This window comes from Lagopus muta, chromosome 21, assembly GCF_023343835.1.
Source record: "Lagopus muta isolate bLagMut1 chromosome 21, bLagMut1 primary, whole genome shotgun sequence".
In the NCBI taxonomy this organism is placed as follows: Eukaryota; Metazoa; Chordata; class Aves; order Galliformes; family Phasianidae; genus Lagopus; species Lagopus muta.
This window is the reverse complement of record NC_064453.1, coordinates 6318257-6451554: the sequence shown is the minus strand read 5'-3', so window position 1 is coordinate 6451554 and position 133298 is coordinate 6318257. Positions and strand designations below refer to the sequence as shown.

At 51.1% G+C, this 133298-nt stretch overlaps 11 protein-coding genes across 18 annotated transcripts in view; 7 read left to right on the top strand and 4 right to left on the bottom strand.

Annotated features, from left to right (window-relative positions):
- The window catches only part of SLC2A1 (solute carrier family 2 member 1), a 14405-nt gene extending 12368 nt beyond the window's left edge, over positions 1 to 2037 (top strand). The window contains exon 10 of the mRNA XM_048967552.1: positions 262 to 2037. Coding sequence (XP_048823509.1) covers positions 262 to 459 — 198 coding nt within the window. The 3' untranslated portion in view covers positions 460 to 2037. The remainder of the gene's footprint in view (positions 1 to 261) is intronic.
- Positions 2038 to 2149: 112 nt separating this feature from the next.
- ZMYND12 (zinc finger MYND-type containing 12) lies at positions 2150 to 15503 on the bottom strand. Its single transcript, XM_048968060.1, has 9 exons — positions 15498 to 15503; positions 15326 to 15399; positions 14468 to 14609; positions 9800 to 9971; positions 8790 to 8959; positions 7268 to 7390; positions 6329 to 6455; positions 5267 to 5412; positions 2150 to 4145 (listed from the first exon to the last, which is right to left on the bottom strand). Exons 1-9 carry the CDS (start codon positions 15501 to 15503, stop codon positions 4026 to 4028), a joined length of 1080 nt encoding a protein of 359 aa, XP_048824017.1. The 3' UTR covers positions 2150 to 4025.
- PPCS (phosphopantothenoylcysteine synthetase) lies at positions 15502 to 17714 on the top strand. Its single transcript, XM_048968059.1, has 3 exons — positions 15502 to 16042; positions 16331 to 16434; positions 17077 to 17714. The coding sequence occupies exons 1-3, from the start codon at positions 15502 to 15504 to the stop codon at positions 17398 to 17400; spliced, it is 969 nt and encodes a 322-aa protein (XP_048824016.1). The 3' UTR covers positions 17401 to 17714.
- Positions 17715 to 18759: 1045 nt separating this feature from the next.
- CCDC30 (coiled-coil domain containing 30) lies at positions 18760 to 43721 on the top strand. The gene is made up of 25 exons (XM_048968058.1): positions 18760 to 19020; positions 19133 to 19253; positions 23912 to 24102; positions 25333 to 25422; positions 25812 to 25965; positions 27124 to 27195; positions 28205 to 28320; positions 29453 to 29560; positions 29849 to 29949; positions 30495 to 30687; positions 33262 to 33360; positions 33936 to 34058; positions 35431 to 35553; positions 36212 to 36369; positions 36976 to 37222; positions 38181 to 38354; positions 38684 to 38893; positions 39532 to 39689; positions 40113 to 40260; positions 40415 to 40536; positions 41055 to 41196; positions 41531 to 41667; positions 41979 to 42093; positions 42943 to 43010; positions 43190 to 43721. The coding sequence occupies exons 1-25, from the start codon at positions 18760 to 18762 to the stop codon at positions 43401 to 43403; spliced, it is 3645 nt and encodes a 1214-aa protein (XP_048824015.1). The 3' UTR covers positions 43404 to 43721.
- A 1658-nt stretch (positions 43722 to 45379) lies between these two features.
- PPIH (peptidylprolyl isomerase H) lies at positions 45380 to 51829 on the top strand. Of its 2 annotated transcripts, none has more exons than XM_048967802.1 (10): positions 45380 to 45489; positions 45728 to 45792; positions 46398 to 46569; positions 46940 to 46984; positions 47163 to 47205; positions 47977 to 48069; positions 48740 to 48827; positions 49355 to 49395; positions 50059 to 50147; positions 51661 to 51829. In XM_048967802.1, the coding sequence occupies exons 3-9, from the start codon at positions 46526 to 46528 to the stop codon at positions 50125 to 50127; spliced, it is 423 nt and encodes a 140-aa protein (XP_048823759.1). In that variant the 5' UTR covers positions 45380 to 45489; positions 45728 to 45792; positions 46398 to 46525; the 3' UTR covers positions 50128 to 50147; positions 51661 to 51829. The 2 variants fall into 2 exon arrangements, with proteins under 2 accessions (XP_048823759.1, XP_048823760.1); XM_048967803.1 differs by having other exon boundaries at positions 45386 to 45489; positions 46398 to 46421.
- A 3434-nt stretch (positions 51830 to 55263) lies between these two features.
- YBX1 (Y-box binding protein 1) lies at positions 55264 to 62919 on the top strand. 3 transcript variants are annotated; one of them, XM_048967736.1, is made up of 8 exons: positions 55264 to 55582; positions 55952 to 56015; positions 59603 to 59636; positions 60365 to 60454; positions 60631 to 60933; positions 61216 to 61298; positions 61391 to 61668; positions 62546 to 62919. In XM_048967736.1, exons 1-7 carry the CDS (start codon positions 55423 to 55425, stop codon positions 61635 to 61637), a joined length of 981 nt encoding a protein of 326 aa, XP_048823693.1. In that variant the 5' UTR covers positions 55264 to 55422; the 3' UTR covers positions 61638 to 61668; positions 62546 to 62919. The 3 variants fall into 3 exon arrangements, with proteins under 3 accessions (XP_048823693.1, XP_048823692.1, XP_048823694.1); XM_048967735.1 differs by having other exon boundaries at positions 55265 to 55582; positions 62541 to 62919; XM_048967737.1 differs by having other exon boundaries at positions 55266 to 55582; positions 61403 to 61668; positions 62541 to 62919.
- Positions 62920 to 64177: 1258 nt separating this feature from the next.
- LOC125703496 (claudin-16-like) lies at positions 64178 to 66322 on the bottom strand. The gene is made up of 5 exons (XM_048968057.1): positions 66209 to 66322; positions 65894 to 65996; positions 64923 to 65087; positions 64611 to 64802; positions 64178 to 64251 (listed from the first exon to the last, which is right to left on the bottom strand). Exons 1-5 carry the CDS (start codon positions 66320 to 66322, stop codon positions 64178 to 64180), a joined length of 648 nt encoding a protein of 215 aa, XP_048824014.1.
- Positions 66323 to 70435: 4113 nt separating this feature from the next.
- Positions 70436 to 74211, bottom strand: CLDN19 (claudin 19). 3 transcript variants are annotated; one of them, XR_007380849.1, is made up of 6 exons: positions 73885 to 74211; positions 72585 to 72749; positions 72369 to 72453; positions 72084 to 72230; positions 71094 to 71232; positions 70436 to 70775 (listed from the first exon to the last, which is right to left on the bottom strand). XR_007380849.1 is itself a non-coding variant. In XM_048967796.1 (5 exons), exons 1-5 carry the CDS (start codon positions 74105 to 74107, stop codon positions 71214 to 71216), a joined length of 639 nt encoding a protein of 212 aa, XP_048823753.1. In that variant the 5' UTR covers positions 74108 to 74211; the 3' UTR covers positions 70436 to 71213. The 3 variants fall into 3 exon arrangements, 2 of the variants coding, with proteins under 2 accessions (XP_048823753.1, XP_048823752.1); XM_048967796.1 differs by having other exon boundaries at positions 70436 to 71232; XM_048967795.1 differs by lacking the exon at positions 71094 to 71232.
- A 1675-nt stretch (positions 74212 to 75886) lies between these two features.
- P3H1 (prolyl 3-hydroxylase 1) lies at positions 75887 to 82259 on the bottom strand. The gene is made up of 15 exons (XM_048967793.1): positions 81762 to 82259; positions 81126 to 81278; positions 80556 to 80745; positions 79935 to 80066; positions 78960 to 79099; positions 78715 to 78804; positions 78546 to 78598; positions 78105 to 78226; positions 77883 to 78010; positions 77703 to 77798; positions 77478 to 77628; positions 77095 to 77212; positions 76834 to 76909; positions 76541 to 76681; positions 75887 to 76452 (listed from the first exon to the last, which is right to left on the bottom strand). The coding sequence occupies exons 1-15, from the start codon at positions 82203 to 82205 to the stop codon at positions 76309 to 76311; spliced, it is 2178 nt and encodes a 725-aa protein (XP_048823750.1). The 5' UTR covers positions 82206 to 82259; the 3' UTR covers positions 75887 to 76308.
- Positions 82260 to 82277: 18 nt separating this feature from the next.
- C21H1orf50 (chromosome 21 C1orf50 homolog) lies at positions 82278 to 86411 on the top strand. Its single transcript, XM_048967797.1, has 4 exons — positions 82278 to 82523; positions 83440 to 83526; positions 84587 to 84718; positions 85422 to 86411. The coding sequence occupies exons 1-4, from the start codon at positions 82386 to 82388 to the stop codon at positions 85602 to 85604; spliced, it is 540 nt and encodes a 179-aa protein (XP_048823754.1). The 5' UTR covers positions 82278 to 82385; the 3' UTR covers positions 85605 to 86411.
- A 3523-nt stretch (positions 86412 to 89934) lies between these two features.
- On the top strand, positions 89935 to 110803 carry CDC42 (cell division cycle 42). 3 transcript variants are annotated; one of them, XM_048967563.1, is made up of 6 exons: positions 89935 to 90065; positions 97633 to 97774; positions 101688 to 101760; positions 103467 to 103576; positions 103696 to 103893; positions 107906 to 109324. In XM_048967563.1, the coding sequence occupies exons 2-6, from the start codon at positions 97670 to 97672 to the stop codon at positions 107993 to 107995; spliced, it is 576 nt and encodes a 191-aa protein (XP_048823520.1). In that variant the 5' UTR covers positions 89935 to 90065; positions 97633 to 97669; the 3' UTR covers positions 107996 to 109324. The 3 variants fall into 3 exon arrangements, with proteins under 3 accessions (XP_048823520.1, XP_048823521.1, XP_048823519.1); XM_048967564.1 differs by lacking the exon at positions 107906 to 109324 and adding an exon at positions 104360 to 105936; XM_048967562.1 differs by lacking the exon at positions 107906 to 109324 and adding an exon at positions 109387 to 110803 and having other exon boundaries at positions 89936 to 90065.
- The last annotated feature ends 22495 nt before the right edge of the window (positions 110804 to 133298 follow it).

Below are 133298 nucleotides of genomic sequence, written 5' to 3'. Positions count from 1 at the left end.
TCAGATTGGTATGGGAAATGCTCCTAGGGATGAGGCATAGGGAAGTCACATCCTGGAGCAGGCCGGCACTGTTCTTGAAGCAGTGGGTACGGGCAGGACAGTCACTAGATGACAAGTCCCTCGGTGGGGAGGGCTCAGGAGGTGGTGCATTGCTTTGTGCCTGGCTCTGGTGGATGTCTGCACTCTGGCAGCCCCAGCAGGGCCCCAGGTTTTGCCGGCTCTGTCCACGTGCTCACTGCTTCTTGGTGCTCTCCTTTTCAGCAACTCTGCGGCTCCTACGTCTTCATCATCTTCACGGTGCTGCTAGTCCTCTTCTTCATCTTCACCTACTTCAAGGTGCCGGAGACGAAGGGCCGGACCTTCGATGAGATCGCCTCCGGCTTCCGTCAGGGGGGTGCGAGCCAGAGTGACAAGACCCCGGATGAGTTCCACAGCTTGGGTGCTGACTCCCAGGTCTAACCAGCTGCGGCGTGTCCCGTCTCCTCCGAACCTCCTAACTTCTCTCCTGAGTGTTTTTAATACTTGTACAGAAACGAGGAAGGAGGGAGCGGGGGGGTCTGGCTCTTTGCATACGCTCCTTCTCCAGACTCCCCCACTGGCCGCCTGGTTCATCAGTGACTGACTGTATTTTTGCTAGGAATGATTTTAGCTGGTTTCAAGTCCAGGATTTCAAAGCCGATAGATTCAGCAACAATGACTAATGTTTTAAAACCAACCAAGCAGCATCCTCCAGCCTCTGTGAGCAGGAGGGTGGCTCCCTTTTTAAGGAAGAGATAGGTTATTTCATGCGAGAAATCACATAGCGGAAGTTTTTAAAGCTGGAAACTTTTTTTTTAACATTCTAATCGTAGTGAAATCGTGTAATTTGACTAAGTCTAAACCAAGATTTTTTTTTTAAAGTTATTTTTTAAAGCAGTCTAAGATTTCAACCCCCCCATTGGTTTGTGGATGGGAATTCCTTGCCCTCTGGGAGCGCCTTGGGGCAGCGCTGAGGATGAGAGGTGTGGGCGCAGCCCTGCTCCTCTGTCAGGGCCGAGCGCTTCCCCTGGAGCAGGCTGGGGAGGTCGGTAGTACTGGAGAAGGGGGCAGAGCACTGTCTCCCCTGGTGCAGGCTCCTGGAACGGCTCCTCACCTTTCTGAGCAGAGGGCTGCGTGCACTTCCTCGCCTGGATTTCATCTGTTCTCGTGCTGGCTGTGCGCTCGGGTGGGCTGAGATGGGAGGGGAGGGGATCTCTTGGTGTGTTCTTGGCAATATTTGCCTTATTGGTCAACCGTGGCACGAAGTGCTGGCGGAGAGGAGCAGGGGTTCAGCAGCAGCGCAGAGCTGCGGCCTCAGCCTTCCCTGGCACCACGCTGTCCCCCGGAGCCCCGCGGAGCTGGGAGCGGGCGGCCGTCCCACGCTGCAGCACACCTTGCCCATCGTCACCACGTGGATCCCAGAGCCACCGAACGTCACCACACGGATACATTTCCTGCTCTGTGTATAGACTGGAAGATATTTATATTATATATATTTTTGTTCGATGGTGTTAATAGTAGATGTTAAGTTATAGTGCTTCTGATTGACAAGGAACTGTACTGTAAATATTCTCGGAGTATATTCACAGTGTATAATGTATACAAAAAGGTACAGATGCAAAGGTTTAGTCTCTATAGCAACTCTAAGGAAAGCTTGTACATGGTTAGGATGACTTTTGTATAGTTAATTACCTGCACTGTAGTTGTATCTATTGCACTGAATTTTAGTCCTTAGTATATTAAAAACAAGAAATACTGTCCTTTTAAAACAAAACTTAAGAAAACAACACTAAAAGCAGCCCTTCTCCCCTGAGTGCAACTGTTGTAGGAGCTATGGCACATTTCCAAAGCCATGTGCAGTTATTTAATAGTGTTTTTTTTTTTTTTAATTTATTTGTCTGTTTTGGAAGTGAGTACATTGAAAATAAAGGTAGAAAAAAAAAACCCATGACAACTCATCACATATCTGTGCAGCATCCCAGAAACTGCACACACTTTTTTCTTTTTTTTTTTTTTTTTTCCTAATGTGCATAAACACAAGTGCCAAGAGAATGGAGAAAGGCGTGTGGTGTGCTAACAATAAACAGGAATGTATGCAGCGACCCAACCTGCTGTGCTGTGTGCCTTCATTTTTGGGAGGAGTGCTGGTGGAGGGAGTGCAGCGGGTCAGAGCTTCAGCGAGGCCGTCCCTGGGTGCAGCTCAGGTGCTGTTCATGGGGTGTTTGTGTCCCATCCCTGTTCTGGGAGCAGCAGTAGACTCCCTAGCGTGTGCTGCTCCTTGCCAAAGCTTTTCCTCACAGGGATGCAAGGCTCTTTGTTACAAAATGCCCACGCTGTGCTCCTGGCTGGCGTTGCCATCTCCTGGCTGCTTCCTGGGGGAATTTCTCCTTTAGCTAACCCGGTGCCAAGGGCTGCAAGTCTGAACACTGCTGGGCAAAGAAGTGCTGAGCTTGTTCGCTTTGGCTTTCTGCTATTTGTCGAAATAGCTCTTTGCCCTGAAGTGTATGCAGTGGAGATGGCTGTTCCACAGGGTCATAGGGAAAAGCTCCTGTAAAAATCTTCCAACTTTCCCTAAAATGTTCTGTGTGGTGGGACGTTGGGTTGCTCTGATCACCTTTACTGGTGCTTCCATTCCCTTCTCATTGCTGTGCAGGCCCTGCTACCAGAGATGCCCAGCCTGCAGACCTGTGAAAAATTAATTTCCATACTGCTTTAAGCAGCCAGCAGTGACGCTGTGCCATGTGGCAGCGCTGTGGAAGGGACGCCGTCCCCGACGTGTCACACAGAGCCAGCCTGGCCATGGCATGTCTTGGGGGATTACTGCCACAGCTCCAAATCCTCAGCCACAGTGACCCAAATCCTCCACGCCCTGAGGCACTGTGCCAGCAGGCACTGAGCATCCCAGCTGCCAGCAACCCCTGTTCCCTGTGTGTGTTCCTACAGTCCCAGGGAGCTGCCCTGGTCTGCCACCGGGGCCTTGTGTGCACCAATCACAGCTATTCCACCCTGTGCAATTAAAAATCAGTTGGATTGGAGTGAGCAACTTTCCCTTTAGCAGCAGCATCAATCCCTTCTAATTGCTCAGGTCCCAGCTCGGCGAAGCATTTAAAAGCGTACTTGACTCCAACCCAATTCAGCACGGCAATTAAATGCATTCATAAATCCTCCTGAAGTAAATGAGACTTAATCGTAGGCTTAAAGCTCAGCTGAATCCAGACCTTAGCAGCAGGGCAAGTTTCCCTTAACCTCTTTCCCAGCAGTGCAAGTCTGTCACATGCTCCAGAGTCGGAACCAAGTTCACTGCACAGCTGCCTGCAGCCCTGCACCCATCTCGTTCTCAGGGACTCCTCCAGCCCTCCTTGGCCTTCACTCCCAGGGCCATGCGTACCCTGTGCCCTGCCTTTCTTCCTTCTCTGCTCCCAGGGGCGTTTGAAGCTGTGAGGGCTGCAGGTTGGCAGTCAGCTTGATGGAGGTCTGCAAAAAGGTGAGCGTGGATTTGGAAATGGAGGGGCAGTACAGAGAGGTGCAGCACCTGAACAAGCCCAACCAGGTTCTGGGGAGCAGGTGTCAACCATCCAAGTTAGGAATGTACTGGACACATTCCCCAGGCCTCTCCCATAGCCTTCCACCCTATCTTACTCATCAAAGTGAAAAGAAAATTGAGGAAAACAGTAACAAACTCATTTCAGCTGGTCTTAACTTCGTCAGACAATGTGAGGAGATAAGAGGCTGTTACCCTCATCTACATTAGCAAGTAGGCAACAATTTATGCACTGGTAGTGCCTTTTTTTCCATCCTCACGTTGTGACTCCGTAACAGCCTGCAGAGGTTGACAAGCACGTAACAACACAGCACAAACTCAGCTTTCAGGCACTTCCAGATGGAAAGGGACACTTCTAGGGAACTGACAACAGCAAAAGGACTTACAGCTTGCAGTGCATTTTCAATGTTTTCAGCCATCTAGTTAAATAACCTAGCCATCACCTGGCTCTGATAGAAAGAGCTTCTTATTTTGTGCAGGAAGCCTGGGAGTCAATCAGCTTTAACAAATAGCCGATGGCTTCTAGAGGCTCTTGCTGGGGTAGTTGTTTCAGCAGGTCAAAGGCTTTCATCCCTATTTCACAAGCCTGGAGTGAAACAGAAAAGACAATGTAATTGTGAAGAATTTGGCTTTTCTCAAAGGGTACTTAAAATACGTGCAGAGACTCATTGAAATGGCTGCGCTGGATGTGATCCAGGCTCCGATTGCTCAGCCACCTGTTTCAGAGGGTGACCTGGACAAGCTGCTTTAGAGGAGAGAGTAAAGCTGCCCACAGATATCATATTTAGGATCCAGTGGTGCAGACAGAAGAGATTACCAACCCCAGCTCCTCCTGCTGGAGAGCATTACCTGCCATCTGACACACCAGTTCATCTGAACACTCTGAAAGCTATTTCAGGAAAAACCAGCTGCACCAACTCCGTTTGAACTAAATCCCTCGTTTTCCTTGGTAGCCCTTCCAGTGACATTCTCACATTTACAAAGCTTTGCTTTTTTTTTTTCTTTTCTATTTTGAATTTCTTCCTTTGTGTCTTCCAAACACTTATTTGAATGACAGCTTTCTCTAACACAACAGAGACCGTTCATAATCTGTATTTCCATCCTTCAAATCACAGGCAGAAGAAACCTGAAATTCTGACTGCTCAGCCCAAACAAAGAGGCCTGATTTCCAGACAGTTAAAGCTCAGCACTTTCTCAAAATTAATTGCCTTAAGTGCAGAAAATTGCACGCTGAAGTTTGCAGTTGAAATTTTTAGCCATGAACTCTGAAATACAGCAGCGCAAAGTCAAAACTGAATTACAGGGTGGTAATTACAGGGAGTCTTGCTCTTGGAGGGATACATGCAAGGCCTACGTCTTTCTCACTGCATAACATCCAACCTGATGTCTAAATGTGGCTTGTGAGAGGCACCTACACTGCCAGGATGGAGGACAATCCTAGAAAACGTGAGTGACTGCGGGATCTGCTGTGGATGATGAGGCAGAGCTCAAAACAGACCCAGTGGGGTTTTTTAGCCCTGACAGCATGCAGAGCATGAGCTGGCTTTGTGCACAGCTACCGAAGCAGCTTTGCCTTGAGTTATCCAGTGCTCCAAGGCAGTTGTGCTCTTAGAGAGGAGCCAGTGAACACAGGCAGCTGGCTTGCGTTCATGCCTTTGTGGAATGGGGCCAACACCTTCCTGCACCCTTTCAACAGGTGAAACTTACCTTTGATAAATCCATGATTAGGTAATAAAGCATTGCAAGAGCATGCAAGACTCTGGCAGTTTCCCCAGGTTGTTGCTTTGGTGCCTTTTCTCTGATATCTAGTACTGCATTCAGGACCTGAATTGCTTCTGCTTGCTGGGCTTCAGCTGCATCAAGAATGAAATAATCTTGTTGGATGTATGTATACAAGATAATATAATCAAAACTGCCCAATTATCTCTTCTAGACATCAAAGCACTTCTACAACAAGCATCAGTGTGGCATTCCAGCTCCATGCAAATTCCATACCCATTAACAGGTATCTTTTCATCCAGTCTGTAATTGTGTTGATTATCCTTTAGTAAGGATGTGAAGTCATAACAGCTGCATGAAAAGAGCAACTTTCATACTCCTGTCACATCTAAAGATGGATTCACGTAGACCTGCCTTGTTTGCTTCCTATTATTTAAGAGAATGCCAGGTAAAGGGATTTGCAGAAGCATTTCTTCTTCTCTGGCAATATTCTTATGAGTGTAGATGGTAGAAGGAAGACAAAGAATGGAATCTAGACTGACTTCACGAAGTGCTGAAGTCATACCATGCACAGTAGCATATTTCCCCATGCTTCATGCACCTTCCCCCAGTGTACTCTCCAGATTAATACATCCAATTATCGACACATGCTGTTTCACTGCGTCCCACTGCTTCAGATGATAGAGCTGGAATTACCTAAGTGAGATGAAATTTCACCTAATTAAATGAAAGGAAAGGAGCCGCTGAGAAACGAGAATGCTGAAGTGGAACTGAATCCTGAAAGGCACCATCTTGTATTGCTGAAGTCAAGGATACTGTGAAAAGGGCAAGGCTGTGTTTCCACTTGAACACTCTCCTTTCTGAAGTGGCCCCACTTGTTTCATCCAGCACTGCCTGCTGGGCACAGCTATCAGAAATGCCCACGACTCTGATTAAAGTCGGTCTACAGAAAGACGGTGCAAAATCCAACACAGTAAATATGACCACTAAGATGAATGGAATTTTTAAATTCCTGCCTCCCAAACACTCCTGCACAACAGTGCTGCTTACTCATGGTGTCTTCACCGACTTCCACTTCCTTGTCCTCGGTGAACGGAGACTTTTCTGCTCTCGACTTGTGAATTTGCTCCTGTGTTTGGACTGACTTCACAAGAAAGGTGTGCCAGATGTCAGTGACCTACCAGGAAGTGAATGAATTATTTCACCCATGTGAACACGTGGTATTCAGCAACTGGCTGTCCTACAAACAATGCATTCTGCAGCGCACGTCCCTTCCACAACACCCCCAGCACCTGCTGCTCAGCGGGCAGGAGCTGCCAAGCTGGATGTTTCACATGCAGATCTGATGGCTCTTCTCCCTCTGGGAGCCTGAGTCGGAAGCTCATTTCTCTACCTGAATATTAATTTTCATCAAACTTGAACAAAACTAACTCAATTGCTAACTCAAAGCAAATTTGGTGGATGCTTGTGAGTGGAGCGGAGGCAAAGCCTCGTTGAATAGTCAGCCTAAACAACTGGAAGTTCATTTTTTCCCCAGCTGTTACGGTCATTAGACAACTGTCACTTCCTTTGTTTGACAAGCTTTTAGCAGTGTCACTTTTCACTGATATTCTGCTCAAATTTTGCATGGCTTGTTTGCCTCCCACTGCTGCTCGGCCACTCTTCCTTGGTTATGGAAACTCGCTGGCCTCCTGCTCTGCCTGTGGGAATGTCTTTAGTCTTTGGTGTGGGGCTTCAGGTAGTAAAGCTATTTTTTAATGAGGTTTACCTATGAAAACTACAACTTCAATACCTTTTCCAGAATGTATTTGTTCTGGTTCTAACTTGGAGAAATGTTTGGATATGAACATGTTGATTCTGAAACACCGATATGGTTGCCATCATATTAAAGGCAGTCAGAAACAGGGAATCATTGAAAAGCACACAGGGGAAAAAAAAAACAAAAGTTAACTGAGAGATGGAGACCGGATGAGCTTTGGATTTACCAACCTCAGCATACAATGAGCTTGCTATGTCCATTTTGTTCTGGCGAGAAAAAACATTAGCCATGTGGAAATACCCCCCAGAGGCCTCAACAGATTTTAGTCCAAACGTAGAACTGGCGAGGTAAATCTGAAAACAATATTAAAAGAAAAGAAAAAGCAGGAGTTTAACATTCATACGAACCCTGAGAAATTTTTCATAATTATGGATTAATAATATTGCATAATTCTGTCTTTTTCTGGGTAACTACAGCGGTAGTTACACTTGATTGCAGCTGTGAAACGGGGTACCTGCACAGCAGGATTTTATGTGTTATGCACAGGAATGCAACACACCCAAATGCCCTGCTAGCTGGTGCAGAAGATTCCTTCTCATGGTGTGCTGCCCTGTTGGAGCACAGACAGGTTCCTCACACCTCCTCCTCTCAGTGTGCATCCTGCAGGTCTCCTGTCTTCAAATGAACAACTTGCTGCTGCTTTTCAGAAGTCAGACGTGCCCATGGAGGCTGTTTCCTCCCCAAAGCCCCAGCCAAAGCGAGGGGAAGGTAGTGGGAAGGCAGTGGCACATTCCAGCTATTCTGAGCTGGCATGTGACTCTCAGCAGATCTCAGACACTCAGCCAAAATCCAAGCAGGTCCTGCGCTGCTCTGATGCAGCCCAGAGACTCGCCAGTAGTAAAAAACCTACACTGCTGCTCCTTTTCAGGCACCAGACCAAAGCAACCTAAAAAAACCACAAAAGTGGCATAGCAGGGAATCTCTCCCAGTAGGTTTACAGCAGGTTTACAAACTAAATGAAGCCAGAGTTGTGTGTGTTACGATAGCAAGCCTCTAATCCTCCTCCACCATATGTCATCGCTTACGCCCACAGAAAGCTGTTGTAAAAAGTGACTATCAAATTCAACAGTAGTGGGCATACATCACTCTGCACTGGGTAAATTTAGGCGACGTGGGACATAAATAGGAAGTCACAGAGTTCATCTGCCTTTGGGCTGTTAAATAACAGGCGAAGCATCCCCAGGAACACTGCTGGCAATGACCACTTCACATTTCTCCTCGTGGCTAAAAGGATTGAACTGGGGAAAAAGGTACTGAACCAGATATTTACATAGCTAAGTGAGGCATTCATTAAAGAATGGATGATGGAAAATTGCCATTGAACAGAAAAGTATTAAGGAAAATGACAGCCAAAATATACAGTCGCTTATCTGTAAACAAAAGGCTGCCACAGCAGTTTGCGGTAGGAATGTCTGTTGATATCAGGATCTTAACAAAGCTGGCAGAAAAAATTCTAAGCAAATGTAGGACAGATGAGTTATGTATCACTTGAGGATAACCAGAACTGGAAAAACACAGCTTTGGCTAACACATGGATATGCAGGTGTCTAAGGCTCATGCAGTTCAGGTGTTCTTGATGTACTGTCCTGGCTCCTCAGCTCGGTGCCACAACCTGTCTGCTGGGTTCATATTGCTCAGAACAGCTACAGAGGGAAGGAAAACCAAAAGGCTGCTGCACTGTTATTGGCTTACATCATTGGCCAGGTGATACAAAGCCTGATCGAAGTTTCCATCAGCAGCACAGAGAAGCCCCAGACTGCGATGCAATCTATGCTGGAAGGCACCGCTGCAATCTGGAGTTCTGAGGACAATCCACTGAGCTTGGGAGAGATAGTTAGATGCCTGCTGAAAGCTGCCAACACCTGAAATGACATAAGAAATAAGCAGGATACAGAGCACTTTCTGCTTAGAAATGTAGAGGATGTTGCCTGCTATCCCTTTGCAGCAGTTTGACACAAAGACAGTTTGTGGATTCCCCAGTTCCGAGTTAAGCAAGTGCTCAGAATGTAAATCACAAACAGCTACAAGAGAAACCAGAAACTGCATTGCATTCAATGCCTCTGGAACACGTGTTCAAACCAGGTAACATCCAGGCAGAAGCTAACAACTGCTGTATTATCACACTCAAAATACTGATGGGATATTTCTCCTTCTCCTGCCTCCCCATTTTACAACAATCTTTCACATTGCTCAGTTGTGCCAGCAGAGCATTGTGTCTACTCCTGTAACAACAATGGTTTACAATCATTTCTCAGTCATTTATGTGTGCAGCTGAGCCACACAGTCAATGAGAAGAAGCTCTGCTCCAGGCAGAACTCATTTCTGTGAAGGAACAGAGGAGCTCCTCTGTGGGGTGGCCTCAAAGGTGTGCTGGCTGGGAATTCAATGCTTTTGTGAGCCATACGAAGCCACAGAGGTGAAGAGATGAACTTCATACCCCTTCTCTTGTGAGAATCAGTTAGAGATGGAGAAAATGCTCCATTTTTCACTGATCTCTCACCATTGATGAGAAATCTTTTTCCCTGGCCAACACAGGAGTTGGCACCTTGAATCTCCCTGGATGCCCTTCAGGCTGGGCATAGAACAGACATGGCACCATGACTGCAGAGCTGGCCTTTCCCTGGAATGCTGAGAGGAAACCAGAAACCTGACCCAGGGGAGCTTTTGCCCTTGCCAAAGTTACTGTTCAGACCTGTGCTTACCAATGCAGGCGTCAGCCAAGAGGAGATAGGCAGGTAGCAGTTGCACAGAACTTGGGCCATACACTTTGCTGCTGAAACGCAGTGCATGCAGAGCTGCAGGTAATGCTTTTTCATGCTTTCCATCGAAAATAAACTTCTGGGCTGTGCTGGATGTAAGATCGATGATGTATTTCTGCCAGGAAAAACAATAGTGGGGCAAGGTGAGCAAAGGATAAGGAGAAAGAATATGCATGGCCTCTTTCCACATTCCAGTCTGCGCTGTTAACAATCACTTTATAATTTTATTTGTGTCTGTAATTAATAGATGGAAATTAAAGCTGTCATATTAGTGCCTGGATTTCATTCCTACTTCTGGTAAGAACAGCTCTGGGCATCCTCGTAGGTCATGTGGTGTCTTGTGAGACAAAGAATCCTTCAGGCCCATGAAAAAGGACTAACAAGGTTGTAGCAATAAAGGCCGTGAAGCACAGAAAACGATCATCACAAGACCATAGAAAAGATCAGACAAAGGGGTTACAGCAGGATTTCGCTGACGATAACGGTGACTCATAGCAGGCAGCAGAGCGTATGGTTTGCCAGGCTGTTGCCAGCATGGCACATCTCCAGCTGCAGGAGACACTGTCTGGAAGTAAGGGGAGAGCTCGTGCTGCAGCACACTGCCCCTCAGCCCCGGAGAAGGGCAGCTTCGGGGTGGGACAGCAGCGTACCCGCATGATCCCCGGGGCTTGGCAGCTTCCTCTCACCCTCTGCTGGCCAATTCTGGGCTTTGAAGGGCCGACGGTTTGGATGCAGAATCTGGAAAAATTGGTCAAAATCAGAAAACTCCAATGCACTGCATTATATTCCTGCATCTCGGATGGGGCCCTGGGCAAAGCGATCCAGTAGCTGTGGAGATCTGTGAGAGATGGGCTGTAAGGTCCCTTGGAACCCAAACCATTCCCTGATTCTACCATCTCCATAACCCAAGTTTAGTCTGCTCATCAAGCAGCTTTGTAGGATTTCTGTGTGTCAGAAACCATAGCGTTTGCCACAGGTACAACCACGTCCTGTCCTGTGCTGCTCCTAGCAGCCCACACTGCATTTGGTCTTGTCACCCTTTGCAGTACCTGATCATCAGCTCCAAATGTTTCTATACTTGAATGCCTGCTCATTGCCAAGGACTCTACAGCAACTGCAGATGGTGTGCCCTTACAACATGCCACGGGATGCCAATGAAAAAGAGCCAGGATGCTTACTTATTTCTATTAGCTTTCATCGAGATAGTTGCCAACTCCCAGCACTTCTCTGTTGGCTTTTTGCACAATGCAGAGCAGAGGGAAGGCTGCCTGCAAACAAATCTCATTGCTGGTATGCCTAGCAGGGCTGCATGGTAGGTAGCAAAGCACTCTTCTTTGGCTAGAAGGCACAAACAGGCCTGTGCGGCGAGTGCCTGCAGAAAATAACGTTGTACCTCTTTGCAGGCTGTGCTTTGTTGCCCGATGTTTCCCAGTTGCAGCAGAGCAGAGGGCAGAAAAAGCAAATTTCAGTGCTGTTAGAGGCCAGGTTATGGTTTTAGCATTTTACTGATCTCGAAGTGCTCAGAAAGGCAGATAAAAGTGAAGGAACAGCTCAGGGGCAAGGAACCACAAGGACAGTGCGTGAGTGCATACCGGAGATCCTGGCTGAGATAAAGGGAAATGCTTTCTAGATAAATGAGAGCTTCACCAAATGCATCCCAGAGTGAGCTGCAGCAGCAAGGACATCCAGGAGCACGGAAGCACAACCATCATCCCCCTCTCCTGCACCTGTGCTATCAGCACATACAGCAGGAGAAAGGGCTGGAGACAACAGAAGCCCTGCAGCACGGAATATTTGAGACAGTGCAGTTGCAAGCCTTGCAGGCATCATTAGCTTTGGCCCTGCACCATTTTGCTCATAGCGCTCTTTTCACGTGTGCAGCAATTACAGAAATTTCTCTGAAGATGCTCCCATGAGTTTTTCCCTGGTTGGGGTTTGAGGAGGCAGAGGAGCACAGCTCGGCTGCAGGAGGGAGCAGGGGTTGGGCAAACACCCGAGCTCTGTGTCACATCCATTCCCACACTCGCAGGCACCCGCCAGGACGGCACACTTAGGTAAAAATACACTTTAAAGAGGAAGAAGGGCCTTCAGTCAGTTTGAAAGTGGGCCCTTGGAGTTAAAGCCTGCATCAGCAGGGCTGGCACTGATGCTGGAGGATGGCTGTAGCTGGCCAAGGTGCAGATTTTTTCCCATCCCCAGAGGCTGTGGTTAGCTGACATCACCTTGGTGCAGGCAGTGAGGCTATTCCACAAACAGAAACTTGGAGTTTTTTCAGTTTGCAGGTATTGTCTGCAGGCACCCCCACGGCTATGTTGACAAAAGCAGATTTCTATCAACAAAGTTTTGGAGCACATCTGAGGTATGAAACTCATAACCTCCTGGCTCCCAGCTTAACGCACCTTCCCTTAGGCCAAAGGGCATTCCAGTGTGCACAAGCTTTCCTGTGTCCTGACAGAAGCTTCAGTTCCATGTTTTCCAAACAAGCACAGCACAGGAATTCGTGAAATGCAATAGAAAAGTTCAGAAAATAATAAACCCACGTGCAAGGGCTTTTCTCTGTGAAGAGACTGTGTCGCTTTTCTTTGAGCATCAAAGACCTTTCAAGCATTTTTGTTTGCCCTCTGAATGGGAAAACAAAGATGGGGCTCTGAAGAATCCCACCCTCTCCACACTGCCCTGCCGATGCTCGTCAGTCAGTCTAGGCCAGTTTCCCTGCACCTCACTGCACACAAAAGCAGACTTCACTGGTGGACTAGGAGCTGCAGTCCTGCTGTGCAAGAAAGCAAGTAACAAACAAAACGTTTCTGCTTTTTCACCCTTTTCTTAAGGGAGAAGAAAGACAACGTGCCCTTCCATATAACACTGAGCATCTGCTTCGTTTCAGCAGTTTGCAGTATATACTGAGGTCAAAGAACAAATGCAAGGAGTTGTTAAAAATCCTATAAAAGTCTTCCTTTAGAAAAACAGTGGGAATCTGCTCTCTGCAGCCTTTCCTATGAGGTCAATCCAAGCCTGGGCTCAAGCTGCAGTTCTGCAGTCACTGTGTGTTAACCTAGGTGTGCACTGCAATCAAGAGCAGTGGCTGCTCCTTTGCCTACTTCTCTACCAGTTTTATGTTCCTGGTGCACTCTGTAGAACGCTATAAAAACAAATGATCAGCGTCCAGCTGAAGCACTGCGTTGATTCTGCAGTCGTGTGCTGTGCTGTAATGCATACAGCATAGTTTTAGTTGCTACCAAATCAATAATGTAGTAACAGATGCTTTTGACAACGTTTGATTTGTAGGTAAAGTGTTTTGGAAAAGCTTTAAGCCGTAAGTAAGCATGAGGGCTGCCACCACTCTGCATTATTCTTGACACTGTGTGTGGAAATACTCCTGACATACAATTGGGCAACTTAAGGGCTTGCAGTAACATGAGCAAAGCCCGTTTTTCCTATATTTAGGATGTCTTTCCCACTCCCAGACTCCTTGTACATGTTTAGATAATGAGCCACAGCCTTCACCTCACCTCTACCACCCTCTTGGCTTTGACAATATACTGTCACATTTTTTCTGCTCTTTGATCAACAATCTTGTTTGTGATTTTCCATCAGGTGACATTTTCAAAACAAACTTGGGTGTCGGTGCCTAATTGCCACAAATCTGAAAGGAATCTGTTGCCTAAAGCCTCTCACAAGCTTTCACCACGCACAACTTCTGTCCATGCAGGTTCCTTCTCTTTTAGGCTTTTTCCTTCTGCTCACAAGAAAGGCAATGACTTCAGCAATGAGCCAAAGTGCTAACACCTGACCCAGAAACAATCTCAAAAACAATACAAGATGTAAAGCACTGAAGATTAATGATCCTCCCAGTGGCACCGTTTGTTTGTTACCATTTCACTTTCAGTTGTTCTGTTGTCCTGCTATCCTGCGATTAGGAGTTTTGCAACGATAGGAGGATGATTTATTTTTATGGGAAAGATCGTTCTAAGTAACAGAGGTATTTGGGTGGGTTATTTTCTTTTATCAACGCTGTGGAAAGGCAGATTCTGCATCCCATAAACAAACACAAAAAAAACCAACCCACAACAGTTCTTCTCTGACTGGAAAGGAGCTGCACATCTGCACCTCCGAGGAGGCCAAAAAGCAGAGATAAAAAAACCACACTTAGTGGGAAAGAGCATTTAAAGTTGTGGAGGTAAACAAGGGAAAGGGTTTTATTTCTTTGCTCTCTGCTTTGAGGAAGGGGAATCCCTCTCATCAGTGAGGGATGAGGACAGTCGTAAGAACCAGAACTCAGCTGGATCCCAATGGACTTACTGCTGATTGCCATTGCAAGGTAGGAGATGCAGGACTGCTGCTGTCAGGCCGCAAAGATAAGGAGGCTCAAGTTTTGGAGGAAGGGCTGCCAGAAGGCAAGAGGCTTTTAGAGTTGGAGAGAGAACATTCCTGCTCCTTTTATTGGGAAGTTTTAGTTGCAGAGTCTTTAATACTTTTTTTTTTTTTGTAAACAAAGTACTGATTAACAAACTACATGCCCTCCCAACACAACGCACATCAAAATAGAGAAAGAGATCTAATCAAATTTCACTGGCAGCACTTTGAAGTGGTACTCCTCCTTCTTGTACATACCTGCCTCTTCACCAGCTGTTCCACTCCGTGTTTTCTTTCTTCTTCAGAAGTGAGAGAAGGGAGGGATGTGCGGACTGGAATCAGCAGCTGGCATATTTTCTCATGGATACTAACCCAGTCGGCTTTTTGATGACCTACATCACTAACAAAATAAAGAATTATATTTTTGTTTACTTTGAAACAAGGTGAAGAAAGATTATTGCTTGTTGTTTCTTCTGGACTTTCACCACAAGATTTACTCACAACAGCCACCGCTCTGTAACTTCTTAGAACTGCTGAATCATTCTGGTTGGAAAAGACCTCCAAGGCCATCACTCCAACCATTAACCCATCAACCACGGCCCTAAGTGTCACATCTCCACGTCTTCTGGGCACTTCCAGGGATGGTGACTCCACCACTTCCTTGGGCAGCCTGTCCTAAAGCTCCACAACCTTTTTGATGACAGAATTTTTTCTCATGTCTGACCTAAAACCCCCTGAGAGCAACTCCAGGCCGCTTCCCTGTCCTGCCGTTGTTTGGAGGAGCCTGACCCCAGCTCACTGCAGCCTCCTGTGAGGCATCCGTGGGAGCGGTGAGGCTGATGCTCATCCTGGCGTCAGAGGGACACACACAGCTGGCGGGATGTCAGCACACTCGCGTGGCCCACAGGCGGTGCCGCTATGCCGTGCGTTAAGGCCTCCACTCACAGAGCCTCCCACGCCACTCGGCTCCTGCGAACGCCTCGCTTTCAGCACCAGGGCGAAAAGCCCACCGAAGCCAACCCAACCCCGAGCCCAACTCGTGACACCGGTGACATCTGTCCTTAACTGTGGCCGCACCGAGAGCTCCGGGGGGCGCGGACAGCCGGAGGCCCTCACCAGTAATACGTGAGGCGGCAGCGGGAACACCGCAGCCGCGCCGCCGCCCCGCACAACTCGCAGCGGCCAGACCGCTCCAGCGTCCCTCAGCGCGGTAGCCGCGTTGCCGTGGCGACGGGGCGGCGCTTCCGGCGTGAACAGTGCTTCCGGCGGAAGTAGAAGAGGGCAGCACCGTCATGGCGGCGGAAGCACTTCCGGCGGAAGTAGAGGGAGGTTGGGTGGGCATGGCGGCGGCGAAGGAGGAAGCCGCGGCGGCGGCGGCGGCGGCGGAGGAGCGCGTGCGGGTCTGGGCGGCTGCTCAGGTGGCGAGCGGGCGGCGCGTGGCGCTGGTGACGTCGGGCGGCACGCAGGTGCCGTTGGAGACGCGGGCAGTGCGCTTCCTGGAGAACTTCAGCAGCGGGCGACGCGGCGCGGTGTCGGCGGAGCGCTTGGTGAGCGCCGGGTACGGCGTTTGCTTCCTGCACCGCGCGCGCTCCGCCTTCCCCTGGGCCCGCGTGCTGCCGCCGCCCGGCCCCGCTCTGCTCGACGCCCTCTGCCTCACCCCGGGGCCGCCCCCCGGCGTGGCCGCCGACCCCGCCGCCCTGCCCGCCCTGCTGCCCGCCCTCCGCGCCTACCGGCAGGCAGCCGACGCGGGTGCGCTGCTGTCGCTCGAGTTCACCAGTCTGAACGAGTACCTGGCGCTGCTCCGCGCCACCGCCCGCGCCCTGGCGCCATTCGGTAAGAGCGGGGCTGGAAGGGGAGTGGGGGGACCGAGGGGACGGAAGGGATCTGCTGTGTGGGACCCCTGCGCTATGGGGAAAGGAGACCCCTGCGCTGAGGGGCTGGGCTCACCTCACTGATCATCTCTGTGCTGTTCTGAGCCCCTCTCGGAAGCGTGTGTGAGGGGCTGCAGCTCTGGCATCGCATCACCATGTGTTGGCAGCGCAGCCTGCTGCAGAACGGCGGTGCAGAAGGGCCTGGCTGCTCTGTGCAGGCTGCCAGCAGTGATGGTTGTGTCTCTCGCAGGCTCTGGTGTCATGTTTTACCTGGCAGCTGCAGTGTCTGATTTCTACATCCCTGCCTCAGAGATGTCTGAGCACAAGATCCAGTCCTCAGAGGGAGCCCTGCAGGTGAGGTGCACCTGGGCAAGGCTCCTGCCCTTGCCCCACTGTCCTGTCATGGATGTAGCAGCAGGGGACTGGCAGTGAGATCTGGGAAAGGTTGCAGAGCAGCGGTTCATTAATCAGAAACATACATTTTCGCAATTAATTCCTTAGCACAGGAAAAATAAGACCCTACCTGATTCCCAGCAGCACACCCAGATGCAAAGAAGTTGGAGAGTAAAAAGGCAGTTACTCCTTTTCCCTATGCTTTGGCATATGCATCTTTCACGTGCTTTACAGAGATGATAGAAGGGTTATGATTTGATAACGTACTTAGATTTTCAAGAGCTGAAAACGCTGCATTTTGCAGTTTGTGTTCTTATCTTCCTTTGCTGATGTTTACAGTAGCAAAATGGACTTTAGTACTTACATAAAAACAAGCTCATGCAGTTACTGCAGGCCTGCTTCATAGTTTAAGAACATCCCGGTTACTGTTAGCAGTAGATAGGTATTTGAATTCAGTTTTGCAGTACATGCTGTTAATGAAATCTGACAAAACAGTGTCTTGAAAATCCTTCCAGTGTAAAACCCACATGAAGTGAAGGTGGAATTTCCGTACTCCCCTTGTTTCAGTGACTTTTTTTTCCCTATTGTCTTTTCCCACTGTAGATTACGATGAAGATGGTGCCAAAAATGCTGTCTCCTCTCGTCAAAGAATGGGCTCCGGAGGCTTTTGTTATTTCCTTTAAATTGGAAACAGATCCCTTAATCTTGATAGATAAATCACGCCAGGCTCTGGAGAAATACCGTCACCAGGTGGTGGTAGCAAATATCCTGGAGTCACGAAGAACCTCTGTTATTATTGTAACCAAAGACTCACAGACTCCATTATCTCTTTCTGAGGAGGAAATAGCGCAAGGCATGGAAATAGAAGAAAAAATAGTGAGTTATCTTCAGGGCCAACATACCTTATTTATGGAAAAGAAAATCTGATGAGCAGCTGTGGATGAAGCAGACGAAGTTGTACTAGAGAGAGCAGAATTGGAGCAACTCTTTGTCCCACGTGAATAGAATAATAATCAGAGCAACCCTACGGAGGAGGCTGCCGTCCAAAACTCTGCACTTTTCTACTGCTTGGTAATAGTTGCTATAGCTTGCTTTAAAAAAAAAAACAGAACAGTAAAGTGCACTGAAGCATTCCAAAGGATGGTATTTGTTCTAGTCTGTAAAGAAGGAAAGGTTATGTTATATTTCTGTCCCATACCCTGGGAGAGGGAGAAATGGTACATATAAAATGTTTTCTCGAATCTGCTTCTTCAAGTTTCTTTCTGGATGGAAGGAACAGAGCTTTGTGGTGCTCGGCCACGGGCTGGAGTGAAAGCGCAGCACTGCCAGTCAGCTGGCATTGAGAGGGATGGGGACACTGCTGGGGCACATGGAATGAGAACGGGGTGGTGACAACATTGGAGGGCATCTGTTGCTCCGGGATGGATCCTGTGCATCTACACTGAGAGAACTCTGCACATAAATGCAGTCAGAGCAACACTGCAACACCTTCTGCTGCTGTGATTTATTTTCTTTGAGTGTATTCCCCTTGACTGCCTGCTGTCTGAACTGGTACGTGGTGTAGGAGGCACCCGTGTGAGGCTTCAAGAATCACAGAATCATAGAATGGCCTGGGTTGAAAAGGACAATGCTCATCTGGTTCCAACCCCCTGCTGTGTGCAGGTCACCAACCAGCAGACCAGGCTGCCCAGAGCCACATCGAGCCTGGCCTTGAATGCCTGCAGGAATGGGGCATCCACAACCTGCTGTGGTTGAGAAGCTGTGGGATGCGAGGAAATAGAGAATAGCTGCGGTGAACAAAGTAGGTTGTTGTCTGGTGTCCTTTCAGCAGCCGTTGTGCGGCGGCGGTCGGTCTGCGGTGGGATGGTGTGTGGTGGGGGGTCCGTGCAGCGCAGTTTGACCCAAGTTGGGGGAGATGCACCCGGAGCGCTGTGTGAGGGGGCTGAAAGGGATGCTGCAGGCGCAGCCCTGCTAGAGAAGAGCGCGATCCCCGGGCTGGGAACGTTCCTGCAGCTTCGTCGGGGAGTTGCGTGGCGGGGAACCCGCCGGACCGCGGGCAGCTTGGGGGAGGGAGCGGGCGGGGCTGTGACCCCTCGGCCCGGGTTGAGCGGGGGCGGGGCACCGCGGCGCCATGGCAACGGGCAGCTGCGAGCGAGGCGCCGATTGGCCGACTTCCGGAAGACCCGCCCCAACGGGTGAGTGTTGCTTCCGCAGCCAATCGGCGCCGCGCTCGGGGCAGCCCGTTGCCATGGCGCCCCGCCGCCCCGCGGCCCGTGCTCGCGTCGCATGGAGGCGGCGGCCGCCGCGCCGGTGAGTTCCCGGGCTCCGCGGGCGGGTGCCGGCAGCGCGTCGCTCACGGCGGGTATCGCTTCCCTGCAGGCGGAGCCGCCGGTACCGGCGGACGACGTCCGGCGCTGGCTGCGGGCGGAGGGCGCGGATCCTGGCGACCCGGCGGAGGAGCAGCTGGGTCTGGCCTGGCGGCTGCTGCGGCGCGCCGAGGCGCGGCTGGGGGACGCGGAGCGGCGGCGGGCCGAGGAGTTGAGAGAAGTAAGGGATGAAATCGCTGGGCTCTGCCCCGAGAGAGACGGCGGGGAAGGGAGAGAGGCTGGAATCGCGGGACGGCCGGGGCTGGAAGGGGCTCACGGAGCTGCTTCCCCAGGTGGAGCGTTACGTGGGTCACGTCCGCGGGCTGAGCCGGGAGCGGGATGCGGCCATCGCGGAGTGCGAGCGGGAGAACGAGCGGCTCGGGACGGAGCTGGCGCGGCTGCGGCTGCAGCACGGTAATCCAGCGCTGCGCGGCAGGGGTGCGGGCAACTTTCCTGCGGGGCTTTGTGAGACTGGTGATGTTTGGGCGTAGAGGAATTTGATGAGGTTCATTAGGGTGAGCGTGAAGTTCAGCAGATGTGGAGAAATAACTGCGTGTGCTGCCCCTGACCTGCACTGATGTGGCTGGAGAGTAGCTCTGCTGAGAAGGACCTGGGTGTTCTGGTGGCCACAGGCTGACCATGAGCCAGCAGGGCGTTCTTGAGCCAATGGCACCCGGGGTGCATTGCACAAAGCATGGCCTGCAGAACGAGGGAGGTTCTCCTCCCCTCTGCTCTGCCCTGGGGAGGCCACATCCGGAGCACTGGGCCCAGTGCTGGGCTGCCCAGTTCAAGGCAGGCAGGGAACTGCTGGGGATAGCCCAGGAGGGCTACAGAGAGATCGGGGCCTGGAGCATCTCCTGCATGAGGAAAGGCTGAGAGCCCTGGGTCTGCTTAGAGAATCTCAGCAATATTTGTATCACAGGGCAGGTGTCTAACGAATGATGCCAGGTTCTTTTCAGTGGTGTGCAGGTCATTTGGTCCAACCCACAGCTCCATCAGGTGCTCAGAGCCCCTCCAGTCCCTCTCCAGGGATGGGGCACCACCACCTCTCTGTGCATCCCCAGCCCTGAGCTAACTGACAACAAACCTCTCAGCCGAGTGCTGAGCTGTGTTCCTGCTAGAAGTGGTGAAGCATCTTTGCCATTGGATTTGGTCTAGAGAAGGCCCGTATATTTAAAGAAAACTTTGTAGGACACCTGTGTATTCGCATTAGCAGTTCAAACCCTGTGGTTTGTGTTTACTTCAGTGCCATCATTTTGTTTGGAATATAGTCTCTTCCTTTAAATAATTTGCTTTTCTCTCAAACATAAGGTCACTTCTTTCTTGACTTACTCCCATCTTCTTTTGTGCACTGAGCACTGCTTGGAGCATGTTCTTACCATTAGCTCTTCCTTCTGTGCTGTGCCTTATCCTGAGTCTGTGGTGAAGGTGGGGTGAGAAGCACAGCTGGAACAGTTTCTTTGTTATGTGCACTTCATTTTGGGCAAAGATATAGGAGTTTGGGGAAGTTAATTGCTTTTTTGAGAGTTGGTTCTGGGTGGCCTGCAGATCTTAGGGAACATGTCTGACAGTGTGACTGTACAAGACAGGTGAGTTCAGCCCAGTCTGAAAATCTCACTGCTCTGTGGCCCCTTGGTCTCCTGGAGCCACTTGCTGCTGCAACCAGCACAGGGGTTTGTAATGATGGAGTGACTTCTTGCAAGCATCGCTGTGGTAGAAAACTTTACGGATTTTTTTCCCCTCATCTTCCCCACCAGGTGGCAGGCAGGAGATGGAAACGTCTCCAAAGCTTTGTTGGAATTTATTTCTCCTTGCTGGCTCTGCTCTTTTCCACTTTTTGTGTTTTTTAAGGATTCTCATGGCTGTTGGGCAATGATTAACATTCAGATGAAAACTGAGAACTGAGTTCTGTCCCCATTGCTTGCTATTTGAGACCAGGTTGCTCTCAGCCCACCATCCATGAGGGCTTTCTGTGGCTGTACAGCACTTTTATGCACCAGGGCTTAGCTGGAGGACTGCAGCTTTGCTGTCTCATGCGTGGGAGCAGCTTTGAATTGGAGGCTGTGGAATACCCCAGGAGCTGTGTCCTGGGTCCTGGAATGTTTGTGGCTGCAGGTCAGCCTTTCCCTCTGAAAGCTCAGCCTTAGGGGTGGGTGCTCATGTTCTCAGTGCTCACTCCAGCTGGACATCTGTGGCTCTGGACAGGATGTGCTTTAGCTGCTTATAGTTCATGAGGGTCATTTCTTGGGCTGTATTTTTTTTTTTTTCTACCACTTTTCTCTTTCCCTTCTGGTCCCTCCCCAGTTATTCTTCCTCCTTTACAAAGAACACTGCCCATCTCTGTCTCTGTGCCTCTGCTGCCCGTTGTGTGGCTGCAGGGTTTGGAGCTGCATCTCTGCTGGCTCTGTTCCCTGGGCCTCTGCTTTTTGCTGGAATGTGTGCAAACCAGCCCAGATGATTCCTCCCAAGTGCTGTGGGTGTAGGGCAGGCAGAGGGCCTGGATCTAGAGGCTGGGTGTCCTCCAGGTCTCACTGTGCCTCATGTTTTGTTTTGTTTCTCTTTAGGAGGGACAAGATGATACTGCAGATCAGGCTTTATCAAAACAGGGCTGGAGAAGGGGTCTTGTGAAAAGGAAGGCCCCCAGCCCCCTGGGGTTGTTAAACAGAAATGTGAGTAAGGCGAGTCCAGAGGACTGGGCCTGGAGAATCACTGTAGCCATGCCTGGTTTTGTGTTGAGCTATCGATGCAGCTTCACCTCATTTGGTACCTCTGCCCAGATTGAAATTTTTCCTGTCCTCGAGGCAGCTCATAATCCATTTCTGATGGTTCTCATCTCGTGTGCCTCCGTGTTTTTGGAGGGCAGATCGATAACTCATGCACTGAATTACCAAAGCTTTTATGAAAAACAAATGTACCAGCAGTAAAACACAGTGCAGTTGGAGCCTACTGTGATTTAAGAGCGAAACAAACAGAATAGTTGTAGCCTGTTTGTTGTAATAGCTGCATTGCTCACGTGTAAGCAGCATGGATGAGTTCCTGTTGTGGGTGTGATAGCTGTGAATGGCTTGTCCCTGTGTGGCAGGGAGGGAAACCTTGTGAAAGCAAGGCAGCTCTGCAAATACAAAGCGTGCTTCCAAAGAAGTGGCTGTGCAGTGGGAATGCATCAGTGTGCTGCCATGACACAGCTCATAGAGGATGTTTGCTGTCCTCAAGCATGAGTATGGTGGAGAAGGGTTTGGGAGATGCTGGTGAGAAATCAGGAGGATTTACAAGCAGCAGTCTGTGCTATAAACAGCAGGCTGCCCTCATCCTCTCAAATCTTTCTTTCTTCAGCCTGTGTAAAATGTCCAGATCCTCTTGCCACAGGCTAAATCATGTAGTGTCATTTTTACAGATTGGGTGGAAGGCAAATTGATGCCCCATCCCTGCAGGAATTCAAGGCCAGGCTGGATGTGGCTCTGGGCAGCCTGGTCTGGTGGTTGGCGACCCTGCCTGTGGCAGGGGGTTGAAACGAGATGAGCACTGTGGTCCTTTTCAACCCAGGCCATTCTATGATTCAGGTACCTTCAAGCAAAACTGCCAGCCAAGAAGCAGCTGCAGGAGGTCAGAGCTGTCAGGGCTGTGTACTCAGAGCAGCTCTCAGAGGAGCTGCAACCCTGACTGGGAGCACTGGGATTTGGCAAAGCCATGGCAGGAATGTGTAGGGCACGTTGGGTGTTAGGTGGGCTTTTTGATTCAGTATGAACCGTAGGCTCTTCCTAATGCTTATGGAGCAAGGGGTGAGTTAGTTTTTCAATTGCAAAATGCAATATTTTGTGGTTTGCTTCAAAGAGGGAAGCAGCAAATGTGCTGTATTTGACCTCCTTGTGAAACAAACTGCAATTCATAACCACAGGGAGGGCGAAGGGGAAACCTCAGGGTGTTTTCCATTCATAGGGCTGAACAGGCTGGCTGCAAAATGCAGAGTGGAAACATGGCATTGATTTGAGCCGTAGGGTGCGATTGCGTTGGGTCCCCTGTTAAACCCAGAGAGTGGGAGTGTGGAGCAGACGTGTCCAGAGCAGTGTAACTGTCCTAAGAGTTCTAGAAATGCTTGTTGCACTTCCAATGTTTAGTTTTTTAAGCAGCACGACAGTGTGAGCATCCCTTCTTCCTCCATACGAACCCACAGCTCCTCTCGATTCCCATCTGAGAGCACGTGTCAACTTTTATCGTCTAGTTTGGGCTAGGAATTAGGAGAGATGGTTGTTTTCTTCATATTCATCAAATTACTGGAGCAAAAGTGATTGTGAGGTTGATGAGAAATGAGCAACTCTGGCCTACACACCACAGTACTTAGCCATAACCAAGCACCAGCTTCTCTTGGCAACGCCATTACACTCCATTTGCTTTGAAAGCCATTGTAGTCTTTCCCAGTGCAGTCTTCCCAGCTGGAACTTTGGGAGAAATGGTGAAGAGATGTCAGTTAGATTCTAAAAGGGATTTTTACACCTTTAATCCTACAGGAGAAGCCTTGGAGGTTACTAGAAGAAGTCTGTGGGATTACAGCTGGTTTTGGATGAATGTGCATGGGGGAAAAAAGCGCTGCTCAGATCCACGTCCTCACTGCACGCTGAGCAACGTGGCATTTTGTCTGCTCTTTCAAAGAAAATGTTTGTCATCGCCTGCCCCTGTTTTCTTTATCTTGAGACCTTTCTAATCTGTTGTTTAGTTCCCACTGAACTGTGTTAGGAGTTAAGAGGCTCAAGGATAATGAGGTTGGTGAAGCTGAGCTGCTGGGTAGAGGGAAATGGCCTGAATAACTCGCCCCTCTTAAGGGTGAGAAAGCTCAGATGCAGACAGTCCTATTGCTTGTGGGCAGTGGGTATGAGCAGGAACATCAGGACAGTGGGATTAGGGCGGGAGCAAGGGATCTGGAAAGCAGGTGGAGAGACTAAAAGTTCTATGAGCCTTTGAAGGGTATGGGGAGAAACTGGGGCTGTTGTGAAAGGGAGCACTTGGTGGAGCTGGGATCCACAAGGGATCATCGGGCTTCCTTTCCTCCTGTGCTCACAGAAAGCCTTGCCTTGCAGAAGCCCAGCTGAAGGAGGTCCAGGAGATGCTGGAACAGGAAGGCTTGTCGGAAATAGCTCACAGTAATGCCAGTGAGCAGATTGCTTATTTACTGGTGGAAAGAACGGCGCTGCTGGAGAAACTGCAGGTCGCAGATGAGAAGTTGAACTCGCACAGTTGTGTCGGCAGGCTGTGTGCTGCACAGCTTCAGGTACGCCCTGCTTCAGCTGCTCGGGCTGATGGAAAGCCTGCTGGGGAAGAGAATGTCAGAGAATGTCTTTGGTCGTTTCTTTTTAAGTAAGATTCTGCACATTCTCTGTGTTCACACTGATTCTTTTTTTTTTTTTTTTTTTTAGTAGGTTTCACACTTGTGTTTCTCTGTTTGATTTGCTCTCACATCTTACACAGGGATGATAAGCAGGGCTATCTTATTTCTAGTTAGAGTTCCTGCCTTGCTGTTGTGGGGTTGGTTGTCACTCCTGGTCCAAAAGCACCTTTGGATGTAGGTATCTTCCTCAGAAGCAAAGAAACCTGCAGGGAAGAGCTCCCTGAGGTGCTGCCTCCCACTACCTAATAGGAAATGTCTCTGCAAATCCTGAGTGATCTGCCTGTGACTTTCTTGCCACTTGATACAAACAATTGCAGAAAGTTGTCTTTTTTTCTTGTGAAGCATTGTAATAAAACTTAACCTGGTTAGGAGGAAGCAGAGCTGTAGCTCCCCAGTGAAATGCCAGTTAACCACACCTGCCCTGGGCATTCACCCACTGCGATCAGATTCACTCTTCCTTCAGTGTGACGACTGATAAGAGAAATAGAGCCAGGTCAGCTGAAGGATGCAGATGCTTGTAAGTCTGATGTTGAATCCAGGCCATCCTGCATGGAGCTCCTGCTTCTGAAGATGCAGCTGATGCTTACCCCTGTTAGATGTAGGGGCAGGTTCCATCCATCACTTCAAAGAGCAAGCAGGCAGGGAGCATGACTGCAAGAAGGGCTAGAACAGGAATTCTGCATTGATGTTCATGCTTGTAAGATAGAAGCTGTTGGTTAAGCACTCTGCTCTCTTTGGTAGCATCACACACGTTCTACACAATCATGAGAGCCACCACGGTGGTTCAAGGTAATAGAGCAGTTAACCTTTTAACTGGAACACGTAATCTTTCTAATCCTCAAAAGAGCTGCTTCATGCTTGTTCACTCTTACGCTGGAAGCCCAGAAAAGTCTGAGTGTAGACGTGCATTTTCGTGTAGCTGTCTCTGACACATATGAGGTATTTTTGCAGGGATGTGGGATATCTCTGATTGAAACCTGTTCTTATTAAGGTATGATTATAGCACCTGCTAATCAAGGCACGTTAAAACTGAAAATGCAATGTGCTGGTGCCCACGGATGCATGGCAACATGCCTTCTTGTGCTGATTTTTAAAAATTTCTTTCTGTGCAAGGATGAATTTGCTCACATTCATCAGGAGTTGGAAGATGAACTCCAGCAACAGTGTGAATCCATGCAGCACACTGAAGATGCAGTAAACGAGGTAATACATTGACATATTAATTGCTTGATGGCATGGCACGTAGGTGAGATTTCAAGCAGTGGGTCTGCTCTTCAGCACACTGTGAGGTTTAGAGATTTGGGCTGGTGAGGTGTGGGTGAGCTTGGAAACACAGCCAGTGCAATCATGTCAGGTTGGTGCTACTTAGTGGACTGCATCGTTTCGAGGGGGGAAAAGCAGAGCTCTGTAGGAAACAGGCATGGCACACCATCTGATGTTTGCATTTTGGCATGTTCCTCTTGCAGCATGCCTCTATAAGCTCTGTTTGTGTGGCCAGTACTGTTCCAGTGGGTCAGGAGGAGCACGGAGCCATCTGTGGTCACTGTGAGAGTCATCTCACTTCCATTGCAGCACTAGCTTGTGTGTTTCAGCCCTACAGGAAAGAGCTGGAGAGGGAGCGGGCATCACGTGTGAGAGTAGAACAAGACCTGGATGAGGCCACACAGAGGCTGCTGATGGCTCACAAAGAGATCCAGAGGCTGACAGATGAGCTGGCTGCACAAGGAAAGGAGCAGAGCAGAGTAGGTAAGAGCTCCTATTTTGGCTGCGTGCCACTCCTTGTTACTAGCTGGCATTTAGCCCAGCCCTGTTTACTGCAAGCCTTGCACTTCCTTGGTAGGGTAGTTGGAGAAAGGCTGTCCTGCCTGTAATGTGAAAAAATCAGTGTCAGATTTTTACCCCGGTACTGAGATCTGAATGCATCCAGTAAATGCAGTCAGGATGAAACCCTGTTTTCTGGTTACAATACCTCAAGCCAGATGCTTCCCTGCTGCGTCCTGCAGGAGCCCCCCAGCAAAACATGGCCCCTAGAAGCTTTTTCTCTGGGCTCCTCCAGTTGTCCCCAGCTCTGTGATAGGGAATGCCAGCATTTGCAGCAATTAGCTTGCTCAAGGAGACTGCTGGCACCTGGGCAGTGTTGCTGTGCGAATCACAGATCGTGATTCTAACCTTGCAGCTTTCACAGTGTTCAGATGTGTCCCTAACCCTCCTAGCCAGCCTCCAAACCCATCGTTACAGCTTTTTAATCACGGGCACTGAAACGAGCGCTCTGCAGTTGTCTGCTCTGGTATCGACTGACACGCGTGCGTCTGCGGGCACAGTGATGTGCTGTGCTGCGCTGCAGCCTGCAAAGGGCACTGCTTCCCCAGATTTCGGACAGGATGCAGCATGACTCCTCTCAGTGGATCTCCCTAAGTATCAAATGAATCTAAGGCTTTCCAAACTGTGAGTAAGGGTTTGATGCTTGCTACATCTGTGTGGTTTACTGTGCTATATTAGAGAGCAAGATGAGTGAGTTCTCCCCATGCTGTCTGTCCTGCATGCCTTCTCTTCCCTGTGAGCTGCAGAGCCATGAATAAACAGATTCTTTGAAGATCAGACATTTTGTTTCTATTCAGTAAGGCTCCACTGGAGCAGCATATTTTGGTTCAACCTGCAGCTGCCTGTTGTGTTAATGGGAAAATACAAGATTGCTCCTGGGCAGTTTGTAGCCCCATTATTAAGTCTTTAGTGATGGAGATTAGAGATCTTAAATCACTGGTTTAAAGTGGTTTAGCTGCACACCCCTTGACTGACTCTTTTTCTTACAAATTTATATTTAACAGAGAAGTGCATCAACAATGCCATTGAGTTTTGTGTTCAGAAACCTGTAACAGAGCAAAACTGTCTTTCCTATTCTTACAGGAGCTGCCCCGTGGTCAGTGCTGCAAGATTCTGGGAGCCAGGGAGAAGGCATGGATGAATGGAGGCAGAGTGGTAAGTCACCCAACTCACAAGCAGAGGAGATCCAAAATCATATTAAGGCTTTCCTTAGCAACAAAACAGGCTTTTTGGCCAAATGAAGGCTTTGATAGAAGGCTTTTCTTGTTTTTTGTATTTTTGTATTTTTTTTTTCCATTTCAAATTACAGAAAGTGAAAATCCAATTGCACAGTCCTTGCTTGGAAGTGGAATTTGAGGTTATGGTTAGTTTTTTTGTTGTTGTTGTTTTTTGCTGGATTGGAATGAAGACACTGGGTACAGTTTTAGTTTTGCCTGAGGAAAAGCCAAGTTTAAGCTGAAAAGGGAAAAATCTTTGTTCGTTTCATTAAGGAAAACTGGTTTCCCACTGGTTACACTTAGGAGTAGCAGAGCAGTGTGCATGCACTTGTTAGACCCACTGCTATCACTGTGCTCCCCATACAGACATATTCTCCTGTTTCTTGCAGGTGAAATACTGCTCTGTGTTAATTCATCTGATGGTTACACATGCTTATTGATTCAGGCTTTTATGGCCATCTATTCATCATGTCCTAGATAGCAATACATTAATAGTGAGGTTCTCTCTCTGCTCATAGCAAATAGTGAATGTCATGTAAGTTTTCACTCATAAGGAAACTTCTTCCAAACTGTTTTACTCTGAAGTACGTTTTGTGGACAGGCACCAGGTTTGTCCGTGCTGCTGATTCTGGCTGCGACTGGAAATAGAGCATAGCTTGTGTGGTGGATGGTTGGGGGATTTCAACTCGAGACTGCTGTGCTCCTGCAGTAAAGGTGGCACAGCTTGGTAGTGCTGGTATCAAACCTGGATCTCCAGCATCATAAACCTCTGTCTGAGTGAGAGAACTGTGCTCCCACGTGCGTCTGTGTGCACTCTGCTGTCACACAGCTGTGCGTAAGGGCAGTGCAGTTTCAGAAATTCATGTGATAGCTCTGCTCTGAGCTTGGTGGAGGCGAAGGGCTGAGGCAGTGTTAGAGCTGGTGACCAGTCCATGTGCTGTGTCCAGACAGGACGGAGCTGCAGAAGGCCATGGAGCACAACAGCAGGCTGGACAAGGAAATCCTGGCGCTGCGTGCGCGGGTCCAAACACTCGACTTGGAAAGAAAGACATTCCTTGATCTGGTGAGTGCCCGTCCAGTTCTGGCTTGCTCTCTGGGTCAGCAGGCTGCTGACAGCTGGCATTCCTGGGCTGACTGCTGATGTTCAGCTGGACTCCTTTCCCTGCTCTGCCTCTGTGTTTCCCTTCTCTTTGCTGTGAGTCTTTCCAGAACTGCAGTTCTGATGTCACGTGGCTCACAAACATCCAGAGTCAGAATCACTGCTCTTAGTTAAATGGTTCACGTAATGAGATTAGAATTCTCTGAATGCAGCAATCTTTCTCAATAGGATATTTCCTTAGTGAGGTGGCCAGTGGGGAGTGAATATAACGTCTGATTTGGCACAGGTTTTGCCTCTGTCCTTAGCTCTCACATTCCCTAGTAGTTGTTCAGCAGCCTACAGCTGGTTCTCAGGAGTTTTAATTATTTATGTCATCCCACATCTCGCTGTTCTCCTGGATTAAAGCTAGTAGTTTTAAAATAATGTAAGTATCATTGAGAATGCTGTGCCCATCTCTTCCAGACAGTATCAAGGACTTACTTTCTTGAATGAGATTTATTAACATTTGAGGACTTCAAACTTTTAGTATGCAGTTCTGCTCCTTGCATTCAAAACATGCTGACTCTTAGAGTTATGCTGTCATCTGAAACTTGGATTTACAGGGCAGTCTGTCTGTGCACACGTAAGTATATAGATACCAGAGATGCATCTAAGATTTGAGATTGACTTCTCAATGCAAAAAAGGAACATAGCCAGACTGAGATCACTTCCAGCCAAACGTGTTGTCAAGCTGAAGTCTAAGAATCTTTGTTTCTTAGGAAGATGAGGTTTAGCTGTTGATGTAATAGAGAGCTGTCATTCTAAACTGTGAAAGCTGCGAGCAGACTTTGTTGTGAGCCATGGGAGCTGTGTGTCCTGAAGTCATTTTTCTGTCTGAGAGCAGCATGGGCAGTGGGGGAGCTGCATGCTGACCTCCCATGCTTCCACCTCGCTGGGCTGAGGCCGCCTGGCGGCACCAGCCGTGTGAGCTCAGCAGTCCCTCAAGCTGAGCAATTAATATTAATAAATCTGCAGTTTATCAGCTTGAGGAGGATCTTAATCCCATAAGGCAGAGAGATGAACATCCACCAAAAGTACGAGTGTTTTTGTTTTGAAGGTTGAACAGCTGAAAGAGGAGATCAGTGAGTATCAAAAGGGCGAGAAACGAGGATTCACCCTGTCCACACCAGGCAAGACTGAAGAAGTTGCAGCTTGTTCACTGCAGGTATTTTCAAGTGCCTTTTGTTTGCCATCACAGAAAGCAGATCCTTTCTGTGTGTGTGTAGATGTGTAGAGCAATCTGTTGGTGTAAGCTAATGCCCACTGCTGCCTTCCCAATCGTTACAGGTCTGGGGGGTTTTTACTCTTATGGCTGGTGGATTATGTTAATACAGGCAGATGTGGGTTGTGTCCCATTCATTTGTTAGAGACTTGGGCAGCTTTAAAATCACATCATGCCAAGATATTTCAGTCTTAATTGCACGCTAACTTTTCATTTTTTCTTGATACACAGGGCACAAAGGATGAAGGGAGAGCTGAAGGGGATTGCATTACAGGCAAAGCTGGCTCAGATCAAGAAGACAGATGTCAGGGTAGTGAAACTCTTCATAAAAGGTTTGTGATGTAGAAATCCTTAATACATTGTCTTTTTGGATGGCTTATTTTGCATTCTGGTTGCTGTTACTCTGTCCTACAGAGTGCATTTAAGAGTTGGGTTCATTCGAGTATCCTTTGGTACCAGCTTTGTTTCTTTGCTCTTGAATTAGAAAGTTTGGAGGTAATGCAGTCCTGAGTGGATGTGTATCAAGAATGCAGGCTGTTTTCTGGCACTTTCTCCTGTTTTCTGCTTTCCTAAAAGAGTAGATGTCGGGTTTTTGTGGCTCCCTGCAGGCAGAAGTGTTGTTTTTGAGATTGTTTTGCTGCTGGGAGGATTTTCTCTGGATTTGATTGCTGTCCAGGGGGTGTACAGAGACACTTGGCTTTCACACTTAAATACATTAACTGGGATTTTTAAGGGAAGACAAAGCTTCATTCTCAGGCGGCCTGCTCAGGATGTGCTGCTGCTAAGCCTCTTCTAAGGGCTTCAAGGAGGAGAGGATTGTCTGATCCCATCCCACACAGCAGTTCCAGTCTTGGTGATGTTTGTTGTTGTTGTGCAGGTGTCGAGAGGTGATTGAAAACATCGAGGGCAGGAATTCTCAGCTCCTTCACAAGCTGCACAAACTTGAGCAGGAGCACGAGGATTTGGTAGAGCGCAATGAAGAGCTGGAATCAATTCTGGGAGAGACACAGATCCAAACAAAGCAGGACAAGGAACAGTTTGAGAGTGAGGTGGAGGGACTTCACCGGAAAGTAAGTAAGGAATGGGAGAAATGCTGTTTGGTTTTGATTCTAGCTGCTTGTCTCTCTGTGTATGGATTGGTAAAATAAAATGATGCTGGACCTACAGCTGCATGCTGCTTTGTGTAGTTTGACAAGAAACACTACCTGCAAAGTCTGTCACTCATACGATATTGACACGCTCGGAGGTGTGCACACCCCTAAGGAAGTACAGCAGCATTTTCCAGCTTCTCCCTTTTTGGCACTTGAACAAGCACTGTTAACAAGCTGATTGGTTGTCCTGCACCCGCAAGATCAGGCAACGTTCCTTTCACAAACAGCCCTTCTGTATGCCTGGGCTGTGCAACCTTCAGTTTCTTGTCTGAGCTGAAGCAAAGCCTTTGCGATTCAAATTTGAATTGCGTGATGATTTCTCTGAAGGTATTTCCTTTGAGCCTCTTGTATCTTGGAAGCATTTCTTTCCCCTGAGAGGCTGTCCTGGATATTATCAGTACTCTTTCCAGAGCTCCACATCAAGCTCCTTGAGGAGGTGCATTTCCACCTTGGATGGATGTTGCTGCTGCCCTCAGTTCCTGCTGAAGGGCAAGTCTGAGGCGGCCAGGAGTTCTTTGGAGGCTCAGAAGGGGCAAGAGGTTTTTCTGATAGAAGGTCATGATGGAAGGCCTGGCTTTGGCCTCAATCCCCATTCCTCTCCAGACCGGCCTAGCAGAAGAAATTGGTTACTGTGGGGCACTGGTGCTACCTGATCTGAAGAAAGATCACTAATTAAGCATGCTGGTGATGAAAAGTTGCACTTCTTGAGCACAGCATTTTGGACACCTGTCAGTTGCAAACACTGAAGCACTTGGGAGTATTGGGGCCAGGATCTGCGTTGTCTGGAGACATCCTTTCTGAAACTATTGGATTTGAGAGGACAGTGAGGTTTTCCTCATCACCCCTTCTCTCATCCTGCAGCATCTGCTGTTGCATAGAGCAGAGATGGCTGGACACAACTTTCTGAAAAGCTCTAAGGAAGCTGATGCATTTGGAGAGGCTCTGCTTCACCATGATCAAGAGGTGATCTTGCTGGTTTCTTCCTAACGTGTCCTGCTTGGTTTTTTGGGCACCCTCAAATGAGGGCAATCTGGGTCTTTTCCTGTTAGCAGGACAAGGCTGTTCAAAGGATCCTTTGACTTGAGAAGGTTAAGGAAGTCTTTGTTTCCACTTATTTGCATGTGACAATCTGCGAGTCTTTAGGACGCCATCGATCCGAACACCATGGTAGTTATCTCATTTACCAGAGCTGAGGCTGTGTCAGAGACCTCCTTGCAAGACCTGCTGAGTCATCTCTGTTGACATCTTGAATGTGGATTAAGTGATGGGTGAAGCTTCTCAGTCTGAGGCTGCCGCTGTTGGGGTGATCCTTAGACCTGGTGCGATGAGGGCTCCATCCTTCTGGAGATGGCTTTGTGAGGAGCACTGCTGCACGGCATTTGTGGAGCATTGCTTAGCAGGGCACGCAGTCCACCTCAACTGGGCAGCTGAATAGCTCTGAGGACAGGTCTTCTCCTCTAATCTCTGGCCAGAGAGCAGAGGAAGCCAGAAAATGTTTTTGCTTCTAGGCAGGTAGGGAATAGAAAGCTTTACCCCTGAAACAGGCTGTCAGGGACTTTCAATTTCCTTCGGTTGGCTGAAGGCCTTGCTGCTTGGCCAAGAGTTCCTCCCTTGGGCTGAGCAGCCCTGTCCCCTCTGACTGAGGCCAGGAGATGTTCTCTGGAGCTTCCAAGCAGCCAAGGAGATGCAAGGCTACAAATGGCAGCAGAGGAGGGGTCTGCAGGATGGAAGAGAAGGCTAAACCTTGGATAGATGCACTGTCTGTACAGATGGAGTGCAGCAGAGCTGCGTTATTCATCTGTCAGGCTTTTGGGTGCCTGGCTGTAGTGAGGGAAGAGCTGCACAAAGGCGAGTGCATTGGAGCCTGGAGAAAACAGCACTGTGGGTGTTTGCCAGGCTGCACCGTGTGAAAAGGACTTGGGAACCTTTTCTGCTCTGGCACACCTACCAAAGTGCTGGCTGCACGGGTTGCTGACACAGAACGGGGACGCAGGGACACAATGTGAGCATTGTTCTGCCATTAGAATGGGACTTACCTGCCCAGCTCAAATACTGAAAAGTTAATGGCTTGGAAGAAAAATAAGCTAAATAATGGAGATTTATTGAGATTTATCAGCTTTGGGAGCAAAGGCTGGCGGGGGGCTGAGGAGAACAGGTTAGCTTTGTTCCTGAGATCCCTCCCACAGCGTCCCTCCAACGTCCTGTTAGAGCTGCAGGCTGTTATCTGGTCATGGAGGGGGTTTCTGTATGAGCCCTGAGTGTTTCACCCCCCTGGGTTCCTGTTAACTCCTGGCTTGGTAAAATTAGAAAACAGGCTTGCTTGGCCTTTGAAACAGCAGGATGAAAGGTCTGCTGAAGCCAGCCTGCCTTGGCAGCAGTCCATATCCAGCCCTACTCCTCACTTCCAAATGTAGGATTTGTTCTGAAGTTGCTAAGTTCACTGCCTTTTGCAAGGGCTGGTTTGGCTTTAACCTGTGATTTGTGTGTGTTAAGATCACGAGTTTAGAGACGGAATTGCTTGAAGTGCAGAAGAACAGAACAGAGATGAGTGGGGAAGAGCAGGCATCCGAAGGAGCACAGGAGATGCAAGAGGTAAGGGGTTTTCTCCAGGAAAAGTGTCATTTTATTTGGAAATGTATTAAATGAGCCTCTCATGTGAATGCTCTTTATCAGTTTCTTCTGAGAATTTGTACCCCATCAGCTCATGCCAGGCAGGTAGCTGCTTTCCCCCAAAGACATGCAACATGCCAGTCCAATACTCACAACAGCTCGTTACTGCAAGCGTTCTTTTAGGAGATTTTCTTGCCTTCGTTGCTACAAGCTGAGGAGCACGCTGGCTTCCTTCTGAGGGGCGAAAGGTTTACAGCTGTAGAGGAACATCAAGACCTGAGGTTCTGTAACTTGCCAGCTAGACAGAGGGATCTGCAGGTTTCTTTTGTGGGGAAGTCAAAGCTTGTAGTATATGGGAAATCAACTTGCCCAGGTATCCTGCATCAGGTGAATGCTCCAGAAATATTCAGGCAACTCGAGGCATAATCCTGCTGGCAGCTTTTGGGAAACATTCTTCTCAGCCTCATCTTTCTAGAAAATGGAATTTCTGCAGTTTGTTTCTATTTTGCTAGGATGAGTGGTGCTGCGAAAGTGACTCACGATCTCACTTGTTCCAGATGCTGCAGAGCTGTCAGGAAACAATAGAAAAGTTGGGAAATCAGCTGGGAGAGCGCAGAGAATGGAGAAAACAACTTGCATCTGAACTTGAGCTGTTAAGAGAAGATCTGAAGGCTGAGAAGGTACTGAGCAGCCAGATGTGTACCAGCTACAGGTTTGCACTGCACTCCCAGGAAGAATGCTGTGAACATTCCAGTTTGGGAAGTGGGCAGTGCTCTTCCAGAGGGAGCTGCATGCAGTTCCTGCAGTGGGACCCCCTGCAGGGGAGGGATGCCTTTCTGGCTCCATAAAACATCCATGGTTGCCCTTCAGTGGTGTTGCTTGAATTCTCCTGACCCTTTTCTCTAGTTTCAAAACTGAGTTTCAAAGCTTTTTTTGGCAGCTGGTTTTAGATCCAGCTACTTTAAGGGAGCTGTCTCTAACTCCAAAGTGCTGCTCCTGTTGCTGGGTGCTTCAGGGTACATTTCACTGGAGGCTGACTGGGGAGCTCAGCACAGACAGGTTAGGTGCTGAAAACCAGGCTGAAAACTAAGAGCTGCAGATCTGCAGCCTGGGTCAGACACAAGATAGGACCTCAGGGAAGGTCTTAGTAGGAGTAGTGGTGGTTGCATCTGTGACAAAGCTATTCTTCCCTCCCTGGGTGACCTTAAACCAGCTGTGAGTCATCATCACTTCGTTAAACATAAATAGAAACCAGTGGAGGTCTGAACTGTTGGTGGAACTGCACGCAGCCTTGTGGAGGGATGGTGTTACCTAGAGGGCAGCTCTTTCCTAGTGCTGTTAGAAGCTCACCTTGCAGACCAGGCCTTGCTGAGAAGTAGGTTAGAAAGTGGCTGGGTCGCTCTGTATGTCAGCGTGTGAAAGGAGCTGTCAGGTTTGGACATGGTGGGAAGAGGAGGAGGAGCCACTCTAACCTCTGCACCCCAATAGCTCCATGCACTCATCACCTGGGGAACTCGTGATGAAAGTCCTCTGTCCTTGAAAGCTTGTTTGTGGTTCTGCTTAAGCTGCAGAGGGAAGTATTTCTCTGTCACAGGGATGATGAAGTGAAATCCAATGGCCTCTGTTAGGCTTGCAGGTAGTAAGTGTTCTTCATGTATTTGGTAGGACCCTTGAACTTCACAAATGCATTAAATTCTCTTTTTTTAGAGCAGCTGTAGTGGGAGAAATCATTTTCCAGCAGGGTGCTGGGAGTGAGCTCTGCATGAATTCTGGGCTGTTCTGATTAATACACATCTGGATGTCAAGACTTGAAGTTGTTCAGTGTTTTGCCAGATGCCCAAAACTCGGCACTCTTGTTCTTGTAGGTTTTAATAATGACCATGTAAGAAATGTTCCAAGAACTGATGCTCTACAAAGAGCATCACTTACATTTATTAGAACTTCTTTTTTTCCCTTGGTTTTAAGAGATTTCTGGATGTCGCAGAGGAGAAAGCACTTTCTCTGAGCTTATAGTTAGGGGTATATTACATTGCTAACTCCTTTCTTCAACAGGGCTTGCCTAATGCAAAACCAGAGCTGAAAAGCCAGAGTGTCCAAAGAACTTCAGCAAACAGAGATTTCATTAATGCTTCCCATGAGAGGCTACAGAAAGACAATGCTCTACTAGATACAGAGGTGAGAAGTGTAAAGGAATCACCATCGTTCCAGTGTCTGATGCATGTAGAAGCTGCATGTTTGCCTTGCTCAATATAAATAAATGCAGTTGTGTGTGGATGAGACCTGGAATCAGAATATTGGTGCTAGCATACACTCAGGAAGCATTTGCTTTGGATTTGGTCTCACCAGTGCTTAGCAGATACACCAGACTAGGCAGATGCTTGTTCCAATCGAGAGTTCTGTGTCCCTGTGTGTTCCTTATCCCTTCTGTTCTTGGCCCTTCTGCTTGCAGTGCATGTTTGTTCTGTGTCCTGGGTTTTGGGTCTGTCAGTGCCAGGTGTTGGGGCAAAGATGACATTGGAAGTGGAAGGCAGCCATCCTCAGCATCCTCAGGTTTGGGTTGATTTGGGTGGAGAAATACATGCCTTGTACTTCTGCTGCTTTTCTGCAAGCTGCTTTGTAAGCTACAGTTTTGTAAAGAAATGTGGCACACAACATAATGCACTGAGAAATAGAGATAGCCAGCAGGAGGTGAAATCAGGTGAAGCAGTGGGGTTTGGGGATAGCTGACACTCAGCTGCCTCCCATGCAGGTTTGTATGCATGTCCTCAGGGGAGAAGAGCTGCAGAACGGCGAGGCCAAAGAAAATGAGTGGTGGTGTTTTCTGACCCTGCAGGTCTCTGAACTCGTCCAAGAAAACGAGCAGGTTGACAAACTTCAGCAGCAACGGGAAGATGTGAGTATGGATGGAAAGGAGTACGAAGAGCAGGTGGCCAAAGTGGTGTTTTTGGAAGAGCAGATCCGGAACCTGACAGATGAACAAGAACAGCTCTGGTAAACCCTAACGAGGGCTGTGGTGCTTTCTGCCACTCACCTGTGCTGATGGTGGAGTTGGTGGATTGAAAACTTCATGCCCTGTTTCTTTTGGGAGGAATGGCCACAGCTGTTTGTGTCTTTTCTAAGATAGTAGGTAATCAGCTCTCTGTAGAGAGTTCTGGTCAGTGAGCACCTCCTCAGCAAACCCAGGATAAGGTGTAAGTTAGCTCACTGGGACGTGCAGTTTGGATCAGCATAAGTCAGACAGAAGGCTTTGGGGGGGCTGTGAGCCCCTGCTTCCATACAGCAGGTCATGGTGTAAGTGTTCCTGGGTGCTTGTGAGCCCAGACCACACAGACCCACACAAGTGCTTCTTTACCCAGCTGTGTAACCTAAATGAATGACTGAGAGCTCACCCTTTGGACACACGCCTCTTGTGGATCGGTGTCTGTGGGAGCCTGACCCTTAACCAGAATTAATAGACCCAGGATTAAATCCCCTTTGAAGCCTCCAGAGAGCCTTGGCTATTGCCCAGAGTGCTGCACGAGGTTCTCACAGCCCTCAGAGGCTGATTTCCCTCAGATACATATAGTTACCACTTTCCTGTGCTATTTCTTCTTCAAGTTCTGAATTACTTGAAAGCAACAAGAAGAGGGAGGAGCTAGAAAAGCAGCTGAAGGAGAGCAATGAAGAAAAACAGTCGCTGCTGGAAGAAATCGCCCAGCTAAAGCAAGATATCCTGACTACCAGGGAGCAGCGTGACAACGCGTCTGAGGAGGCCTTGAGGATGAATCAAGGCACGGTCCATAGAGACAACAGGTTTCTTACGTCACAGAGCTCTGCAGGCGGTTTAGATGGGAGCATCAAACAGGTATGGGCAGCTTTGCCATCTGCACTCTACTTTTTTCACTAATTTAGTGGCAAAATTGGAGTGGAAGCCAGTCCCTGAAAGGCTGCAGGACTGACAGAAAGGGAGAGCTGAGAGACTGATTTCCTTGGGTATGCTGCTGGGGAATGTGCAGAGCCATCATGTCCCTCTGTCACGTTTTTAGATGTAATAGGAAGAAGAGATTTTGAAGACATCCAGGATGGAGAGTTTTAAGATAAGCAAGGATTACATGCAGGGGTTTGGAAGAGATTTGAGCATAAGAAGGCCTGCAGGCAGGAGTGAAAGCAGAAAAGTGAATCAGAGCTGCAGTGATACCAAGACTGTCCCATGTGTGCTGTCAGAGCAGGTTGTGACAGCAGAGAAAAGCATGTGGTTTGCCAAAGCAAGTTAGAAGATGTAGGGAGGGTGCTGAAAGAAATCCTCATAGGAGCAGGTGGGGAAACAAATCCATGGGTGATGAGAGCCCTGAAAAGGGGTTCCCAGCCAGCTGGGCAACAACATGGGGAGGAACCTTTGATCTTCAGTAGGTTTCATTTGATCCCAAGAGCAGAGGGTGAAGAGAGAGAATGCAGATCAACAGGTGGCTGAAATTGATGCTGGGAAGAAGGATTTTGATAAAGCAGATGTGGGAAGAGCTTTTAGTTTGTGTGCAGTGCTCTTGCAAGGCTGAAGAGCTTAATTAATGTCTGAAAGCTCCTGTAAATCTATTTGCCTGTAACAGAAGTGAGGGAGCACCCCGTGGTGTGCAGGCTGCTGTGGCAGTGTGTCTGTCCCTGTACTGCTGGCAGCTCTCACTTTGTGGATCTGGGTGTCACCTGTGCTAAGAGACTGCCACAGAACTGGGGATGCTGTCAGAGATCACTCAGGGTCTGAGTTGTTTTGCTTTTGTTTGCCAGGTTAGTTTTAACAGGGCTTTGTCTCCTGATCCTTGTTCCTGCAGAGTCTGTCTGAAGAGAGATTCCAGCAGCAGGAGGAAAGGCTGCAGCAGCTGCGGCACGACCTGCGTCGGGTGCAGAACTTGTGCAGCTCAGCTGAGAGGGAGCTGAGATACGAAAGGGAGAAAAACATTGACTTACAAAAGCAAAATCTCTTGCTTCAGCAGGAATGCACCAAGGTAGGAAGAGAGCAGGAGAGGAAAGCGTTGTGTTATTTCACGAGCTCTGGGAGGTCTGAAGTGCTGATTTCAACACGTGGATCTGATTTACGTCCCTGTCTGGGCTGGTGAATGTTGGGGTCTGTTCATGTCTTGCTCTCACTCCAGTTTTCCCCAGGAAATTATTTGACCAAATAGTGTTTCTCTCATGCATGCACTGCCTCCAAATAAAGCATGGCGTGCTTGCTTGCTGTATTTAGCTTTTGTTCTTGTTCAGTAGCTGGTAATCCTGTTGCCCAGATTCTATATACTGAAGTGCAAACTTGATTTCTTTTTCTTTTGAAACTCAGGTCAAAGCTGAACTGAAGCAAGCCCGGACAAAGCTCTTGGACACGACTGAAACGTGCTCCTCTCTGTCAGCACAGTGGGAGAAGAGCCAGCAGAAGGTCAAAGAACTCGAACAAGAGCTCTTGAAGTGCTCCCAGGCTGAGAAATTGCAGAGCAGTTTGCAAGAGAAACTTGTGCAGGAGAAATCTAAAGTGTATGAAGCACAAAAGCAGGTAACTCATGAGGGTGGACTAACTCACCATCAGCAGTGATTTTAGCAGTTATGTGGCTGTAGTTCAGAAAAAGATGCACTGGCAGCTCATGAATCAATTTCCTGAAGTGCATTTCACTAGGGTGAGAGGCTGACTGTGTATTTTAGAAGACGTCAGTCATTAATGGGAGCGTAATTAAGGCAGTAGAAGGCAAATTGATTACCTTAACTCCTGTCTCTAAAACTCAGTATTTCAGAGCATACTGCTGGGATGCTGTCAGGTGTAGGGAGCTTGCATTGTGCTCTCACTGACAACTCTTGCTGCTGTTTGCAACCTGGTGAGCTGCAAAAACTCTGATATATTTTTTTTATGGCATTGATTCCTGCACTGATTGCTGGATTTGGTTTTGAAGTGTGCAGGATCACACTAAGTGTAAAAGAGGATTGTTGCTAATTCGTGCCACGGTATCTGATCCAAAATCTGAGTCATTGGAAAGGATTTGCTTTTTGTGAGTGCTCTTGGAAACAAAGAGCTGCAGAAATGAGTATGTCTGTGTAGAAGCAAGCAAATCTTCCTTTCCTGTGACTCCTTTGATTCCAATACCAGCTTGTTAAATTTGAAAACTAAAGTTTAAAATCCATGTCCAATTTTAATCTGAGCTCTCAAAGATCCAGCAAAAGCTGAAGGATTCACAGCACCAACTCCTGCTGGCAGAAGCCCGTGTTTCTGACAAGAAACTCCTGGAGGAGGAGCTGAAGGAAGCTCGAGGAAATGAAGCTCGAGTGCAGCAAGAGCTCCGTGAGGAGCTGCTGAAAAGGTACACAGAGCTGGGGGAGAGGCACAGCATTCCCTCTTTATGAAGCGTGAAAGGTTGGAGGGGGTTTCGGCTGACTCAGAAGGTGCAGCAGCCTTCCTGCCAGCCCAGTGAGTTGGGGCAGTGCTCATTCACCTCAGTGTTAATTGAGTTAATTAACTGTGCTCATTCACCTCTGGGTGCCAGCACTGCGGGTCCGGCTGCGTCGCAGCACGGCTCTGTTCACGCAGGGTTCGATGCTCCCAGTCCCAGCGTTCACCTTTTGGCGTGGCACTGGAACACGGCGACATCCAGGACTGATTTCTTTCTCCCCCCCGAGTCGTGTGGGCTACATGCAGCGCACTGCGTCGTTTTTGGAGCTCGCAGTGGCAGATGGTGAGGCGAGCTGGGTGTCAGCATCTCACTGTCACATCGATGTGCTTTTAGGAAGCTCCTGGAGCAGCAGGTGGAGGAGCTGTGGCAGCAGCTGCGGCATTCCCAAGAGACAGAGGCGTCACTGGCCAAGATGCACGTGGAGCTGCAGGCCAAGACTCTGCACGCCTTGGAAGATGACAAGAGAACTGACTCGGGCGAGGTGAGCTGCAGCACACGTGTGTCCTCATCACCCAACGTGAGGCTGAGAAGCAGAGTGGATGGGACCCGTGAGCTTTGGAGACCGGACTAAAAGGAGGCGTGGAGCCCCTGCGGCTGAAGGATGCACAAAAATAGAGAAAATATTTGTTTTGCAGCACCTCCAGTGTCAGAAGGAGAGCCAGAAGCTTTCAGAGCAACTCTCGCTGCTGAAGGAGGAAAACAAGGCTCTCTATGAGGAAGGAGTCCGTCTCCTGAACCAGAAGGATCTGTATGTCAGGTAAAGGCTTAAGTGGGAAGGGATGTGGAGTCAGGAAAAAAACCCCACAGAACTACCCAGGAGCTGCTCTTTATTTGCCTGATAGTGACACCGGATTTGACTTTCTGCAGCCTTCCGTGTCTCTCCTGGTTAGGACACGTAGCACTGAGAGATCTGTCTTAATCCACGGAGAGGTAACCCAGAAGAGCCAGGGCTGGGATTTGTAAAGCTGGGAGTCAGTTTGGGGGATACTTTGGGTCCTTTCCTCAGTCAGTTTCCACTTGGTTGGTGCTTAATGCAGTCTTGCAAGAAAAAAATGAACAACCAAATGGTCAGATGTGACAGTGAAAGGTGGAGTCTAGGAAATCAGTGCACTCGCTCTGCCTTCAGCTGTGTGGACAAACAGTAGATGGTTTGGTAGATGGCTGCAGCTCCTGGTTCAGGCTTGGAGATGCCTTTGTAAATGCAGAACGTCTTCCGCCTCATTTTTGGCTTAAAACACAAAAGGGTTTCACATCTTTGTGTTTGTGCCTCCTCAGGAAATATAACGAAATGCAGCTGCGCCACAAAGACAAGATCCGCAGAGCCAAAGCAACGTTTATCCAAGAGGTGAAACAAAGGGACAGCAGAATTAAGCAGCTTGAAAACGAGCTCAGTGAGTCAAAACTCCAAGTGGAAAAGGTAAAAGAACTCATTGGGGGTTTCCCCACAGGGAAGGCAGGGAAAGCTGACTGCAGAGTAGCTCTTCTTACAAGGAGGAGATTGCCACAGTAAGCTTTGCAGAGCAGCTCCAGCAGAGGTGCACTTGCCTTGCAATGGCAGACAGGAGGCTTGAATAGTTAGAGCTGATGGTGTAAGAGCCACTTCTTCTAGCAAACCTCCTGGAAAGGGCCAAAGCAGCCCTGAGAAAGGCACCTCGGTGCCTGTGGTGTGCTGGGAGAGACTGTGGGGTTTGCAGAAGATAGAGAAGAGCAAAGCGTAACTTCTGGTTGTTTCCTTCTGCAACGGTGCTCAGGGGAAGGCACTGATTGCACAGATCACTACTGAGAATGAGAAGTTACTCCAGGAAAGAAGGCGGCTCCTCCAGAGGATCACTGACCAAGAGGAGACCCCTTGGAGCAGCAGGTCTACGGTTGCTGCCCTGCAGAGCAGGTAGGCACCTAGCGATGTCCCAGCGGGATGCCCTGGGAGCCTGCCTCGTCCTTGCGTGTCTGCAAATGTGCTTTCTATGAAGAAATCCTTAATTTTGGCTGGAGGAAAGCCCGAATTGTGCCTCGCTCATTAGTGCTGGAGCTGTTGATTGCTGTGGGATATAATTAGGCCCTCTGCCCAGCAAAACTCTTGGCATACAGCTGAAGTCCATGGAGGCAAAAGGATCTGAAGTCGAAAGAGGAAGATCCTTTAGGAAGCATAGTGGGGCCGGAAGGGAAATAACCTGCGCCTTGTTTGTGCAACACACCCAGAGTGAAGATCCTGGATGAGGAGAACATGCGGCTGCATGAGAGCAAACTCCTCCTCTCTGGCCACGTGCAGCCCTCGCAGCGCGCGCTGAGGAGCAGCCACACTCCCAGCACAGAGGTGAGACCCCTGGGCTGTGCTGATCTCAGCAGACAGCTGGCGGGAGCCATGTCCTGCTGGGAGGATCAGTGTCTGCAGCTGCAGTTGAAGTGCCAGAGAAGGGCTGGACCAGTCCTTTCCTGTGGATGGAATGGGGATGCCAAGCATGCAGCAAACTGCAGTGGCTTGTTGGCGAGGAGGAACTTGTGGGGTAGCTGGTATGGCACTCAGATTACTATCTGGTCTTGCTTGTTAAGCAATGAACTTAGGATGAGAAGTCCAAGGGTGATCAAAACATCCCTTAGAAGTACTGGTAAAGAGATCAGGAGCACAGGTAGCATTCTCTAACAAAAAAGCTTTTCCAAGCATGTCACCAGCAAAAGGAGGACTAAAGAAAACATTGGTCTGCTGTTCAGTGAGGTTGGTCATCTCACAAATGGAGATGAAGATGAAGCAGAGACACTTAATGCCTTCTTCACCTCTGTATTTAACACCAGTGATGGGCCCTGGGATCTCCGGAGCCCTGAGCTGAAGGGCTGCAACCAGGGGGAATGAATGATGAGCCCCAGGGTGACTTTGAACTTGCCTGGGATTTGCTGCTAGAACTGAAACCAAGTTGGAAACAGTGGTTACAAATGAAAAAGGACACTTTCAGGACCTGTATGGCAGTCTGTGGTGTTTTCTTTTTTTCTGGTTGTTTGACCTGGGCTTTGGGGTTTGTTAGCTTTTGACTTAAGATTCAGACTCAAAGGACAGATTTATGTTTAGTAGCACTGTAGAGCTGGGGGATCTGCACTGGAGTGGGGGACACCTTCAGCTCCAAGGCTGTACATCCAGGGTCTGATGTGCACCTCCTCTCTGTCTTTCCAGGACTTGAAGAGTGCCAACTTCTCTGAACGACAGCTGCAGAGTAAGGTGTCGGCGTCTCCCCGTGCCAGGTATTGTGGGGTAAAATGAGAAGGAAGGGATTTCTCCTTGCATGTGATAAGGCAGGAATGGAGCGTTTGCGCTCACTCGTAGCCCTGTGCTGCCTCACAGAGGTGCGCTGTGGTTGTGCAGGTGGCAGGAGGTCAGATAATGCTTTAAGAATGACTTAAGAGCAGAAATGTGCTTTCAGTTTCCCACCACGAGAGCCACCAGACTCCCTCAGCAGCCTGAAGCCCGTGCACGACACCAAGCCTGAAGGAGGAGCTGAGAGCCAGGATTCGTCCTTCTGCTTGTCCCCCTCTCAGCCTTCAGAGATTGGGTACCTGAATGTAGCCTCACCTGGAGACACCACGGCCTCCCAGCTGCAGGAGGAGAGTCAGAGCATCAGCTCTGAGAACTTCTAACCTGGGAAAGACGTTTGTGAAGTACAGACTGGTAGGGCTGCCAGGATTTGGACTCCAGTTGCCATGCAGTGTTAAGGATTGCAAGAGGGAGTGTTGCCAAATGATTTGATGATTTCTGTGGTAACTAAATTATGCAGCAGCTTTTTTTTTTTTAAATTAACTTAGCCAACAATAAATGCGTGCGCGTCATCTCCGACCTCCCCAGAGGCTGGAATTTGCAGACAAACTCAGTACAATAGAAGGGGGGTGGGGTGAGACACGTGTTTCCCTGAATCCAAATTCCCTGCAAACTTTGTAAATAAAACTTGGAGAGATTTTCCTGTGCTTGGCTGTGCATCCGTGTTTCTCCGTTCCCCTCTGTCTGTGCTGAAGTGCTGCTTGCTTTGGCTTCAGCTGTGTGCAAGCGTAGGGAGGGGAACAGGAGGGGTCTGAGGTTTGAAGGGAGAGAACTGTTTTACAGGGGGAGGAATGGAAGGCATCTGAGCACAGTATGGGGAGTGAGAAGGGCCATTGAGGGAAGAGGAAGGAATTTGGCTGCAGATGGAAGCGGGGAGGAGCTCTGAGTGCAAGGAGGAGGGGAAAGGGAACCAGAAGGAGCAAGAAGGGAGATGGAGAGGCTGAAGAAATGGAATTTGGAACAGGGGTGGTGAAAGGAGGGGATCTGAATCTGCAGAGAGGGAAATAGAGTAGATCTGAATGCTTACAAGCGGCAATGGAAGGTCTGCAAGGATGCACCCACGGATGGGTGGGAGTGGAAGGAGAGCTGATGTGTGCAGGGAGTGGGAAGGGGATCTGTGCATGGAAAGAGGGAAGCAGAAAAGTTTGTGGCAGGTGCTGTGGGGGAGAGCAAATGGTATCTCGGGCTCCATCAGAAGAGAGGAGGCCAGCAGGGACAGGGAGCTGATTGTCCCCTGCTGCTCTGCTCTTGTGAGGCCTCATCTGCAGCACTGTGTCCAGGTCTGGAGCCCCGAGTACAAGAAGGACATGGAGCTGTTGGAGCCGGTCCAGAGGAGCCACAGAGATGATTGGGGGCTGCAGCAGCTCTCCTATGAAGACAGGCTGGGGGAGCTGGGCTTGTTCAGCCTGGAGAAAAGAAGGCTGCAGGGTGACCTCAGTGCAGCCTTCAGTACCTAAAGGGAGCCTGCAAACAGGAGGGGAGTCAACTCTTGGAAAGGGGAAATGACAGCAGGACAAGGGGCAATGGTTTGAAGTTGAGGCCGGGAAGATTGAGGTTGGATGTCAGGGGGAAGTTCTTTCCTATGAGAGTGGTGAGGTGCTGGAACAGCTGCCCGGAGAGCTGTGGATGCTCCATCCATCCCTGGAGGTGTTCAAGGCCAGGTTGGATGGGGCCCTGGGCAGCCTGGCTTAGCATTAAATGTGGAGGTTGGTGGTCCTGCACGTGGCAGGGGGTTGGAACTTCGTGATCCCTGAGGTCCCTTCCAACCCTGGCCATTCTGTGATTCTGTGAGTGGGGATGGAAAAGATCTGAGCGGGCAGGAGATGAATGCGAGTCAATGCTGGAACCGAGGGAATGGAAGCACACAGAGGACGGGATCCATCACCTCTGAGGATCTCACCCCTTTCCTGAACACCGTTACACTGCTCGACAGAGCGGCCCTAAGGGCGGACACGCGGCTGAGCCCCACCACCCTTCCCGGTGGGATTCAGCAGCCCGCGGTGAGGGTAAGGCTGCCCTCGTGTGGCTGAAGGGGAGAGCGGCAGGCAAACAGCGACGAGAAACCCGCAGATCCGTTCAGGTTATCGGGTTCCGCGCCCTCTGCTTCGCTCTCACTGCCGTCTCAGCAGCCGCCCGGTGCTCCGCCCCCCCTCCCGGCTGATCCGCTGCACCCGCAGCCCGCACCGCGACTCCCAGGACAGACGGCGCTGCGACGGCAACGCAGTGCCCTTACGTGACGTACGTTACGTGATGACGTCACGCGTACACCAGCTTCCGCCCGCTCGAGGGCGCGTAGCCCCGCCTCCCTCCACTCCGCTTCCGCTTCCGGGTGAGGCGGCCGTCATGTCGGCGCTGGCGGCCAACCCCAACAACCCCGTGGTGTTCTTCGATGTCACCATCGGCGGGCAGGTGGGCGGCGGGAGCTGCGGGCCGCCGCGGTGCCCGCCCTCGGGTTCCCCTTCTCTGGGCCGAGCGAACCACGAGGCCGCAGCCGCTCCCCACGCGCTGCTCCCTCCGTGCCGTTCCCCGTCCCCTTGGGTGCCCCGGAGGTTGCGTGACTTCTCGCGGCGGGGTGGCGGCGGCTGGGAGCTGCGCTGGGGCGGGAGGGAGCGGGGCGGAGCGGGCTGAGCCGCCGCTTTTTGTGCAGGAGGTGGGCCGCATGAAGATCGAGCTGTTTGCTGATGTCGTGCCCAAAACCGCGGAGAACTTCAGGTAGGAGCAGCTGGCGGCACCGCGGGCTCGGCTGGGCGCCCTGCCTGGCAGCGGGCTGCGAGGGGCGTGCGGGAGTGCGGTGGTGTCAGTGATCACCGCACCCGCCTCAGTTCTGTGTCCCCACAGTGCTGCCAGTGCAGCATCCCGATCACTGGGAGAGTCCACGTGGGCTGAAGGAGAAAGACCGCGGCCCCTCTCTGCTCCCTCTGTGGAGCTTCCGATACACTCAGTTCACAAAGGCAGCACTTTCATGTCATGGTAAAAACCTCCTTGCCGCCCCGTTCTCCATCCCTGACAGCAGAATTCACCACCTGGACATTCCAGTTCTGGAGAAGAGAACATAGCCTGTCCTCTGTGAGACATGGTGCCCTGTTCCACACTTTGGGATTGGTTTTATTTAACAGGTTGTTAAATATGCAGACTTTCTCAAAACTCCATTTCCAAATGGAAGCATTGAGTGGTTATCAATGATTCTTGTTTCACCCCCACTGGAATAAGCCAAGTCCTGCACAGCATTCAGTGCGCGTTGCTGAGTGCCACCCTCTGTGTCCTCACAATTCAGAAGTGGTTTATGCTTGGCTTTTCTGTGTTTTTTTCTTTTCCAGGCAGTTTTGTACCGGTGAATTCAGGTATGCGAGTTATTTTTTCCTTTTGCCCACATTCTCAGACACACTGGGCTGGGTGCTTGGAACGATGACCCACTTGGAAGTTTTCCTCACTGTATTGCTGTGCAATGGAAGAGTTTCAGAAATCTCTGATGAAAGCACGCCTGGCTCAGTGAGTCATGGAAGTCTTTTCCTTTGGGGCACAAATGCAGTCATACTCCTGTTGTTCTAAAAATGCCTTGCCTGAAAAAAAAAAACCAAACACATTGTGGCCCAGATGTCTGTACTGCAAATTGGAGTGGGATTCTTTGAGATGGTGAAATGCGTGCTGCAAACAGCTGTGCCCATTCGAGGCTTCCCTTGGCCTCTGGTAGCATCAGTGCAAAATTAGGATCCAGGATGGGCTGAAGGAGGTGGGTCGGTAGGTGATACATTAAGCTCCTAATGTAGGGGGTGACCCTGTGGGAATGTGACTTCCTGGGAGGGTTCTGTGGTGGGATTTACAATGAGTTGTAATGATTTTCCTTTTTATTTCCTTGTAGGAAAGACGGTGTCCCCATAGGTTATAAAGGAAGCACTTTCCACAGGTGGTACTTCTGCTTTTGTTTAGAGATTAACAGCACGAGGTGGCTTTGAGACCTGCCTCGAGGGTGCAGCTTCTGCTGTCTGCCCTTTGGGTGCTGTCAGTGCTCACTGTTTGTAGCATTCACAGTCATTCACAAGGCATTTTTCTACTGGGAGCTAAGTATTGCTTTACTTTTTTAGGGTAATAAAGGATTTCATGATCCAAGGAGGTGACTTTGTAAACGTATGTAGTACTGCGTTGCTTTTGTCCTTTTCCTGTGCTGTACAGCATGCAGCTCGTCCTTCCCCATGTTTTCTCTCTCTGACAGCATGACTCACTATAAAGCGAGGGGCTTTTCAAACTTGCAGAGGTTTTTCTTTCCACTCTGTTGTCCTTCCCGTTTCTCCTTTCCCCCCAGTAAGAGGCAGAGATCTCCACTGTGCGTGTGAGAAGAGATGCTTAAGTGCACAAACCAAGAATCTCTTCCAAGAGATCATTTTGAACCAAGTCAGGCTTAATAAAGAAAGTGTGTGTTAAGTGGAAAGGCAATAAGGGGAGACAGGCTGCAGACAGAGTAAATGGGGCTGAGATTCATGATCCCTGAGGTCCCTTCCAACCCTGGCCATTCTGTGATTCTGTGGTAAATTTCACTGTGCTGGATTCTGTTTGAATTGCTTGTGCAGCTTTCTCTGAAAGGTTCCTCGCTGCCATTGTGCTGAAGGGTCTCAGTCCTTTGGCAGAGCACAGGAGCCTCTCTGCAGTGCAGCAGTTATGGGCCACGCTTCTGTGGTTGATAAATCAAGTCCTGAGGTCTGAGTGCTTGTGCTTGTAGTAAGGGCAAGGTGTGTTGACTTGGAGGAAAGGAATGAAACGTCTGAATGTGTTCACCACTGGTATATATAATGGCAGTGCAGCATCTCTTTTTTGGGCTGAGTTTAGCACAGTGATTTTGCTTATTTCAAGTTCATGCTGCAGAGCTGATGCTGTGGCTGACTAATTGCCTCTCTTGTGCAGGGCGATGGCACAGGAGTAGCCAGTATATATAGGGGGCCTTTTGCAGATGAAAACTTCAAGCTGAAACACTCTGCTCCTGGCCTGCTTTCTATGGTAAGGATAAAGTGAAGACTGGGAGCTTTTGCTATTTTCTCTCTGCCTTTTTCCTAAATGTATAAATTGTGTTTGCCAGACAGTAGGAATCTGTGCAGTGGAATGGACAGTGTGACAGACCTGTGTTGTAAGTTACCAGCTGGAAGATTGGTTATGGTTTGAGCAATGCAGGAGTCCTCATCCTCCAGCCTCCTTTCTTCACCTGTTGGAGCTCAGGAACGTGTTTTGTTTGCTCAGCTTTCAGAATGACTTGACAATTGCAGGTCTTGTACAGTGATGAGTGAAGGGTCTTTTTCTTCCCTTATACTGTTGTTGAACACTGACCTTAGTGAGGAGAAAACAAAGACTGTGGAGTTTCAGAGTCACAGCACTGTTACTGTGCTGTCTTTTAGAACGTTTTTCCCCAGAGTGATGCTGCAGTCACTAAAGATGTTGTTGTGTGCTTGCACAGAGCAGCAGGACCTGACCTGATAGTGCACCATGTCCAAGCACAGGTGCTCTCCTGCAAATGTGTCTTGTCTTCCTCTGGCTTATGAATCAGTAAGCTTAATAAAAGGCAGTGAGGCCATTTGTGAAGCAGCAGCTCTTTCCAATGTCAGATCTCTCTGCCTCCAGCTTTGGGGAAGTCCTAATTTGTAATGCTTTGCATTTTGATGTTTTCACCCTGCAGGCAAACAGTGGCCCAAGCACTAACGGGTGTCAGTTTTTCATCACGTGCTCCAAGTGTGACTGGTTGGATGGAAAACACGTTGTGTTCGGTGAGTACGGCCTGGCATGCAGAGTCGGGCAGTTTCTATGGCATAGCTGCTAAAATAAACGGCTGTGGATTGCTTTTTCCTTCCCCATCCATTGTGCCAGCGGAGGTATTTGTGCAGGCAGGTATTGAGATGCGTCTTTAGAAACGTTTTTTTCTCAGCTTAACTTTAATCCAGATCAGATCCTTGATCGTTGTGTCACTGTTAGTGCATAAATCCTTGTGCCAGTGCAGATGGGACAAAGGATGAGGGGATGGATGCCTTCCTACTCCACTGTCAGAGTGAGGCTGGCATCCAAATGGAGTTTCCAGCTGAGTTTGTAGGTATGAGATGTGCTTTCAGAGGATGACTGACTTTTCTGTGCTGCCTCTTGAGCTGTAAGATTCCAAGGCCAGGCCTGAAGCTCTTGTCCTGCTCACTGCTGTCAGTTTAGAGAGCCGTGCCCAGGGAGAGGAGCAGGAATTGGATGTGCTGGGGAAGGCAGCAAAGGTTAAAGCACAGCCCTGAGGTGGATGCGTTTCTCATTTCAGGTAAAATCGTTGATGGGCTGTTGGTAATGAGAAAAATTGAAGTAAGTGGGATTTGCCTTTTTTCTCTGTGAAATCCGTGTTGGAAAGTCATGGGAGGGCAGCAGTGGTTGTTGTGTTGTCTCCTGTGTAACGAATACCAGGGAATACCACTGACAATAACTGGTGTCATCAGTTGTCTTCACTGCAAGATAATAGGAAATCCATTGTGAAATAGTCTGTCATTCAGATGGACTTTGGAAATGCTGTGCTCCCATGGCTGCTGCTTAGGCTTTGAGCAGGGATTTTATTCCCCCAGCTTGATTTGCAGCGCTTTGCATTTGTTCAGGAAGCTGAAATGAAAAGCTGTTCCATCAGACAGGAGCGTAAAGCAGATCGCTTCCGTGCCACTGCCCAGGATCATTCAGTGGGTGTCAAGCCATCAGTTCTGCTGATGTGTGATTGGCAAATCTAATTAGAAAAGTTAAACCAATCTTTTGATGAGCTGCCAGGATACGTTCAGATAAATAGGAGCACTGACTGGGTGCCGTGGCAGGGTGGTGAGCAGGTTTAACAAAGGGCAGTTGCTGACATCGTGGCACAGCTCTGGGTTGGGAAATGTGCACGAGGGCCTCTGCCATCAGAGAATGCAAAAAGCAGAGCTGCCAACCATTAGGTGTCTCTGGGTTTGCTGTTTTGATGAGATGTAACCTTGTATCTGTCCCCAGAATGTGCCCACAGGACCAAATAACAAACCCAAGCTGCCAGTTGTGATCTCTCAGTGCGGGGAGATGTAAAGCAGTGGAGTAGGAACGGGGTAAGTCTCAGATTTCTGAGGCATCCACTGTAGTTGAACAGTGGGTTTCTGTGCTCCTTGCTTCTCTCTTGACTTGTTGTCGCATTCGCATGAGCTTGCAGAAAGTTGGCTCAGCTCAGTGAACCATCACAAAGTGCTGCTCGGATAGCATGATGTTTTTTATCAGCTCAACTCCCTGAAGCAGTTTCCCTTCAGTCCACATGAAGACCAAAGGCAGCACTAAAGGGAAGTGATTTTGTGGCTGCAGTCTGAGGGAAGACGTGGTCAGCCCTGCCTTGGATGGGGTTAGGTTGCCTTGAAGCCTCAGCTTCAGAGAGCGGTGGATGAAAAGGGGTCTGCAAGAGGAACTGAGCTGGGGTTGCTCAGGCAGGAGGGAGCGGACGGTCGTTTAACCTGCAGCTAAGTGCTCTCTGCTGTTGGCTGCAGAAAGCAGAGCATCCATGTGTGGTGCAGACAGGGATCAAGAGCAGTGCTGCAGAAAGAGAGGACTTAAGCCTTCCTGCTCACTGCAGCCATAGGGCAGCTGCCACGGGAGGGCTGAGGAATTGCTGTGTTACAGAGCCTTACCTTAATTGAGAAGAACACCGCTGTCCTCGTGCAAAGGGAAATGTTTCCAGCATTACCCAGGCTTCATTTTGCTTAAACCAAACAGGTGCAAGGCTGAACTTAGACTAACACAGAGTATTCTGTTGGCATTTTTCACTAGAAAAATACCACAAGCATTCGAGCAAATCTGACCAGATTTCAGTGTGTCAGGCTGCAGCTTATCAAAAATCTGCTGTATGAGCCATTTGGTTGCTGACTTTTCAAATTTCAGCAGGCAGGCACTGACAAAAGCACTCCACACAGTTTTTAACCCTCCTTTATATGATTTCCAAAGATGTCTGGAATTACCCATGAAGACACATCCCTGCTGGCATGGTAAAGCCTTTCAGATTTGCAGTGCTTCAAATGCTTCTGTGTGATGAAGTGACAGTATGGAATGCAGTCACTCGGTGCTTCTGGCCTTTATAGGCTTTTGGAGATGGGGGGCAGCTTTGTTAATAGGCTTTCTTGCAGATGGAAAGAGCCTTGCTGATGTGTTGGGTCCCCTTCAGGGCTGCCCTCAGGCCCAGACCTATTGATCGTGTTTCTTTGGAGCCTTTCTGTACAATCTCTGGTCAACATCCAGCTGCATATCTTCAGTTTGCATCTGCTTCCTTCCCAGCCAGGTCTTAGGAAACATCTTTCTGCACACTGCTGCCTTTCGGCTAGCTCTTGACAGGAATGGGGTTTATCTCCCCCACCTTCAGACAGTTAAATGAGTTATTTGTAAAGATCTTTAAGATCAGCCTGGAGAAACAGGCAGTGTTGGTTATGAATTCAGAGCCAGGCGCAGGTGCTGGAGTGGAGACTTGTTTGCCATGAGCTGGTGCACGCAGCAGGCAGAACCAATTCAGCACCCAGTGCTGTGCTGCAGGATGCTGAAGGTGGCTGCTGAGCACCTGGGACAGTTTGTTCTCCTTTGTTTCAGTGCTCCCTTGTGGGTGGATTGGCCTTTGCCAGCTCCATGCAGCTCCAGCTCCAGCCAGTTCCCCTGCTGCTCCAGTCCTCCTCACAGACTCCTGAAATCATGAAATAATTGGCATATATCATTTTTTTTTTAAGTATGTTGAAATGTAAATAAAGGATTTTGTTAAATATTTGCGTAGTGGATATCAGTAAACGTGCCTGGGAGTGGATTCTATGGGCAAAAAGGCATACTGCCTTCACTGTGGTGTGTGCATTACCCCAGCTGATTCGGTACAGAATGTTTCCTGTGTGAGGTGGTGAGAGGCATTGCTGCAGGGCATTTGCTAAGGGGAAAGCAGAAATGCAAGGAACACACCTGAGCTGTGCTGCAGCAGCTCTGGCTGTGAAGCTGCCCTGGCAGAGAAGTTCTGGGGGATGCCCTGAACCTTTCTACATGCAACCTTATTGAAGCTCAGGACAGGATAAAGGCATGATGGCCAGGATTTTCTGGGCTCTGGAGTGAGTTTTGCTGTTAGCCCTCACCTGGCACGTCCTGGGCCAAAAGGCACTGGGCTCTTTTATGCCACAGGTGTGAGAGGAATTGACATGGGTGTTAGAAGGGTGTTGATGGAAGGTCTTTTGGTTAGCAGGCAGAGAATGAGCATGCCATAGAATTCAGGGCTCCTGAATGGTTGCAGAGAACAGAGGTGAGGCTGCAGGTCTGTGGAAAAACTGTCATTGTCAGACTGGGTTTGCAAGCTCACCAGTCAGCTCGAAGTCACCCTTTGTGGGCGCTGGGCTCCAAGGTGAGTTTTCTCTGCAGCAGATTAAATATCAGAGAGGTTGGACAGAGTCTGTTCTGTCACGTGCAGTTGCTTTGTCAGTGCTGATCTGCCCCGTCGCTCCTCTCCCCGTGCAGCACAATGCTTTGTGATCTGTGCCTGAGGTGCAGGAGCGGGGCTGGCTCAGGGAGGTGTGGGCTGACGCTGACGTGTCAGAGGACAGATCCTGTAGGCATGCTTTGGTGTCATCTCCTACGTAACGGCTGCTCAAAACCTTTAGGGCAGGCTGTGGGATTGCACAGCTGCTGAGGATGCTTGCAGTTTATTCTCTCCTGCTCAGCGTGTCTCACTTGTACCTGCAGCATGCCAGGTGATGAAGGAAACAAAGCAGATGATCCCATTCCCATCCTGGCTTTGCATAGCCATGATTTCTCCTAGGAGACAAGGGTTGAAAATTCCTCAACCAGAGGAGGAGAAAACTTGGGTAACAGCTGTGAGACAGAGGTGAGCAAAAAATGAGACGCTCATCTGTTGCTCATGCTCAGGGAATGCATCTGGATGCCCTTTCCCTGTGGGGTTTAGGCATGAGCCTGACTCCAGGCGGCTCAGAGGAGCTCTGCCTCCAGCTGCAGTGCTGAGGTTCACAGTTCTGGCTGTGGGTACCCAAATTCACTCTGCTTTCTCACCAGGGAAACCAGCCTATTTCTGGGTCCAGGCTCAGCAGCGTTTTCTCAGCCTGATGTATTTCTATCACTGTGATCAGCCAGTTGTACTTCCTGCATAGCAGGGGTTACACAGCTTCCCCAAATTAATATCTAACAGTGGTAAATCCATTACAACCTCTTGAAAGTTGTGCCAGTGGTTAATTGTATCCTGTTACATTTATCTACCTTGGACACTGAATATACTGAGTTTCAGCTTCCCAGCCTGTGGATCTTGCTGTTCCTTACTTGCTGGCTAAAAGTTCTCTCAAACACCAATATTTTTGGATTTAATTTCCTGTGATGAAGTCACCCTTCAGTCATGTGTGAAGCAAATTCTGGAATCTGCTGCAGAGCAGATGATTGTTATCCTCTATCTGAGCTCCAGCATCATTCTCCAACGGTGGGCACTGCAAACGGAGGCAGTTTGACTGCCTGTTACTCATCTGAACTTCACGTTCACCTCCAGCCCCTGCAGTGTGCCCTTCCTCAAAAGCTGCCCTGAGCTCATAAGCCATCAGGAGACACATCTTTATAGGCTTCATCGCTGAGATTTGAAGATTCTTCCCGAGTTATTGATAAAACTGATAAGCAGCTGTGACTCCTTTGTTTTATGTGACCCCTCTAATCTATATACCATTGTATTTTCTGACATAGAATCACAGAATGCCTTGGGTTGGAAGGGACCTCAAGGATCATGAAGGTTCTAGAGGATGATCAGGGGGCTGCAGCACCTCTCCTATGAAGACAGGCTGATGGAGCTGGGCTTGTTCAGCTTGGAGAAAAGAAGGCTGCGGGGTGACCTCAGTGCAGCCTGCAGTACTTAAAGGGAGCCTACAAACAGGAGGGGAATCAGCTCTTTGAAAGGGGAGATAACAGCAGGACGAGGGGAAACGGTTTGAAGTTGAGGGAGGGAAGATTTAGGTTGGATATCAGGGAAGTTCTTTTCTATGAGAGTGGTGAGGTGCTGGAACAGCTGCCCAGAGAGGCTGTGGATGCAGAGAAGGGTTGGAGACTCGTGATCCTTGAGGTCCCTTCCAACCCTGGCCGTTCTGTGATTCTGTGAATCTCCAACCCTCCCACTGCATGCAGAGCAGTCAGCTCCACGTTTAATACCAGACCAGGCTGCCCGCGGCCCCATCCAACCTGGCCTTGGGCACCTCTGGACCTTGAACACACACATCCAACCTCATTTGAAGGAGGGAAGATTTAAAACCATTTCCCCTCGTCCTGCTGTCATCTCCCCTTTCCAAGAGTTGACTCCCCTCCTGTTTGTAGGCTCCCTTTAGGTACTGAAGGCTGCCGTTAGATCACCCCACAGCCTTCTTTTCTCCAGGCTGAGCAAGCCCAGCTCCCCCAGCCCGTCTTTGCAGCCCCTGCAGCTGAGCTCAGCACGGTTTGCTCGCCGTTTCCCGGCGGTGTCTCGTGGCTGAGGGCAGGGCTGTGAGTGTGCGGCCAACCACGACTGGAGGGCAGGAGAAGAAATGGGAGACAGGATGGCTCAGTCACAACAAACCCAGCGCGGTGTCCCTGCGGGCGGAGGCACGGAGGTGTCGCTGGGAAAAGGCTAATTAAAAACCAGGCTTTGAAGAGCCCTCGGAGCCGCGGCCCGGCTCTTAAAGAGCTCAATTAGAGGCGTTTGCCTCGAGGAAATGTAATAAGAGCAGCTCCTCGGGAGCGGTGCCACCACAGCTCAGCTGTCCCCGGGGCGCCAGGGCACTGCGCTCTGGTGGCACCGCTCGGTTCGCCGCGGCTCGGCGCTGTGAGGGGCAGCGGCCGGGCGCGTGCCGAACGGCTCCGACTCCAACGCCTGCCGCGCCGCGTGGCCGCGCACGTTGCCCCCGCCGGGCCCGCAGCGCCGGGAGCCTCGGCCCCCTCAGCGGCGGCGGCCAATCAGAGCTCGGGGGCGGGGCGCGGAGGTAGGCGGGAAGAAAAGAAGCCCAGCAACCGCCGGCCGAGCGGCCAATAGGAGCGCGGAGCCAAGGAAAGGCAGGTAGTGCGGCCAATGGACGTTCGGTAAACGGCCGCCGCCGGGAGGGGAAAAGCCGACGGGATTGGCTCGCCGTCTGACGGGCGGGGCTAGCGGCCAATAGCGTCGCGCGCGGGCGGGGCGCGCGGTGTGGCTAGCCGGTGCGGGCCGCCATTGTGGCCAGTTCGATCGGTATCGGGAGCGGAGAGCGGAGCTCAGCGAGCCCGGAGCAGGGAGCAGCCCCCCCACGGCCGGCCTCAGTCACCATCACACCGCGGGAGGCGGCGCAAACAGCCAGTCACCACCACCGTCCGCACCGAACAGCCGCCGCCATGAGCAGCGAGGCCGAGACCCAGCCGCCCGCCGCCCCCGTCCCCGCGGCGGCCCCCGCCGCCGCCCCCGCCGACTCCAAACCCAACGGCGGGAGCGGGAACGGGAGCGGCGGCCTGGCCTCGGCGGCGCCTCCCGCCGGCGGGGACAAGAAGGTCATCGGTGAGGGAGGGAGCGGGCCGCGGGGCGGGGGAGGGCCTCAACGGGCGGCGCGCGCGCCCCTTCCCCCCCTCCCCTCACATCCCCACCCCCGGGGCTGCGCGCGCCCTTCCTCACAGCGCGGCGCGCGCCCCCCTTCTCCCGCGGCGGCCGTTGGGCGCGCGCCCGCTCCCCTTCCTCCCCCCGCCCCCCTTCCCCTCCGCGCGCGCGCCGCTCGCCGCCGGGCCCCGCGTGTCGTTGGTGGGGGCGGGGCGGCGCGGCTCAAGATGTCCGCCACGCGGGGCCTTTGTGTGCGCCGCCCCGCCACGTGCCGCGCCTGACGCCGCGCCCCGCGCTCTCTTCTGTTTCTCCTTCGCCCCCCTCCTCTCCCAGCAACGAAGGTTTTGGGAACAGTGAAATGGTTCAACGTACGGAACGGTTACGGCTTCATCAACAGGTGAGCGGGGCGGCGCAGGGGTGGGGGGAGCTCGGGACTTCATCCCGCGGTGGCGTGGCCCGCGTTAAGGCCTTTCCTGCTGCTCGGGGCGTTGGCGTAGGCTGTCAGCGCGCTGCGGTGCTCGTTTAGACCTCTCTGTGAAGTTGAGCGGGATAGGCGGCGGGCAATTGGGCAGAGGGGATGTTGAGGTTCGATGAGAGTTGTGCAGCTGCGGAGGAACAGCTGTGGGCATCGGTGCGGGTGAGAGGCTGAGCTGCTGAGAGGAGCTCTGTGATGAGGGACCTGGGTGTCCTGGTGGCCAGCAGGGTGACCATACCAGCGGTGTGCTCTGGTGGTCAGGAAGGCCAGTGGGACCCCACAGAGCGTGGCCTGCAGAACGAGGGAGGTTCTCCTCTCCTCTGCTCTGCCCCGGGGAGGCCACATCCATAGCAGTGGGCCCAGTGCTAGGCTGCCCAGTGCAAGGCAGGCAGGGAACTGCTGGGGAGAGCCCAGCAGGGCTACAGAGAGATCGGGGCCTGTATGAGGAAAGCTGAGAGGGGATCTGATCACTGTTTCAAGGTATCTAAAATGTGGGAGTCAAGTTGGTGGGGGCAGACTGTCTTTGGTGGCATGCAGCAGCAAAACAAGAGGCAGTGAGCAGAAACTGGAACACAGGAAGTTCCGTATTAGCACAAGGAAGAACTTTACTGTCAGAGTGGCAGAGCACTGGAGCAGGCAGCGCAGAGAGGTGGTGGTGTTTCCTTCTGTGCGGATGTTAAAGACCAACCTGGATACCCACCTGTGTGACCTGCTCTGGAGAACGTGTCTTAGCAGGAGGTTGGACTTGATCTCTAGAGATCCCTTCTGATCCATACAATTTTGTGATTATGTGATGTCCAGTGGCATTGATGTCGGTTAAAAATAGCGGTGGATGCCTAAAAGGAGGTGATCCTCAGACAGCTGTAAGCATATAAGGAAATGTGCAAGATGCAGATTTCTTGTCCATCACAAGACCACAGAATGTAAGGAGGCCTTGAGAAACGTGCTGTTAGGATTCCTTCTCTGACAGCAGTTGATCTAGAGAGCAGTTCTTCCCTCAGTCAGTTTGGAGTGCCTGCGGGTGGTGGTTCTGCAGAGGCCATGTTTCCAGAAGGCGTTGTCATGCTGCACGCCCTGCAGGGCTGTTCTCTGCCAGGACCTTGGGATGGGGAAAGCCCTAGGGCAGCCCTGTTTCCTGCTGGAGGTCACTGCTGCTTCTCTCCTGTGTGACAGCACGTGGCTCTGCTGCCTTAGTTCCATCAGTGTGTTAACTTGGAGAAAGATGCACGAAATGGGAGCTGGGGGACTTGAAATCCACCATGGCAGGGTTTGACAGGAAGCTGGGGAAATCTTCTCCAGGGGAGCAAGTATTGGTACTGATGATTCTGTGGAAGTTTGACCTAAATACCACCTTTTCATCTACCTGTTACACTGTGGCCTGGTCTTAAGCCTCTGAGCTCCTTGGCTGGCCGGTGAGCAGCTCTACAGCCTTGCCCAGTGTTCGTTCCCCACGTGGTGGCTGAGTGTCAGGTGTCAAACAGCTGGCAGAGCTGCTGCAGCATCCCGGCTCCGGGAGATGCGTGCACAGCTACAGGTCGCTGCTTTACCTCTGGGGAAGGCTTTTCTGTTCCGCTCGTAGCTGAATGCTGCTGCATGAGTCAAGCACGGAAGCGGGAGCAGCTACTTAAGGCATCTGAATGGCTTCCCTGCTCGTATTATTTTGGCAGCTGTTTAATCCCTGAGGTTGCTGTTCCTAATGAGAAACGCAGCGTGAGCTCATGTGCTCCAGCTCAGCTCTCATCTCTTGATAACGCTTCTGCTCCCAAACGGCTCGGGCTCACCGAAGCTGTGGAGCTTTGCCTGGGTCTGCCTGCAGCTCACGTTGGCTGTGGTTGTAGTCTGTTGGTGTGTGTTAGTATTAAGGACGTTTATTACTGTTTTCTGAAATATTAGGTTGAATTCTGTCGGTTGTTCCTTGCAGTTGTCTGTGTAATAAATGAACATGCAGGCAGCTGAGTTGCTCTTGTTGCCATAATTGGAGCTGCACGCTGATATCTGGCTTTGTATTTACAGCTTTGCTGTGCTTCCTTAATCGCTGCTTGCTCTTCTGATTTTTTTAAAGAAGAGATTAAAGATATTGAGAGCATCGTCTGGCACCGAGATGAGATGAGTGTCTCACAGGGCCTTCAAAATGGGCACCTCCTGTTCTGTTTCCTATTTTGTTTGCAAAGTACTGATCGTTATTCCCGCATCATCCGTGTGGCAGCACATGTACTGCTCCTAGATGGGCTTAGTGCAGAAATCCTGTGGCAGACGCTGGGTTATAGAATGAACCAGGAGGGTTTTTAACAAATCACGTCTCCACCTTGGTCTGGTTCAGTGGAACAGAGTTGTTTACTGAGCCAGAACTGCAGTGTGCTCTTCAATGGGAACTGTGATGTAGAAAGGGCTCTAAATGAAGTGAGGAGCAGCTGATGTGCTTGCAGGAATGGGGCTCGGGAGCAGTGTAGGGCATCCGCACAGAGCTTGGATGGTGAGCAGTTAGCACTACTGTGCTCTCACCAAGGGCAAGCACCGGACTGAAGGCAGGCTCTGGGCTTCCCTCAGGTCCTCAGTTCTTGAAACACCTGCGATCTCGTGTTGAGAACAGAAGCATTAGGCTTTATAAGAGCTGCTGGGTGCTGCCTGGTGGGTCGGGGCTGAGCTGCCTCCTGAGGATCGCCTTCTGTAGCCTGCTGGGCTAACTGCTTTCCATCAGCTCTGCAGTGTTTGCAGTCCACAATGAAACGGGGATGTGGTGCTGTGTGACAGCGCAGCTGTGACTCGGGTTGAGTTGTTACAGAGTTGTTGCTGTGTGTTAAAGCTGTGGTGAGGAGTCCAGGTACGAGCACCGCAGCGCTGGCTGTGCCTGCCGTGTACATCGTAGGAAATGAAAGGCACTCGGCAGGTGATTCGTTGGTCTGTGCAATGACTTGAAGTGACACTGTGGTGAGGCTCAGCCCTGCGATGTGAGCCTGAGGGTCGGCTGCAGGCAAGCTGTGATGGTGAGCGGCTCTGCAGCAGCGTGAGGACAGCTGGGGCTGTGCTGAGTAACTGAGAGCAGGAAGCTCCCTGTGCCCACCTGCCTGCCAGCCGCGCTGCTGCCCTGTGGAGTGCTCATGGATGTGGCCTGCAGGAAGTGGAGCTGGGGAAGCAGGCTGTGCGTGCTGCTTTTCATAGCCTGTGATGTCACATCTTCCACTGTGCTATCCCAGGTGATGGGCTGCCTGCTGTCCAGTGCTTTTCCTCTGAGCCTCTGTTGGTGGGAGGTGCAGAGCAGTGGGTTACGTGGGGAGGGAGGACAAAGCACGTTTGCATGACTGACGGGGCGTCAGCACGCCTGCACCTCGCACGGCCCCCAGCAGAACACGTCTTTGAAGCGGCCTCTCTTAGGCTGAGCAGTGCAGCGCTGACAGCTGCTTCTCCTGGCGCTTCCCTGCTTTCACCTCACCCCCAAGCATCTGAATTTCAAACTGGGCCGGCATGCTGCTGGTCTCACATCTGAATTTCTGTTGTGTGCTGTCTTGCAGGAATGACACCAAGGAAGATGTGTTTGTCCATCAGGTAAGATGTGTTGGGAGCTGAAATGTGCTGTGCCTGACCCTAGCCAAGTGGGGTGGAGGGGAAAGCGGAGCTGTCACACTTCCCCGCTGGGTTTGCACATCAGGCAGGCTGCTTTCCCACCTTGTGCTCAGCTGTGGCAGTGAGCTTTCCTGTCTCTCCCCTAAAATCACTGCTTACATGCTGAAACGTGTGGACATGTTTTCTGATGGATTTTATTCCATTGAGGGAACAAATGGACCTGAATTCTGTTGCTGACATTAATTTGTGAAGTTGTGACACTTACTAAAAAGTGTTTGCTGAGTAGAATGTAGCTGAGAGCTGTGCTTACAGAGCATTCAGCGACTGTCAGAAATGCAATCCGCTGCTGAACAGCGTAGGAAATAACCCCAAATAAGCTCTTGTAATCAGTGCATGCACCTAATGAGAACACACAGAGCACTTAGTGAGAAACTCCTGATATTTTTGGGGGGCTGCTTTGTATCTCCAACTGGAAGCATGTGGGCAGACATTCCAGGACAGCTTTAAGGCTGCGCCAGGTAGGCCAGAGCTGTAGTGAAGCACACACGTCTTCTGGCTTTGAGTTTCCACTGTGGCTTAATTGCTTGTCCACGAGGATGCTTTAACAAACCAACAGCTAGATTCCTTCCCCCAGAACACCAACACAAACTTCACTCAGTAGCGTTTTCCCGCTGTGCCTGTGAGTGTAACTTTGCCATATTTGTTGTCAGACTGCCATAAAGAAGAATAACCCCAGGAAGTACCTCCGCAGCGTAGGAGACGGAGAGACCGTGGAGTTTGATGTGGTTGAAGGAGAGAAGGTAAAGTTCTGGGAGTGTGCAGGGAGCAGCTGTGCGGGCTGTGCTGTGGTGCTGTGGTTTGAGCAGGCGCCCGATGGCATCCGGGGAGATGAATGGTTTACAGATGGGATGCAGGTGGGCACCGAGTGGCTCCGGTTTGCTGCTCGCTGCTTACCTGACCTCTCTGTGCTCCTCAGGGTGCGGAGGCAGCGAACGTGACAGGGCCTGGTGGCGTTCCAGTGCAAGGCAGCAAATACGCAGCAGACCGTAACCATTACAGACGATATCCGCGTCGCAGGGGTCCTCCACGCAACTACCAGCAAAACTACCAGAACAGTGAGAGTGGGGAGAAGAACGAAGGAGCAGAGAACATCCCGGAAGGCCAAGCCCAGCAGCGCCGTCCCTACCGCAGGCGGCGGTACCCACCTTACTACATGCGTAGGCCCTACGGGCGTCGACCACAATATTCCAACCCTCCCGTGCAGGGAGAGATAGTGGAGGTAACGCACAAGATGTGGTTCCTTTGCAGGGCTGCGTTTTATCGCCCTGCTCCAGATGCTGGAGATGTGCTCTGCAAGGCTGAGCAGTGAGATAAAACACAGCTGTTGGGTACAGCTGTGGGACGGCAGCGCGCTGGGATGCGTGTTAAGTTTTGTTAGGAGTGATGGGGCGCAGAGGAGCTCTGCAGCGCTGCTGTCGTGCGCTGAGGCCGCCGTCACCTCGCAGCCCTTGGTGTGGTTTGTCTGCCTGGCTGAGAGCGCTTGTTGCCTCGTGTCTTCCAGGGTGCTGACAACCAAGGTGCAGGAGAGCAAGGCAGACCAGTCAGGCAGAACATGTATCGAGGTTACAGACCACGATTCCGCAGGTATGCTGCAGGCCGGCTCTCGCTGTCGCCTCGTGCTCTAGCAGCACGGCCGGAACGCCGCGGCGCTCAGATGCTGCATGGTTAAAGCCCAGCTTGACTTTCAGGGGTCCTCCTCGTCAAAGACAGCCTAGAGAGGATGGAAACGAAGAAGATAAAGAGAACCAAGGGGATGAGACCCAAGGTCAGCAGCCACCTCAACGTCGGTACCGTCGTAACTTCAACTACAGACGCAGACGCCCAGAGAACCCTAAACCACAAGATGGCAAAGAGACGAAGACAGCCGAACCACCAGCTGAGAACACGTCCGCTCCCGAGGCCGAGCAGGGCGGGGCTGAGTAAACGCCGGCTTAACATCTCTACCATCATCCGGGTGAGCGCCGGGCTGCTGGGCGCGAGGTGACGCAGGGATCTCTTTGTCTTGGGCGCTTCCCTCCGAGTTGTGCTTTGCAGGCTCGTGTCAGTGGTGCTGTGCCTGTTGCAGCTGAAGTGGCTGCACTGCTTGCTGGTTCTGCAGAGCCAGCTGTGAGCTTTTGCTGTGCGAGTGCTGGGTAACTGGGAGGGCTCTGCTACCAGGCTTTAATTTTCCCTGGTGGAATGAATATTGCTAACCTTAAAGCCTCAATTGCTCTCTGCTATCAAAGTTCACCCACAAGAAGCATTTTGATGCTGGTATGGTGACCTGAAAAAGTTGTGCAGGTGTGCACAGACACTAGATATTACTCAGGCCTGCCAGCATTGTGGCTTTGATTGCCCTGTGTGGCTTTTCCACCTCTACACATCTGTTTCTTGTAAATGGATGTTGAATTTGCAGCATTTTGGTAGGAGCTTCTCACCCCGGAAGGGCTGGAAATGGTGGTGGAGGGGCTGCAATGGGAGGTGTGTTCTGCAGGGACCTCAGTGCTGTGCTGAGGCGCTGCTGGGCTGCCTGCAGCGCACGGAGGTCCCTGCTGAAATCAGCTGTTTGCTCATTCTGCCTTCTGTAGTCATTGGCTCTTTGCTCTCAAAGCAGGCAGGCCTGTATGGAGCCGCGAGGTTCTGGTGAGGAGTGAGGAGTGCTTTCTCCTGGGCTCCTCTGCGCTCACTTGTGATGGAAGCTGCCAGCTTCCATCCCTGCGCAGCAGGCTGCTGTGCTTGAGATTTGTGTGCGTGAAAGCAGCATGAATGTAACTTGTAGGTGAGTCTCTAGCTGAACACCTTGGTGCCACGATGTGTCTGATGGGCCTTTATTTCTCTTTCTTTCAGTTTAGTCATCAAAGAAAAGACTTAAGAAATGAAGAAGAAAAGAAAATGAAATTCCAGCAATAAGAAATGAACAAAAGAATTGGAACTGAAGACCTTAAGTGCTTGCTTTTTGCTGTTGACCAGATTACTAGAACTATCTGCATTATCTATGCAGCATGGGGTTTTTATTATTTTTACCTAAAGAAGTCTCCTTTTGGAAACAATAAACACGTTTTTTAAAAGTCTGTTTTTTCTCAATACACCTTTAAAGGTTTTTAAATTGTTTCATATCTGGTCAAGTTGAGATTTTTAAGAACCTCATTTTTAATTTGTATGAAAAGTACGCCTGATTTTTTCAAGTCAAACTGCAAGCATCTGTTAATAAAGGTCTTAAAGTTAATGGCAGTGTGCTCTTGGTTCTTTCAAACCCACCTCTGTGAGAACAGCTGAGAAAAAACAGCTGGGAAAAACTGCTTTAATTGTTCAGCGTTAAGTATTTGAATATTGGAACTGCAGAGCCTGCGCTGCTCGGTTTGTGCCCTCGGCTCTGCTCGGGGGTAAAAGCCGCGGGGTGAGGAGGTGCTTGAGGTCATCAAACTGTTCCTAAAAGCTTTTGGGGACGGGAAAGGAGAAACGCTCCTCTCCTGGGGCGGTGCAGGGCGCTGCTGCTCTTGGCTCAGCAGAGGAAGCGGCGCTTCCAAAGGCGAGCGGCTGCGGGGTCCGGGAGCAGCGCAGCGAGTGCCGCCGGGTCTGACGGCCTGAGCGCCGAGCTCTGCGCGACCTGCGGCTTCCCTTTCTACCCGCTAATGAGCGCTCTGCTTTTATCATGCTAATGCTTGTTCTTAATTGCTTTCCTGTGTGCTCGAGCACCAGCCATTAGCAGCCCGGTGCGGCTGGGTTGTGCCCTATCTCTGTGCCTTTCAGCGTTTCCAGCTGCCAGTGGAGCGGCGGGTTCCTCCTGTAGGAGCCGTTCTTGGAACGCGGAGCTGTTGCACAGCAGCTCGCGGTGACTGCAGGGCCGCGAGGCTTTCCCTCTCCCTTTCCCTTCCTTTGGGTTATAAGCTGAGCTTGAAATCAAGGCAGATCCACCTCAGCAATGGGGAGCGTGTTGGTTTGTGGTTTTCAGAGCGGTTTGTGAGTGAAGAGGGCTAATGGTTAATTTGGAAAACGCTCCTTTGCGTGTGGGCTTCAACACCCGGCTTTGAAGGAGCACCTGTTGCTTTTCAGGCTGCTTTGTGTGCAGCGATGGAGCGGCACACGGATCACTGCTCCGGGCTGCAGCTGCAGCGTCACCCTGCCTGCTGCGCGGCCGGCCCGGCAGCCACGTGGAGTCAGTGTTGCTCCGTGCAGATGAAGCTTTTCGCTGAATTCCTCCACAGCAGCGATGCGGCAATGAGTGCAGAGCTGTGCTGCTCCCACAGAGGCATCGGGCATTGCTGGTACAGCTGCAGGGTACAACAGGAGCTTAAGGCACTCTGTCTACTGCGGGGCAGTTGGAAGAGATGACCTGGAAGTGCCCCTTTCAACTCAAACGATTCCATTCCCCAAGGCTTCTTGTCTTACTGTGTGACATCGCTGAGCTGCCCCTGTGGGTGACGGTGCTTTGATGAGGGGGGGCTGTCCTTGGCTGGGCTGGGTGTGGGAGCTGCTGCTGCCTGTCACACACGGGAGCTCATGGTGTACATCTTGGTGGTGACAACACGGCGCTGAGGTCCCTGAGGATGGCTGGGGGCTGGTGGGAGAGACAGCACTCCATTCAGGGTGTGTGTGTGTCGCCCCGCATGGCTGTGCCACGGACATGGTGACACACAGAGAGAAATGAACCTGGATGGCCAGCTGACACCTCCACCAGGACCTCAAGATGCCCTGGGCCGGGGTGGAGCATTTCTGCATTCCCCCTGTGCCCCCACGGGACCTATGGGGCTCTGCATGGCATGATGCAGCACACCCCCCTCCCCCAGCCAGGGTGCAAATGCCAACTGCCCTTCATTTGACTGCAGCCTGCAAGAAGCACCTGCACCCTCTGAGTCGTCCACCCCAGGTTTATCCCTGCATGACTCCATGGGGCAGCCTGGGGCAACACAGACTGACCTGTGTGGGCATGGAGGCAGCAGGTGAGCAGGACGGATGCCGCGAAGCAGCCCGTTGAGCCAGCCATCCCCAGCCAGCAGGACCACCCAAAGTCATAGTGGACCCCCAGGAAGAGGTTATGGGACACCAGCATGGCCCTCTCCACGTAGACATCCACTGCATACCACACGGAGCCCACGAGACCCAGGATACCTAGGAGGAATGGGGCCAGTTAAGAGCAAGCCGCAGAACCTCCTACTTCCCAGAAGCCCTCTGAAGGGTGCCTCTGTCTCCCTGTGTCCCAGCTGTCCCCGGGTTCTCCTGACCACGCACTCGCAGTGCCGAGGATGGCACCAGCCCCATAGCACATCTTCAGTTTGACACGAGGTTCTTCCTTGAGGAACTTGATGCAGTCGAGCCCAAGGAGCAAAGTAGCCAAAGCCAGGCCCACCAGGAGGTCCGCCGTGATCAGCAGCGTCCGCGTCACCACAATCTTCACTGGTGAGAAATGAACAAAAAAGCAGAAAGGGGTGGTCAGAGGAAGTGGTCCCCCTCTCCAGACTGCTGCCTGTCCCTCCTGGACTTACCCAGCTCACTGCTAGATCGGGTTGGATAGAGCCCTGGGCAGCCTGGTCTGGTGGCTGGCAACCCAGCCCGTGGGCAGGCAGTAGGAGCTCAGGGACCTGCTAGGTCTCCTTCAACTTAAGCCATTCCATCATCATTGGGCATCTCTATAGGATATGGTGACATGGGGACACCAGTGTCCACCACCCTTTGTGCTGCTCGCTGTGTCTCACCAGGCTCATCAGAAACCTTGCAATGGGACTCAGTAAGTCCGTTATCAAGAAACCACACAACTTAAGGTGCGCCATTCAGGAGCTGGGATGCTGTCACCTTCTCAAGACATTCTTGGCTTACCCTACATGTTAGCTTAGGTAGAAGATGCTGCTGTCTGAGCCTTGCTCATGTTGCCATCTGTTTGTGGCTTCTCCCTGAAAAGCCCTGAATCCCCACTTGGTCCATGCTAACTTCTGGTTCCCTTCTTCAGTGTCCAAATCTTCGTCCACAGAATCACATTATCCTGCGTTGTCTATATATAGGACAAGGGCCTGAGTTTCTCATCAAGGTCAACCCTTCACAATGAGGATCTTTTTCTCGAGGGAAAACTTAGCTGTGAACTCAAAGATGCCTTGTTGGGTGTTCACAAGAGGTTAAAGAGACTTGGTGGAATAGGCAAATGGTTCTGGAAATGGATTGCTTGACACTGTAGAGTAATGCTCCCACCCCAGACCATGCTGTCCTACCTGGATGGTCTGCCAAAATGGAGTCATACTGGTCACAGGTCCTCACCCCATCCTGCATGTTGGTGACACATTCTCTCCAAAGCCCCCGGCATTTGTGACTCACCTGGAAGCAGGAGAAAGGATGCTCAAAGAGCACTCAAAACACCTCTGCTCCCCAGGGATCATAGAGTCATAGAGTGAGTTGGAAAGGACCCTAAAAGACCATCTGGTCCAACTCCCCTGTAATAAACAGGGACACCTACAACAAGCCCAGCAAAGCAGACCGTCAGGCCCTCACCTAGCTTTCAGCCACGAACATGCGGATGCTCTACTCACCTCCAGGCTGTCATCAGCATTCACCATCCAGCAGTCGGTGCATGTGGCAAGGAGGAGGAATAGGGCTGAGAGGAGAGCGAGACCAAATGCTGTCATCTGCAAGATTGCACTCATGGAGACACCTGCAAGGGAACATGGAGATGCCTGCTGCCGCCTCCCACTGCCTTGTCCACTGCCTCGGCCACAGTGCCTGGATCCCTAAGAGCAGCTCAGACGGCCTCCAGTTGTGCCAGATGAGGGCTGGATGGAAGATGAGGAAGGAATTCTCTGTAGGGAGTGTGGTCAAACACTGGAATGGCCGCCCGGTGGAGAGCTGCAGTCCCCAGCCCTGGAGGCATTTCAGACACGTGGATGTGGCACTGAGGGACAGGTTCAGTGACAGGACCTGTAGGTGAATGTGATGATTTTGCTCGGTGACCCTGAAGGCATTTTCCAGACTGGATGATTCCATAACCCTCAGTGCTGCCCCTCTGGGAATCAAGAGCTGCTTGGAAACTATTGTCAAAGAGCCTCTGTAGTCAGACCCCATTATTGGAGCACGTATCTCCTGAGATCCTAACGTTTCCTCGATGCTTTCATCATTCAGTGAAAAGATTACCTGCTTTTCCTTTAATGCCTTTTTAAGAAAAGCTGTGAAGTGTCAGAACACCCAAACTGGAGCACGTGGGGGTGTCCCGAGGAGCGTCCGATCCTCAAGTGGTAAAGAGGGCTGCTGTGCCTCCATGCGGTGCCTTTGGGTGCTGCTGAGCATCGCCAGAGAGCAAAGGGGACAGAACCGTGTGAATTCCATCACTGCCAGAATTGAGGGACTTCGCAGAGAAAGCAATTGAACAGCAGGTCTGAGCGGAGGGCATCGCATCTCCAAGGGCTGGAGAAGACTCCTACTTCAGTGTGTTTTGCAGCCCAATCCTTGGTGCTGCCATTTGCTTCAGTGCCTGAACTGCAGCCGCTGTGTGCAGAGGTTCAAACCCTCAGGGTTTGTTTTTTACCCTTTCTTACTGACATTATTACTGACAGACCTCACCTTATAATGCTCTTTTAAACATCCCAAGCCACCTTCTGAGCAACTCCCCGCAATCTTTCTTCCTTCCCCGAGACCCTGGCTGTTCTGCAGGCTTTGAAGAAAATCTGTTCAGCCATTTGAGTTAAATCAGGGGAAAAAAAAAACAAAAAACACCCAACAAAAAATCCCTTCTCTAGAGGAAACGCTCAGTCATTGTTTGCGCTTGGGTAACTCCAAAACAGCTTAGTTTTACTGCTGGAGCCTTGGCTGGTGCAGCAGGTGGTGGAGCTGCTGGTTTTGTTGTGCTTGGAGGTGTTTTATGGGGAATTAATGATGTTTGGGACAAAGGGGAGCTGTGAGGGGAGTGCTTGTTGGATGCATCTGCCCTCCTCTAGAACACAGAATCATAGAATCATGGAGAGTGGAAAAAGCTCTAAGATCATCCGGTCCAACCATCCAGCTACCAGCAACACTGCACACAGTCCAGTCCAACTGGAAGCCTTACCTTCATCGCAGCATCCAGGCTCATCCTCACTGTGTTGCGGCCATCTGAAGTCCCAGAGTGGGATTCAGTCCCACCTGGATGGGATGCGGAGGTGCCCAATGGAAACGCGATGCCCACGGAGCACTGTGAGCCCACATCTGTGCTGGGCTATTTAATGCTTCTCTAGGGCATGTCAGAGCGCTCTGTGTGCTGAGCTCAGCAGGGAGCATCGTGGTTAAACGCTAATTGGCTGCAAACAGAGACTGGCTTCCAAAAAACATCACATCTTGACACCCGTTGGAACCAGCTGGGGCCGTGGGAGACGTGGAGAAACACTGCCTGGGTGGGGGGCTCTGTGTTCTGGGCAAACGTCCCCTGTTCTTTAATCACACCTTTTAATTAGTGCTCAAGGGCGAGTGGCCTGAGGTGTGTTGGTTCCAACTCTCTGGTGCAGCAGAGGCAGACAGACGGGTGGCAGGAGGAAGAACGCAGCTTGTTGCAGGGAGGGCAATTCAAAACCCTTAGTGCTGTCCGTTGGGCTCCCAGCTGTGAGATGGTCCAGCATTTCCCATTTTCCAAAGACATCTCATAGCTTTCAAACTGGTGGAGAGGTCAACCCAGAGGCAGCAAAACAAGCCGCCTCAATGGGGCCTCTCACAGATCCCGGGGGTTCAAAGAGGGCTGTGATCAGCTCTGCGGCTCCCCCAGAATTCACAGCTCTCGAGGGAGGGATGCAGGAAAAGGCTGTAAAGGACACAGCCTCACAGGGGCACTGAATGCAGCCTGTAAAACTCATCCATTTCCAGGCTGTGTGGGGACTCCCAGACCATTATGCACAGTCACTCCTCTCCGGTGGTTTCCAGCTCAGAAACGTGGCTGCTTGGCCAGAGGCATTTTTGTGGGCTTTTTGCTGACCCTCGAAAGCAGCACCTCAGTACCTCGTGCTGCCCAAATATTCCAGTTTTGTTCCTTACTACCCAGAAAAACTGCTTTCTTGCAAAGCATCTTGTTACAGCGACCTCTGAGCATCTCCAGCATAAGCAGTGCCTCATGGCTGTCAGCTGTATCTGTGCTCTCCTCTGTGGGTCAGTGGGAAACAACACCCCACGTATGTATTTCCAAGTCATGGGGGATATATTTAAGAGAGGCACTTTTATTATTATTTTTTTTCCCCTCTAAATAATCCCCTGCAGTACTGAACTACAGGGGTTTGGCAGAGCGCTGCACACTCCTTCAAATTCTTGAGGCTCAGCCCTGCAGAGGCACCCAGGTTCTTGATGTGAGTGATTGCTGTGGCTTTATTTCACATTATCCTGTTTCACGTGGTATTTTGGCTCATGGGAAGACTTTTCTCCAGCATACCTGTGCATGTAGCGGTGCACTGGGGCTGAAACCTTCCAGCAGGGTTTGTATACCTTCATTTTCCAACTCAGATCTCAGGAATTTTTTATTGGTGGTACTTAGATGTCCACAAAACAGCTGGAATTCTGGTATGTTCTCCACATGTAGGCACTGGTGGTGTGTAAAAGAGTTTTGTTTTTATTTTTTACTCTTCTAATCTGTGGATTTACTGTATATGAAATGAGCCCACCTGTTTGATTCTGAGTTGAAATGTTTTGGGCATTGGAAAGATACAGGTGGAGGGGTAAATGCATCAGTCTTTCAATAGTTAAGAACATTTCCTCGGTCAGTGAAGATGAGATGAAGATCACATCTGCATCACACTGGTTTTGTAAGATAAAAAGAAAGAGGCAGTGGGGACAGAAAGCCACCAAAGCGCTCTTTTTAGCAGTTTGGATGGCAGTGGATCCCACGCATCGCATGCAACGCTGCGGGCCACCCTAAGCCTGGCAGCCCGTTCCCATATTTAATTCCACTCTGCCATGGGCAAAACACACAAGGGATTGTCTGGAGGACAGTGGGGGCCTTTGTGCCCCCAAACATGTAATTGCTTCTGCAGATCAGCTGTTTTTCCCCCTCTGTTATGTTCTTCCAGCCTGGGCGGCTGATGCCATGGGACCGAGCCTGCGGCAACGTGGCAGAGCTTTGGGGAGAACAGAAGATATCTGCGAGCCAGGGGCTGCGGGAAGGCAGGGGAGCTGGGCAAAAGCCCTGGGCCTCCAGCAGTGCCAAGGAAAAGCAGGTGCCGCAAAAGCAGAAATAACTCAATTGGCACAGCGAGGAGCAGCCTGGTTCTTGGAAAAGGGATTAAAGCCTGCGGCTGCCCTTCGCACACAGCAGGGCGACTGCAGCGAGGGCTCTGTGCGGAGTGGAGCAATGGGAGGCGATGGGGAGGCGATGGGGGGCTGCGGCACTGGGCGGACAGACTGCGGTCTGAGAAGGGCCTTGCTGAGGACGTGACTGCAGGGGTGCGGTGCCAGGCCAGCCAGATGGGATTTAGGTGCTTTAGGCTGAAATTAAGCAACCTGTTAAGCCACGCTTTCAGCGACAGCACCTGCTGGGCACGCCTGCAAAGTTCTGCCTCACAGCGGCTCAAAGCCGGTGGGCTCTCGGCAGCCGCGCTTCTCTCAAGTGCCTCCCAGCGGGCTGAGAGGAGGGGGCTCTGGCCTGGGAGCCAGCAGCAGGCAGCCTTCAGCCCAAACACAAACCGCCCTCCCTCCCTCCCCAGACCCGCTGCCCAGCCCAGGGATGAGGCCTCAGCCCCACGGCGCTGCCATGGGAGCGATGGGAAGAGGCCCGTTGGGATGGAGGCTGAGATGACTTCAGAAGGACGCCCGTAGTCAGAAATATTTTAATACAACTTTTAGTACAAACAATCTGAAAAACCCCACCACAAATAGGAATCCCAAACAGCGCTGCTCCCGCGGTGTGCGTCGCACAGAGAAGTTAATGCAGGTTTACCTTCAAGGAATAAAAACATTCTTCTACACAATGCTGCACTCTGTATATGAAAACACACTTCAGACACAACTATTTTTAAGCACGATTCTCCTTCCCAATCCTCACTGCAGTGGCTTTGGGGTGTGTTTTGAGGGGAAAGCAAGCACCAGTCTCCCCGGCAGTGCAGACACTACAAGCACTGCTCTCCCCTGATGGCTGACGATATTTTTACATGGGGTCTGCAATGCAAAAGAGAGAGATGGCTGTTAGTCCTTCCTGCCTCACGGAAGCCAACCCCCAGTGCAGGGACTGTTCTGCTTCCCTCCTGCATGGGGAGGTGCTGCCCCGACTGTTAATTTTGGGACAACCGGCCACGTTTAGCCAGGAACAAGAGCAGCACATGGGCGTAAAGCAGACCATAAAAAAAAAGCAGGGAGAAATCAGCGATGTGGGGATTTATAAAGTAATTAAAAAAAAAAGGGCAAAACCACCAAGCCAGGCTCTTTGGATCATTTCCACTGCGCCGTTTCCTGCGGTTTAGCTGGCATACCACGTACAGCAGACAGACAGATGGCAGCACCAGGCCTTCCGAGGATCCACGGGAGGAATGGAGCGCTGGTGTGTTAGTAACAGCCGCGGCGTGGACACAGAGGTGGTGGCAGTTAGCACGGCTGAGCCTAAAAGCCTTCACCGGTCCTATTGGGGAAGGGGCATTTGGAAACAGTGGGGAGACATCAAAATTCACAGGTTTGTCCATCTCGGAGTTAACTGAAACAGCTACGCTGGGCGCCAAAGTAAAAACAAACCATTACTTGTGCTCACAGTCCCCATTTTGCCTGCTCTAACCTGGCCAACACCAGTTTGTTCTCCTGCTTAACAAGGCCACATACTTGCGCCTGGTGAGAAATACACCCGGGTCAGATTTTAGCTGGCAGAGCTCAGCTGGATCACCAGCAACCGCCAAACCGCCGTGCTTTCATTCCTCGTGTGCTCACATCAAGAATGATTAATACAAATAGCGCTTTGGGGCAGCAGCCACGCAGAGCACACCTGCACCCTGAACACAGGAATGTTTCCTAAGCCACCAAAGCTGGGCTATGGGGACACTGAGCCTCTCCAGCACCGCTAGGCAGCAGCCCTTTCCCTGGAAAACCCAGAGGTGAGGCTGCGGGAGATGTAGGGGCACACGGGGACGGCTGCACGCAGTGGGGTGGCCCAGCACAAAGCACCTCTGTGCAGCCCACCCCCAGCACCCCACGCCAGGCACTGGGGCACGGCCCAGCCACCCACAGCCCCAGTAGCGCAGGGCTGGGGGCGGAGGTGCAGCCCCTGCAGCCTGGTGGTGCTGGATGCAGGGAATTCTGACCAACAGCCCGTTTTAGAGGCTTGCGCTGCAACCTGGAAAAGCTCCTGAGAAGCTGGTGCGTCCCCAGCAGAAGAAAAGTCTCTGGTGGTGCCCTTGAGCTGTGTGTCCTGTGGGAGCACCGGGGCCGTGCCTGCTCTTGGGAGGGGAGGGCATGGGAAGGCAGGGCTGGGGTCAGACGTACTCCCGGGCTGTGGAAGGCTGCGACTGTCGGTAGTACTGCTGTCCTTGGCGCTCCTTGGCAGGGCAGGAGCAGCAGAGCAGGGAGCCCCCCAGCACGGTGAGGCTGGCAGCCCCCCAGCCGACAAACAGCGCCGAGCCAAACTCGTACCTGTGGTAAGATGAGGGTTGGTACAGCATCAGGGGATGGGAAAAGCAGTAGGGCTGTGTGTCACCACCGCCTACCACGCAGGGCAGCCCCAGGGATGCAGAGGAGCTCAGGGAAGCGGTGTCCCCGGGGGGCTCCTACCTGGCGTTGATCGGAGTGCTGGCACTGAAGAACTCGTAGGTGACCTGTGTGGCGTACAAGGAGACGGCCGCTAACGTGCACAGACCTGGGTGTCAAACACCGAGCATCAGCAGTGCCCAACTCATCGCCAAACAGCTCCACTTCCCTCCTGTTAGAGGCTATTGGAGCTTTTCTGCATCAAAGAGGCACAAAGGCTGCAGCTGCCCAGCGGCTTACCGCAGAGGATGAAGAGGACACCTCCAGCAACAGCAATGCGGCTCTTGGTGATGGGATCCTCCTCACCAACCTTGGTGCATTTCATGCCCACAACGCTCACGATGATGCCGAAGAAACCCAGGAGGAGAGAAATAACCATGAGAGCCCGGGAGGTCTGGATGTGAACTGCAGGGGGAAACACGCTGCTCGCAGCACTGCAAGGTGAAGTCACTTCCCACTGGGACAGACCTGACCTTAACACCCCGTCCTTTACCTTATCCTTAACCCTGTCCTCACTGCGTAGGGTCACTCACAGCTCCTGTGCCTGGGGCACTGTGCCAGGACACCTCGGCTCACTCTCAACACCAGGGTCTCCAGCTTTCCTCCCCACCACGCTCTTTTTCCTCCCTCCCTGCTCTTCTCACTGCAGTTTCAGCAGCAGCACCGTCCCCAAATGCTGTGCGCAGCCCTAGGGTCGTCATGTCCCCACATGGCACCTACTGTCGGGATCAAACCCACAGGGATTGGGGGCAAAGACAAAGGGGCTGAAACCCATGGGCACAAGCTGGTCTCAGATTTACAGCAGGGCTCCGACCCACATCGGGACTCAAACTGTGGGTGCAAAGCAGGACTGGAACACGAAGAGAAGAGTGAGGGTCTCAGACCCACAGCAGGATGCAGACCAATGGCACAACAAGGAGAGCTTGACTCACTCTCAGCACTAGGGCCTCAGCCTTCCTCCCCACTGTGCTCTTCCTCCTCCCTCCACACTCTTCTGGCTGCAATTTCAGCAGCAGCACGACAGTCCCCAACACTGCACACAACCCAGGGTTGCAGTGTCCCCACTGTGCAGCTGCCATTCCCAAATTTGATGCCCACCGTGTGGCTCAAACCCACAGAGACTGGGGAGGGCGAGGGCTTTAAGCCCATGGTCACGAGGTGGGCTCAGCCCTACAGCGGGGCTCCGAGCTGTGGGTACAAAGTGGGACTGGAGCACAAAGAGAAGCCAAGGGGCTCAGACCCACAACAGGATGCAGACCCAGGGAGGAGCAAGGAGAGCTCTGACACGCACTGGGCTCAGATGTTCAGGGGGAAAGTAGGCTCTTCCCACAGAGCTGGGAAGGGGAGCTCAAATCTGGGGGGGGGGGGGCATAGGGCTGGGACCCAAAGGATGGCTCAGATCAGCGGGAAGGGCACTAAGGGGGCTCGGACCCAGGCTGGGAAGTGGGGAGGGGTTGGCTCAAAGCCACGGGGGTTGGCTCAGCTCCTTGGAAGGGGCTCAGCGCCGAGGGAAGGGATGCCCGCCGCCCCCTGTACGCACCGTCGAGGGAGAGCAGCGAGTCGTGCAGGCGGCACTGCACCTGCCCGGTGCTCTGCGCGGCGCAGCTCATCCACAGCCCTTCGTGCAGCCCCACCGCCGTGATGATGGCGTCTCCGGCGTACGAGCTCTGTCTCCACTGGGGCAGAGCCGCGGCAGCCAGAGCCGCCACCCACCCGCCCAACGCGGCCAGGTACCCCGCCAGCTCCCGTGCTCCGCCGCCCATCGCCGCCGCGCTGCGCCCGGCCCGGCCCGGCTCTGCCCGGGGGTGTGCCCGCCACGTCCCGCCCCGAGCTCCATCAGCCCCTCCTCTGGGCTGGAGGGGCAGTGGGGGGGAGGTGGGTGGTTAGGGGTCAGGGAGCGGAGTGGGGTGGTGGGTGTCCACCGAGAAAAGAAGGATTCGGATGGGCACTTAGGGAGGTGGGGGATATGGGGACCCCCGGGGAGGTCGAAGTGCAGTGGGGAAGGCTTTGGGGTAGGGGAGGTGAACCCTCGCGGGGTCATCGGAGCAGGGACCCCTGGGGCTGCTGCAGGGGTGGTTGCAGGAGTGTCACACTGTGCTGTGCTGCCCGGAGGGGGGCACGCAGGGCAGTGGGCATTTGGTTGTGCCAAGAGGAACTTGGAGCTCTCAGTGGTGCGGAACTCTTGGTAACATGGAGCCCTCAGTGGTGTAGAGGTCTTGATGGCACAGAGCTCTCAGTGGTATGGAGTTCTTGGTGACATGAGGGAGGGAGTTCTTTGGTGGTATGGAGCCCTCCATGAGATGGAGCTCTTGGTGAAACTGAACTCTTGTTGAAATGGAACTCAGTTGCATGGAGCTCTTGGTGATATGGAGCTCTCAGTGCAATGGAGCCCTGGGTGACATGGAATCCACAGTGGCATGGAGACCATGTTGGCACTGACTACTTGCTGTCATAGAGCCCTGGGTGGCATGGAGCTCTTGACGGTATGAAGCTCTTGGTGGCATGGAGCTCTTCATGCCATGGCACCCTCAGTGCTATGGACCCCTTGGTGGCATGGAGCCCTCAGTAACACGGAGTCCTTGGTTACATGGAGCTGTTGATGACATGGAGTCCTTGGTGGCACAGAGCATGGCACGGAGTTCTTGGTGGCACGGAGCTCTCATTGGTGCAGAGCTCTTGATGACACAGAGCCCTTGGTGGCATGAAACCCTTGGTGAAACAGAGCTCTCGGTGACATGGAGACCTCAGTGGCTGTTTGCTGGGTGCAGGGAGCTGGCAGCTGCCCCAAGCATTGCCCTCCTGCCGGGCTGGCTGCCCTGGCAATCGTTAACCGCCATCTCATCGGCAGTCAGCTCACGCTCGCTGTGGCCAGGGGCCGGCTGCCTGCCCCAGGCTGAGCTCCACGCTTGGGGGACAGCAGGCAGCTCCTGCACCAGTGTGCGAGCAGGGAACCCTTAGGGAGAAACCATCCTCCCATTGCTGCCATCCCTGTGCTGGGCACTGACCCCTCTGGCCCCTCTGCCTGTTCGTCCAGGGCGTTTTGCGGGCGGTGTTTCAGAGCGTGCGCTCGCATTCCCCACATGGTTATGGTAATGGTGTGGGGACAATTCACTGCCCTGTTCAGCTGCCGCTCAATGTCCTTCTTGTTCAGGGAGAGGGCAGAGCTCCAGTCACGACAGTGGGTGTCATAATAGGGTGAACTGCCCCCACTGGCTCCAGGTCCTTTCTGGCCCGAACATGAAGCTTTTGCGTCCCTCTTGGGGATGTTGCAGAGCTAATGCAGGGGTTGCATTGCCACTCCCCGGCTGCAGGAGACCTAAAGGCACCTAGGGACAAAGCCTGCAGGCTGTGCAACCAGAAGGCTTTTGCCATGGCACATGGGACAATGACCTCTGCTCCCTGCTGTGCCCCATCACCAGCGCTGCTGGACAGAAAGCGCAGCTCTGTGTGCACGGATAGATATGCTGTGCCAGCGTCTCTGCTCCCAGCAGCACAGGGCTGCTGCCCTCGCCTGGGCACCAGGATGGCTGCAAGGATGCACCCACAGCCGGGCTTTTGGAAAAGACACCTGTATTCACCAGTCCTCCGCAGAAGGCACTTAAATAGCTGTGGTGGGGAGTGGGCTCAAGCAAAGCAGAAAGGCACGTTTGGTGTGGCTCCAGCCCTCCCAGCCCCACACTGCTACCATGGCACTGGGTCTTCAACTTTAAAAAACATCCCTCCCTTTTCCCCACGTTCCTCACCCCTATCCACCCCCAAAGTCTGGATGCTCATCTCAAGATTGATGGCAGATCCACAGCAGGGCTGGGAGCCATGGAGCTCTTCATGCTGCACCACAAAGTAGGGCCCAGCCTGCAGCCCAGGGCTGAGCAGCCAAAGCCACATGGTGGCTGCAGCTGTGTCCTAAATGGCGTGGAGCTGGTGGTGCTGGCCCTGGCAGGGCTGGGACCCTGCATGAGGAGTGTCACAGTTCATCCTTCCCTGCTGCATGCAAGCCAGCAGTGCTGGTGGCAGCCGTTGGCTCCTGCTCCGTGCTTGGCTCCTGCAGCAAATCCACCTCTTCCGTCCTGAAAAGCATCTTCACCAAATCGTCCGCCTGCACTCGCTCCTGTGGGCCAGAGCTCACGTCACACCCTTCCACAGAGGGCAGCCCCCAAAACCCTCCTGCTGCCCAGGGAGCATGGTGAGGTGCTTACCCGCTCGCTGTGCCGAGGGTCCAGGGTGAACCAGAGGGCAATAGCACAGCGTTGGCCTTTGGTCACAGCCTTCACCCCATGGGGGTTCTCTGAGCCAGAGGAGAAGCCCACGGCACGGCCACACTGGGGCTGCACCTCTGCCTGCGAGAAAAGACTCTGCTGCACCACTGGGACACGGGGAGAGCCAGCCCCAAACCCACATTCACCCTATGCACTGACACAAAGCACTTTCCCCAGGGATGGAATAAAGCTTGGCAGCTGTGCATGGAGCTCCAGGGAGCACAGTTACTTACAGTCTGTGTCTTGGCATCCAGCTCTGTGAAGTAGAAAGCTCCCCCTTCAAAGTCCCCATTGAGGTAGAGGATGGCACTAAAGAAAGTAGGGAACAGGGTGACAGCCATCATCCCAGCACCCAAACCCTGACCCACCACCACAGCAAGAGGCCAAGGCAAGAGAGTCCGAGCTGGGCTGCCCTTCTGCCCTGATTCTCACCTGGGGGCTGCTAAGCTTAACAGCCTCCGAAGGGCAGCTCAGCCCCACGGACACCTCGGTACCTGTAATCCCGGAAGGTGTAGGCTGGTGGTTCCTTTACACACACCAGGGCCTCCGCATTGAGGATGCAGTTGTCCACATGCACCTCATGGCTGTTGTCACTCCGGCCTTCCTGCTTCTCTAGGGTGGAACAAGAGGTTGTCAGTACTTTGTCCGTATGGGAACAGGGTCTGTCTCCAAACACTGTATGGATGTTGGGATGAGGTGGGCTTGGCCTCTGCTCCCAGGTAACAGCAACATGACAAGAGGGCAGGACAACCTCAGGCTACACCACGGGAGGTTCAGCCTGCACATTAGGAACAATTCCTTCTCAGAAAGGGTCCTGGGCAGAGGGTGAAGGCGCTTTGCATCCCCCTGCAGAGCAGCCCTTCGGGGCCGTGCTCACCATCGATGGCTGTGCGACACACCAGGTGTGAGTAGGAGAAATGGAGCGGGACCTCCAGGCGGAAGTAGGACTCCATCATGTGCCGCACCTTCTCCGTCACGTTGTAGTAGAGGTGGGCGCTCTGCAGGGGGACCTTGCCCTCCTGGCCCAGCTGTGGGGGACAGACAGCAACGCGGGCTCAGCTGCAGCGGGGCAGCAGCCCCAGGCGCCCGCAGCCACACTAACCTTGAGGGCCTTCAGGACGGTGACACCATAGAAGGTCTCACTGGGGGTGTGAGGCGATGTCTTCCCACGATAGCCATCCCCTGCCGAGGCAGCTGCCTGCAAAGCCCAGCCAACGTTATCCCACCCGATTTCTGAGGCACAGGATGCGACCCCTCGGCATCCCCGCATCCCCGTGCTCACGTTGGTGAGTCTCTGCAGCTCCCGGCACTCCTCAGCTGACAGGACTCCATCCACCACAACGCGCTGAGACCCGTTCAGGCTTTTGGAGTTCATGGTGACGCTGGCTCCCTCGTACACCAAGGGGCCGCCTGCAGCACAGGTGGGATCAGGAGGGAGTAAGGATGGAACTGGGGCGGTGCTGAGGGACTTTGGGCTGGCACCAGGACCCGGAGCTGCCCGCACCTTCTCGGATGAACTTGCTCATTTCTGCAGACTCCTTTGCTTTCTCCTCCACCAGCGTCTCGATCTCCTTCATCAGGTTGCCGATCTCCTCGGAGATGCGTGCCGCTGTCTCCCGCTCCACCCTGGGCACACAGTGGCCATCAGCTCCACTGCCCCACTGTCCCCAAGTTGGGAAGAAGGCATGCCAAGGCAAGGACAGGACAAGTTGTGTCTAAGGGCTGCTGACAAAGCCCGAGGTGTGAAGGTGTCATCTCAGTGCAGCACTCATGCCCTACCCCAAACTGCTTGGGGTGACCAAGGACCAAGCTCTGCCCTCCAGCAGCCTCTCCCAGCCCCAGCATCAGGTAATTCCCTCTGCAATTGCTGCCTCGAGCCCAAGGAAGGCAGAGAGGTGCCCCCGTTGGTTGCCTCCCCCCCAGTGGCAATTGGCCAAACACTCACTTTTGTTTCTCTCGCAGCCTCTTTGGTATCACCTCTTCAGGCGTCCACGTGTCCTACAGCCACAGGGACAGCATCAGTAGCTGGATGAGGACCTGCCTCGACACCACATCCCCCTTCCCTGCAGACACGTCCCTCCAGCTGCCACCAGCCTTGCTGCAGTGCCACTCACCGGGTCCACAAATGGGATCCCAAAGACGTCGTAGCTGAAGAAGAGCAGCTCCTTCTCCATGAGGCTCCGCTGGCGGTATGCCTGGATCTCCTGGGCCAGGGGCAGAGGGGTGGGTCAGAGCAGCCCTCCCACCTGCTGTCCCCACTGCAACCCAACCCAGATCAGCCCACAAAACCTCTGCCAGGGCTCGGAGCTCTGAAAGGACAGAATCCATCCTATGCTGGCTCGTCCCTGTGGTCACCCACCTTTCGGGGCTCAATGGGCCTGGCCAGGTCTTCTCCCAGGACAGCAGTGTAATAGGCCAAATTCTGGTTCATCACCTCATCGTTTGGGAAGAAGAGCAAGTATGTTTTGGTGCATTCAATTGCTTTTTCATAATTCCCACCTGGAAAGAGAAACAGAACCATTACAGCATGTCTTCTCCCTGCCTTGCTGGTGCCCAGCTCTGGCACAGGCACAATCCACTGCTGGAGCAGAGACTGGGGAGGATGATGAGAATTTGATAGGGAACAGAGTAAATGGGGATACAGAGAAACAACAGAGAAAGCTCAAATCTGCGAAGGATCTCGCTCTAAGCAGGGGCAGATACTCTGAAGCAAAGACAACTGCTGCCACAAAGGGAAAGTAACAGTGTGAGGTGCTCTCTCACCTCAGCAGCAATCAGTGCCCCTGGCTGAGGAGTTTTCATGCTTGGAAAATGTATCTTAAAGCCCATTTCCAGACAGTAACACCCAACCATTTCCATGCTAACCTGCAATTTTCAGCCACTTAAGCATGCTGACCTACTTTCATCTACAGTATTATATCCTTTCAGTCTTCCTGGAGTTCAGCCTTGGCTGTTTGTTTGTTTTTTAATCCTTCTGGGGAAATTTGCAAAGAAATAGTTCAATTTTTTTCTAACAAGGAGAACAAAAAAAAGACAATATCCATTTGCCTGGGTTATAACAAACTCTCCTGGAGGGCCAGAGTGCCTCTTTTGTTTGGATGTGAGGCAGAAAGCTGGCAGGAAAAAAAAATGCCTCTCTAGGCTGTAGTGAAGCTGCACAGGAATTTGGCATTTGAGCAGCAGGGAGGCTCACTGTAACAGAGGGCAGCAAGACACAGCTCTCCTAAGGCACACTGCTGTCCATGAGCCCTTATGCCCACAGCACGATGTCAGTGTTGATGTGAGCAGTGCCAGGAGTCCTGGCCATTGCAGGATGGGGCAATGAGCTGCTTACTGTTGTAGTAGGCAAACTGCAAGTAGTTGAAATGCGAGGGCAGGAAATCCTCCAGGGGCTTCTCCCGACCAGGCTGCGAGGCGAGCTCTGTGACACAGCCCTGCTTGCAGCTCAGCACCTGCATGTAGTGATCTGGTGGAGAAAAAATCCCGTATCACTGCTTGGGGTCATCGAAGAGCTGGTTGGTGGATGAGACATCATAGGGTCCCCGCTCCAGCCACCAGCTTGCAGCACTGGAGACCCCCAGGGATGGCCCCCCACCACCGTATGACTGGTGTGACATCCCATAAAGGACGTGTTCCTCCTGTCAGTCTCAGCCTCCCAGCCCTGTGCCCAGGTGACCCGTTCTCCACATCCCTCTGGAAATGGGGAGGGGGTCCTGGGCAGCATTCCTCCTAGTGAAATCTATGGGGACCACAGAATGGCTTGAGTTGGAGGGGACTTTAATGATCATGCAGATCAAAACCCCCAGCCATGGGATGGATGCCCTGCAGCAGCTCAGGCTGCCCAGGGTCCCTGTAGCCTTGGACACCTCCAGGCAGCACTACCAGGGCCTGGATGAGAGGTGTGCACACCCATAGGGCATTTTGGTCCCAACCCCTTTTGCACAGGCGCTCTCACCTGTCATGGCCTGGAACAGGTCTGCGTTGTACTCCAGGTAGTTGTAGCCTTCATAGTCATAGGGCCCCTCACAGAGAGCACGGCACTCCGTGTCAGCCACAAAGTATTCCTCCAGTGCCTTCTCCAGGTGCAGGACAGCAGCAGCCGGCTGCTCCTCGCTGTAAAACCGGACACCCAGGCGGAACTCTGTCTGCAGGGAGCCAGGCAGAGCTGTGAGCACAAAGCTGCCCAGCGCCCATTCATACAATCATAAAACAGGCGGTACTGGGAGGGATGCTTAAAGCCATCAGGTCCAACCCTGCTGCTCCCACAGCTCCATCAGCGCTCAGAGCCCCGTGCCCTGACCTTGGGTGTCTGCAGGGCTGGGGCACCACATGTGCTCAGAGCACTGGTCCCAGGGACACCTCTCACCACATGGACACACAGCAGTGCTGTGTGCTTGCTAAGCCCACAGCTCACCTCCCCCTCCCCACACACAGCCCTGGGCAGGTATTTTAGGAGCGCTGCCACATTCCCAGCTAAGAAAATGCAATTTTGGGGTAAAACCCAACACGAGGATGGGGCACCCACCATGTGGGGCCTGGCCTCCAGGTCAGCAAAGTCGGACTCCCTGACGCCTGCCATCATCTGGTAGTACTCCAGGTTCTGCTTCATCTCCACGTGCTCGGGGTTGGCCACGAAGAAGGTGTGGGCTGCAGCCACGGCCTTCGCCACCTTATTGATCTGCGGGAGGGCAGAGGGGTGAGTGAGGGACCCCAACTTTTGGAGCTAAGACACAGAGGACTGGGGTCATCCTGAACATGCACGTTGCCTCCCAGCCGGGTCAGTACTGGATGTGGGGTCCCAATATGAGGTGTGGGGTCCCAGTACCGGGAGTGGGGGCCCAGTACCGTGTATGGGGGTCCCGGTACTGAGCACGTGTGGGGATGCGGACGGTTTCTCCCCCCCTCCCCACGCCTCGGGTGCGGCAGGCCCCAGCCAGGCCCCGACGTGGCACTGCGGGGGGAGCAGTGGAGGGATGGGAGGAGGGCCTGGGCCGCCTCCCCGTCCCCCAGCATCACTCCCATCCCCGCCGCCCGCCTCCTTCCCGCCCGCCCCTCCGCTCGCGGGTTCCGCTGCGGTCGAATCGCACCTCCGGACCCCTCTCGGACGCCGCTCCCCGATCTCCCCCCCCCCTCCCGGATCTCATCTCCTTCGGGGCCGTACCTTGAAGTAGGCGACCTGGAGGTAGTTGTAGGGGCTCCGCTTGCGGAACTCGCTCTCCAGCTCCTCGCCCAGGCGGTACCGGGAGGGCTGGGTGGGCCCGCAGCCCCGGAGGCAGGCTGCGCGCCGCAGCAGCCCCTGGAAGAACAGCAGATCGCGGAGAGCCGGCTCGAGTCCGTCCGTCGGTACCGCCGCGGTGGCATTGGCGCAGCGCAGGCGGCACCGAACCGACCGAGCGCGGATAGCGGCGCGGGCCCGCAGCGCCCGCTCCATCTGCAGCACCACGGCGGGCCAGTCCCCCCGCGCGTACGCTTCGGCGCCGGCAGCGAAGAGCGCGTCCGGGGGCTCGGCCGGCAGCGGGGGATCGGAGTGCTCCGGCGGTCCCAGCGGTGCCGGCGGTTCCGCCGCCCAGATCAGCAGCGGCAGCAGCGGCAGCAGCAGCGCCATGGCCGAGCCTGCGGCCGCCCGGCTCCGCGCCAGACCACGCCCCCCCCCGTGGCCACGCCCGCTGCTCAGGACCACGCCCACACCGCACGCCAGCAAGACTTTTGGCCACGCCCCCTGCTGAGCGACCACGCCCACACCGGAAGTTTCTCATCGAGCGGAAGGGGCGGGGCGCAGCGGGCTATGGCGGCCGTAGGAGGGGAGGATGGCGGTGGTGGCGGTGCGGGCCTGGCTTTGGCCTTGGTGGAAGGCAGCGCCGGGCGGGCCGCCCGCGTCGGGGACCCGGGGGACTTGGTGGCGCTGGCCCGGCAGGTGCAGCAGGTGAGGGCCGGGCACGGTCCCCCGGGGAAGCGGCTGGGCCGGGGCTGAGGCCGTACGGGCACCCGGTGTCCTGCTGGCTCCCGGCAGCGCCCCGAGTCAGCACCGCCGTGTTGTCCCCGCTCCGTGCCGGTGCCTCTCGCCGTTATAGGAGCACAGAAAGGCTCGGGTTGGAGGAACCTTGCACATCATCTATCTCCAACCTCTGCCCTGTCCTCCTGCCCTGCCGCCCCAGGTGCTCCAGTGCCTCCCAGCGCTGTGTGCTGTTCTCCAGTGGGTCCCACCATGGCTTCAGTGACCCAAGTCTTTTGTGCTGCTCCCCCCAGTGCACCCTTTTATGCCTCGTTGTCCCCCTTAGTGTCACCCTGCCCATCCCAGTACCTCCCTATGTATCCTGCACCCTTGTATGCCCCATTGCGCCTGCTGTGTGCTGCTGCCTACCACCTTGGTAGGAATGGTTCAGGGTGGAAGGAACCTTGTGGATGCTCTGTTGGGTTTCAGTATTTCCTGCTGTTCTCCCCAGTGCATCCTTGTATGTTCTGCTCTTCCCTTCAGTTCTTTCCTTCCCATCCCAGTGCCTCCCAGGTTGTCTTCCTGCCTTTCTCTAGCCCCTCCAAACACCTCCCCATAGATCCTTCTGCCTTCTCTTGGTGCATCCCACTTCTTTTGGTTCACCCTCGTCTTGCTGCCCATCTCCTGCCCACTGTGCCTCCCCCTTGTCTGCATCTGTGTACCCAGCTGTCTGGGGATGCTGTGGTGTCCCCCCACCAGCTATGGATTGCCAGGGGGCTCAGAGCTGCTTGTGCAGCTCATGTTAGAGCTCCGTTAACGCAAGGCTGCAGCCATTGCTTCCTCAGTGTGGAAATGTCCATAGGACCCTGGCTGCCTTCGTCCTCATCAACCCCTCTGTCTCTTGCAGGCAGATGAGTATGTTCGAGCCAATGCCTGCAACAAGCTGTCTGTCATTGCTGAGCAGATCCGGTGCTTGCAGGAGCAGGCTCGGAAGGTGAGGATGCATCCAGTGGCAGGAAGGAAACAAGGATAAAGATTTGCTTTTACTTGGCTGCTGGGTATTTGGGAGAAGCTGCAGGCTGGTCATTGCCTGAAGCCAAGTAGAGAAGATTCGGGGGGATGACAGCCAGAGTTCACTGTCTGGTATCAACTGGGGGCATGAGGGATATTTTGGGGGCTTTGCCTCATTCTGCATATCAGGGGGGCTTTTGTCAGGTGTGCCGAGTCCTTTCAAAGGAGGGGTGAGAGCTGGTGGTCAGCCCATGGCAGCTGGGATGTCAGTTATGACGGTGACAGAAAACTCCTGTCACTGTAGGGTGTGCTTCCAGGAGGAGCTGGAGCAGCAGGGTGACAGTGTGGCTCTGGATGGTTGCTCTGAGGTGAATCCAAGCCCTTGGGAGAAGATGAGCTTTGCTCTGAGGTTTGGGTGTGTCTCAGCTTTTGAGTTTGTCCCAGCTCAGTTGCCAGAGCAGTTGATCCTGGCTGTCAACCCAGCATTGCTCAGCTGTTCTCTTGCATTTTGTCTTCAGCCCTACAGGTGTGCTCATAGAACCAAAAACAAGTTATGGAGTGAGAAGGGACCTGCTGGTCACTGCAGCTGGCCCACTGTCATCAAGGCAATTATGTCATGTGGTTGTTAAGAGCTGCAGCTGGGGAGCTGAGTTCCCCTATGCTTGCTGTGCCTTCCCCAGGTTACTTCAGCAGGGAAGTCCCCAGGGTCTGACTGTGCGTGGAGGCAAAGAAAGACTCCAGCCAATGGTGGGGGCAGGGGCAGAGGCGAACCTGGGGTTGTGAAGAGTTTGCTGCTGTTTGGAGGTATCTGCACATCTGTGGGGGGTTGCAGGAGTCCCAGAGTGCAGCTTGGCAGAGGAAACTTGAAGAAAATGAACGCCTCTTTGGAAAGCATCTATTTCCTGGGGCAAGCGATGGGATGAAGCAAGAGCTGTGCTGGGAAGGCAGAGCCTTGTGGGCTCTGGCTGAGATGCAGAAGTGTGTGTGTATGAAGTAAGTAATCAGTTATATTTCAAGTGTGGAAATTTTAAATTTGTTTTCAGGTTTTGGAAGATGCTAACAGGGATGCTGATCTGCACCACGTGGCCTGCAACTTAGTGAAGAAGCCAGGAAACATTTACTACTTGTATAGGAGGGAGAGTGGCCAAAAGTACTTCTCCATCCTGTCTCCGAAGGTGTGTGGTGGCAGCCTCTGAGGAAGCAGGGAGGGGAAGAGACAATTTCTGGTATTTGGGCACTTCTGGAACTCTGACAAAAGCACTGGTTTGATGGAGCCATTCACAGACCTGTGCTCGGTTGGGTTTCTTGATCTGAGTTATCTGCTGATCTAAGGTGGGCAGTGTCTTTGACAGGTAGACGACCTCAGTTCAGTCTCCGCTGTTCTTTTTATGAAAGCAGAGAAATGCAGACGTGCCCTGGGCCTTCCCTGTCTGCTGTAGTTGTTGGCAGCAATTTTCTCAGGTGCTTTAGCCCAGGGGTTGAGATGGTTTGCAGCTTGGTGTTTTGTTCCTATGGGAAGTGGGGGTGACTCTCCTCTTGAGTTAGTGTTGGAGGTGTCTTCCTTGCAGGCAACCCATTTTCTAATGCACAGGGTGAAGACTACAGAGAAAACAGCAATGAGCAAGGTGGAGGAGCTCTGCAAGGTGATACTGTGTCCCCAGACTTCCCTGTGTCAGCAGCACTGTACTGTGCCTTGATTGGTCTTAGACTCAGGGTAGTTACTCTTATTTTGAGGTTAGAAAGTGGGACATCTGTGTAGCTGGGAGTGCCTGGAAGGTGGTGGGGCAAGCCAGCCTGGGCAGAGAGGCTGCGACTATCAGCACAGTGTAGCTCCAAGGGAAACCCAGTAGCAATGTATATCTGTCCTTTCTCTTCCAGGAGTGGGGGACCAGCCCCCACGAGTTTCTCGGTGCCTATAAGCTGCAGCACGACATGTCCTGGACGCCTTTCGAGGACATTGAGCGACGAGATGCTGAAATAAACATCTTGGACAAACTGCTGAGCCGGCAGGCAGCGCTCCCCCCCTGCACAGAGCCCAACTTCCAGGGCCTCACCAAATGATGTGAAGTGTGTTGGCTGTACAGGACCTCTGAACAGAGCTGATGCCTGAGGACAGGCAGTGCCTGAGCGTTGCCAAAGGCAGGGCAAGGAAAGAGACCAAGAAATGAAAATGCTGATGCTGCCAGTACTTGCTCTTTGCTTTAGTAAGACTAATTCTGAATTCAGTCTTACTGGATTTTCTAGTAATCAAGTAACTTATTTCTTTGACTTATGCCAAGCTTCAACAAGAGGCAGATGATATCAGATGGAGTAATTTCAAAAGGACTTGGGGCAAAAAGCAAATATGCTTGGGGCAGATTGATTGTGTTATAAAATATGTCCTACCCATCTGGCTGTGGCATACCTCACTGAGACTGTGTGTGGCAGGTAGTGATTTCAGGTCTGGATTTTGGCCCTTATTACAACACACACATTTAGGAAGCCCTGTGGCATGGGAAGAGTGGTTGAGGTCGCATGCAATGAGGTCTGTTGTTCCTTGTTCCCTTTCTAGTGGGGATTTGTTCATTTCAGACCAAGTAGGGCTCCTCCTGGCCCTTGCACTGCAGCAGAGGAGGTTTTGGTGCTTGGCTTGAGACCCGAAGATGGGGATGCTGCAGCTCTGGCTTCTCCCAGGTCACCCTCAGCTCATCACTGCACCAGGCTTCTCTCGTTGCAGTGCTGCCATCAGCCCAGCCCCATCCTGCTGTGCTTCTCTGTGGCTGGCAGAAATCTTCTCAGAGTCAGCGTAGGATTTTGGAAGAAGCTTTTCCCAGCTCACCCTCCCTCACTTAGAGCACTGGGCAAATTAAAAGCAATGTGTTGTTATTATCAGACCAGGGTATAATTAATTCCTTATCAAGTCACAAGTGCCTAATTTGATAGGGTGTCTCTTTTTTTTTCCTCTGCATGTTTTACCACCCCAGGTCTTATTTTACTGCATGTTATTAAATCTTAACTTGGAAGGGAGAAAGTTAATTACTGCATGGTCTTTGCCGTAGTGCTAATTACAGCAACATCAGAGACTTTCGCCTGTGATTTGTGCTCCTCTGGGGAGAAGGTATTCCTGCCCCAGTTTTATCTGTTTCCCATCATTAAGCATTGTAAGCTGATGTACATGCACAAGGGGACTTGGTGATGTCTGCTGCCTTTGTCCTTTGCAGTTTGTGATTTCTTATGTTGGACTTTGACAGGATTTCACTTCTCCAGCAAAGCCTGCTGACCCTCTGTGCCCTGTAGCTCTGCTGCCCCGCTGCAGTTCCTTTGGGTGCCAGCACTTGCTGCTTGAATGACAGCTGTGTGTCACAGAGGGCTGGTGCTCTGTGCCAGCATGTTTCTTCTGGGTAGAGGGATCCTGTCAAGTGAACATAAATGCCTCTTCTAGCCTCTCTTGCCACCTTGCTCTTTGGAGGTTTGCCTACTTCTCCATCCTAACCATGCGCTGCCCATTTTGCAGAGTCCTGCCTGTTCTTTCTGTATCTCCAACAAGCAAAAGGCTTGCAGCAAGTGCAGCATATCCAGCATTGCCTTGTGGTGCTCTCTGCGCTGCAGGCAGGGAGATAGGGCAAGGTACCACTGCAGAGCTGAGCAGCCCATCCTGTGTAAAATAGGGATGGAGCTGGTGACAGAAAGGTGAAAGGTCCTGAACTGCAACGTCCTGCAGCACTTGCAGCTGAGGCTGCAATTCTGCTGCAACATTACCTCTCTGTAATGTGTTTGTTGCAAGAGAACAGAGGAGACAGTGCTGGTAAAACCACTAGTAGTAGAGCTTGTGGAGGGTTCCCTGAGTGCCTCTGGGCTTGTGAGTGCCTCTGCTTGGCTCAGCCTGTCCCGAGCCCTTTCCTTAATGCATTTTTGGATCAGCAGGGTGGGAGTTTAATCAGGAACAAAGCACCAAACTGCAGCTGGGAGGAGTCAGTGAAATGCAACACTAGAGAGAGGTCTGGGCTGTCCATGGGTGAGAGGTGGCCTCTGCTTGCTCCTACACACTTCTCATGCCTTTCATTTGGGTGAATGCATGTGCCTGTCTCAGGTGAACAAACTTCTGGGTGAGAACTGAATGAGGCAGCAGCTGTTTGTGACTCACTGCAGAAAACACCATTGAAGGTGTGTGATTCTGCAAGTCTGGGGAAACTTTTCATGTTGTACTTCTGCTTAAATCATAGCGAGGAACAATGGGGCTTTGAAAAAGAGCCCTGGCTGCCTTTCCAGCCACTGCTGTTTCTGAAGGTATGCCAGGCTGCATTCACAGGGAGGGAAGGAAACCAAGGGCTGTTTCATCTGCTGTACAAAAGGTTAAAAATCAGGGTCCTCCTTTGAGACCCTTGTTTCCATTCACAGTCACATTTATCTGCACCCAAGTTTAATTTAATTCTTTTCCATCTCAGGTCACGGACTTTGCAGAGCTAATCCATGTGCAAGCTGAGAGTGGACTCAGTGACATGGGAAGTGTTGCATTTAGGTGTTTTCTAGGTAAACCTGGTTGCAACAAAGAGCAGAGCTTTGCAAACAGCCCTTCCTCCTTTTGAAACAATGCTGCTGCACTCAGCAGAGGTGGCACAGTGCAGCTTGCTGGCTCTGGAGGCAGTGGCTGTGGGTAGGTGTGCACCCAGTCATGGTATTTCTAAAGATTTCTCTCCCATTGCTCTTCAATGAGCGCTCGGGGCAGCAGTGGATGTGCAGCCAATGGCTCGTTCCAAAAGCCCCAGAGATGGACAGTCTCTGTGGGAGATGTGCTTCTGATGCCAACAGTGCTTGGCAGAGTGGCTTTGCTCATCTTTGGCTGATACCTGCTCCTCGGAGCTGATGCTTGCTGACGTGAGCCTTGTCTTCTTTTGATCCCAAGAGATGAGTTTAATAATGACTTGATGGGACTGAGAGTGCAGGAAGCATCTCCCCGATGTACCAAGAGCATTAGAGCACCTTTGAATTTTTGCATTTTGAGGGCACAGAACCAGGGCTGAGCAAAATCAGAGGAGGGGCAGAGGGGTTTTCAGCCTCATCAGATGGTTTTCAGCTGCCCATTGCAGGGCAGCACTGCAGGCTTACTGCTGCTAGCACTTTGCCTTCCTGAGCTGCACAACAAGCCCAGCAGGTCTTCCTGGATCTTAAGAATTCAATTGATTTAAATGAGTTTTCTCTTTCAGCCAGGAGGCTGCTTTTTGGCTCCTGCTACTCAAACACTGTGTGTGAGAGCTATGTCTGAGTGTCCCGATGCTCCCTGAGTGGATATCTTCACCCTAACCACACATATCTTGAACAAAAGACCTTCAGCTTAAATACGTTACCTGCGTTACAGATGCAAAAGGTTTCCTGCTCAGCAATAGTCAATAACATTCAGTATCTCAAGGGAGCCTACAAACAGGAGGGGAATCAACTCTTTGAATGGGTAAATAACTGCAGGACAAGGGGAAATGGATTTAAATTGAGGGAGGGAAGATTGAGGTTGGATGTCAGGGGGAAGTTCTTTCCTATGAGAGTGGTGAGGTGCTGGAACAGCTGCCCAGAGAGGCTGTGGATGCCCCATCCATCCCTGGAGGTGTTCAAGGCCAGGTTGGATGGGCCCTGGGCAGCCTGGTTTAGCATTAAACGTGGAGTTGCTGGCACTGCTTGTGGCAGGGGGTTGGAGATTCGTGATCCTTGAGGTCCCTTCCAACCCTGGCCATTCTGTGATTCTGTGATGCACTGGAACAGGTTGCCCTAGGAGGCTGTGGATGCCCCATCCATGGAGGCATTCAAGGCCAGGCTGGATGTGACTCTGGGCAGCCTGGTCTGCTGCTTGGTGACCCTGCATGTAGCAGGGGGTTGGAACCAGATGAGCACTGTGGTCCTTTTCAACCCAGGCCGTTCTATGATACAGTATAACGTAGGGTCCCACCTCCTTGCACATGCTCAGTGGCTTGGTGTGGGAGTCTCAGGACCCTCTCAGATGAAGTAAGCAGTCTTCCTCTCCATGACCGCACACTGTCCTCCTCTTTTTTGTATCCAGTTTCCAGTTTCACAGTGTTACGCTGCAAAGGGCCCACACACTGACTTAGATAATGATACACCAGGCTTCTCGAGTAGATGACGGATGATTTGCTTACATTACCTAGTTTTGTGAAAGCCAGTATTGTTAAGTATGTTTAACATCAGACCCAGTGTATTTTCCTTTGCATTGGCTCGTTTAGTGGTATCAGTCAAGCTGCTCAGGGAGTCCCCAGCCCTGGGGGTACTTAAGGGATGCGTGGACACGGCACTGAGGACGAGGTTGCGCACCGGTAGCGCTGAGCGATGAAAGCGCCCTTTTCCAAACCGCCCCACCGCCCCCAAACCGGGCGAGCTGGAAGCACGGCTCCACGCCCCGCCCTCCCGTTCCTACGCGATGACGTCACCAACACCACGCCCCGCCCAGCTCTGCGTGATGACGTCACCGGCAGCGTGCCCCTGCGCCTGAAGCGGAGGAGACCCCGCAGCGAGCCGCCAACGCCCGGCGGAGACTCTGAGGTGAGCGGTAGCGCCGGAGCGGGGCGGGAGGCTGGGAGACGCGCGTCCGCAGCGCGGAGGGGAGGGCGGACGGGTAGGCGAGCCGGGCCCGGAGCCGGCCGTGTGCGAGCAGCGCTCCTTGGGGCTGCGCTGTGTGAGTGCGGGGCCTCACCGCCGCTGGGCCGGGGCTGTTGGCGCAGAGCGGGGCCGAGCTGCGTGTAGGGATGGGGCGGTCCGCCCGGCTCGGCTCGGTCTGCTCTGCGCTCCGCTCCCGGCGCCGCGGGCGGGGGCCGGCCTGGCCTCGCTCGGCAGGAAGCGGCGGGCCCTCCGGCTGCGAGCCCCGCGGTGCCGCCCGGCCGCCCGAGGGAGGAGGGGAAGGCGGAGGTCGGGTGTCGCAGGTTGGGCCTCCGCTTCTTCCGGGAGCGACGCCCAGCTCCGATGCGGGTCCGAGGCGCAGCGCGGGTGTGGGCTTCGCTTTAGGCACCGTGAAACGCTTCCTTCCCTCTCCTCCTCCTCCTGGGGAAGCTGGGAGGCGCTCCCCGGCTTTTGTCTCGCCTAGGTGCCGCTGGGTCATTCGCCGTCCCGTTGGTTCTTTGGGGGCTTGCTGTGGTGGGCGTTTCTCTTTCGTTTTTGAGGTTTCGAAGACGAGAATGGTGTATTTTAATGCCCCTTCCGTAGCTGCTTCGCTTGTGAGCGGATGGAGCTTGAAAGCTGCTGGCGACAACGGGACGCCGTGCCCAGGTGGCTGTGCAACCTGTGCTTGGCAGAGCTGAGAACGGTGCCTGCCCCATCTGCCAGCACTGCTCTGCTCCCATCATCTGACAGCACCACGAAGGCAAGGCCTGGGTGGGAGGATGTGATAGATGTGTAGGCAAAAGTAGTTCAGTCTGAGCGCTTGTGACTGTATCCGTTTGTGTTTCTTCTCCCCTAGAGGAAGAGGGCCTGGCTGGCTTTATTCAAAATATTAAATTGGAGCACCCCAAACGGCCTTTTTTAGAAGAGTAATTAAAACCCGGGTCAAGCTTCTAGTGTTACTGTTTGCAGTAAGGCAGTGAGCACTGGGAGCTTGGCTCTGCTGGTTAGCAAGATATTCTTGCACAGAAACAAGTTTAGGTAGCCTTTGTATTAAGTGGAAATGTGTTGTTCTGGCTTGTAAACGAGAGCTTGTTAGTGTAAGATGGTGGGGGCAAATATTCACCTGAAGCAGGTAATGCAGATGTGCGTAAGACTTGAATCAATATATTATTAATTGTGAAATGATTCCTTGTTCAGTGTGTTTACTGCTTATATGCTTCAGTAATAAGGAGGAAAAGCATTTTTACGGCTTGGTTAGGAATAAAAACTGCTGTGATGCAGGATAAAACACGTTTGCAGTTTGCCAGCATGTCTTAGACAAATTTAAATCGTTAGATTTGCGTGCTTTGAACTTGGTTATTCATGAGCTGTGCCTGGTGCTTCCAGTTCGTTATATATCCTGCTTTGGAATTGTTTGCTGGGGACTGATGGCCAGGTGGAAATTTGTTGTGTTTTTATTGTTAAGCAAAAAGGTCCGAAGGGCCAGAGTACCACAAGTATCTTTAGATACCTAAGAACAATGGAGGTGTTTTTTACTGGAAAGATGGCTGCTAAATGGAAATGGAGCCCAACTGAAAGCTGTAGGGATTTTCCTGATGAGAGCGTAACTGTGCTTTTGCTTTCCCATAGAAAATATGGTAAGTTGGTGCTGAGAGCAGCACAATGTTTGCTAATCCCGATAAGAAGCTCCTTCTAGTTGAAATGCAATTGTTGTACTGAAAAATGTTTCCCAGTCTTACCAGCACGGGCAGCTGGGGCATCTTAATTGAAATCTCTCCAGAAGTTATCTGTCGCACTGCAGGCTTCAAAGTGAATACAGCGCGTTGGTGTAGTTGGGTTCCAGCTTTGCTTCAGAGAACTCGTCCGATACACTGAACGTGCACCACTGCGGTTCTGGTTGTGTTTCACACTGAAACATTTAAAAAAATAAAAAAAGCTCACAGCTTTTAAGTCACCTACAGACTTGCACACCTCAGCCCTCGGTCCTCTGCCTTGCTGTGGGCAGCCCAGCTTCGACTCTGCCCATAGGCTTGATGATGAATTGCAGCCATCTGGGGTGATTGCCCTTCAGGAGGAGTTGTAGGGGGGTGGAATCATCCTCACGCTTGATGCTCAGTTTCTGAGGTGCTGTTGCATTAAGTGGAAGCAATGTGGGTTTCTAGTGCTCTAGCAGGAGCTCTCTTTACACACTTAGTGTGTTGTAGGCTTTTGCCATTTCTCCTGTCACCCCTTTGTGCTGGAATACACATAAAATGGTATTTTAAGGATTTAACATATAACAGCACCCTTGCTGCATCTTCTGCCTGCATGAAGGTAAGTGGCCAAAATGACCAGAAGGCAAAAGAAGTGACAGAAACTGCATGAAGGCAGGGTGTCCCTGGGTTCTTATAGTAGTTCCTTTCCCACTAATGTGGGATGAAAGCATCGAATTTTGGGGGAGATAAACTTCTTGAAATGACTATTTTTTAAGTTGTTTTGCTGCAGATTTACCCCATTTCTTCTGAATGGTGAGGCATGATTCCCAGCGTCCTCCTGTCTCGTGAAAAGGAAGAATGTGAGGCTGGCACCAGCCATGGCAGTTAGCTCCTCATTTGCTGAGCGCAGGGCAGCCTCTGCTACTTTACCTCTGGCTTCAGCTAAATAAAAGTATTAGGAACACCAAGGGAGATGAGCATCAATGAAAAGTCTCTTCTGGAATGTTATTCTCAGCAAAGCATCGTCTCTTCAGTGCTCAGCAGTCTTGTTGATAGGCCTGAGATAAGCACGCTGCTTCCTGCAGACGGCACTGGGGCAGTTTGTGTGCATGGAGCGCCAGCAACTGAGCCATTCTCTGAGCACTGCAGCCCATGTGCACACAGGGTGGCTGCCCTTACGCAAAAATGCTCACCAAAGCAGCTGTGCTGCTGTCAGTGTCAGCTGTAGCACTGTTAAACGTGTCTGGCTATAGGCAGGGGAGCTGAGCATGGGGGCTGGTGTGCCCAGTGATGAGCTGTTGTGCAGACAGCAGCACAGGTACAGCTTGCATCTTGAACTATTAGCAGCGTGAAGCTAAGCAAATACAGGTAGATGTGCTTTACACTGTGTAGAAGCACTGAACAAGATTTCGTTGCACAGCAGGGTTGAACAGCTGTCTGTGGGCTGTGAGAGAGAGTAAAAATTCAAGACTAAAAGCAAGGACTTAACATAAACTCCTGTATTTCTCAGGGTTTAATACAGGATGACATCCTCTGCCTTCTGCTGAGTTCATGTGGAGGTGGTTGCTCTGAGGTCCGAGAGGAGCAGGCTGCAGTCAGCGCACGAAGCCTTGCTGTGCTGTGCCCACTGAGTCATGCTCTGCTTGACCAGGCTTGTTTTGAATTCAGGGCTGTGCAGTGGCATGGCTGTTGAATGTCTTTTATTTTTTCCTTTTAAGTAGTAGAACTTGAAAGGTGTTAATGCTGGTAGGAGTTGAACTTCAGACTTCTGAAATTCTCCCACTCAGCTGTATTCGCTTCCTGTCTCGTGTAGGTCTTCATCAGCCCGTTGTGATGAGCCCTTCTGAAGGGGTAGCTGTCAGTTCTTACATAATTGCAGAAAGTTGCATTAAGCACAGAAAACATCAGTTAATCTCCAAGAGCTGCATTTTGAGGTGACCTTGAGCTTCCCCCTTGGTAGTTCATAGTAACTCGTCCAGAAAAAAAGTTACTTCAAAACCGTAGAGACTTTGGGATCGATAGGCCCTGTCAAGGGGCAGACTTGAAGCATGTGTCTGGGATCTCCTGCTGCCCCTGCGTGGAGCACGTGGTTCCTGATAGCAGGTACAACTTCGGCCTGGGTGTCACAGTGCTGCTCCATCTGTGCTGGTGGTCCCGTGTCTCTGGATGGTTCTGCTGGAGCATTTCCAGCTCTCGTGGGCAGGGGGGAGGTGGCACGTCCAGTTACTTCTGTGCACATTGGGAGCTTCTGGCCAAGCCTCTGGGTGATGGTGGGGGTTGGATCTCCACCAGAATTCTTGTGGTTGCCTCGATGGCACTTTGTAACGCAGCAGCTCTTTTGGCTGCTGAAACAACTTCTGTTTAAAACAAACAGTAGCACCTCTCAGAGTGTAAGTTTTGAGACTGGCTTTAAGGGCTGGCTGAACTGTTAGTGGCAGCTCCAAAAAGTCCTTGGAGGGTACAGCTGTTGTATGGTTGTTTCAAGGTCTTTAGCTGCTGTGGTGCAGGATTGTTTCTTAAGTTGGTCCCTCCTGTTCTTTACAGGTTTTGCCTTAACTCGATCACTTGCTGTGTTTTGAAGGAGTGCAGCTGTGTGCTGGTTTGTATTTTGTCAGACTTTTTTGTTTAGCTGTTTGGGAAATTAAACCCCCAAACCATAAACTCAGCTTGAACGTTGGGGATACCTTGTGTGCCTGCAGTGATCTGAGCTACGGGCAAGATGGGCAGGTAACCTTGGCACCAAGTGGTTTAGAGTGTAATAAAGCCTTTCAATTTCATGAAGTGGCACATCTGTCACTTCTCAGCTGCTTGGGGTGAGGTCTGCTCCATGAGGAAGGCTCCTGGGGAGCTGAAAGATGGACTTTGGTCTGGAAACTTCAGTTTGCTTCAGGGAATGGCTGCAGTTCCCCTACAGAGGAAGATGCTGGCCGTGGTAATGCCGCTCTTCAGACTGGTTCTGAGTTCAGCCCTTAATCTGTTTTGCACCATCAGAACAGAGGGATCACTGAGGGCTCTGAGGTCCTTTAATGATGTTGACAGTGGTTCGTTACCGCACAGAGAGGCAGAGTGTCGTACGGTCATTCCTGGGACGGAGTTTGCTGGGCTGGGTTTGTAACGCAGGCATGCCATTAGGATCTTCTCCATTTAATGCTCTGGTTTTTCCTCTCTGATGAGCAAAACCTCCCAGTAGCTGATTACATTGCTTCGATACCCCTCATATGGGAGACTTCTCGCTGTGGCAGGCTGGGTGAGCTTAGGTTTGTGTGTCAGTGGTGCACGCTGAGGAGCATCACAAAATGGTTGTTGGCTGTCAGCTGGCAGCTTGCAGCAAGCTGCGTTAGCCGGTGGGTGATGAAATGGCAGCAGCTTCAGTGCTGTGTGAAGAGGAAGCCGTGGTGCTGCCATGGCTTGACAGGAAGCTTGTACAGGATGTGCAGACAGATTTGACAGCGGGGCTTCCTTTGCCTTAGAAGAAGGTACTCATTTTAACCTGCAAACAGACATCAGTAGGTTAAGAATCTTAACGAGCTGGGCTTGCGGCTTCTACAGCAGTTAAACTGCTTTATGGAGAGAGTGAAGGCAAGATGGTTTGTGCTTCTCATTTCAGTAGGGAATGCTGATTGTATGTCAAGATTGACAGCGTCTCACTGATGCTTCAGTCAGTGATGCTGCACTTCAGGTGCTTGCTGTTAAAGTGGGGAAGGAGGCTTTCCTGAGAGGGGCTGAGGCTGTCCGTGGGTGCCCTGTACATGGGAGGCTGCCATAGGCACCTCACACAGGGTTTCTTCAGCCTTTTGTGATCTGCGGTGACTTCTGGTGTGCGTTCAGGCCTGCACTGAGATGTGTGCGACTTGGTGTGGGCATATAATCCCTCTTTGGTGGTTCAGGTAATTCTTCATCCTAACACTTGCATTTGCTAGCTGCTTCTAGGGGGTGATTCCTAAGGGAGCTCACTTGTCTCTCATGAAAGTGTAACCAAGCTTTTAAATGAAACTCTGACACGTGAGCTGTTTGGGTCTGCACTGGAGCCATCTGATCAATTTGACAAATCTTACCAGGCTTTGTAATCCTCACTTCCCAGAAATCCCATTTCCTGGGATATTCTTGAGTTCTGTGAGATCCCCTTTTGAAATTGCATGTTGGATGGGGTAAAACTGAGCGGCTGTTAGACGTGCAGTCACTTAACGTGTGCTTTACTGAAATGCTTTTTTTCTTTTTTCCTTTGATTAGAATACAAAGATTTGAAGAAATAAATGAATTCAGGTTTTAAAAAAGCCCTATTGAGCAGAACTAACTCAAATTGCATTGCATTCCTGGACTTTATCAGCTGTCTTCTCTAGACCCAACTGCCAGGCTCATAATTATATGTCTCAGTCCACTTACTGCACTCAAACTGGGATGACTTCAGTGCTTTCCACTCCTGTTTCAATTCCCTCTGGTATTTAAAACTGCTATCTGGTCCTGCTGGGTGCCCTGTACGCAGGCGTGCTGTTAATGGGCACTTTGTGAGGAGGAAACAAACTTTGTAATTTTTCCTCCCTTCGTTAGCATTCCCTTTGGGGATGAGTTCTTCTGCAGGCCTGTCATGCTGGACTGTTTTGTTTTATCACAACTTGATGCGTGCATCTTCATACGTTTTCCTGTGGAAGAGTGGATTCCAGGATGGTGCATCCAGCTCCCTGACAAGGACCTTGTTTTCAGCTGTGTTTTGTGTTGAACGGGTGCCATTTCCATGATATTAGTGGGGTTGATCTCAGTGCAGAAGGCAGAATGATGAGGTGAGACTGCAGCCCTGAGGCTCTTGTATCCCCCACCCTGGTGGAGGATATCTCTGTAAGCAAATCCTCGCTGTTTGTGTAAATAATATGGAAATGTTTGGAAGTATTGGCAGCTTTGCAATTAGGCTTGGTGGGGTTAGGGTTTCATCCTCTCATATGGTAACATGACTGAAGGCTTGGTAATTTTACTCATTAGAGTAATAGCTTAATGATAGCTTAATGAAGGGCGGCTGTGCCTGGCTCTGGAGGAAGCCAGCTAAGGTTTGGAGGAAGTATTGGTGGAAAGTACCCAGTTAGTTACAGTGCTCAAATCTGTCCAGGGGCAGCACTGAAACAGTTTGCTGCATCGTGGCTCTGTAGCATCTGGAGAGTGATGGATTCCCTGGGAAATGGGGGCCCTCTGAGCTGCTCTGTTCTGAGTGGGGCTGAAGGCGCAGGTGAAGTGGAGCTGAAACATGAAGGTTACAGAGCTCGCCTTTGAAAAAAACCGTGCGTGCTTCTGCCTGTACCTGCTTATTTTTATCCTGTGAGCTATTTTCAGAGCTCATGCTGCTGTATTTCCTTGGTAAGATCTCTTGGGAGATATGTTACTTAGCAGCTAGCAAGGCCTGAGTTTGCACTTCCATTTTTCAGTGCATGTAAGGCTGGGTGCTTTGTGCATTAGAAATAGACTGAAAGGCATTGGGACCTTTTCTGCCCAGCTGTAGGTAATCAGGCAAAAAATATGTTGTATTTTAGAGTGACTTAACTTACCAGATTCTTCCCGATGTGAGAAGTGACTGTGCCAAACTTAGCTGGTATTTGGCAATGGTGTGCAATGCAAAGGCTAGCAATTTAGAAGAATTTGCATATATGAAAATGAATGTCCTCTGATGTGTGCAATGGAGTGATTGCATCAAGTGCTTTGTGTAGGAATACCTTCCTGTCAGATCCCAGTGCGTCCTGTCAGTGCCTTGGGCTCAGCTGAAGCTGTCTAATGACACACACTGCAATCCGGGGAGAATGGAAATCCTAAATCTTTTTTTTCTTTTTTCCTTTCAGGTTCACGTTGGAGTTGATACTGTAGCAGACTTCAGCTATGCAGACGATTAAGTGTGTAGTTGTGGGAGATGGTGCTGTCGGTAAAACCTGCCTCTTAATTTCTTACACAACAAATAAGTTCCCGTCGGAATACGTACCAACGGTGAGTGTGAGAATGGCTCCAGTTCTTGGGGACAGCGGGTTGTGCAGCATGAGTTTCCTTTCTGAAGTTTTGTGGCATGAACACCTCAATATCTGTACCTTCAGCTTGTTGCAGGCTGATGCACCATGGAAAAGTAATGAGGGTCTGTGCTGCTGCTGATCCTTGCTATCACCTGGTGGTGCTGGGGTTCTTTCCTGTGTGCAGTCAATTCCTGCTGTTTGAGTGCTTTGTAGGGTCTTGGCTGCTGTTTGTTGATGGCCACTGGCTGGATTTTGTGAATCAGATTATCTGCAGTTGCTAAAAGTGCAAAGTGGAGGTCGGGCAGCAGGAACTCCTTGTCTCCAGCTTGCTGAGCTCTATTGCAGCCACACCTTTACTTTTAGGGAAAATGGTACTTCATGCTGCTGAGATGGTCACTGACCACAGTTACCATTTTTGATGCTGATTTTTGCTTTGCAGCTTTGAGAGATCACGCAGTGTAGTGTGGAGTGTGTGCTTACTCCTCCTGTTTAGCTGAAGTCCTGTTTGGATCTAGAGTGTTCAGTCTCATTCCAGTTGTGCATACAGATATTTAACAGCTTTGTATGTATTCCTTTTGTCTTCATGTAACGCTTGTCATAACCTTTTAGAGTCTTACAGTGTCAGTTTTCTGAGCTACCAAATCCCTTGGCTTGTCTCAAGATCAAGGTTAGAGCAGTCTGACTGCATGTGTTGTTTTTCTGATAGAGAAGTGTGTTGCTCTGATAGTGCCTATGCAGGATTGGCATGCTGGCAGTGGGATGTTCAGTTTGTTTTGGGGGTCACTGAGCTGTTACAAAGCAACTTAAAAGAACAGAACTCCTTTGAGATGCTGGGTTCTTCATGGTGCCTCTTTCAAAGCAGCAGATACTTTGTGTAAAAGCAAACAAAAAAAGGAACCCACCAAGCCAAAGGGGAGAAAGAAGTTGTTTTTGTGACAGAGAAGCTGCAGGAAGTTTCTGTGATTCTTTTTAGTTGCTGTCTCTGACCACTCTGAAGACTTTTCAGCTTGCTAAACTTGAGGCTTCCCTGGAACAGGACTGACTTTTTGTGAGCTTAGTTGTGGATTTGGTGCTGAAGGAGAAGTGGTGCAGGTATCCCCAAGCCTGAGAGCACGCAGTTTGGTGCAGTGACCAGCCTGAGGGCTGTGTGTAGGCACGGAGACCAAAGCTCAGCCTTTTGCAGAGATCGTCCTGTTTAGGACTGGCAGGGGACTGGTTGTGTTTGAATCTGCACTTTGCTGCTGTTGAGTGGTGCAGAGAAACCTGCTGTGCTGTTTCCAGGATAACCAAGCGCTGCACAGAGCCTGGGGAAGTCTGCTTGCCCTATTAAACTAGTCTTTATGGTCAAGACAAAATGAAAGTGTTCAGTGAGGTTTCAGCAGTGAGCCTGAAGCTTCTATATTTATCCCCAGTGAAGTTACCCTTCATTACATTCAAAAATGTTTCAATCTTAAACTTGTGAGATTTCAAAATACACGTTTCAAGTCTGCTGTCCTGCAGGTGGTAGTATCTATAAAGCCCTGCTCATAAGCAGTGTGGAACAGCTACTCGAGTTACGTGTCATTTAAATGTGGTCATGGTGTGCTGAGGCTCAATTGTGGTACTTTTTAAAACTGTCCCATGCTTCTGAAATCGTTTTTTCCTCCTGAACCTTATCTTGAGAGTCTCAGTGTTCTGGGAATATCACAGGCCAGTTGCCACCTCTGGCCTAAAGGCTTCTTTCAGGCTCTGAGAACTGGTAAGTAGGCTCTGATATTCTGGCTAATGCTTGTAGTAATAAATAGGAAAAGAAGTGTAACAGCATCATTCCAAAATGAAGGCAGAGCCTTGTGACAGAGCACAGAGCAGTTAGTAGCAGCTGAGGTGCTCTGAAGTCTGAGTCTGGTTTCAAACTGATCTGTTCTGCACGTGTAGCTGCTGAAGGCTCTGATACAAGCTGTGTGTGCTGTTGCCCTGCTTGGCTGTACCTGCACTCTGCAGCTGCTGGTTCAGTCTGATAGGATCTTTCAGTTGGTTCTGTTTTGCTTTTCTTTCTCAAGGGTATTTCCCAGGGGGATGCGGATTTTGTGCTGGTATGGAGTTTATCGCATGCGTATTTTTGACATCATTCCCTTTTCAAAAAAAAAAGCAACAAGGAACTTGTGTTGCAGTGGCACTGTCAGTGCCTGGGAATGGTAGGTGGTGTGAGTTCTGTAACGTGGAAGCTTGAGCTTCCTGCTGTAGGGGGCTGTCTGGTACCAGCAGGAACTGAAACTTCTTGTTGGTCTGTTGCTGCTCTGGGCTTTAGGCTGTTTAGCACAGCTGAGAATGAAATGGTGGTTGTGCTAGATCTGTGGTGCTTGCAAGTTTGTCATGAAGAGCTGGCCTTTTAACCCTGGCCTCTCCAGTGCTGGATCCACAGCCTTTCTTAATTCTAGCTGTACCTTTAAAAACAAAAACCAAGTGTGTTAATCTTCCTAAGGGGCAGCTGCATTTAATAACTTAAACTCTGTTCACTGGATACAGATGAGGTAATAGTAGAGGGCCAGAGCAGGAGTGCTGATTAAGGAATATCTTTGGGATTTCAAGCTTGTCAAAATCCTCTGACACCTGAGTTGGTGCTGTGACCTTCAGTGAGGAGCATGCCACTTCCTGATCCTTTGGGTTGTTTGTACTTTGGGGTGTTGAAGTAGTGGTCACTGCACATGGAATGTGCCTGTGAAATGCCTGCAGCCTCCTTCCGCACCCTGAAGGTCTTGTGCTGTGGCTGGATGCTCACAGGAGGGTGCAGTAAAGCAAAATCAGGGCAGTGTGTCAAAGGATTGGGCTGCAGGTAATGGGTGAATGTTGAAGTCTCTTGCAGTCCTTAAGTCCTGAAGGTTAAACCATAACTGTTTGACAGGGAAACTTCCAGTTCTAGTTGGTGGTTCTGGGGACGCATAACTTCCTTCTTGGTCACAGTGGGTTGTAACAAATTGGAAAAATCAATGTGGCAGGTATTGCTTTAACCAGAGCATTGGCTGGAGAGGAGACGGATCTGAACTCATCAAAGTTCAGCTTTGAAGTGCTGTTCTGCTAGTCTTAGTCGCATATCTTAGTGGAAATTGTTCAAGGGCCTTAGCTTGTAATGAAACCTTGTGAATAGGTGTGACAGCTCATGTCTCAGCGTTCCTCCTTCCATCACTTCTGTGAAAACCTTCCGAGTTCACTGGGACCTGCTTTAATGCTGCAATTTACTTCGGCTGTGGAAGCTGCTCAGACTTGATTGTTGTGTTGAAGGGTATGGAGCTTTCACATCCTTGCTCAGATCACTTGCAGCACAATGTGCAGGCAGCTTTTTTTTTTTTCCAATGGGAAAAGCTTTTGATGAAGATAGCTTCTGAAACGTTTTGTTCTGGTTCTGAAGATGAAATGGTCACTGAAATTAATGTTGACCTCCAGCAGTAGTAATGAGTTAATGAGTTTGCAGGTTTAGAAGGAAAAGGCTTTGGGTAGGAGCGTGTGATCAGCTGTGTTGTAAACAAGTTGCTGGGTGAAACACTTGGTGCAGTGTGTGCTTGTGACCTCGTGGATGGGACTGTTGTACCAGCTGCTGCACAGATGCTGTAGCCTGATCTTCTCAATTACAGGCAAGAGCTGTTACAGGTGTTTTGTTCAGTGGCTTTTATGGTATTAGATGCAGCAGTGTATCTAGTGTGCCTTTACTTTAGAGAAAGTGTGGAAATAACTCTTGCATCCCTATCACAAATGGAATCATCCTGTTAACAGCCTCAGTGGCAGTGCAGGAAGCGTGATGGATTCTGGCCTGCTGAGATGACTCTTGTACAAATCAAAGGGGGCTCAGTGTGGTAAGTAGTGTGATGGCTTGAAAGATGGCATACTGACCTGCTCTTAAATGTTTCTTTCCTGAACAGGTCTTTGATAACTATGCTGTAACGGTTATGATTGGAGGAGAGCCTTACACTCTAGGCCTCTTCGATACTGCAGGTGAGAAATCGAGTGCTCGTGTCATTGTAACTGCCCTTGATTTAGCTGAAGTGATGCTGACCATAAAGGTGTACCAGAAGAGGCAAAAGTTGAAAGGGAAAAGTCTGCAGGCTTCTTTGTTCATTGTGATTAGACTGTATTTGAGTCCGTGGCTGGAGTAATGTGCAGTGGTTACACAGCTATCTGCATTTATTAGCAAGCATGAGAACTTAACAAGAGGGGGTAGGAGCTTACCCAGGGCTTGTCCAGTCCCCAGCACGTAATAACAGCAGAGCAGTACACAACTTCTGATATTGCAAGCTGTTGTTCAGTGCAGTCCTGTCAGAGAACTTGGCTGGTAAAGTGTTGCCTAAAATTGCCTTGGTAGAACTTAATGGGACTCTTTCCAGCTGTATTCTTACAGATGCATTGTTAGTGTTTTATTAATTACTGATGTGATCTTGTGCTCCAGTTAAGTGCTGTGGCTTTAATTACTCTTCACATTGTTCTCAGAAGCGTGGTTTGTATGTTATTACAAACTCCTTAGGTCCTGGATAAGATGCTCTGTGGAGAAGAAGCCAAATGACGTAGTGCATGTAGCTTGATGAAAATAAAAGCTTTCCTTTTGGAGCCAAGCTTGTGAAATTAAAGGGCTGCTGCTTTGAGGGTCACCCATCTTTTTACTAAACAGCAGCTCCTAGTGCAAGCTACAGAACTTGAATACAGAAATGAATAAAACCCATATTAATGACTGACATATTGTAAAAACTTTCTACTGTGAAGACAGCTTTTTTGGGGGGTACTTTTAATTGCAACAACTTGTTTTGGTCAGTGCTTAGCTCCCATGTGTTTCCAGAGAAGTGCAGCAGCTGCCACAAGCTGTTCAGATCTCCATCTTCAGTCTACAGATCTTCCACTGAGATGTCCAGGTGTGGTCAGCTCCTTTAAGGTCGCTGAGGTCTTTGAGACTCGGTTGAAATCCAGGTGTTTTTGGAGCAAATGTTTCTCAGCTGGTTGCCAGCTCACGAAGCTCCTTAAACAGGAGCCTTGCTTTGCTCTAAGAAGAGCGGCACTGAATTGAGCAGGTGTAGAAATGAGCTGCTGCAGTTTGGTGGGTCGGTGCTTGCAGCGTGCTGCAGGGACTGCTGCTGTCTGATGTGCAGCCCAAAGGGAGCAGCTTGGCTTCCTTTGAAGCACAGCTTGCCCTGTGTATATTTTTAGGGGATGGCTTCTAGGCAGCCTTGTTACTCCCACACCTGTAACAGCAGCATTCTTCTCTTGCTGTTTAAAGAACACTTCCCTAGATGTTTTCAGATGTGAACTGGGACCTCCTAGAGAGCAGAATTGCTTCTGAAACTTTACTTTTAGCGTGTTAATGAAATTTGATGTCGGAATATATTTTATGGTAGAGTAGGTGCAGAAGACCTGACTTACAGACAGATTTACATTCTGCAGTCTGAGGCTGCTTGACCTAAAAAGAATTTATTAGGGCACACTGCTGACCTTCCCTTCTCTCTTGTGACTTTAAGCAGCTTGTTGTTACATAGCAACTGAATGAATTCTGTATCTGAATATAGGCTCCCTGAATGTTTGGATTCAGTGTATTTGCTTAAGAGTTAGAACTACTCACAGTAATGCTTTTGTGCTGGAATGTGTACTCTAACAACCTGTAGAAGGCAATATTTTGCTGTCTACCTCTAATACTGTGTTAATCTTCTCCCTTATAGGTCAGGAAGATTATGATAGATTACGGCCCCTCAGCTATCCACAGACAGATGTATTTCTGGTCTGTTTTTCAGTGGTATCTCCTTCTTCATTTGAAAATGTGAAAGAAAAGGTTGGTTTGACTCTGCCCGAGTTCTCCTGAGAAGGAGCTGCTGCTGTGATTTTAGTAGTACTTAAAGTGTTAACCTTGACTAGGTGGTCACTAATAAGTACTCTATCTTCTCTTCTTAGTGGGTACCTGAAATTACTCACCATTGTCCAAAGACTCCTTTCCTGCTTGTCGGGACCCAAATTGATCTAAGAGATGATCCTTCAACAATTGAAAAACTTGCCAAGAACAAGCAGAAGCCCATAACTCCAGAGACAGCCGAAAAACTGGCCCGGGACCTGAAGGCTGTTAAATACGTGGAGTGCTCTGCGCTTACGCAGGTAAGAGTTGGTCTTTGAACATTTCTGCTTGTATTCCATATACAGATCTGCATTCCATATACAGATATATTTTTTTCAGTTACAGGGGAAAAACAGCTCGGAATGACTGTGAAAGGCTGTGAGCTCCACTTCTGCTGTTGACACAGTAGCTTTCTCTGTCCTGTTGTTCTCAGGCACGAGGAGCTGGCAGTGGTACAAAGCAGATCAGCCTGTGAAGATTTAGGCACGAGTGGAGAGGGGAGGTGAAGGACTTGCTTGCTGGGTTTGCTTTTGTGTTGGAGCAAAGTTGTTATCTAAAATTTAGAAGGCATGTTACAGACAATAAGTAGGTTAGAATGCAATTCACAGCTGAAGAGAGCAGTCAAAGAAAAAAACAGATCTCACTTTCTGTCTTAGTGAAGTAAGTTTTGTTCCTTCTATGAATAGAAGCATTCCTAATTGAGAGCTTCTTTCTCTTCCTTTTTAGAGCTTCCTTTCTCTTCTCCCCACCCAGTGGACAGTGACCTGTTTCCTTTGTATGCCTTAAGATGGAAGTTCTGTTGAAACAGAAAATACTGATCATATAGTTCTTAGGATATAAACGTGGCTGTGCTGTGAACTAATGTGTGAAAATGAGTCTGAAAACAACTGAAATTGCTGACTTGAGGCACCAAAACCTGGCAGTCTTTCCCCCTTAAGTCAGTGTGGGGAGGGTGGATAGCTAGAATCTGCCTTGTCTTTGGGTGCCTTGGAAACATAATCTCGTGTGTCCACTCCTGCACAATATATTACAACTCCTAGCAGTGTATTTAATGCTCCTTTGTGAAGAATTAGTCCCTACAGGATGTACACAAACCAGAGGTGCACAGTATCAAGCTTTTCACTCTATCATTTTGTTGCACTGATCTGTAGGATCTTGAGCACAAAACTTTGTTGCTGAGCTTCCAAGCCTGAAGTTCTGCTTCCCTTGCATCCTCTGCCCAGGTTGCACAATGGCTTTTCCATTTGTCATCCTGAGTGGTTTTTGTTTTTTTTCCAAACTGAGAACAGCCTTCTGAGGGAGTGTGTGGGACGCTGCCCTGAGGTGTTGTGGCAAGGAATCCTGCTATAGATGATGTCAGTTGCACAACCTGAATGCTGCTGCTGGCTAGACTGTGGGACCTACGTGTTGGTGAAACAGCAGGATTTTTTGCCCTTTCCTCTGTGTCTTTAAATTTGCTTTGTTCAATCTGTTCAAATTACATGGAAGCACCTGAAATTACTGGAAGGGCTGATAGAACAACTTCATTGTTTATCCATTCTTTTAATTTCCAGATAAATTAAGTGTATCTGTTGCAGAGAACAGCTTTATGCACTTGGAAGCTCAGCCTGAATTTCCTCCAGAGCACTCTGGTGGCTGTATATCCAGTAGTGGTCTCAGAAGTTGGGAATAATCTGGTAGGAGGATTCTGAGGCTTTCTCACCTGAAAGATTAGTCAGTCTTCTGCTCTGCTCTTTTTACTTCATTTTGTCATTGACCTTCCCTGCAAAACATCTCTTACTCAGCCTGTTGGTAATTCCTGCCAAACAGAAACATGGATGTTCTGCAAAGGGGGGATGTTTGATGTTTCCAGCAGTGATGGAGCTGGTGGCTCGCTGAGCACAGAGGGCAGCTGGCTGTTCTAGCCAGGAGGATTGTTTTCCTACCTGCAAGGCAGTGCTGTAGTAGTTGGTTTCTAGTGAATCTGGGTTCAGCTGGGTTATTCCAGTTATCTCTTTACCTTGGCATCCATCTACACAGTTAATCTCAGCTGTCTGGGGTTTTCTGCCTTCCCACTAACTTGCAAATGACTTCACAACAGTAGTAAATAATCATAAAATTACGGAGCTGTTATTTTTGTTTTCCCCAGGATTTAGGATTTCATTTGTCTGTGTGTCAGTCAGATGTTCTGAACACAATACGTGGGTCCTAAGAGGCTGAGTTTGTTCTGTAAAGGCAGAGTATCTGCACCATCGTGAGTCTGGATGACTGCAGTGGTGAAGAGTGAACTCTGTTTTCCCTCCCTCTCCAACATTTTTTTTTTTTAGGTATAGGGCTTTTCTTGTGATGAAGGCACTGAAGTAGGTCAGCACCGATGCCTTCAGCCTTCTTCCTTCAAAATAATACCCAAACACCACTGCCAGTAGTAGGTAACACTTCCTCTTTAGGGCAGAGTGATGGACTTGCAAATAAAGCCAGTTGTTGCTTCTGTCATCCTTGAGTAGCTCCCTGTAGCTCTGTGCAGCTACTGAGCACAAGGGAACACTTTGAATTTTGTTCCTTTTTTCTGATGCTGGGCTTGAGCACAGCTGATGGTTTTGACAAAACCAGGTTTGTGAGGGCCCTTAAGTTTCCCATGAGGAAGTGGGGATAAAGGGAGCCAGAGCCCAGCTGGCTCGCTGCTGCGGCCCAGAGCAGTGCTGCTTCAACCAGAGCATCAAGGCCTGTGGGCTGCTCAGACCCAACGCAGCTCCTTTCATGTGCCCAGGCTTCTGTCTCCAGTCCAGTTCTCGCAGTAATTTTACCCTTTTTTGTCATCACTTATCCCTGTTTTTCTGTACTAGGAAAGCAAAGAAGGAGTCCAAGAGTAGTACACTAAAAAAAAAGTGTTATTTTTCTCAACTCTTGCCCTATTTGGGTTCTTTGTTGCATAATTGAGTCTATGCTACAGCCTTATCCTCAGAGAGGGACTGTCTAACTAGTACTCAGGCTGCATTTAGGCATTATCAATTGGAGGTCTCCTAAGGTTTTTTTGAGCATAGGTTGCAACTCTTAAAACATGCTGGAGAAAATGTACAGAATTGCATGTGTACTTGATAAAAGTAAGTTAATAACCTTGCATGTAACTTGGACATAAATGCTTCCAGGTGGAATTGTCTTAGAGACCTCCTGTGTGAGTGCTCCAGTAAAAGACTTGCTGAGAGGGGTGTATCTGAACCAACCTCTTGTTTGGATGGTGTTCAAAAACAAAAATCTACAAACGCCACAAATGTTTGCAGGAAGTAATTGAAGCTTTTCTGTTCTTCTTTGGCTGACATAAAGCAGTTCTTCAGAAGTTACAAAGGTTGCACTGGTGACAGTAGATTTAGGCGAGTCCAGTTAGCACAAACTGAGCCAGGTTTCACTTCTGGCGTTCACGTGAAACCTGGCAGAGCTGTGTGGGAGTGCTGATGTACTGTGGTGGTCCTGTGCTTACAGTAACTGCAAGGCATGCTCTGTGCTCTGATGCAATCCCTGCAGACCTCTTAGAGCTCTGACCGCTTGTGCAGTGCTGGATCTTGGTTATCCAGTCCTAACGTAGCGTCTGTTTTCCTTTGAATGGTTACACTTGCTTTAATGACTAACTGAATAACTGAAGTGCATCGTTCCTGTAGCTGGCTGTTAGGTAAGGTATTGCATCACTTTGTGTGTGACTGAATAGCCAATGTCTGAAGATGACAGTGGCTTACTTAGAGAGGCACCGCTTCAATCCCAGGTCGTGTTTTCCCCGCTGTCTGGAGTTGTTCAGTTATTCGGGGCTGAATTCACAGAGCAGGATGGTGTGGAGCCTTTGCTCTGGTCTGGCTGCTGCTGTAGGTGCAGCAGTGAGTCCATGCACCTGCCGTGGCCACTGACCTGCCAGAGGAGTGCACTCGGTGGGGCACACAGCTCTCCCGTGTGTTTGTTCCCCTGTAACTCACCAGGTGTGTTTGCAGCACTTAGGGGAAAAACACGATTTTGTGAGCAGCTCCTTCCTCAGGTGGCTTTGCCAGCTGCTGTGTTTGTGCCTCTGCCCTCTTGGGTGCTGGTGTTGTTTAACTTGGTGGTCTGTCACATGTTCTGTCTGTCTCTTTTTGCTTCTGGGTTGTCTAAAGGAGATTTCTTCCTGGGATCTACTTTGTTTTTTGCAAAGTAAATCTTGTTACTGCCTGTGTGAATTCAGCCTGCTCTATCCTGAATGCTCTTTGTATCTGCTTGTTTTTCTCTAATCCTCTAACCTGGCTGCTGTTTTTTCTCCTCCCCTCTGTCTTGTAGAGAGGTCTGAAGAATGTGTTTGATGAGGCTATCCTAGCTGCCCTCGAGCCTCCGGAAACTCAGCCCAAAAGGAAGTGCTGTATATTCTAAACTTTCTCCTTCCCCTCTTGCTGCTGCTTCCTCTGTCCCACTACTGTAGAAACCTGGTTAAAAACGAATAAAGCCACCTCTATTGAAAGCTGTTGTCTGCTTACCATTTTAGAGCAACCTCTGTATTAGCTCTTGGACTGACAGTGCTTAAAATCTTTAGTAAAACATTGTGACCATGGAACGTGAACTGGACTCGCTTAACTCTCTGCTGCTTGGGTTGCCAGATGTGGGTAGCTTTATAATTCAGGCTGTTGGGGGAAAGGATCTGATTACATCATTTCTCTATAAGAAAAAGATTGAAAGAATAAGACATGATGTTTGATCTTCCTGAATCCAGCTGGAAGAAGCGTTGCGTGTTTTCAATTTCTACTTGTGACTCTTGTTAAATGTAATTGCATGACAAAAGTACATGGAACGGTGATCTGCAAGTGATGCTGTAATGTGAAGGAATTTCTGGTTCTCCTTTGTGCAGTGAGATGTTTTTGTTGCAATTGCTTTGGCTGTCTGTGCTGTAGTGGAGTATTTGTAAGTCCTTGGGAAGGAAATATCGATGTATTTGCTACTGCTTTATGAACTGTTAAGACTCTCTTGCTTTCACTAACACGATAGAACATTTCAGTAATAGATTCTTAAAGCCTGTTACTGTAAGATGTAAAGCTGCTTCTTACTCTTACACTTCTGATTTTTATTGTTTGAAGGAGAATAACATCAATTGTAGTTTCCTTAAATTTTGAAATTAAAAACTGCGGTTGTTTGTATAAATGACTGATGAAGCTTTATTCTGATTTTTCTCTTCCTGGCTTCAGTTTAACACCCGTGCAGTGTCCCTGCTTTGTACTCCTCCCATTTCGACTCTGATACCATGCACAGCTTCTGGCCTCTACCTGCGTGCTCCTGAGCACAGGCTGCGGGGCCGGAATCCTGCCCTGAGCGTGCTGTGGATCAGTTTATCATTGCATGCTTGCCTTGTCTCCTCTCCCCTCGACACGCAGGTGTCTGCCCTGCTGTGCTGCCGTGCTCCAGTAGAGCTCTTCCATTCGAATGCAGCACTTTCTGCTTTGTTGTTAGCATGTCAGATGTGTCACTGCCCAACTAATCATAAAAACTGCCTTAAGGAAACGACTTCGGTCCGTGTGTTTGCTTCTCGTGGAGTGTACTGCTCTGTTTTCTAAGCGCTGTGCTCGTGGTCAGCAGATGGGCTGCTGCGATAAGGAGCTGCTGACGGCAGCAGTGCAGCTGGGGCAGACCTTGCTGAGCAAAGGAGGTGGGGGTCTGGGTGTCGGATGGGGGTCCCTCACTGCAGGGGTTGGTCTGCCACCTGGCTCTCGGTGCTTTTGTTTGTGTGAACTCAGAAATGAGACCTGCCCCTTTCTCTCTTTGCCCCTTTTCAGAAAGGCCTAAAGAATGTATTTGATGAGGCGATATTGGCTGCCCTGGAGCCTCCGGAGCCGAAGAAGACTCGCAGGTGTGTGCTGCTATGAACGTCCCTCCACAGCCCCTTCTGCAAAGCTGGTGTTTGATGTCATACTAAAAGCAATGTTTAAATCAAACTAAAGATACAAATTTTAAAATTTGTTTTTTGCAATAATGACGAATACCCTGCACTCCCATCTCCCCCACACGATCCCTGTGTGAGATGAGAATGTTAGTGTTTATTCCCCAGTGTCCCCTCAATTCAGTTAAACTAGTTAATTTTGAGTAATTACGTAGTATCAGAAAACACTGATCAGTACTAGTTTTTTATTTTGTTTACTGTTTCTAATTTTTTTTGTTTAAAATCCAGGCATGCTTGTCATGACTTTTTTCTGTAACAGACTAATTCTAGGCTGTTTTACTGAAGCCTTGCCCCTTCTGCCAGTCTGGCAAGACTTAGTTCTGGTTTCAAGAACTCCTAGGGCTGTTCTGCAGCCAGCCAGCAGCCTGTGTGAACAGCCTTTCATACTAAAGACAAATACAGGAAAGTGAGATGTCCCAAGCTGGTGCTCCTCTAAGGAGGAGTGTAGAAAATGTATCTGCATCTCCTCTGAAGTTGCCTTGTATCTCTCTCTCTCTCTCTCTCCCCCTGGCTTCCCACTGTGCAAGTCATAAATTTCTGCCCCGTCCTCTAAGTTATAAAGTTTTAGGCACAGAAGAATCCTTTCTCCTGGATGCACCATCAGACTTGGAAACTAACTTGTCTCTTTGTGAGCTTTTGGTCACGGGATGAAGAAATAACTGCACCTTTTAAAGCATGCCCAACTGATTCAGTTGGCTTTTAACAAGCCCATCTTTCTGCCAATCCTTTCTTATTTGAGAAATGCTTCCAAGGACCAGCATACCCACTGCTGTCTGGGTGCACTGAAAGAACCTGGCGTGTATCGGAATGAGAGCTGGTCCTGGTGGTGCATCTCCCTGCGAAGGTTTGGTGTCCTTGAAGGAGAGGGTGAAAGACAGGCCTGTCAGTAGGAAGGAACGGTGGGGAGGGTTTCCTAGTGGTCAGCGTGGCACCATGCAGGGACCAGTTGAGGGAATCCCCTTTTTCTGCATTTTAAGTAACCTTGAAGCTGTAAGATGGGTTCCAGCCCAACAAGGATTGTGTGCAGGATCTTTACATAGACAGCAGTATTCGTAGGGACTTTACCACAAACCACATTTTGGCTTGCAAGTTAAATTGTTTTTCTTTTAGGGAAAAGACTTAGGGAATCTTCTCCATCTTCCCAAACTCCAATTTCTTGTCAACTCATTAGTGTTGAACCAATGCTTTTTCATGTCTAAGTTCTTTGTATATGCATTCTTTTCAGATGTATTAAACATAAAATATCTTCACAAGCCTGCCTGAGGGTAGTTATTTCTCTAGTCTTTCTCTTGAGCGTGGAAGACTTGAAAACGTGGCTTTTATCCTTTGTGAGCTTGCAAGTTAATGTGGGCCTTTCCTTGATACCTAATTCTGTAAGATCCTTCTTCCCTCATCTCTGCTGCTGGCCTAAATTCTGTTGATATTGCTGCGATTTGTGACATAATCATTGCAATCATACCAAAATCTGAAGGGGAGACTCTGGTTCTTAACTGAGGGGGTGATGTACGCGTTCCCAGTATTAAAAGTAGCCCTTGGGCTGTTGCTGGTCTCTTACCTCCTCTGTTTGGAGAGTATTCTTTGTCAGTTTCCTGTTGCTCCCTGTTCATGGGCAGATTAAACGCTCAGACAGGAGCAAGTGACGTGATGCTTACCTCCTGCTCCAACATGCACAGCATCTGTTATGCCTGTAGGTGTGTTCTGCAGAGAAAGGAGGTCTTGCAGTGTCGCTGTGGAACTTGTGTTGATTACTAAAACACATTTCCAAAGAGTTTCATTAAAGGCTGTCTTTATTTTAAGGATCTGTCTTGTGGGTACTGTAATCTAAAAGCTCAGTGTAAAAGGTGAGCTTGTAACTTTCCAGCTATTAGTGCTGCTGTTCTGCTTTGCCTTTTGATTTTCAGTTGCTGTGAGGGCACTGTACACGTCTGGCTTGCAGTTGGAAGCACAGCTGGGTGTGTGCAGTGCTCACAGCTGAGTGCTGGTGGCAGCAGGCTCAAATGGGCTCCTGCTCTTCTCGCTAAATCTAGTTCATGTCTAAAGTCAGCAGCCAGTCTGATGACCAAAGGACTGCCTGCATAAAATTAAGCAGGGGATTTCCTCTGAAATGGAAGGAGAATCCTTTAGGACTTTTGGTTTCAAGTAGCAGGCTTACCCTGCCAAACCCCTTCTGTTTTGGATGCAAACTTACACAGAAGTTGCCTGTAGCTGAGTCTTCTGCAAGTATTTTTCTGGCAGTGATCTGTGCCAGTCCTTTCATCCAGGTCCGTTTGGTTAACCAAAAAGCCTGTGCTTGCTGGAAGTGTGTCACAAGGTTAAACTCTGCTCAGGAGATAGTCCTCAAGGCACTCGGTGATGGGAGAACCTCCTTATTGTGTTGTGTCAACTTTGCAGGACTGGCTGATAGCTCTGTGTGCCAGTCCAGAGGGAGGACAGCGTATAGAACTGGCTGCAGAAGCACAAAGAGCAAAGCTTGTGGCTTTTCTCATGCTGTCCTTCTTCTTGAGCTCAGTAGTGAGATCCCTTCTAAGTCAGGTTGCTCTGCATGGCCAGCTTCTGTGAGCTGCTTGTGATGGTTCTGTGATGAGCTCCCTGCCTGCCTGAAGGCATTCTGAAGGCTTTGGCAAAATGGCAGAAGTGGTGGTGGGGACTCAGGTCCTGCTTTTGGGATCGCCGTTTTCAGCTGGCAGCTTTGAAAGCCGAGATCTTGAACGCAGTCAGGAATACTTGGAGCTTGCCCTGGTACTGGTGTGCGTGGCATACTGTATGTGGTGTGAGCAGTGACTGTCTCATGTTACTGCTTTTGCAGCAGGGCTTACCTGCTGCTCCCATGAGCGGCTCAGTAGACAGGTAAGTGCGTGGTCTGAGCAGGCTGTTCAGCTAAGCGCTCCTTGTGTTCATTCTGTCCCTTGTAAAGGGCTGCAAGCCTTCTGGGAAGGCACCTTAGAATTGTGTTGAGTCTTCTCCAAGAACTGAATGCTGAATGAATACCGAAGGGCAGGTTCTTGTCTTAATGGCTCAGTTCCAATGGCTGGGGTGTGCAGCAGTCTCTTTATGAAATCCTGCTGTTGTGTAACTGCTATTAAATGACCTTTCTTCTTGCACGAGGAATAGGTTAGTGAGCTCTGTTTCTTCAGTTGGCTCTTGTGTGGATTCATGAGAATCTCTAATTCCTGATGCTGAGTTTTGTCTAAAAGCAGGTTGTGAACAGAGCTCGTTTCTATTGGTGATTCCAGACACGTGGCTCTGCATCTTTAGCAGCTGCTTGGTGTCTCTGGAGCAGGGTTCATCCCCACTTCAGATGCGTGCTCACACACCATCCTTCACGTTACTCTGTTTGGCTGTACTAGGCAAAGATAACAGTCGCTAATTGCACAGAAATGTAACACCCTGCAGGATATTTTTCCTACTGAATTAGTAGACTCCACTGTTTATTTTATGTGGTCAGACTGATGCCAAAATCACTGCAAGGAAGGAGATAGGAGAACAGAAGTAGAAGCCTAGGGGGAAGGTGGGAGCACACACACAGTCTGAATGGGTCAGCTCTGTCTTGTAAACATGTGCTGTGGTGCCAAGTGGCATAAATCAGGTTGTTTTTCTGCTGTCCTGTTGACAGAGGTGAAGACTATCAACTAATGGGCAATATGTGGCCTGGAGAAAAGTCCTGCCCCTTTGCTGAGGGACGTGCTTGTACCAGAAAGCCAAAACAGGAGGGTTGGTAACTGTTGGGAAGAGAGCTGTAGGGGAGCAGTTGTGTTCCCTAGCAGGAGATAACTTGAGCTCACCCTTATGCTCTGTCCTTTCTCTGCTGATGCAGTTAATGTGTGGAAATTCCCCTGTGTAAGCTGCTCTAAAGTAACCCTGCTGTTTCTGTAGCTCCTCGTACAGGCATCGTCTGCACAGCTGTTTTAGCTCAGGGTGGTGCTAAGATCATGTCAAACTGGAGGCTGGCTTTTCTGCTACAAGTGTCCCTGTGCTGTGCCACCAGCAATGTTAGTGAGGTGAGAGCTTTCTCTTTTTTTCCCCACGGGGCTGTGGGAAGCTGTGTTACACCTTGGAAGAAACAGTGCTGAGCTGCACGAGAGGCTTGCTGGACAGTACAGGGGCTGCAGTGTTTGCTCTGGCAGCTTAGCTTTAGGGGATCTTTCATAATTAAAGATGTGCTTGCTGTGGAAGTTGTTGCTCTAGATGCAGTTGGGGGCTATTTTCTGAAGCTTCTGGGGATGGATGGGGAGACGAAGTGAGTTCTGCTGCTTTCCCAGGAAGATGTTAATCTACTCAGGCATATCCTTTCATTATCTTCCTTCTCTTTTCCAGTAATGTGCTTATTCTTGCTATTGGTGCTGCACATCGTACTTAAGTGTAGCCTTTACTGAAATGAGGGTATTGTACTGTGTAAGGGAGGAGAAGCACGCCTACCTCTGAGGTGTACCTGCACGTATCCTTACCAGCACCATTTGAGCCATCTGGGCTCCTTAGGAGTATGTTTCTTGGCAGTTTTCAAATAGCAACACATTGCTGAGTGAATGCTGATTGTTGTCTCAAGGGCTTTCCAGGCAGTACATACCTTGGCTCACCTGGATGATTCTCTTTGTTGTTTGCACCCTGCTTGAGGTATGTCAGTGTGTCAGCATGTCAGCTCTTCCTTTCTGAGCGGGCTCTCAGGAGGAAGGCTGGACAAGCTGCAGCCTCCTTGGTGCTTAGGTCAGATCAGTGTGCTTCTGAAGCTAATCTCCAAGCTGCTTGTATGTGATGTGCTCTAGTTATCATCCCAGAGTGTTCTTGCAGCGTGCTGCTTGGGTCTGTGTTAGGTTTATGGTTGTGAATGTGAGCTGGAAGGATGTGAGGAAAGTGCCTCTGTGAGCCCCTTGAGAGTGAGCCTCTGTCTGCCATCATGCAGCTCAGCAGTGTTTCTTCCAGGTGTGACACTGTCCCCGTGTCCCACAGAGATGACAAAAGAATGTGTCTCCAGCACATTTGAATTGGGTATTGTCCTCTAGCAGCTTATGGGGTTTGTGTCTGTGGGACCTGGCTGGAGTTGGTTTGTAGGGCCCCTGGAAAACGCCTGGTGTTACTGTTGGTATGGTTTCACTTGGCAGATCTGCTCTTCGTGTCTCTGCCATTTGCTCCTGTAGACACAGCTAAAAACAGACTGATTTTTGGCACGTTCCCAAGAGACAGCAATGTCCTGTTACTTGGCCACCATCTCGGTCTCATTTTGCAGCTGGTAGCAGCTGCCTCCTTTTAAAAACAGCCTGTGAGTGGGAATTGAGAGAGCTGTTGTGTCAGCATTGCCCCTGACCCAGCCTTCCTGTTGCCTTAACTTGTTCTAATGAGCTTCTTGCTGTGCAGATGTGTCACGTGGGGTGCTTCTGGGCTCCTGTGCTGGGGAGGTGTGCTGCTTTGCTTTGCTTCCCCCCACACCCATACTCTGCTTCCTCAGAGAAGCGTTCCTCACTGGTGCTCCTCTTCAGCCCCTGGTCTGAGCCCCTGGGTTACTGCTTGGGTGCCTGGATGATTTCCTGCTAGGGACTTAGGAGTTGCTTAGAGGGGATCAGGAACATAAGGGGAAAGTGCTGCGTTTTAAAAAAAAAAAAAAAACAAAAAAAAAAAAACAAAAAAAAAGCCCAACACAAAACTGTGAAGAAGAATCCAGAAATAGTTGAGAATAAATTGGTTCTAGCTAGCAAAAGGATAAAGGTGTCTTCTCTTGGTGATTTTGTTACCTCGGTTCCTGTTGTGATCTGTCCTTTTGTGAGCTGAATCAGTTCCTGAAACTCAGGCTGGGAGATCAGGGAGCTGCTGGTTGGCTGTGGCTCTTGTGAGAATGACTTGTTGTGCAAGAAGCTGGTAACGGGGCATGGGCTGGAGCTCAGCAGGCAGGTTATCTTAACTGGAGATCCTGCTGCCCAGTCATAAGCATGCTGGCGTGTCAAAGCCCTCCTCTCTCTTGCTGTGCAAGCTGATGCAAGCAGGCCAACGCCTGCTGGCTGTAGCAAGGTTAAAATAGAAAGAAACCTTATGTGCTTGGACCTGGATAGAAAGCCTGAGTTAGAATATACCCTTTGCCCATACGAAGAACACTTGGATAGGGGACAGAGGAGTGACGTTCCTGATGTTGTTGGTAAACTTGTGTCTTGTTTTAACTCTTAAATATGGACTTATTATCTTTAGGCCCAGGCTGATGTTGGTACCCTCTGCCTGCTTCTCAGTTTGTCTGTACACCCCTTATCTGGTGGCTCCTGGAAACAAGTAAAGTATTTCTTTCCTTAAGGAGAGCTCTTTGGCCTGAATTGTATTGAGGGAGAGCCTCAATGCTAAGCACCAAACAGAAAGAGCCCAGGGTGCTGGCAGGTCGCTGGGATTGCTTTGCAGCAGGGCATAGAGCTTCCCTGAGCTGTGACTGCTCTGCTTACCCCACCCAGAGCCGTCTAAAGGGACAGAAGATGTGCAGGGGGATGTGTTTTGAGTTACTGTGGAGTAGTAGCTGGGCAAGCAAGATTTTCAGTGCTAGGAAGTGAAGTATTTTATGCGGCCAGACCACAAATAGTTGCATTCCAAGCTGCCCTCTGGTGGTTTTGGGCTGAATGAAGTGAAAGATCAGCCTGTGAGAAGATGTCAGCCGCTTGTAAGAACTGCTGCAGTGTTGGGCCCAGTGCTGCCTGCACCAGGCCCAGCAGCTTCTGGGGCTGAGCTGCACCCGCAGCGGCTGACAGAGTGGGATGTGGTGAGCATCCCTCCTGTATGGCCTGCAGTGCTCCTGGGTTGTGTGGGTTGTTGGTGGAGCCTGATGTGGGGCTGAGCAAAGCAGCTGAAGAGCCACAGATCTTGGTGCTCTGTGTGGGGATGGCTGGGTGAGGTGTAGGAAGATAGGAGGTGTGGGGTGAGGGGCTTACAGCAGCACCTCCTGGCCTCTGCTTAGAGGTGGGCTTGCCTATTGGAGTGTCTGAAGGGTGGGATTTTCCACACAGCAGTTACAGAGGATAGACTGTATGGAGACAGATGACATCTGGAGGCACCCTCTAATAGAGGAATCACGAGCATTGCTGCTGGTACGGTCACTGAAACTGATTGCTTTTTCCTGGATAATAAGAGGTACAGGTCCAGAATAGTGATGATCTGCCAACACTTTCTGTCATCAGCAGCTCAGACTGTGAAGTGATATGTATTTGTAATTGTATGATGGAAGGGAAAGAATTTCTGTCACGCACACACCACGCAAGGGTTACTTTATCTGATGTACAGCCCTGGAAAGGTGGGCTCTGCTGGCTACAGGGTGCTCTGTGTCTCTAGAATTAAGCATGACAAAGCATGACACCTAGAGCTTAGGGTGTGTCGTCATTCAGAGATGCAACCTCCCTTTGCTCCCAGCCATGTAGTTACAGAAAGGAGGAGCTTAGCCAGGAGAAACTCGCAGCCTTTGATCCTTCCTGAATGTTCTGGGGAGCATCAGGTGGGTGGGGTGGCTCACTTGCCAAGCACTGTAGCAGCAGCAGAGTGTTAGCTGTCTGGCTCCTCCCTTTGTGATGCTCTGCTGCTTTGAAGTTGGTTCTCTTTTCCTCAGCTTCAAAAAGTTCTACACCCATTCGCTGTGGCCAGTCCTAGTTTGGGTCATTTGCTTCCCAGATCTCCTTCTTCCCTCCCTATACCGTTGGCCACCTAAGCACTTAAGGGGAACTTGAGATGCCAACACTGCAAGCGTGCCACCCAGAGCTCCGCAAAGGATGATCTACTTGACTTCTGGAAGAGTTGTTTGCCTTGCCTTTCACCTGCCTGTCCCAATTCTGGGCTGTGTACCTTCTTGAAATCAAAAGAATCAGTGTAGTGTGAGAAGTGATTCATTTTAAATGCTGCCATGGACACAGAGCGGGGCTGACACAGGTAAAACAAACACCAAGTGAGGTCTGGAAGATCACAAGGAGTGCCTTCACGTGATTTGAGAACTGGTGTCTTTCAGCAAGGTAAGTGACTGCTGTGACCATCGAGGAGCGTTTCATTTATCTCATTTGGCTGGCGAGCACAGTCAGCTCCTTCCTTCACGTTGCCCTGTTGTACCTGTTGCATCCTCAGGGTGACTGATCCACTCTGCCAGCCGTGTGTGTGATGGAGCTGCCAGCTGTGCTCCCTGGAGGCAGCACTGCGGTTCCACTGCAGCTTCATTTGAGAGAACTCACAGCTGGTGCTCCTTGTCACTGCAAGGATGGGGGGTGTGATGCTTTCCCAAATCTCCAGCACATTTCAGTCACAGGAGAGATCCCACATCTGCTTCCTGGGCTGTGTTCCCTGTTCCTTGTGTGCCCTGGGGTCCCATGTCTTCTCCCATGGCAGGGAGGGAGAGGAGTATGCGTGCATTCATGCAAGTAAAGCTGCTCCAGTTGCATGCCTGCAGCGTGCAGCTCTCTGAACTTTGTCCTGCATGGTGCCGGTGTCCCTTGCACTGCTTGTAGGAGGTTCTTTGCTTTCAGTCTAACCAAAGCACCGCAACTGTAGCTTTCCAGCTGCTGAAGGTGACTCTCTGAAGCACAAGAAGAAAGCCTTGTTCATCACACTGTTTCTTTGCACCTATTCAGCAGGCAGGATCTATGGATTTACAGAACTGGGGGGAGAGGTGAGCCCAGCAGCCTCTTCTGAGGATGATAAAACTAAGCTGCCTTTGCTGTGGCAGAGATGAGCAGGATTTTTACAAGCATGTGGTCGCTGGAGAAGTCAGAACTCGTGGCCAAGCAGGATTCTTGCCTGGAGCTGGACGACCTGAAGAGATGTGTTTTCTGATGCCTTAGTGCTTCTGCAGGGATTCTGGTCGCTGAAATTTTGGAGGCTTTCTTGCAAGAGGAAGAGCTGGTTTGTGCCAATGGCTGAGAAAATACTACCTCATTTAGCCAGCACAGCAAAGCTGGGTGTTCATCCAAGGCAGGCAGATCTGGGCTGCTGTCCACGTGTGCTCTGGGTACGCCTGACCCCTGGGGGGGATAGGGGTCAGATTTCCCAGCAGGTGTGAAGCTTTCAAAGGGCTGCTGTGAGCCTCCCTTCCTGAGAGCGCTGAGGTTCCAACCAGCATCTGGGGAGCTGGTGCAGGGTGAGGCAAGGCCAGCCCTGTTGTTGCTGCAGAATCAAGCAGCAGAGATGTTGACTTCCATCCCCAGGCAGGGATTTGATGTTTGCTACTTAATATTTGTCCTCTGCTGGGGCTGGCATCCATACTGATGCACTCCTGGATGCAGCAGGCTTTATTTCCTTTCCGTTAAGGAAAAGGAGGAAATAAAGATGAAGAAAAATAAGTCTCTTATGGCAAACCAGGGCCGATTGTCCCAAGAGGTGCTTATGAACCTGGCACTGACTGATTTTTAAAGCCCTGTTAAAATAAACTTGGAAATGTTTTGCGCAATGTATTTTTTTCTTCCTTTATTTGACAAATACTGATCACCCTGATTTGGTATGTGCTTGAATAACAAAGATGGTAGTTTGTCACCTACTTCACAGCAGGAGAACGCGTGGGGATGGAGTCGGCTGTAGGAAATAATCTGGAATTCCTCACTGCTGCTCGGTCCATGGGGCCTGGGGCCCTTGCGGCTCTCCTCACCATCCTGTCAGCCGCAGCACTGCTGTTCCTCTGTTTATTGCAGCTTTTCCTGGGATCCTGTCCAGCTTCTGGGACAGAGGTTTCCTGCTTTGTTGTGTTTCTGTTGAGTGCAGGGCGGTGGTGGCGCTGCTGCTGGAGCTGTGGGTGAGGCTGAAAGGGACTAAAGGTGAGTTCTGAGATGCTGCGAGCCTGGCCCTGACATCAGCAGAGCCTGTGGGAAAATCCCAGGGCTCTCATGTCTGGTACAGCTGTGGGGTTGTAGGGGTGAGTAAGGTTCCCCCTTCTCCTCTATGAATGCTTATCCCTGTTCCTTACAGATTACCAGCCAAGTTTTGATGACCTGAAAGGAGCTGTTTAAGCCTGGTGTTCTAAAGAGTGTCCCTGTGCAGCTCGTCCCACACAAGCCTGTGCTCTCACAGGTCATCCCTGCGAATCCAGAGATGAGAGGAAGGTTCCTACTGATTTCCTTCTGGCAGTCTTCTCCCGTGTCTTGGTTCCCTATTTGCCTTCCCTGTATATTCTGACCCTACTCCTCTTCTCTGTTGTCCCTTTAACCCCTTCCTTCTGCCTGCTGTGTGTCTGATTGCTTTCTTTCCTTCTTCCCCACACAGCTTTCCTCTCTGCTCTTCCCCATGGCCCAGTTTTGTTCCTCGTCCACTTGAGCTGCCTCCTGAGTCCTCCTTCACACAGTGAGGCACCTGCTACTGCCCTGTCCAGGGAGCAGTGCCACGAGGGACCAGCAATTAGTGGCAGGAGATTTGGCCACAAGCAATCCCTCCCTCGGTGGGGCTGAAGCAGAGCTTTCCCAGAGGCTGGGACTTGGTACTGTTATGATTTGTGGGTTTTTTTTCTTTCCCTTTTTAGATTCCAGCACTGTTCTAGAGCCTTTTCCAAGAGGTGAGGCAAAAGTGATTAGTGTTATGTTTGCTCAACCTTAACTACAGCTGTACAAACTTTGTTTTTCCTCCTTAGGAATTATTACTCCAGTAAAAATTAGAACAGTTTACTTGTTAGTGCTATTACACAGTATCACATGTTCTTTCCTTTTTGTCCTCTCAGTCCCCTTTTTTTTTAACAAAGACACTGCGTTTGGGTTCTGAGGCAGCAGACCCACACAGGCCCGTACAGCCCAGATGATGGTGAGCTGAGCTAGCAGCCAAGCTGGCTGGGAACGCTGTGGAAATGTTAAAGCCATTTCCTTTGAAACGGACGACTGAAAAAATAGAAAATATTATTCTTACTATTTAGTCTCTTCTGCAAGCAGGCAAAGCAGCTGTAATGCAGGTGGCATCCTTCCTTTACTGAGATGTGGCCTCTTCAGCTGTCCTGGGGTGGGTGTTCAGGCACATGGGTGCGACCCCCTTGCCCTGGTGGACATTCTCTTCTCCCAAGACATTTTATCTCAGGAGCTGAAGTTGCATCCCGATCCAACCCCCTTGTCTTCACTCCTTTGCTAACCAGCAGTGGGATGAATGGTGACTGAACAAGTCTGATTTTGTGATCCGATAGCAATAGGAGAAGGGAGGAGGGATGGTTTTAAACTAGAAGAGGAGATTTCAATGAGATCGTGGGAGGTTTTGGCACAGGCTGCCCAGTGATGCCCCATCCCTGGAGGTGGATGGAGCCCGGGCAGCCATGGCAGGGCTTGGGATGGGATGGGCTTTCAGGTCCCTTTCAAGTCAACCATTCTGTGGCTGTGTGCCAGTCCTGTACCTGCTGGGGCTTTGGGCTGCAGGGCAGCGCCTCTGTGCAGGCTTTCCCAAGCCCGCTAGATGGCAAACACGTAAAAGGTTTGTTCCTCTGCTCCTGGCCGGGGCCAGGCCCTGTTTGCAGTGCCAAGAAGCGGCCTGAGTGTTTTTTTCTCTTTTTTCCTGGGGGCGGTCTGTACCAGCAGCCACCGGCTGTAGGTCCTGTGCAATCATTTACATTTCCAGCTCCTTTGTATAACATCAATACTGGAGAGTGTACAAACTGCTGAGCTGTTTACAACTGTGCCGGGGCTCCGTCGTCAACAGCGTGCGCCTGCATTAGCAGCGTCCAGCTGGGCTCAGGCTGCTGCTGGACTGCAGGGAGCAGCCCAGGCTCTGTTGGTTTTGGCTTCCTCCAGCTGAACCCGGCCCTGGTTCAGGAAGATCAGGAAGAAGAGGAAAGAAGCAAGGGGGTTTAATGTGGGAATTTGTTTCCCCTGATGTGCTGTGCTCTGGGTTTTCCCATCTCCCAGGATGCTTTTTGTAGCCTGAAACTGTGTCTCTGCGGGGCGATTCCTGCATGGGGACAGGAGAGTGGGCAGAAAGCACCGAGTCCCTCCCAGGTGCCTCTGTTCCCCCTGTGATGCTGCCCAGACACCCATTCCTTTTGACATATGCTGAGTGCTGCTCTGCCAGCATCTCAGCCTTCATTCTTTCCCTGGCTGGATGTGGTGAAATCGGATGGAATGATGCTTCTTCCCAGGTTTGGCTTCAGGAGCTTTTCATGACCTTGCATGAGGGGAAGATGCTGCCCATGTCTCCAAGCTGGGACTTTTGATGGTTCAGCAAAGCACTTGGAGCATCTTGTGCTTCCTGAAAGGAAGGGAGCTTGGATCTGCCAGGCTGGTGTGTGCAGTGTGGTGCAGCAGAACTGCTGCTTCCTCCAAACTGCTGCTCCTGAGCGTTTGTCTGGGGAACCTGGGAACGTCTCTGCCACTGCAGCATTCAGAATGCCAGAGTAATTGAGGAGCTTGATGGATGCAGATACTTGGTTGCCCGAAGATCTGCCTTTGAGAACCTCTCCAGACTTCAGTTTGTGTATTTGAAGACTAAAATATCTTTGAAAATCCATCTGTAGATGGATTTTCCCGGGCAGAGCATGCTGCTGTGCCTGTAAAGCAGTACTGCTTTTGGAGGCAGGACTGTGTTGCTCAGGGGGCTTCTGGAAATGTGAGCTTTGACCCCGTGCCCTGTTTGAGCCCATCCTGCTCCTGGCCCCTGTCTGGAGGAAGGTTTGCCCTGGGGCTGCCTGTCTGCTGGCTCCAGTGCTGCAGCGTCCCAGCTCTGAGATGAATGAATGCTTTGGATGCACACCTAACTGCCTGGGGGAAGGATTTGAGCCACTGGATGCATCCACAGGGCAGGGGGGCATGCATAGAGCTGAAAAATGCTAAATTAACTATGATTACAGTAATGCTTTACTGTGGTGCAGTGGGGATCTGCTTTCTGCCCATCTCTTTCCTCAAGGTCCTGTGTCAGGGTGCCTGCCCTGTTGCTTTGCCTCTGCTGGGGATTTGCAGAGAAGCACCTGTGTTTCAACTCCTGCCTTGACCTCGCTCCTGTTAAGTGCCAGCCCCGTGGTCCCTGCGCTGCTCCTGTCTTGTTGTGTTCTGGCCTGGCTCCAGCCTGGGTTAATCTGTCATATGGTTTTTAACCAGCCCACACAGACAATAAAGCATCTCCAGTTTCTGGCCCCTCTCCTGTCCTGCAACCAACAGCAATTTGGGTGTGAGAACAATTGTTCTGTCTAACAGACCTGATTTCATTCTCATAGGAGATTGTAAGTTTGCTTGCTGGAGATAACCGAGTTAGCTCTGTTATCTGGTGGGCTGGGGCTCTGGAAAAGAGTCAGTTTATTTTTTGTGGTATTTAAAAAGGAGGGTATTGTCCACAGTCTGCTGTGAATGTTGTGCATGGGAGCAGGTGAGGGATGTGCCTGCTCTGCTGCTTGGGGCTGGGTGTCTGGGTTCAGCCTGTACTTCCCAACACCCAATGGCAGAGCAATGGGGTCTGGAGGGGAGCAGAGCAGGTGGGTTGTGAATATCCGCAGAGAAGGAGACTTCCCCACCTCTCTGGGCAGTTTGTTCCAGGGCTCTGCCACCTTCAAAGGAAGATGTTTTTTCTCATGTTCAAATGGAACTTCTGGGTTCCAGTTTGTGCCCGTTGCCCCTCATTCTGTCTCTTGGCACCACCCAAAAGAGCCTGGCCCCATCCGCTTCTTGCCTCCCACCCTGCAGGCATTTCTAAGCGTTGCTCAGATCCCCTCTCAGTCTTCTCCTCCCCACACTGAGCAGGCCCAGGGCTCTCAGCCTTTCCTCATGCAGGAGATGCTCCAGGCCCCGATCTCTCTGTAGCCCTTCTGGGCTCTCCCTGCCTGCCTTGAACTGGGCAGCCCAGCACTGGGCCCAGTGCTCCGGATGCGGCCTCCCCAGGGCAGAGCAGAGGGGAGAACCTCCCTTATTCTGCAGGCCGTGCTCTGTGCAATGCACACGGGCTCCCACTGGCCTTCCTGGCCACCAGGAAACTGCTGGCTCGTGGTCTCCCTGTTGGCCACCAGGACACCCAGGCCCTTCTCTGCAGAGCTCCTCTCCAGCTGTACGGACCCCAACCTGCACCGATGCATGCAGTTGTTCCTCCCCAGGTGTGGGACTCTACATTCGTCCTTGTTGAACCTCATCAGGTACTTCTCCTTTGGGGTGTGGGGAGCATATAGATAGCGATGCCTGAGAGCTACAACTGTTTTATCCCCCTGATTCTGCATCCTTTTGTAGGGGAGGTCCCACGTATTGAAGGGTGCTGGGTACCAGACCTCTTCTTGCTCAGTGGTTTGACCCCCAGGCACACAAGGAAAGCTGGGGGGATCAGGAGCCCTTTTGGGGCACCCGAGCTGTGTGGCAGCATTCTTTCACATTGGCAGCACTGTAAGTGGTGCCTGTATTCAAAGTCTAACACCGAGCCTTGAGGTTTTGGAGGATGGGGACTGGTAAGAGGGGAGCATGAAAACAACCTCACTGGAGGAGCTCCTGCTGGTTCTGATGTCCCATGGGAACATCTCAGGACCAGCATGCTAGTTTAGGCAGGGCTGTATCAATGTGCTTTGATTTCGGGGAGCAGCTCGAAGAGCCAGGGCTCTGATGTGCAGAGGTCTGTCTCTGGGTCTGTTGGACTTTGACACCATCCTGTCCAAAATGTCCCTGAACTTGCTGCCTTTGCTTGCCAGCTCACTCCTTGCCCACTTCTCTCCGAAGGCTGGTTTGGAAGCACAGGCATAGCCTTGTGTCTGCTGTGATACTGCTGCAACAACAGGTTCTCTGCTTCCTTCCTGCTGCTGCTCCCCCTGCCCTTGGCATCATTTGGCACTATCAAAGTGCCTTGATTCCTAGGCACATGGCTTCACTTGCTGCAACCTCCCTTCCTCCCCACTAGGCTCCTGCATTGTGCATAGGGATCACAGGACAGATTAAGGGCTTAAACAGATAGCAGGCTTAATGGCTTGACCTCAGGACCTCTCCATCACCTGCATGGTGCAGCAGCCTGTGAGTTTCCTGGACACACACAGGTGTGAGAATGCATCTGGAGCCAGGCATTGCTCTGCTGGAGAAGATCTCTGGTTCTGTGTTGCAGCAGGGCTTGGGGGGGCAGGCAAGCAGTCAGAGTGTATGCTAAGGGGTCCTAGAGGCAGAAGTTTGTCCCTGACTCTGTGTGTTGGGGGGAGGTATGGGGCTGATGTTTGCTGAAGCAGCGCTCATCTCTCTCTCACAGTGGATGCCCCTGGCACAATCCTGCCTGCATCCTGGCTTAGTTGATGGGTGGGGAACAAATGGCCATGGCTACTGGAGCAGTGAGGAGCTGGAAATCAGCCTGTCCCTGGGTCCCTTCATGTCACCAGGGATGTCCTGCTATTTCTTCTTGGAGCCTGAGCACGGCTTGCCCTGTAGACCACCTTCTGCCTTGGCCCTATATCCTTGGTATGTGGGTGCTGGCAGGGCTTGTGCATGACCCTGCTGCAAGGTGGGAGTCTCTTTCCCTACAGTGCTATTTGCAGCTGCTGCTGCTGGGTTTGCTGTGAGGGGTCTCAGGGGTGAAAGCTGGGCCCTGGGCTGAGCTGTGCCTTGGTGCAGAGGGATCCTATAGAACAGGGTCAGGTATTAGACATACCTGTGCTCTGGAGGACACGGGGGGTGATTTGAACTCTGCCAGCTGTTTGCCCTCAAAATCACAACACATTTCAGGAGAGACAGGCAGCTCTGCAGCATCACGAGCTACAGACAGGAGCAGGAGCTGTTGGGTGACTCCGAAAACCCTACTGGGGACTGTCACCAAGCCCAGGAACGTCCGTGGCTCTAGGTAGAACAGAGTGAACCTCGGGACGACGTGGTGACTCACTGCCCCACATCCCAGCAGTGCCTAAGCCTGGCAGCAGGGACCAACGCAGAGGCGAGGGGGCTCGGCAGCGTTCCCCCCTGGTTGTTATTTCAGCTGCTGGAGCCTCAGCCGTGCCTGCACAGGGCCGACAAACGCCCCGCAGGTGCTGTTTGCAAGTGCCTTCTCCACTCCGTCTCACTCACCCCTGAAGCGCTGCTCCGTGGGGGCCGCAGCGAGGGACTCCCTGGCTGCCCAGCCCCTTCCCTCCCGATCCCTAGGGATGAGTGGGGAATACTCGAGCTCTTGTTGCCTGACTCCGTCCTGACCCAGGCTGCTAACAGAGGCTGCCTTTCTGCTGGCTGCGGAGCCGGAGGCAGCGCAAGCGGCCTGGCCACCAAACTCCAGGCCTCCGGGGCTGCCTCTTAACCTGGAGGAGCAGCGGGTTATTTGTGTTGCTCTTGGCAGGGATGCCCTGGCCCTCTAAAACACAGCAGTGAATGTGCACGGAGGTGTGGGGCGCAGGCCAGCACGCGCTGTTTGTGTTGGACCCGCCACGCGGGGAATTAGTTCAACTCGGCTGCTAATTGCTTCTGAAGTGCGGGGCTCTGTTGAATGGATGTGAACATGCGACGGGGACAGCGAGCACGGCCTGGGGAGGGGCTGTCCCTGCTCTGCTTTGCTCAGACCTCCTGAGACCCTGCTGCTCTCTAACACTCCTGCTGGTGTCAGCCCCACTGAACCTGCAGGGAGTGGAGGTTTCTCAGCCCCGATCCAGCACTGCAGGAGCACTGGGATGGACATGCGATGCTGTGCCATCTCCCTTAGACTAGAGAGGGGGATCTGGCAGGGAAGAAGCAGGAAAGCAGCACCAGGAAGTTGATGGCAGCCCTGCGTCACCCTGAATGGTGTTTGCCTCTTGTCCTAGCAGCCCTCCATGCTCTCCAGGCCACTTCTCCTATGAAGCTCCTGCTGGGATGCTCCCTCCGTTGCCTGTCCCGTCTCCCTGCCCCATCCTCAGGCTCTCATGCCTGCCTGTAAAGCCCCGTGCTTTGACTTGGATGAGGGGTTGTGAAGGGTGAGGGGTGGAAGAGGAGGATTTCTGCCCTGCAGAAGGGTTTCTGCTTGCACAAACAAGGGCAGACCCGCCTCTGTGCCAGTCACCTCACTGTACCCTGTCCTGCTGAAGCTTTGGGCATGGGGTAATGACACAAAGGGCTCTGATTTCTGTCCTCCGTGAGTCCAGCTGTGCACAGACAGGAGAGGAGAGGCCTTGGAATCACCCCCTCCATGCGTTATGTTGGGCATTTCGGAGACCTTCAGCCGTGGGTGCAATTCTGTAGGATGGTTTTTCCTTTTGCTATCCAGCCACAACATTGTTCTGTGTCATCGCCCTTCATGGAGGATAGATAGACAGCAGTATCAGCTCTCCATCCTTCGGGTGGAAGGAGGAAGTTGAAAGATGTCCTTTCCCAGAGCTGGACAGGACTTGGAGGAACTGCTATATGTGGTTGTGGCCTTTGGAATGGGTCTGGGAAGGGCATCAGCCACCCCAGCATCTTTCCTCAACGATGGCATCCACCTCAGGGATGTGCAGGGAGAGGCCAAGGACAGAAAGCCCTGGGCAGGTAGAAATCCCTGTGGGGACATTTAGAGCTTGGTTTTCACCCTGTTGACTTGCTTTGAGCTCCTGTGGACTAAAGCAGGCTGTGTCTCCATCTCCTTTGTCCTCTTCCACCCCTCGCTGCCTCCCTCCCTCCCCCTCGCTCTTGGTTAGAAATTGTCATTTAAAGCCCAAACTCCCATTGTCCAAACTGGGATTAAGCACCATCTGTGCAAACTTTTGAGGCCATTTCTGTGACTGGGAGGAAACGGATGACTCAGAGAGAGACATTGCGACACGAGATCAGCGGTGACCCAGGGTTAAGTGGGTGGATCACAGCAGCCCTGCTAGCTCAGCCTGCTGAGGCACATGGCAAGGGAGCCAGCAGTTGCTTTCGGAGGGCTGTAGGGCACCCCCTGACAGCCAGATGCTTCTAAATTGCATCAGGTGCTGAGCTTTGGTCCACCTGGTCGCACTGGTGGGGCATTCAGTAGGACTCAGCGTTGGTGCAGCAGGATGATGTTTGGTGTTGATCACCTCATAGCACGCCTGGAAGGCTGCTGGCAGCTCTGGACTCATGCAGAGAGTGTGCAAAGTGGCTGATGGCCTTGCAAAACCCTTGACTTAGCAAACAGACCCTCCTTCAGCTCCAATGTCATGAAGGAAGAAATCTGGGGAAAGAGCAGCAATTTAAGGGCTCCCCTCTGAGGGGATCAGCTGTTTTGAAGGACTGTGATTGCAGGAGGTGGATCTGGATCCTACATAGGGCATACAGCCATGCCCAAGGGGTGGAGCAGGGATCCTCTGAGTGATGGATGTGAAGATGGTGAGTGAATTGATTATGGCTTTTTTTGGAGAGAAGGAATTTCTAGCTTGCATCTTTTTCCCCGTGCATCATTAAGAGTTGCTTCTGGTTCACCAGGACACCACTGATGTGCAAGAGGTAATACTGGAGCAGCCGACTGTGAGAGCAAGGCAGGGCTGGACAGAGGTGTGGAAAGAGTGCCAGGAAAGCTCACTTGGGATCAAGTTGCTCAGCTCCTGCTCTCGGTGCTGTCCCTTGCATTTGGATGGAGAAGTGGCATGATGAGTGTCAGCTCCGTGCTCTGCTGGGGCCGTGCCTGCAGCTGAACCCAGGATGCTGTGCACATGCAGAAGGCCAGTCCTGCGAGGTGATAGCTGGGGCAGGAAGTGTTAGAGAAATAAGTAGCCCTCAATGAGAAGCTGTGATTAAGACAGCTTTACGCCCTGAATCCAACCTGAACAGTTACAATAACCCCAGAGGTTGGTGAAATTATTAGGCAGAGCTTAAGTAAAATGATATGAAGACAATGCTAAGGCAGGTGAGATTTTGCTTGGCTTAATGCACAAAGCCCAGAAGAAAAGGAAAGGAAAGAATTTCCCCTGTGAAAATCTCAGCTGGTTCCATTTCCAGTGACAGTCAAAGAGTTAAAGTGATATGTTGGGAGTTATGAGTGTTTATCTAAAAGAAAAGTGGCAGGTGAAAGGGATAAAATAACACAGTTCTTAAAGCAATGCAATATGTTCGAATTATCCGAGGATCAGAGCTGGAATTTGGAAGGTAATATTGGATAGAAGGAAATGGGAGATGGAGACAGAAATAGGATGGGGAAAAACAGCTCGAGGTGGCTTCCCCATTGGTTGCTGCAAAGGAAAAACAAAGAGGTTGGCATTGAGAGGACCACTGTGAATTTGTTTATTGGAGGGGATTTTTATTGCACTTTCAGAATTAAGCTCAGGGCCTCTGCTATGTCAGGGTGCAGAGCAGACCCTCCTGAGCTGAGTTTGGCTGGGAAAACATCTGCAGTGTGTTCCTTATGTGAGAACACGGCTGGAAATGGCTGCCGTGCTGGGGTGACCTGTGAAACCACCTCCACTGACCGGTGCTGAGATCCTTCCCTTTGCTTTCACAACCTCTGTTCTTCGGGCATCAGTCCTCACCAGGAGCCCAGCTTTTCCTGGGCTGTTTTCTCAGCTCTGGTTGGTCTTTTGCTCACGCTGGCTGAGAAACTTGGCGAGGGTTTGGGTCGATGCCTTCAGTCTGGCCAAGGACCCGGGGTTGCGTACAAACCTCTGTCTGCTTTGCAGGTACAACAGTGTGCACCAACCTTTTTTAACTGAGGAAAAGTTTTGAGAGCAGAGCATCGCTGATGCGTTGCCTTCCCAAATCTGCAGGCAGCCCAGGTGAGGGCTCCGAGGCGCACCACCATCATCCCAGCTTTTTTATCACTGTGACTTTTCCTGGATGCAGCAGGTGCAAAATGGAGATGGCCAAGTGACTTTATTGAGGGAAAAAAAGACACAAAGAACTGATTTATTTTGCATCTAGTTCAGCTCTGAGGCCCTCCCAGATGTTCTGGGTTTCTTGGTGGAAATAAAACGGCTGCAGATTTTCTAGCTGGCTACAGAAAGCAGAGTGCTGCCACCAGGCCAAGTCCCAGGTGAGATGTCTGCATGGCTTCCACTGCTGCTGTTTCGCTGTGACTGCTCTACCTTTCCCTGTATTCACCTCAAAGCTCATTTTTCTGGAGGAGGTCCTGTTTATCTCATCCCAGTCCTCTGGAGCACATGCATCTTCCTGTTGTGTGGTGGCTGTCTGTTTTCTTCCTACTTTTGTCCCATTGGGTCCTTGTTCATGCTGTTTTTCCCCCTTCACTCCCCATGCAAAACACAGTGCCCTCGCCCCAGTGCTGCTCTGAAGATGTTTTTTATTTCTGTGTTCTTTGGGCATCTTGTTTTATAGCCAAATTTTGAGGACATCTATAATCCTGCCACATTTAATTTTCAGCACATCTTCCTTCTCACACAGTAGCTCAGCATGCAACTTTTTGCAGTACAACAGAGTTCCTGGAATGTCTTTTCCAGAAGCAGCCTTAAAAATCCTTTATAAATTTTGTATTTCTTGGATTCAAGAGACGTTCACTGATAAACTTCCATGCACCAACTTTCTGCCTGTCAGAATAGCTGAGGTTTTGAGGCTGGGAGCTGCTCGTGTTGTCAGGTGCCCCATCTTTTGGTTTTCTTCGGTGGAAACCATTGATGAGAGGGAAGCTGTGGTTGCTCTTTGGTTGTGTTTCATTCCTTCCTGGGTCATGGCACTTTTCCTTGACACGTACTGAGAGCAGATTGCGCTTCTCTTGTTTCTTGACCAGCAAGGCGGTGCTTGGACCTATTAGTAGGTGGCCACCCTGGTTCTGGTGCCTGGTCCATACTCCAGTAGTCGTAGGTGAATGGAAGTTCTCTAACTGGTTGTCTGCTCGCTTTGCAACCTTGCTTTGTTTGGAAAGGGCTGGAGGCAGTGGTCAGACCCTCCACCGGTGTCTGGCTGCCACGCAGCTCTTAGAGCTTGGGTCATCTGAAGAGACAGGACACTGCATCTTCCAACCCCTTCCTTACTTGCCCCTGCTGGAATGGTTCTCACTTGTCTTGTAAAGACTCAGGTGTCTTGAGACTGAAACCGTGGGATGTTCTTGGAACAGAGAGCAGCTGGGCTCTCCAGCCCTTCCTCTCTGTTTGGAGCCAGCCGTGACCATTCAGGTGTGCTGGGTCCCACTTCAGCCCCCAGCTGGGTTGCCTGTTTCTCACTTGCACACAAAGCAAATTCCCCAGGAGACATCAGAAGGAAAGGGGATTACTCTACAGCAGCCTGGACAGAGCCATGAGAACAAAGGGACTGAGAAGATCATCAACTGCCAACCTCAAGTGTTAATGGTCAGACCTGGGAAGGATTTTCTTGCCAAGTCAGACAGGTGAGGACCTGGTAGGAGGGCTCTCTGCTGTGTGATCCGTCAGGATGTCCCCAAGGCCTGGTGCTGGATGCCAGAGGGATGCAGTGCTCGGCTCCAGCCTCTTCCTCCTGCTCAGTCTCCACGGGGTGTTACAATCCAGCCTAAGGCAGGTTGCACAATTTATTTTCCTGTACTTAAGGCAGGATTTTGGCAGGCAGGGGCGGGAGGCCTCTCCGAGGAGCGCTGGCCGGGCTCCCTCCTGCTGCCGTGGGATCTCGCTGCTGTCGAAGCTCCACTCCACTGGGCATCCTGCAGTGCTGTGCTGCACATCTGAGCAGTGCCCTCCCTGGTGTGGGTGCTTCTCTGTTGGACCAAAACTATCCTTTATGATGGATAGCTGCAAGGAGGTCTCATTCTCTTCTGTCTGCTCGTGCAGGGAGAAAAGCATCTTTCCTCTCTGGCCCTACCCTCTTGTGTCCTCTGTCACCCTCCATCTCCTCCCTTCCCTACAGGTGATGTTTGTAAATGCGTTGCTTTGCAAGGAGGGCAGCAAAGTGGCTGAGTGTGCTGGGGAGGGAAGATGGGATTGCTGGGAGGCAGGGGAGCGTTCACAGCCAGCAAAGGGCATTGAGGTGATGTGGCAGCTGGATGAGAGATAGGAGCTCTGCCTGCAAGCTTGGCCACGTCCTGCTCAGCCTGGAGTACAAAGAGGTGGCAAATGTGAAGCCCAGGAAGGAGGGAGCAGCTGAGACTGAATGCATGTTGGCATGCACAGAGGAAGGGTTTTTCAGGAGAAGAGGGAAGGAGCAGAGATGGTGGTGAAGTTGGTGAGGAATGAGAAAAATCATGGCGTTACCCATGAAGCAGGGCGGGGAGGACTTGCAGGGGACATTCTGTTTTCGCCATGATGATCTTGAGCTGGCAGTGGAACATCAGGAAGGTTTATGCATTGGGGTGGGGATGTTGGCCCATGAGTCCTCAGAGGAGAGAATGAGCTCAGCAGGGAGACGGTGGCAGAGGGCTGTGCCAAGCCTGCGGGGCTGGCATGGGGAAGAGCATAGGGATGGGCTCCTGGCTGAAATACAGCAGGCAAGTGACACTGGTGGCATGAGACAGGAGGCAGCACGTGGAGTCTTAGAGGGATGTTCAGGGCTGTGCCGTCTCCTCCCCCCTCCATCCCAGTGCATTCACCAAGAGTTCCCCACATCAGCTGGACTCGGTGGTCTTGGAGGTCTTCTCCAACCTCGGTGATGCTGTGGTTGTGTGTGGAGGAGAGAGATGGCACAGCCTTGTGAGGGGCTCCATCTAAAGGAGCTGGCGGCTCTCTGTGCCTTGTTTCAGTGTGGGATGAAGCACGCCTCTGTCCCACTGCTGTGCTGGGAGTTGTGGGGGAGGGGAGATGGTCCTGGGGAGGGGATGGGATTCAGTGCCCCCTGTGCAGTGCTTGGAGCACCCTGTGTGCAGCTCTCCTTTGAGCTGAGGGCTCCTGAGAAGACCAACACAGCCCAGAGAAGCCTGGCTGCTAGGAAAAGAAAACCCCGTGGCTAATTCAGCACAAACTCGTTATTTAATAGACAAAGTCAATATGAAAAAAGGCATTTCCCTTCCCTCCCCGAAATTTACAGTTATGAGAAGAGCCAGAGAGCTGCAGAGCCAGGCTATCTCTGGGTGACATTTACAGGGCTCAGCTTTCATCGCAGCTTGAAAAAAAAAATCCCATATGTGCAGCGATTATCTACACACTGATCTGGATTGTCTTGTTCAGCTTTGGCCCTCATCCTAGATGGACAAGGAGCAGAACACTTGGCTAGTGGCCTGAGGTCTGTGGCCTCCTCTGCATGAGCTGGGAAGAGGAGGAGCAGTCCAAGGTACTTGAGAACTCGCAGCCTTGGGACCTGAGGAGATGGAGTGCAGCTCAGATCCCTGCTGGGGGCTCAGCGCTGCGCCCTTGGCCAAGGTGAGAGGGGCAGCCGTTGCTCGGCGCTGCTCTGAGCTCAAGGTGGAAGTGGCTCACAACCCACGGCAGCTCTGGATTGGGGTCACCACCCCTGGTGCCCTTTGCTGAAGGTTTTGGGAGCTGGGGGACATCAGGTCCCTTAGTGCTGGCCTTGTCCCGTGGTGTGGGGGAAGCCAGCAGGGCCCTGCTCCAGGCACGCGGCTTGGCCCCAGAGCCACAGCCACTGCTGCATCAAGTCAGTTGTCAGAAGCCTTCCAGCCGGACGCTGTCTGGAGACCTTCCAGCGACCACAGGCTCTCCCCCAGCCCATCACTGCCACAGCACAGACGGGATTTAATGGATGTCTGCGTGTTCCCCTAACCTTTCCCCTCTCTAGATGAAGCGGGGAATAAAAAGAAGCCCGCAGGTTTGTGAGGACCCCCAGCCCAGATGGCGATGGCCACAACTCTGGGCTCCTCTGAACCGTGGGCCATCTCCAGGTGTGGAGCTCCCACTCACACAGTACTGCCCAGTGAAAGCAGTGCCACCCACACCAGCTCCTCGCAGATGTTCCTCTTGGCTTGAGGTGCCATTTTGGGGTTTTTCTTTGCTCCCTTCTGCCTCTCGACTCTCATACAACCGTGTGAGGGAAGAGAAAAACTGGTTCAATTTCCACCTCCCCTCGCAGTGCCCCACTGCTTATTAGTTCTCCAAATATTTCATCCTGCAGCCCAGCAGCAAGGGCTCTATGCTAACCCGATCCCAGGCAGAGG

Coding starts and splice junctions, on each gene's coding strand:
- PPCS (XM_048968059.1), top strand. CDS start 15,502: ATGGCGGCGGAAGCACTTCCGGCGGAAGTAGAGGGAGGTTGGGTGGGC. Junction 16,043..16,330: donor CCGCGCCCTGGCGCCATTCG/GTAAGAGCGGGG, acceptor TGTCTCTCGCAG/GCTCTGGTGTCATGTTTTAC. Junction 16,435..17,076: donor CCTCAGAGGGAGCCCTGCAG/GTGAGGTGCACC, acceptor TTCCCACTGTAG/ATTACGATGAAGATGGTGCC.
- ZMYND12 (XM_048968060.1), bottom strand. Junction 14,610..15,325: donor TGCCGCCTCACGTATTACTG/GTGAGGGCCTCC, acceptor TTATTTTGTTAG/TGATGTAGGTCATCAAAAAG. Junction 6,456..7,267: donor CAAGCTCATTGTATGCTGAG/GTTGGTAAATCC, acceptor ACTTCCTGGTAG/GTCACTGACATCTGGCACAC.
- CCDC30 (XM_048968058.1), top strand. CDS start 18,760: ATGGAGGCGGCGGCCGCCGCGCCGGTGAGTTCCCGGGCTCCGCGGGCG. Junction 30,688..33,261: donor TGGAGGGACTTCACCGGAAA/GTAAGTAAGGAA, acceptor GTGTGTGTTAAG/ATCACGAGTTTAGAGACGGA. Junction 43,011..43,189: donor TCGGCGTCTCCCCGTGCCAG/GTATTGTGGGGT, acceptor ATGTGCTTTCAG/TTTCCCACCACGAGAGCCAC.
- PPIH (XM_048967803.1), top strand. CDS start 45,424: ATGTCGGCGCTGGCGGCCAACCCCAACAACCCCGTGGTGTTCTTCGAT. Junction 45,793..46,397: donor AAAACCGCGGAGAACTTCAG/GTAGGAGCAGCT, acceptor TTTCTTTTCCAG/GCAGTTTTGTACCGGTGAAT. Junction 48,828..49,354: donor TGGAAAACACGTTGTGTTCG/GTGAGTACGGCC, acceptor TTCTCATTTCAG/GTAAAATCGTTGATGGGCTG.
- YBX1 (XM_048967736.1), top strand. CDS start 55,423: ATGAGCAGCGAGGCCGAGACCCAGCCGCCCGCCGCCCCCGTCCCCGCG. Junction 55,583..55,951: donor CGGGGACAAGAAGGTCATCG/GTGAGGGAGGGA, acceptor CTCCTCTCCCAG/CAACGAAGGTTTTGGGAACA. Junction 60,934..61,215: donor TGCAGGGAGAGATAGTGGAG/GTAACGCACAAG, acceptor CGTGTCTTCCAG/GGTGCTGACAACCAAGGTGC.
- LOC125703496 (XM_048968057.1), bottom strand. CDS start 66,322: ATGAGTGCAATCTTGCAGATGACAGCATTTGGTCTCGCTCTCCTCTCA. Junction 65,997..66,208: donor ATGCTGATGACAGCCTGGAG/GTGAGTAGAGCA, acceptor TCCTGCTTCCAG/GTGAGTCACAAATGCCGGGG. Junction 64,803..64,922: donor TGCCATCCTCGGCACTGCGA/GTGCGTGGTCAG, acceptor CATTCCTCCTAG/GTATCCTGGGTCTCGTGGGC.
- CLDN19 (XM_048967795.1), bottom strand. CDS start 74,107: ATGGGCGGCGGAGCACGGGAGCTGGCGGGGTACCTGGCCGCGTTGGGC. Junction 72,454..72,584: donor TGTCCTCTTCATCCTCTGCG/GTAAGCCGCTGG, acceptor TTTGACACCCAG/GTCTGTGCACGTTAGCGGCC. Junction 70,776..72,083: donor CAGCCTTCCACAGCCCGGGA/GTACGTCTGACC, acceptor TTTGCATTGCAG/ACCCCATGTAAAAATATCGT.
- P3H1 (XM_048967793.1), bottom strand. CDS start 82,205: ATGGCGCTGCTGCTGCCGCTGCTGCCGCTGCTGATCTGGGCGGCGGAA. Junction 77,629..77,702: donor CCGTCCTGAAGGCCCTCAAG/GTTAGTGTGGCT, acceptor TGTCCCCCACAG/CTGGGCCAGGAGGGCAAGGT. Junction 76,910..77,094: donor TACACCTTCCGGGATTACAG/GTACCGAGGTGT, acceptor TACTTTCTTTAG/TGCCATCCTCTACCTCAATG.
- C21H1orf50 (XM_048967797.1), top strand. CDS start 82,386: ATGGCGGCCGTAGGAGGGGAGGATGGCGGTGGTGGCGGTGCGGGCCTG. Junction 83,527..84,586: donor TGCAGGAGCAGGCTCGGAAG/GTGAGGATGCAT, acceptor ATTTGTTTTCAG/GTTTTGGAAGATGCTAACAG. Junction 84,719..85,421: donor TCTCCATCCTGTCTCCGAAG/GTGTGTGGTGGC, acceptor TTTCTCTTCCAG/GAGTGGGGGACCAGCCCCCA.
- CDC42 (XM_048967562.1), top strand. CDS start 97,670: ATGCAGACGATTAAGTGTGTAGTTGTGGGAGATGGTGCTGTCGGTAAA. Junction 101,761..103,466: donor AGGCCTCTTCGATACTGCAG/GTGAGAAATCGA, acceptor TCTCCCTTATAG/GTCAGGAAGATTATGATAGA. Junction 103,894..109,386: donor AGTGCTCTGCGCTTACGCAG/GTAAGAGTTGGT, acceptor GCCCCTTTTCAG/AAAGGCCTAAAGAATGTATT.